This window comes from Python bivittatus, unplaced genomic scaffold (genome assembly GCF_059951505.1).
Source record: "Python bivittatus isolate LINGU-HERP-01145 unplaced genomic scaffold, Pbiv_v1 ctg000400_np1212, whole genome shotgun sequence".
NCBI classification, from domain to species: domain Eukaryota; kingdom Metazoa; phylum Chordata; class Lepidosauria; order Squamata; family Pythonidae; genus Python; species Python bivittatus.
Window position 1 is genome coordinate 8,618,976 of NW_028277073.1, and position 144,179 is coordinate 8,763,154.

The 144,179-nt window shown below is 37.5% G+C and overlaps 1 long non-coding RNA gene across 1 annotated transcript; it reads left to right on the forward strand.

Annotated features, from left to right (window-relative positions):
- The first annotated feature begins 25,549 nt into the window (after positions 1-25,549).
- On the forward strand, positions 25,550-75,819 carry LOC148215180 (uncharacterized). Its single transcript, XR_015796707.1, has 3 exons — positions 25,550-25,664; positions 41,534-41,660; positions 71,687-75,819. It is a non-coding gene; the product is annotated as an uncharacterized LOC148215180 (long non-coding RNA).
- Positions 75,820-144,179: the final 68,360 nt, after the last annotated feature.

Here is a 144,179-nt window from a genome sequence, read left to right on the forward strand (position 1 = left end):
TATCTGAAAAACAAAAAGGGCTTGTGGTCCAAAGGTGTGTAAGCTATTACATCTGTGCTCATGTTTGGTAGATGATGTGCTACCCACCATTCAGCAGGATGTTTGCCATTGCTTTTACTGTACATGTGCCATAAACAATTTCACCTTCAGAGATTCTGTAATCTCTCGTAAACGCTCTCATCTCTCTTGAAGTGTGTGGGGATTCTTTAGACCCAAATAGCAAAATGAACAGTGACATCATTACCCTTGAAGCATAATCTGATATTTATTTTGGTGTGATTCCCACTGATAGTAACCAAACCTTATTATGGCATTTCAGCAGGATGGAAGTCTCTCCATTGTAATGAGAAAAATGAAAAACTCCTTTTGAACATTGTGGTTTCATCTCCATAAAGAAGTAGTGCCATCAGCAAAAAAGCATTCCCTTCTTTAATATATGGGCATTCTTCTGGATATTATGAATAAATGTAACATCCTCTACTAGAGACTACCGTAGAAATTATAACTAATATAAAATGGAGGTCAGGTTACCAGGTGAAGATGGTCATGGAGAGCAGGTGACACCAATATCAAACCATCTGCTTTGGCTCCTAATTTGAGCCATTGTATTGACATGCAATGTAGGTATCGTTACATCCTTAAATGTATCTGGTGTACCCTGCCAACCCCCACCTCCCACTAACCCACCCCATCTTTCTCCAAATTTGTTCAGAAATTCAGTGGAGAAATACAGCCTTTCCTGTAATAATTCTAATATCTTGAAATTCTTTCCTTGGTATCACTAAGATCAAATTAAAACTACTGCAGTCCAAAAGGCATATGAAGCTACTTTGAGATTTGAACTTTTGTGGTGTGGCCTGGGGTTTTCTCATTCTATATTGCTTTTATTTGGTTTTCTTCATTCTTTTGATGTATATTTTACTGAGTGTGTGTTTTTACTCTCTGTTTATAGACATTGTGAAGCACTTTCATTATGAGAAAGAAAGAAAGAAAGAAAGAAAGAAAGAAAGAAAGAAAGAAAGAAAGAAAGGAAGGAAGGAAGGAAGGAAGGAAGGAAGGAAGGAAGGAAGGAAGGAAGGAAGGAAGGAAGGAAGGAAGGAAGGAAGGAGAGATCTGTAGATTATATTCATGGAAATAAAATCTATTACAGAATTCTATAAGATCCACCAAAATAAGCTCCTTTCCATCAAGGGAAACCATTCTGAATGAGTTCACCAAAATCTTCTTGTACGGAAAAAACTACAGACCAAAATAAAAATGTTTATGAGAATTGCATCTGAAAAAGGATAAATGTTTTTAAAAATAAACTTCATCGAGGATTTTTTTTAAAAAAGAGTTTATATTTGGAAAATTATGTTTAAAAAGGCTAAATTGGAGGGTTTTACATAATGAAGAATCACCTCAGGAAAATTTTGAAAGGAATTTTCCTTACAAATAATATATGTTGAGAGAAGCTGAGTACGGAAGCTCATTATGTTGGTTTCTGAACCTAAATGAGAATTTAAAAAAAAATACAAATAACAGACCAAAACTGTGCTGTACTACATTGCTTATGAATATAGAAAGAGCTCATGTGATTGTCTTTTACTTGAATGGATTGATAAATATCTTCAATAATGTTTATTTGCTTAGTTAGTTTCTAAATTTATATCCTGTGGTAGCTTCCAATGAATACAACAAAATGATTATTTAAACATTATGGAAAACACCAACATAAATACCAATAAAAAAAAATGAAATAATAAAAATGGCACAAGAACTTAAATCGACAAAATCATGAAAATACTCTCCAGAATAATTTGGCATTACTAGCTTTCTAAAGACCAGAAGGGAGGAGAGAATTCTGATCTCCAGTGGAAGATCATTCCAAAGGAACAGCAACCCCACAGAAGCAGAGAAGCAGAATCTTCTCTGAATCTAATCTCAGAAATGTGGAAGATTCTCTGAATCTTCTCTGAATCTAATCTCAGAACTGTGAAACCACTAACAGGTGTTCTCTGTAGGGTCAAATTGATAAGGCCAATGTAGTTGGGAGAAAGTAGTCCTGTAGATAGGTCCTCTCCAGGATGGGGGAGGGATTTATAGGTCAGCACTTAAATTGTACTCGGAAACTTGTCAGTAACCAGTACAGGCCCCACAAAATTGGTATTATAAGTACATGGGCCAGTCCCAAATCTTCAATAGTTTCTGAATCTTCATTAAGGACAGCCTTATATAAAGATTATTGCAGTAAAATATACTGCATTGGTGGTGATGAGGGCAACAGTCACTGCAGTTAGGTCCTCCTGTACCAGATAGAGTCACAATCGGTGTCCCAGCCGAAGCTGGGAAGGCCCTCCCCTCTTCCCCAGGCTCCCACGCTTACTGTTCTAGCAGGAGCTGTAAGGCAGGAAAACTCTCAAATCATGAACCTACTGTTTCATGGGTAATGCCTCCCACCCAGACATAACACTGGAATTGATAGAGAATAACTCTGGCTTACTGGGGGCCAGTTTTACTCTGTTCATTCTCACCAAGAGCCTCAGAGGCTCCAGGCATCAGGAGACGATTTCAACAGCATCTACCCTAGACCCAGAGTTATGATGTTAACTTGGTGTCATCAGTCAACCATCATCCTATGGATTCATATTGATGTTAAAAAATAAGGGAGAGAATATTTAGAGCTCTACATGTCAGAGGCCATCTGACTGATTCCACCACCATTGCCTGAAACTGTCCACTAAGAAAGGAGCAGAACCACTATAGATCAGTGTCCCCAGTGCACTACTGTGACCCATGTCATGAAAGTACACTAATAAGATTCCGAGTAGAGAACAACAGTTTTGGTTTCTTCTCGCTTGACCTACCTGCAGATACTAACATTCAAGTCCACGTACAACAATCAAAGCTGGGAAGCTTGTTTTGGCAGAAGCAGCATAAACCAATTGAGAAGGAATATGAAAAGCGAAAGTGAAAAATGGAAAATGAATCACACTGAACCGTAAAAGGTGCAATGTAAGAATATTTTTGATGCATTTGTTGTACAGTACAGAAATTTAGATCAGCCAAATGTGGAAAAGTGTTAGTTTGGAATTAGTTTGTATATTATGCTTCATGTCTACAGCCACCTGTAATGACAACTGTGATAATCCCACTCCAAATTACTGCTAGCCCCAAGGGTGGCTTTAGATGACATTGCATGGTGATGCAAAAACATTGGTAATAATAGGATCCTCTTATTATTGCACAAATATTCTTTACTATTGCCCAGTGCCAGCACTTCAAACCCAGTGAAGTTCATTGTACAACCTTTTCCAGTTCCACCTTCCTGCTTATTGTAAGGTACATTTTGGAGAAAGGAAAGAGATAACCCATATAGGCCAGGTATAGCTGAAATGTATGAGATTTTGCTCGGATTATTACAAGATCAGTATTTCCAGTGCAAGGTGCATATGTATGTATATATGTGCAAAGGTGCCCATACAGCAGGTCTAGAGCGGCAAATGTGTATTACAACATTGTGTCACAAACTCCACCCATTATGTATTTATGTGCATCACTGTGACACAAGTATGAAAGAGCAGAACTTTCATTGTGGCATCTCCAGGCATTGCATAATTTTGGCATCATTGTAACTAGCTGCAAATGCCTAGGTATGTCCTTTTTATTATTCTGGATGCTACGCTCTGAGTAACTGATGGGTGTTAATTTATTTCATGTTAACTTCTGTATCCCACTGGATTTCCTGTTCAGGAGCTTGGCCTATGCATATTCATCTGTAGGTGCTTGATTCCCTTCCCCATAACTAGGTCCTGAACTATGGTGGCTGGAGATAATAGAAGTTGTAAATCAATGCACTGGGAGGGCATCAGGTTGGAGAAGATTGTTGTAGGCAGTACATTATTGCAGACAAATGATTCTCTTGATTACAAGTTACAGTCGCCTATACATCTTTCTGTTTGTCTAAACCTCCTTCTCGTATCATACATTTATTTTTGGTTCTATTTCACATAAAATGTTCCTAGTCTTCGTGGCTCTGTCAAGAAGAATTAGATGGGGACTTTGTTTCCTATTCATATACTTTTTGAGACAAGATAAAGCAACAAGAATCTTTATAATAGATAGGGAAAATATGTCCTCCAGCATAGATGTTCAGCATGCAGAGATCAGGAATGTATATTGAAAAAATGAGACACTAAAGAATAGTTAATTGAGCTGGAACCCAGGAGGTCACCTGATTGTATCTTTACAAGTAGTGATTATGCTTTCTTCATACAGTGCAAGCTTAGATCTTGCAAGGAAAAGAAACTAATTGCTCCTTTCTTTTCAGAACTGGTGCAACTTCATTTCTTAAAATGAAATAACGATGTTACATTTTGTGGAAGAATATACCGGTACAGTCCAGGATCCATGAATCTTCCTCATGAGCAGACTCATTTCTTTGCTTGTTGAATAGACTTAACATAATATAAAAAGCTAAACCTCCAAGTACCTGTCCCAATCCAAGAATATTCTAAAAAATAAAAATACTCAACTCCTGCCTCATAAAACAGAAGCCCACTAAAGATTATGTGCCATCAAGTTGTTTTCAACTCCTAGTGACCACATATTGTCGTATGAAAAAGAAAGTACACCCTCTTTGAGTTCTATGGTTTTACGTATCAGGACATAATAAAAATCATCTCAAAAGTAGGTAAATACATCCTCAGATGAACAACACATGACATATTATCATATGTACCATGTCATCATTTATTTTACAAAAAGAAATCCAAAATGGAGAAGCCATGTGTGAAAAACTAAGTACACCTTATAATTCAATAGCTTGTAGAACCACCTTTAGCAGCAATAACTTGAAGGAATCATTTTCTGTATGACTTTATCAGTCTCCCACATCATTGTGGAGGAATTTTGGCCCACTCTTCTTTACAACATTGCTTCAGTTCATTGAAGTTTGCAGGCATTTGTTTATGCACAGCTCTCTTGAGGTCCCGCCACAGCATTTCAATCGGGTTGAGGTCTGGACTTTGACTGGGCCATTCCAACACCTTGATTCTTTTCTTTTTCAGACATTCTCTTGTAGATTTGCTGGTGTGCTTGGGATCATTGTCCTGTTGCATGACCCAATGTTGACCAAGCTTTAGCTGTCGGACAGATGCCCTCACATTTGACTCTAGAGTACTTTGGTATAAGGAGGAGTTCATGGTTAACTCCATGACTGCAAGGTGCCCAAGTCCTGTGGCTGCAAAAAAAGCCCAAATCATCAACCCTTCATCACCATGCTTGATGGTTGGTATGAGATGTTTGTGCTGATATGCTGTGTTTGGTTTTCGCCAAACGTGGCACTGTGCATTATGGCCCAACATCTCCACTTTGGTCTCGTCTGTCCAAAGGACAGCATTCCAGAAGTCTTGTGATTTGTTCAGATGCAACTTTGCAAACCTAAGCCGTGCTGCCATGTTCTTTTTAGAGAGAAGAGCTATCTCCTGGCAACCCTTCCAAACAAACCATACTTCTTCAGTCTTTTTCTAATTGTACTGTCATGAACTTTAACATTTAACATGCTAACTGAGACCTGTAGAGTCTGAGATGGAGTAAAAACATTTTTAAAAGCTACAATGAACAACAAAAATGAAGAATAAAAAATGGCAAAGATGACAAAAACCAGACAGGAACAGAAAAAGAGACTTAATAATCCAAGTGGGCTTCAATCCTCCTTGCTAAAGGCCTTGGTGAAGAGGCAGATCTTCAAGCCCCTTTGAAACACCAGTAGGGTGGGAGCCAAATGGATCTTGGGGGGAACCTCATTCCAGAAAGCAGGCACTGATACAGAGAAGGCTTGCTTCCAGGGTCCCAACTGATGGCATTGTTTAATCAAAGGAACACAGAGTATGCTAACCTACCCTTAGGTTGCCTCCATATCTTCCTCTGACCATCACTGTCCACTCCCACCCTCTGTGTTTCCCTCCCTGGCCCAAGCACACACTTCCCAACATCTCCCCCACCCCAATATATAAAAGAATGTAATCTCCCCAACAACCCACTCCACCTCACAGGTACCTCCCCAACTGTACCTGCCAATGCACTTAGTGGTCTCAGGGAGGTTCAAGCCCAGTGGGGAGAGACCACCCAGGTCCCACCCACAAGGCCTCCACTAGGTGCCTATGGTTGGCCTCATATATTTTTCTGCCTCCTGCCTGAATGTTGCTTTCACTGAGAGTATTTTGGACTATATATGAATAAAATATAAATATTTGGCAGAGATATTTAGAGCAAAAAGTAAATGCCAGTAATTGGCCATAGGAGTAATAACTAAAAGAGAGAGAGAGGGAAAAAAAAGAGCAATGTTTGGAGAGTATAAGTGAAGAAAATCATTTGTTCAGCACACTAGCAAGCAAATCAGAATCATAATTTATCAGATTTTGAAAATAACATTTTTTAAAAGTAGGCCTGATACAGATAAGAAAATTAAAAGCACATTTCTTTTAGTAAATCACTTTATTAAGCTGCTTACAAAATGGCAAATCTTTTACTCAGGTTGATTAGTCTATGTTGAGAAGGAAATTATAAATTGCTTATTCCCATTTCAAGCCAATATACGGATATTTTCATTACATCTGTGTGCCCTTCAGGGTAGAGGCAGGGTTGAAGCCAGTGACAAGTGACAGGCCCTTCTCATTGCTTGCACATGTAACACAGGAACCCTCTTTGGTTGGCTTTTATCATTGGAGGGAGACATTTAATTTTGCAGGGTTTTTTCTGCCAGATAGTTGTTTCTATCTGTTGCCTCATCTATCAATTCAACACATTTTTATTCTCTGAAATTTGTTCTTTGGAATGGTTTATCCTCTGGAATGGTTAGAACTGTCATTAAGCAACATCTGGAGGACCACAGACTCCCAATGTATTAGAAGATGTGCAGGAATATGTAAACAATTAGGCAGATAACAGAGATAGTTGGTCAATAGATGATAAGGAGGGAGGGAAGTAGATAACTTTGATTCCATATCCTGTTATACTTTAATAATTCTCAACTAGCAACTGCCTGCTAAGAGAATGAATGCAAATTGATTTTAGCCTTTGTATTTCTTTCCACAATGCATTTGTAATAGGCATCATTCATACTTAAGATTCGGTGAGCCAGTATTAAAGTTTCTTAGTACTGATGCTAATATAGTTTTCTATGGTAACTTTGTGAACAGTGCACTGGAGCTATGCATATCCTATAGTGTATTTTGGAAAATTTGACTCAGTGCATACATTATTGTTATAATAAGAATAAAAGGTACTCCCGTAACATCTGCTGCCTTGGTTGGCAATTGTTTTAAAAATTAAAAGGTCACAGGAAAGCAAGAAAGAGGATTATGACAATCTATAAATTATTTCTAGCCCTCCTGAAAAGAGAAGTTTCCTAAGAGTTACATGAGGTTATTATGACTGTCCTCAGGTATTCTGTCTCTATGCTTAAGAATTCTTGAGTAAATGAATAATTCTAAAATATGCTTTGACATATAGTAAATGGTCTTTGATGCAAATTTCATGATACAAAGAAGCTAAAAGTTGTTTTCAAATGAAAATATTATCACTTGAGGCCAGAATTTGCAGAACCTGATGGAATTTAGAAAGGTGACAATGAGTTGGGGTTGGTAAAACCATAAAGCCAAAAGAGACTGGAGAAATGTTTGAATTTCTCAGTGCTTTTCATGGTTTGTTCTCCTGTTTGAAAAAAGTTCTTGAGTTGGTCTAAATTATTCTACCAATGGAGCTGTAAAAGAGGCTATTTAGGCATCTACAGGAAACTGAGGCTGCATCAAAATGATGACATACACACCATGACACACACTCCACCCATATGTACTTGTGCCCTGATATTTGAAGTATGTAAAGTCACAGTATTTTGCATCAGCAGATGTTTCATTATACATCCCTATCCCCAAATACCTATGTATATTCTCACCATGAAAATCCATCTCTATCTTAATAGCATGATTTTTTTCCCCTTGAATGCATGTTGAATTGTTTGACTATGTCCTACACACCTAATCCCACCATGCATGGATATTTAATTCAGCAGAGGAGCAACTATCCTTTTTCCTTGAGCAATTATTGGGTCTCAAGCTCCTTTTTTTCTTTTATACATTTGAAAGTTCATCTCTCCCTATACATTATGGGATGAAGGGGCTGCTGAATCTGAGAAAATGATCTTTACCTCCCTCTTCATGCGATACAGGGACTTTATTTTTTGTCCAATCACTCCTGGAAAAGAAGTCTGTTCATCCAGTTTGAGAACAGACTCAAAGCAAAACTTCCTTCTAATTTTTGGGTAGCTGTTGCACATCAACATTTTTGGGTTCAACTTTTTTGAACCAGAGTTTAAATGCATGTGCCATGAAGCATGTCCACCAAGTGAGTATAATGCATATAACGTAGAAAAACATATTTCCTAATTTGCAATAAAAATAATGGCACTAGTTTTAATAAATGCACATAAAGCTGCAATGAGATATTGTGGATGCACCCAGTCTACTAATCTGTTAAATGGCTTATTTAGTGAGCTTGGCCCTAACACCTTTAAAGTTTTTCTCTGTGAAATTGGCCTTTGTCCATACAGAGATAAATTCTGTCCAGTTCTGTTAATCTTCCATCAAGTTGATAATTCTTAAGACGCACCAGCATATCCAAATGACTTAGTTGTACAAGATTTCATAATTGGGTTTTTAAAGTGTTCATTAAGCTAAAGCCATGCTTTCAAGTCTGTGTGGGATGTTAGGAATATTCCTCCAGTGCCCCTCAACTTTGCCAAATCCTGAAACTGATATGCATATTCTGGTATATCTTGATAACATGAGACCAACCTGCTCTTGATTTTTTCACTTACTATAAACTTGGACTCATTGTACTGGTCAACTCTAATAATACCTTCAGCAAGAAAGATGTCCTATTTTGAACATATGAAACTGACCTGCTCATTTCCAATATTGAGGTCACGTTGTGCTATTCTTGCAGAGTCAAAAACAGCTGCTGGACATCCTTCTCTGGAAATCTGTCTGACAAATGGGCACAGAGGATCTTTATGAAAGTAATTAAGAAATTAGTATACACTTGATTATTTTCTCACAAGCTCATATCTAGAAGAGTTTTAATTTTATCCATGAAGCTGGATCACTGATATATTGCCCTCTGATCTTGTTCAATTCACCATGTGTAAGATGAAAAACTTCAAGATGCGTCAGACTCCTAATTTGAAAGAGGATTGATAACGAGGCCAACTTGGACAAAACATCATTCAAAACTTGTAATGTTATTTGATTTTCCAGGCTTTTCATCTTTTTGTGAAATTGGATCCTTATCTTTATCTTGTTCAAAGTATTCCAAAAGAGGACTCCAGCTATGTATAATTGCTTGAAGTGCAAAGTGTCTAAACAAACAGTGTACTTCATTGAGGGATCTGAAAAGTATTGATTCATATTCAGAAGGACTTGGTATTTCTTGAAATTTGCATTTCTATGGAAGATTGACAGAACAGACAGTTTCCATTAAAGCTTCATGGTCTTTTAACATCTTGACTTCTTTCTGTGCATTAGAAATTCCCAAGGCTTCACAGTGTGCGACAGTGTTTCTGGAATAAATGTGCAGTATGTTTCAGTTGTGCTGCTCTACCATTTAATCTGCCCAGTATGAGATTAGCCCCAACCCTTATGGCCTTTTGGAAAGCCCTCAAAGCATGTTTTTTTTCATCAGACCTGGGGATCCCCTGACAGCAGACAGCCCATATGTTGGTTGCATCATGTATGACATCTTAATTAACCCTCTCGCAATCTTGTCTTTACTTATGTTATTTGTTTTAACTGGTTTTTATATTCAATTTTAATTGTTGGTTTTGTTGTATGCTGCTCGGAGTCACCTTGTGTTAAATGGGCAGCCATATAAATTTGATAAATATCAAGAGGCAACATCAGCCACAAATATAACCACTTTTTAATTAGGTTAAGCTTTTTTTTTTTTTTTTTTTAAACATTTTGATGGCAGAGACAACTACAACAATAACACAGCCTTGCAAATGTAATATTCCTCTTAATGAAGTTCTATAGTCTGTAAAATGTATCATTCTAAATTTAATGTAGAGCATCAAACATGTTGACAGAGAAGTCTATAGTTTAACAATTGATGTCTGAAATGTTACCAAAGCTATTTCACCCATGACATCATTCTGTACAATATACTTTTGACAAATTCAAAAATATATTTTATATCTCTGGCTTTCTGATGTGTGCCCATACTTTTCCTTCTGCTCTTTAATATTCTGAGCTGAAAACACTGAACTATTAATTTTAATAGGCAACAAAATAAGTAAGAACTCAAATTTCATTCTGGGTTTGAATACTTACTTCAAGATCAATTTAGTTTCTATCCTTTGGACTTTCAAGCAACCTGCCAAGCAATCCTCCTGGTAAAAAAGTGGTTTTATTTCTAAATATTTATACTTCATTATATATGATACTTACTTGACAGATGTTTGAAAAAATCAAGTTTCTATATAACCTCCCACATTGTTTCCATGAGGACTTCTCCGGGAGATGAGGTATCTCAAATACATGGAAAGAGTCCCATGGTCCCCTTTGTTCCCGAATATTTCATGAAGTTCAATATTTATCATGCTGTTGGATTTCAGCAAAGCTGTTCATATAGATTCATTCAGGCCTTCCTCTTGTACTTCAGACAGTGACATTTGGGGAACAGCTTTTTTACCTACTTAAAGGAATAGATCTACTGAACTAAAATAATGGTATGGCTTGCCCTTGAGAAAAGGTGGCTATCCAGTTCCAGTATGAGCATGGCTACCTTGCCTGCTTTCAGTTTCACAACCAGCACCAGAAGCCAGCCTTCTGGTGATATTCCCAGTTACACCAACCAGTCCCAGAGTCTGTTGGTAGGAAGGAACCAGCCAATGGGAAGGCAGACATTGCATAGCAGCACTGGAAGGCAGCTATAGACATAGGAAGGGAGGGAGCATAATTGAGCCAGGGTATGCTATGCTATGAAGTGAGCCTTCCACATTCAGAATTTGGTAGATGTCAGTTGATCATTTTTTAAATGATGCTGTATTTTCTTAGTTGATTTTGAAGAAAAGTCAAATCATTAAATTTTCTTAGCAACATTTTTGTACACACTAACTTTTGCTGTATATACCAGCATTACATCCAGGGTGTGCATGCATGTGCACACAGGTTAGGACTGTAGGCTCTAAACTCCTTCTGCACCTCCATTCTATAGAACAAAATGCAATGAAACAATACAATGCTTTCTTAAAATACTTTAACTAGATAGACCTGCATGAACCATTCCCTGTGATTGGAAGGTCCATCCTTTCAGTCCCATCACTGCAGCAGTTTATTTTGCAATCTGATTCTACCTTCCATAGCTTTCTGGAGTGCTGTATTGTCCATAACTTTTCACAAAGTCCCCTTTGGTTATAGTTTTCAGAGAGAATACAGTTTTAGTTTGTTAGAGCTATGATCTTGATCTGAAGCATTACAAGTTGGCACGGGTATGGGCAAAATCTGATATATCTCCTAATTTCCTAACTGTGTAACAATAGAATTGATATACATGTGTAAAGGATCCTTCCAAATCTGAACCCCCCCCACATTCCCCAGACAGCACACCCCAACTACCTTCCTCATTGTAACCTCTTAGATTCATGCTTTAAGTAGTGAATATTTTCCTCCCATGTACTCGCTTCTCCTGACCTCCACCGGGTTGCCCTAGAAGAAAATCAGAATAAGAATTATAAGCCTCCTGCAGTGATCTGAAATACTCTTAAGAGACAGGCCACACTTTCTGAGTCTGTACCTTTCCTTGGTGAGAACCTTCTTAAGATTTGAGATCTGCAACTTAAAGACCGGGAAGAAAGGATTACAAAGACTTTAATGGTCTTAAAAAAAATTGAGTAAACAACATATGCAATTACTCTGTAGGGAAATGCTGTTTAATTAAAATTGAAAGTAATTCTATTAGCATACACACCTGCTGCTCATATGGTTCATTTCTTCCAGAAATAACTGAATTACCAAATAGAGAGTATTCACCTACTTAGAAAGGCTGTTTCAGCATTTTGTCCCTGTCCTACCGTCATTGATTCATTGTTCACTTTAAAAATAGTTATACCACATGCAGATAGAGATCTGTTGGGAGTTGGCCATCAGCTGAAAGGGCACTGTTTCTCATTACTCTTTAAGAGTGAACCAAAAGCCCACAACTCATACATTTTATCTGTAGAAAAGCAACACATATAAACTACACTTTGTATTCAACTAAGTTACAGCTCATGGATACTTCTGTTATTCAGAGAGTGTGGCGGTTCATGAGGGTAGGGGAAATAAAGTTTCCTCTGGGTAGTTCTTACATAAAGCAAGGCTAATTAAAGCCTTTAAGAGTCTGAGCCAAATTAATTACTGGAGGCTCTGAAGGATTCTAGGTTGTTGCTATAAATACACCCTACCCACTAAATGAATGGAAATGTTCCTCTGCGATAGCCATCCCCAACTTAATGCTTTCCAGATGTGTTGGACTACAACTCCCAGAATATGTTGCAGCTACAGTCTAACTTATCTGGCATGTTGGGAAAGGTCGCCCTCTGATTTTTCCATTACAGTTACATCAGGTTTCCTCAGATAACTGGTTTACATGTTTCTATATCCTTATGAAAAGGAGACTGTTCATGCCTAATTGTTTGCCATGTGGACTCACCAAATCACATGAGGAGTTTCCACATCAGTGACATCCTGAAAGTATCTAACATTAGCATTTGAACTTTCCACCTGATTGAGAGGATTTCCGCTGACAGATGATAGAAGATCATGGTTAGGCACAATGAGAGACTCCAGATTACAGATATGCAGAACATAGACCAGTTCTAAATAATATCCAGGGGACTAGAGGTCCCCATGTGAGGGTTCTTTGTTTTCCAAGGACTGGACACACCATAACATAGCAAACTGGTACAAAATGCCTTACTGCAGTACACACCTTCCCCGACCACAAACTATTGCTTTCCACCTATCTAGGACCTATAAGGTGATGTTGCCATGAAAATACATCTTTAATATTCAGTCCTTTAATACTTACTTCAAGCAGAAGTGTATAAGTCTGTAAAGTAACATACAACCTTTACCTTCTTCCAAATGTTCTTACTCTAGTTGAGACGAGGCACTGCTTCAGTGTGGTTGTTCCTCTTCTAGTTGCTACTGAGCTCTCAGCAAAGCTCCAGGCAGGATTCTCACCAGGATATGCTGCTTACCATAACTTGTGGTCCTGGCAGTTGAACAATAGTCCTGTTGCCTACTTGTAATCACTGCCAATCTTCAGACATCACTTCCTGTCTGTAGGCCATTTGCTTATCACCTTTCCTTTGTAAGCTAAGAGCCTAGGTGGGGTGGGGCTCAATTATCACAGGTAGCTGGAACACCAGCTTGGATGCTTGTGAGTAAGGTTTGATTTAATGAATGACTGAATGAGGTGAGAAGCATTTCTTCCTGGCTGCAGGTACTTTTCCCAAGCACAGACACCAACCCCAACTTCCCTCCCTCACACCCAAAAGCATTACAAGTACTCTATTTGATTTCATCAGTGTGGATGCATTAGTACCGCAGGCTCTGTGGGAACTTTCAAAAACAGGGGGGGAAAAAACCCTTTTCAACCCAATAGTAAGTCAAAAAGAAATTATGTAAATGAGCTCTGGTGTCTGTTTGTCTATCAGCAGAGTAGCTCTCTAAAAACAACAGAATGGGACCAGATTTGGGTGGTTGGAGAAGCCAATAAAAGAAAGATGAAGTTAAAAAATGGGCTGGATCTGGCTAGGGGCTACAGAGGAAAAAGAAACCAGAAAAACTCCCTCACAGCATCCCCATGGAAGACACAATGGGGTAGCAGTTCAGAGTGCTCCTGACTTCTCATTTCTTCAACCAATCCTCCTCCTTATTGGTCACGTAAGCTAGGGTAGAGCTGCCGTTAGAGGTTAAATGAGTTTTTCAAGGAAGCCTCCTAGAACATATATCTCAGTTGTCTTCTCATTAGGAAGCTGCTGGGTAGCAGTTTACTATTTTTCCACAGGTATGCACCTGTTTGACTTTGTGTAGTATAGGAAGCTAAGCAGGGTCAGGCCTGGTTAAATCATGGAAGGGAGATCTCCAGGAAATCACAGAATTATAACCATGACTGGGAAGTTAAAAGTATCCTGAAAAAGGTAATGGAAAATAAGTTCCATACTGCAACCAAAGTAACTACATGGACAATTCCATGAAGTCACCAGAAGTGAAAGAAGATCTTTCTTTGTTAAAATAACAAAACTTCATTGATATGAAACAGGACCTTTTAGAGATGTCTATCTTTCTCTCAGTGAACTTCCACAGAACATAGCAAAATGGATGCCCTGTGAAACATGTCTGGATATAAGAGAAGGAAATGTCAATATAGAGTGCACCACCAAGTTATCACTGATAACTTACCAAGATGGCCTTAGGCCCCCAAATTTTTCCTATTACTTTTCTGCAGGAATACAGTATGTGATTTGTGTAATATTCTGGAGAAGGGACAATTGGCACTGAATAAAAATACTGTTGAGTCTTCCTTCCTGCTTCCAATGGAGAGTAATTTTGACCACATCTGGTGCCCTACTTAGTGGCACAGTGCCCAAAGCATCCAGGATAGATCTACATTGTGGTTGTGCATTACTGACGAATTTCACAGCAAGTGCAGAGGCCTCCTGTTGTTCAGGGGAAGAGAAGAACAGATGTCCTTAAGTGTCTTTTCCCTTACCTAACATTCCATTGTCAAACTGTCACATGTAGAGAATGCCAGCATTAAGCGTACTGGCATGCTGCCTATTGCTGTCAACAAATCTTAACATGTTTGGGTAGCAGTCATTGTGGCATCTGTATAATTGCTAAGCAACCCAGTTTTCCACTGAACCATTGGAAAAAATACTGGTGTTTTTTTTTTTTTTTTCCTAAAGGAAAATATTGAATATAAATAAATCTCCTTTGTGTGTTGACAAGGTAATTAGGTGATTCTTTTTACAGGCAGTTTATACATGTTTACATTTGTAATTCTATAAATTTAGCCCTTTACAATCTCCACAAAATGAGATTCTGTCATTAATATGTTACTTAAGTGCATGATTTTTCAAGAGAGTTCTGAGGGTGGAAAAGAAAACGTAATGGTATTTTTCCTGTAGGATAATAAATGGTATTATTACAGGTATGTTTTCCCTCACCCAAACTGGGTAACTGGATTGACATGGTCATTCATGATAACTGGAGGCAAATGGTTAAATGATCTCAGTATGCAACATGATGTCATTGTGTAAATTATGTAGATTATCTAATTTGCATCAGTCATGCACAGGATGCCATCATGGCTTGTATCAAAAGCCTATGTGGCCCATATTTTAAACAGTCATGCATTAAATCCAGGCATTTGACTTTCAGTTTTACTATGTTTTTTCAACATAGTGACACTTGTAGGTTTGTATAACCCTTTACCTGAGGACTGACTTCTACTGTGCTTTATTGACATTCCAGAATCTGGAGGTGGTTCCATAATACGTTTGATATCTTAGAACCATATTTGCAAAGTAGCTCTATTATTATTTTTTTCAAACTAGCAGGTTTTTTAGCCACACTGCAGTTTGAAACCAACCAAAAAGTCATCCTAACTCTGTCTTCCACTCCACATACTTATTTGCTAGAAAACTGTTATCTTGGTGGAGGAAGAAAGAAATGGGAGAAGAATCTCCAAATATCCAGTTCTGAAATGAGATTTCCCCAGTTGTATACCTTTTAAACATGTTGGTAGACAAGTCCTACCATCCCAAACCACCATGGCTGTCACTGTGGATAATGGGAATTTGTAGAGAATATCCCATCAAGGGGATACCAGATTAAGGAAAATCAATCTTCTTCAATCAGTCTGAATAAGTTTTTGCCAGAGTATGTATCCTCAGAGGCACCTGTAACAAATGTTTTTAAACTACCTCGATTGTTATTTTTTCCTTGATTCATCTTAACATTTTGCCAAAAATCTCCCCTATTCTTAGATTTTGAATCAGTATAATAGTGCTCAGTGGTGAGTAGCTGTGGTGCAGTTCCAGAGCTAATTTATTCAAATAAATTTATTTTTTGTGGAATCTCTAATCAAATGTGATTCAGAATATGGCACCAAAACACAAGAAACAGAAAAGTGTACCATACGATGACTAGTATTATCTAGATCAGTGATTCCCAACCTTGGCCATTTTAAGATGTGTGGATTTCAACTCCCAGAATCCTCCAGCCAGCATGCTTGGTAGTTGAAGCCAATTATTTCTAACTCACTTCCAGGCTGAGTTTACAAAAAAATCTTATTTTGCAGGCAGAGAAAGAGTTAACCTAAGTATGCTTGACTAAATAGGCAATAAATCAGGTTCTTGCTTCTTACTGCATTTTTATAGCTGAAGCTATAAAAGGGGAGAAGCTGTTTGTTTCTTTATACTGTCTGAAAGCTGCATTATTGCAGCCTTGCATAGCTGAAAATGAAACGTAGTTTTTCTGTTCTCTGTTGATGTTACAGTGGCTTGGAGGCTTGAGCCTCGCTTGGATCCTGCTTCTCCCTCTCTCTTCTGAGGGGCTTCCATCCAGGTGAAGGCTTCCTTTTCACAACATTTCTTAACATTCTGATTGTCTGATTAGAGAGACAATTAGAAAGTTGAGTGAGTTGTTTCAGTTGAACAGCCCTAAATTGGTTAAACCTATTTTAGGGGTTTTTCCGCCTCTCAGAAAACAGATTGAGAATGCCAAGAAAACAGAAGAAAAGGAAGCCTTCACCTGGATGGATGAAGTAAGCCCATCTTCTGTAGAAGAACTAGCATAGGCATCTCTCAGTGAGGGTGGTGTTTCTGTTGTTGTTGTGGTTCAGTCGTCATGTCCAACTCTTCATGACTCCATGAACCATATTGCGCCAGGCCTTCCTGTCCTTCACTGCCTCCCTGAGTTTGCGCAGTTTGCTCAGGTGTTTCTGTAGCTGAAGCTTTTGATAACCAGCTGGAAAAGTCTATTCTTGCTTCTGATGCTACTGAAATGGGTGTTCCTAAGAAAGGGTTTGCCCTCCAGGTGATGAAGAAACTGTAATCTATGTGTAATGTTAGGGAGTCCAATCATGGCAAAATATGTGCTGAAATGGTTAATATTCATAAGGAAACAGTTGACATACACAAAGACCTTTGTTAACTGGATAAGTTTATAACTAGTTTGGACATCTGTGGATGATGTAGATGCCAAATGCTAAATTTGAACAGGAAACAGAGGATCTGAAGAAACCAAGATCAGAAACAGCTGAACTTAAAATTCAAATGCACATGAAGGATGTTCCCCAGTATAAAAGAAATTTTATAAAAATACAAGGAGATCTAACTATTAGGCAGTTGAAAATAATTGACTTACCTGTTGATATTGAAAGTGTAGATCCACTGCTTTTTTTGTTTTTTTGTTTTTAGAACAATATTTATGGGATTCTCTTCTGTTTCTTTCTGTTCTTGACTTGAAGATTCAAGATGTTTATTGTTTAGGAACTAGAGTTAATATTCCTAGACATGAAGCTCCCATAATTATTAAGTTTGGAAGAGTGGCGGTCCAGGACTTGCTGTTAAGAAAAGCATGGGAGATTTCAACTGTTAATTTTAAGAAGCATACTCTTCATTTTTTTTTTTTTTTAAAGATATATCACCTTCTGTGATTTCTTTAGGAAAATAGATCCAGCATGAATCTTGGCTTAAAAAAAAAAAAAATCATGAAGTTTTTCTGTTTATTCTGTTTATTCTGTGATTTTTTGTCTTTCCATTTCCACTCAGATCAAGTGACTTAGAACTCCTGATGAAGGTTTGGAATTTCCTGTTGCACGATAAATGGTCCTTGAAGTTTTTAAAATTTCTTTCTTGTTTTGTCTTTCCAGAGAGGTTGTTTTTCTACCCTGTTCCTGTTTCCTTTACATCTATGATGTAATTTACCTTCTTTTTCAATTGCTGGACAGAAGGTGGCTGTTACACCTAACACTGTATTCTCAATTCTTTTTCCTGACCCTGTTTCCCTTTCTTAACAATTGCAATAAAATTTTCTTTTTTTTCTTTTTCTGATGAGTGGACAGATGTTAGGTTCTATGCCTAATATCTTCTTCTGACATATATTTTTCTTTCTCCTTTTTTTAAAGCTGTTCTATTTTAACTTAAGTATTTTCCTTGTTAGCATTTAGCTTTTTATTATTTTGTCTTCTTTTTTTGGTGGATTTTAGATTTATTGGATGATGGTGATTATCATTTTTTTCTTCTTCAGAAGGTGCTGAGCTATGCTTGGTGGCTACAGCTAAGTTCCTTACAAAGTATTATTTTATGATGTTGCTAAGATTACTTTTTAGTATTTTTTTTAAAAAATACTGCCATTTTATCATTTATATAGAATTGTTTTATTTTCATTCTTTTTAGTTTTGCTCCAATTTTGGTAATAATTTTGATACTTGCTTGCCTTATGAAATTAGGGAAAGAGAATGGGCTGGATGGTGAATAAGTCTCTTCTGGAAGTAATTTATTTTTGCCTAATACACAACAGTGTCAATACAGTCAACTCAAGCACATTTTGATAGTTCAGCATGAATCAAATGCCTTAACTGCCTCAAATAAGCTTGAGATGCTGTCATGTTTGTGGAGTCTGCTTTTGAAATCATACATATAATTTTTTTAAAAAAATTAAAGTTGATATTACTGACAATTATGATTTATAGAATAAAGAGTTGGAATATCCAATGATGGAACGTGCAAGTCTTAAAAAATGTCAAATTTGTTTCTTTGGACTTCTTTGGTTGAAATTAATTCATCAAAAGATTTTATTCAAAGTTTACTGGACCCCCAAAGAATGCATCAGAAAGGATGACTGTAGATTTTACTTGTTGGCAATGTAATACAGCTGAGCGTACATTAAACCATATGATTTGCTCTTCTCCATTATTGGTTCCTTTTTGAAATAATATTGTAACATATTTAAATAGATTTTCATGTTAAAGGTGTGAATGCTATTTTGAATTGTGGGATTTGGAATTTGACCATTTTTTCCAGCCTGGGGAATAACTAAGAAAATTATACTGAGACTAGAAAGTACAATTAGTCCAGATATCAGGAACTGAATTTAAAAATGCATAATCAATTTTTGGAAAGACTTTTTTTTTATCCTTATCAAAAAAATAAGATAATATATTTCCCTTTGGCATAGATTTCACAATATTTTACAAAAAACAGACAATCTTTTAATGTATAAGTTGGTATTTTGTTATTAAAAACATACATACCCACATGTCTCTCTGTGATTTATACTAATTTAACATGTGAATTCTTAGGTTTTGGCTGGTGTTTTTTAAGTAATATAATTTAACAATTAATTAGATTATCTGTGGGATGGGTATATATTACCATTTTTAATTTGTTTTTGTTTACTGCTTGTATTGTTTGTGTGTATGTGTTTATAAGTTGTTTTCTGTGCATTTAGTTTTTAAAAATTCAATAAAGTATTAATTTTTAAAAAATCTCAGCTGATGCTACTAATAAATTAAAAGAGCATTCACACAAAGTTCTGTATGTGCTGTGGTTGTCTGATCATTTCCTGGACTGTTTTTAAAGGATGTGTAAGAAAGGGTGAATGCGTATGCCTCTGGGCTCCACTACCGCTTTCCCTTTTATGCACTAGCCAACAAGCCAGTCATCCTCTTTTTCAATTATTCTGCTACAACCACAAGAGTGTCTTCTCTCTCTCCTCCACCCATTCATCCAGCAGTCAGCAAAAGAGCCCCCATGAAGTTGGCTGGAAACAGAACGTTAAACTGATTAATCATACGTCAATAATATTATTACTGCTACTACTATGACTAACCCCAACAATAACCATTTCATTCTGCAAGCCATGTTCAAAGGGAGCCCAAATATCAACTGATGGCTAATGAACACACTCACCCAAAACACTTGTGCAAAACCAGAGTAAGTTTTCTTTTTTTCAAAATTCAACCACTTGTAATGGTATGTGGGAATGACCTTGGGAGACAGGTGGAAGAGCTACAGACTAGTCAGACAGGAGGCAGCTCAGCTGAGCCCACATAAGGAAGGGGACATGGCAAATATCTCAGAAAGGAACCCCCCCCCCCCCCAGTTTCTTGGACTGTAAAGGTGAGGTAGGGGGAGAGCTGTATTTTCAGACTTGTAAGATTCTGCTAATGGAACCTTACAATAAAGTTAGAACCAGTAATTCTGGGTGTGCTTCTTGTCTGGCCTACCTCTCAAGGCTGACACCTCTCCCCTGACTTACCCCAGAAAGATTGGTGTATGTTTTTTTCCTTCTGGCAGGTGACTCTCTGTGGGAGGGGAAATGTAGCCAAGGGAATCCCCTCATCACTGTCCCATATTTAATCTTTAAGGGGAGCACTGATTTTCTACCTCATTTCTGAAGCAGTGGAGAACTTGGCTACTAAAGCAATGCACTTTATACCAGCCTGATTTTTTGCCCATTGTAGGGCTTTCAGATCTGAGCTGCAAGGAATCCAGGTGACCATTCTATGGTGGGAAAGGGATACAAAACTCTCTTTGCTGCCATCTGGCAGTTACCCATAGTTTACCTCCAACATCAAGGAGCTGTAGGTATTGTCTGAATGTTACAAAAGGAAGTAACATTGGAATGTTGGAGGAAATAATATAGTACAGGGATCCTCAACCTCAGCAACTTTAAGATGGCTGGGGAATTCTGGGAGTTGAAGTCCACCCAACTTAAAGTTGCTGAGGTTGAGGAACCCTGATATAGTAGAATATATTGCCTCTCTAACATCTTGAGGCAAGAGCTATACACAGTGGTGCAGTTAGTTTCGATTCTGGAATAAAAATGGGCTCCCTCTCTGAATTTAATGTTTTTATGTGCCGAATTATGCTGTTTGGAGTGTCATCTGCACTATTTTATTTGCAGCATTAGGCTTTAGTTTCTTCATACCCTTGCTGCTACAAAACTAAACATGTTTATTCTGGTGGCAGATCTATTTGAAAAATGTTGCCCACCTTCACTGAAATAACTCAAATGTGCCTGGGGTATCACCCACAGGATCTTTGCCCTGAGCATAGATTAAAAGCATCTGTCTGAAGATATTTTTCCCCATATGCTCCTGTGTGTACTCTTGGCAATAAAAATGATACACTGAGCTGAAAGCATTGAGCTAGATCCTGGACTAGCTTCAGTCTGAATCCTTCTGGAAAACAAGGTACCATTCCAGTGAGTCTTTACCTCCAAATATTCATGCAGAATTTTAGCACCGTTTCTCCCCCCGCCCCAACATGAAGCAGGTGATGCATTATAATCCTTTCTGGATAGTACTTAATTCTTTATATGCAAGAGATGGAGTTTTCCTGCTGAATTTTTAGCACATGGTGGTGCCAAACAGATTGTGGTTTGGTGTCTGTGTTTTAAAGAGAGGAAGGAAGGAAGGAAGGAAGGAAGGAAGGAAGGAAGGAAGGAAGGAAGGAAGGAAGGAAGGAAGGAAGGAAGGAAGGAAGGAAGGAGAAATTCTACTTTAGACAGTTCTGTCAGCAGGGGGACATGCTCCCAATCTTTTCCCTTGCTGCTTTCAGTTTAAAAGAAATAAATGGTGGAGTTTTGCTCTGAAGAAAGATCCTTTCTTATTCAGTATCATGATAGAACAGCCCTGGAGAAGTCGTGTTGCTTGCTGAGATGATATTGCTTCATTGTCCTGGAGTAAAAAATAAATGTTTCTTTTTTTCAATCAACACAGATTTTGACCCTGTTCAGGTATTTGCTTAAAGGTGTGAGGGGTTTAAACTGGATAGAAGATACTGATCTCCATATATATCCTCTGGGTCCCACTTCTGACTTTCCCCCAACCTCTTTTTGAGATTAAAGGAATTAAGGATTAGGCAGCCACCCCAGTGAAGTTGTCACATCACACAGTTCAGAAAGCATATTTTGGAAGGGAGCAGCACACACTTATTCTGCCAGCCATAGGAAGTGATGTAATAGAATAGTCACATATGAACTGAAGTGAGTTTCCAACTTTCAAACTCTTCTTTAAATAATGGTAAACTGTGTTGTGATGGTTATAACAAAGATTGTATATTATCCTGCCAAACAACTCATGTGCCCTCTTCATTTATTTAAAATTAAAATAATAAACAGTGTTTCTTTTTTTTTAAACTTGCAGGACTAACAAATTACATGTGGTTTCTGAAAATCTACATGAAACTATGCAAGATTTCAACATAATTACACAAGATGTAGACAGGTTTTGAGTCATACCAATTTGGCAGAGAAAAATTGAAGCACTTGATTTTAAATCATCAAATGCTAGAATTAATAGAAATATTTTAAGTGCACTTCAAAATATAGGAGGATGGGGGACACCTTATTGAAAGTATAATATCAAGCAATATAACTAAGGCATATCATGGGACTTATTCTGGAAGATTTGATAAAACAATGGATATAAATACAAAATATTCAATCTTTGGATAAACTTCCAAGCTCTGTCTTCTTCTTCCAAAAATAACTCCCAAAATGAGAAATGAAGAAATCAAATAATGTATTGATTCAAATGATGTTTATTTATTTATGATTGTTTTGCAAAAAACAGATAACCCTACACTAGGCTTGACACAGGTTGGGGCATCAGATTAAGGTAAACTATTGAATGATGTAATATGGCAATCCTTGCAGAGATTTGGAAAAAAATTATCCGCTTCAGTGCAGGAATTCACATACTTAAATAGTAAAGTATGAAATAATTATTTAATCTGGACTGGCAAGATTTTATTTTATAAAGGAGTTTTATAATAACAAGGGAAATTATCATTATTACCATAGCATCTATATCCACTGGAAACAACTTAAACATGCCTGAATGGAGGACAAGTTGGAAAATTTGCAGGAAGCAGAAGAACAATAGGCAAGAGAAAAATCTTGAAGTTGAAAATAAAGAAATTGTGTGAGGAAATGGTTCAGCTAGAAAGCTGAAAAAGCAGGATGGGTAGGAAGAGTCTAGGGAGCTTAGAAGGAGATAACACAAAAATAGGTATCTAGGAGAATGTCTTGTTGTCTATATATAATAAAATAGAGTTGAATGAGGGAGAGGGAAAGAGAAAATTATGCAGCTAGTTGTAACTAATGGATCAACATTTGGTTGACCTGAAAAAAAAGTGGACCCTGCACATGTGGGGAAAATGCTAGGAATAAAAAATATATGTTGTTAAAAAAAAGCCACACACACACACACAAGTACTCAACATAAGAATTTTTTTCTGTCAGCAGAAAAAGTCTTTTGGGGTGAAGGCTCTGTTTCCTAAAGAATGTTGCATTGTGTAAATGTTCAGCAAAAGTTAAAAGTGTTACTAGGATACCACTCATGCCCTGGTCACCTCTGGGTTGGACTACTGTAATGCGCTTTGCATGGGGCTACCCTTGAAGAGTATCCGGACGCTACAGCTGGTGCAGAATGTGGCGGCGCAGACAGTTCTTAATGCCCCTAGGAGGGCACATATAACACCACTGTTGCGTGAGCTGCATTGGTTACCAGTTTGTTTCTGGGTCCAATTCAAGGTGTTGGTTATCACCTTTAAAGCCCTTCATGGCACGGGACCAGGTTATCTGAGGAACCGCCTCGCCCTGGTCACTTCAGCCCGTTCCACTCGGTCCAGCAGAAGGGGCAGGTTGCAGACCCCACCGGTCAGGGAATTTCGATTGGTGGGGTCTAGGCAGAGAGCCTTTTCTGCTGCAGCGCCTGCCCTATGGAACATCCTGCCTCCTGAGATCTGGTGTGCCCCCTCCCTCATGGCCTTCAGGAAAGGGATTAAATCCTGGCTTTGCCAGAAGGCCTGGGGGCCAGAGGGGGGCTCGCACCTGTGGAGATGGCTGGTGGGATGATGGGTTGCCCCCCCCCCCCAGCATCTTACAGATTTTTATAGGGCCAAAATTAGAGGTGGTTTTTTACGGTATTTTAATATGTTTCTAAATTATTTATAGTTTTTAGCCATCTTGGAGAGAATTGTATTTCTTCGTTTTTATTGTGAGCCACCCAGAGTCACCCGTGGGTGACCGAATAGATAAATAAATAAATAAATAAATTCACATATTGCTGCTCCACTGTGACAAATCTTTTTATTTCCTTACAGAAAAGGATCCATTGTTGTTGTCTAGAAAATTATGTGGATGTGTCCATGAAGTTACTGGGAAACAAGTTCAACATGAACTTTCTACAGAGGTTGAACTGATTACTCGTGTATTATTTAACTGTCCATTGTATCGCCCATGGCATTTGGTGCTCGTAAACCCAAGTCTCAGAAGTCTTAGCTGTCTCTCTGACCGAGAGGTTACAGACTTCCTTCTACAACATGAAACACAGGCAAATAAAAAAGGTTGCCAAGTTCTTAACGGCTTGCAGAAATTGGGTGATATCTCCTTTTCTTTCCTAATCGTTTCAGGTCTGAATTACGATGCACTTTTAAATTTTGCATTTGTTGTGATGTATTGATCTGAGACCACTGCCCAGAGTCAGGATGGAATAGGGTGGCCTATACAAGCAATAAAGAAATAAGTTAAATAAAGAAATAAATAAAATATTAAAAACAAGCTCAACTTGTTTTAAAAGACTTTGCTTTTAAAAAAGCATTGGCTGTTTTATAAAACTTGTCTTTTGTCTATGCATCCTTTCTGAAGACTTTCCATTCCTTTTTTTATTATTGTGATGATGATTAATGTTGCACCACATCTTGCCCAAAATGTGAGAACATTTTTGCTCCCTACAATAAAGCATTGTATTTTTAAAGGGGCTTGAAGTGTTTTTTTAGAAGTTCTCAGGAAAGAGGCAGGCAATCTTTCCTTATCTTGTTGAATGAAAGAGGAGAGGAGGAAGGAAATCTTAGGGAAAAAAACTTTTAAAAATGTCCCATATCTGCTTACTCAAAGCAGCCTGGGGCTCTTTTCCTTAAATAATCCATAATCTGAAGATCATGCTAAACACAAGAGGTTTATTTACTACACTATGGCTATTGTTTATCAAATATTTGGTGAAAAAGAAACTGTGTGTTTAAGGAAGCCAAATGTCCTGAAGTTATCATTCAAATGATGCCATGTGCTATATAGCCAATTTTCACTTTGACCACACATTCAGCATAGCAGAAATAGCACAGTGGCTTAGAATTTTACTTAAATTCTAGATAGATTCTAGATCATTGAGTGGAATGATGGCTCTAAACCACACACAAACACGTCTCTGTTTTGAGTCAGCAAACTTTCCCAGCTCCCTGATAGCCCATCGTTTGGAAAAACCATTTTTAAAAAAATTCTGCTGAGTTTCAAGCCGACAACCTTGCCTATGTTAAACAAAGATCTAAACCATTGTGCCATTTCAGCAGCTCCATAAAGGGACTTACAGAAACTATTACAGAGCAGGATAAGCATTGGCTCAGTTGACGGGGCAGTCCTTTGGCGAAGTAGTCAATGAACTAGTAGTCTGCAACACACTGAAGCACTCTATGCCAAATGAACAGGAGCAGTCAAGGAGACATAAAAGAGAAAGATACACTGTGGAAGTAGAGCAGAGAAATGTGTCCTGAGGTCATGTTGAAGGTGAGTGGGAGATTAATAGAAGGTGACGACATCTATTTCTGCCCTCTAAAAATAGTTGCCTGCACATTCTGGCAATAGGGCAATGCGGATAAGCCCAGACTTTGATCCTAGGAATAGCAGCCTAAGTACCTTTGACAGTGTAGATATCATTTATAATAACAGAATCTATTGTATTAGAGCATTATGTGTTATATTATAAGCTTGCCTTAGCTAGATCATATTGCTTATATACTGTGATGTGTTATTTTTTAGAAAATTCTGTTCGTTAAGAGATTACCTTGGAAACTTTCATATATTTTGCAAAGTTGAGTCTGTGATAACAAAGGGCTTAATATACAGCAATAGTATAAATATAGCTGCTATAACCAAACATTAGAGATTTATTTCTCTGTAGCACATGATTAAACCATTATCCTTTGTGCTTTCTAATAGACCGGTATATTTGTCAGTGTAAACCTTGGAAGCAGCTGTTATCCTACAAGCTGCCATTTTCTCACAGTACACCAAGTAAAATCTGACAGAATGTAAATATTATTGTTTTATGAAACTCTGATGAAGTAATATTTCTAAGGAAAGATGCTTGCACGCAGACCCAAGATAGCAATACATAGTAATGCAATGTCCATAGCTTTCTTCCCAATGAAATATACTATAGGACCCACAGTGGATCCTTTCAGAGATGCAAATTAAACGCAGGATGGTGTAAATTATTGAAATTTAAATCACGTTTTAAATATTAGATGTAACAAAGCTCATGATATTTCCTCTGGAGACCTAACACCTTTTTGGAGCTTGGCAGAGACAAATAGTACCAAACAATTGCTAATCCAAAATGCTTAGATTTAAGCTGATTTTAAGGCTCTTGCCTTTAGGATCAACTAAGGCTCTGTAAATAATCCAAAGAGTGATACAGTATGAAGTGTCTCTTCATGGCACTGTAACATAGCACTGAGAAACCAGTGCTTGTTCAGATATATTTCAACTCTCAGCTCCAGATAACATAGACAATAATTGGGAACAATGAAAGTTGTTGTCCAGCAACAACTGGAGACCACAACTGTAGCCTTTTGGAAGTAACCTTATGTGTTCTGCTTCAGAAGAAGAAAAAATATTGCCCATATATTAAGGCAGGGGTTGCCAAACAGTGAGTTGTGGCTCTTAGGGGGCATGGAAGAGGGCTACAGAGTTATTGCTAGTGGTCCACAATATGCCCCAAACATGGGAACAATAAGTCCACCCATAAAGGTCCTCTGCTGGCGCAGATGCTCACTGAAAGATAAGATGGAGGGAATAACACGAGTGAATTTGTGCTGGTCCTTCCTTTTTTCTTTGTAGCCAGCACTGATTCTTCTTTCTCCCTTCTAGCAAACATAATTCTGCTTGATTTTTCCTGCTGCTGCCACCACACTCCTTGCATTGTGCTGAGCTTCAGTCCCTGTAAGCTGCCCATAAATATTCTTACCCCATCAAATGGATGCTCAATATGTATGCCTACTGTCTCCTCTCTACCTCCTGCCAGAGCTTCCCGTGTATCCCACCTGACAAGTCCTCTTATCTTTTCTTTTTTCCTATACATTTTGATAACCTTCAGCTTGGTTAACCACTTGTTCCAGTTTTGCTGGGATGGTTGGGGACATTTCCCCTCTGTCATCTGTGCTTCCATCCCTTGCTCAATACTACTCAGAAGTGGCTGCTGGGAACACAGGATGGGTGGGAGTCCTCTACTCTCTTTCAGTCCTCCTGTACTTCCCTTTACACGTACTTGATCATTTTAACCCACCCTGGATGGAATTGCCCTGGCAGCTGAGCAGAGTCCTCTTATACTCCCCTTGAAAGCCACTCTTGCCAGCCAGATTAGATCACCCAAGGAGGAAGGGGGGCTTCAGGTTCAAACGTGGAATTTTTGGATATTTTTGGAAATTTGCCATAGCAGCTACTTTGTACAAAACTGCAGCTAGAGCCTCCCCAGCACAGCAGCTGGATTGCTTTGGTGAAGAAGGGTGGCAGTGGGTGTACTTGAACAACTTGCTGCAATCACATGGAGCTTACTTTAAAACTGGAACAAGTGTTGGTATCTTGAAAACACCATTGCCACTCAATCCTTTTCCTCCTTCTCTTTCTCCAGAAGGAGGATATAAGAAGACAACAGGTGAGCCAGGAGAGGGGAGGTTGCTTCACCAACCTTCCCTCAAAACAACAGCAATCGGGGGTGGGGGTGGGGGTGGGGGTGGGGGGAGGTGGAGCTTCAGAGTGCCTCAGGCATGAAGCCAAGCAGTTGGTGTGAAGGGAGCTTCACACCATGAGGAGAAGGGAGCTCTCAGGAAGCCACCAGTAGTTGAGGTACTCCTGCGCTTAGCATCTTTCAGAGCTGACTTCTGAGAGAACCAACAGAAGCTTCTGACCACTTTTGCTGAGAGGTCAACCTGGATGATGCTGCAATAGGTGGTAATGCTTAGCCCCTTTGGGCTGATCCTAAAAAAGCTACTTAGTATTTTGATGGAAGACCACCAGGAAGGCCCAAGTTGCTGTTTACTCTGTTTTTGCCTAACATTATTCTTGCCCTAGTGTCTTGGAGACCACTTAACCGCTGTGTTTGTAATAACTTGCTATGCTAGTGAAATAAAGGGAAAAGGAAAAAGGATTACACATGACTGAAAGCAAGCAAGAGTAAAACACAACCAAGAGTATACAAACATTACTCAGTTCATGGTAACTTTGTGCTATTATGTTTTATTTCAGTAAGAGTACAACTACTATCACGTGGAGGTTTGCCATTTTTGTTAACACTATACTCAAAAAGCATTGAGGGAAGAAAAGGCAATGTTTTAACATTTCAGGGAGCTGGGCTGCGGTATTGATTCTCCATAGTTTTAAAATGTGAATTTTATCTTCATCTCACAATCGCATGCAAAAGTTTGACCGGGTTTTGGACAAAGTATATGTTTCAATGAATCTAAGATGTGTTGATATTTGGTTGAATCTGTTTTTCTTTTCACTCGCACTTTCCTGTGCCCTTGGCTGGCATACAACAAAAGCATATTAAAGACACCTCCCTGCTTAATGATTGGTGTTTGATGGTGTTTGTTTCTTCAAATACGTTCCCCTTTTTTCTCCAAATGTACCTAATGTGATTGTGTCCAGTTTCTTTTTCATCAACCCAAGCTACTTAATTCTAAAACGTTTCAGGCTCACCCAGTTTTCTTTTACATACTTTAGACAATGACTTCTGTGAAATATTTTTCACAAGATTTCCTTGTGACCATCTCCCATGGAGATAATTGCTTTATCGGCAACTACAACTGACCTGTGTGCACATCTACTCTCATGTCAGCTAACCCTTTCAGCAGGTCATCTGTAGGGATCTGTGGGCTCTGTTTTGTAGATCTGTCCAATTTGGGGGCAGTTCTATCAGAGATTTTTCTTCGTCTTTTAGATGTTGCCTTGACTTCAACATTTTCATGTAACTAATTTCTTAACAATGTTTCTCACATTTGAAATTGCTAGCTAGATGTGTTTAGAGAATTTTCGTAGCCTTCCCTGCTTTGTAAGAGTGAATTATCTTCATTTTCAAATGCTCAGAGAGTTGCTTAGAGGAGCCCATGGTTGTTAAAAGGAGACAAAACAACAATCATGACCTAAGAGGTTAGAAGGGTAAGAGTATTTGTTCACCTGTGGAATTGTCTTTACTTAGCTAATTATAGGCATAATGAGTCAGTTATATTTTGAGTCCTTATTTAACAATTTTGTAGCAAGACAGGAAGGGAGGGAGGAAATTTTCTAAATTCCTGCCCCTGCCATTTTCACTGTTTTCTTATTTTGAACCTGTAAGCAATAATTTATAAATAGCAAGTATGCATTCAAATTTGCCAGAAAACATTTTATTTAACTTGTGCTGGGCAAACATTATGTCAGCTGCTGTTCAATTAGGGATTCATTCTCATTCTCTCTCTCTCTCTCTCTCACACACACACACACACACACATATATATATTACATTTTCATTTAGAACAGAGCTTGCAAAGAGAGCTCCTGTAAGACTTGTAATTGTCTAGCAGTTCCAAGGAAAGCCTCTGGTCAATTTCAGTTTTTTTTTTTTTTTTTTTTTTTTTTTAATGGAAGCAAATCTAGTTGAAGTCCTAAAATTTGTGAGTGATGCCTTGCATATACAGTAAACCATCATAGATCAAGTGCCAAAGAAAATAGTTGCAGGCAATGCTTTGTAAGACAGTTGACTTCATACATTCTGATGTAGCTATATGATTAATTATAATAATAATAATTGATGGCCAAATTGGCCTTAGTTGGAGGTCAGGAGGCGATAGGAAATTTTCATTTATTTATTTATTTATTTATTTGCTTATGTATTTATTTATTTATTTAATCACATTTATAGAGTTGCCCATCTCACAAGAAGCAATTCTGAGTGGCATACAACAATCAATAAAAACAACTAATACATAAAAGCAATCATTATAAGATATAAAAAATAATATTAAAAATGGAAAAAAAACACTATAAAATTTAAAATATAGAAATCACATGGAGAAGGTACAAGATCAGCCACAATGGACCCATCTAAGAATGTCTCCAGTTCCCTGGAGGCCTGGTGACATTACCAGGTCTTCAGGAACTTCTGAAATGATAACAGGGATGGAGCTAACCTTACTTTGAGGGGGAGAATATTCCATAGGGCAGGCACCATGGCAGAGAAGGCTCACATCCTGGGACCCACCAAGTGTATGTCCCTGGTTGATGGTACCCACAACATTCCTTCTCTGCCAGATCTAATGGGACTTAGATTTGCTCATAGGAGAGAAACAGTTTGTTGTTGATTATATAGTAAAAGAGCTAACATGTTTCCTTTTTTTAGCTTAAGCCTTGGATACTAATTTTTCAAGGTGTTTTGATTTGAAATGGGTCCACTTTACCTCCCACCTAAGATCCTTCTTTGAAGTCAGTTCTCCCCTCCTATGTCATGACCCAGAGTTAGTAGTCAATATTATCATGCATCTACAAGACTGTGAGGGAAGGAGAGGATGGCTAACTTACTACTACACCAAGAGCATGTATGTATCAGTGACATTTTTATACTGCTTCATTCATAACCAAATCGAAGCGGTTGTAGGATGGAATGCATTTCCCTGCAAGACTCTTGTTTGATGCTCCCAAAACTTGACTTCTTCTATCTAGTGGCATTCTGGAATTTATTTATTTATTTGTTTGTTTGTTGTTTGTTTATAGCAGCCCAGACCTGACAGCTGTATTGCTGCAGCACCCTTGTGAATTTATACTGTCTGGCAATACTCTGCTTCTATTAATGAATCCACTTTATCTCCCATCCAATTTTCTTCTTTGAAGTCAATTCTCTCATCTTATATCTTTTATCTTAATTTATTGAATTTATTGAATTTATATAGCTACCCATCTCACTTAGGTGAGTCTTATAATTTAAGGCCCCAAACTGAAGATTTTTGATTGATTGCTGAAGGTGATTAATTTTAAATATTCTAATATTCCTTGCCTTCTAGACACAGAAACTTTTTAGGGGGGAGGATCTCTTAAAAAGTTGGGTCAGTAAGTTTGACCTGGCAGCAGTGGTTAAAAAACATTATCTTCTCTTTGCTCTAGTGATTTCCTGCAGCACTGAACAGCTTGATCAACCATAACAGCATCTATTCAAAATTATGAAATCTACCCTTTTATACTAAGATAATGCATCTCTCATTGCCCTAATCCAGGAAAGGTTTTAATCCCTATTAAAAACAGGTGGGTTTCCTGCTGGCAAGAGCATCTAAAAGCAAAATTATGAGTTTGGGCAAAAGGACAAAGTCACAAATTGACCCTATATGGTCTTCATGTGGATTTGATCCACATTTTAAAATATTTAATTGGGGATCCATTTAAATAAATAGTGGTCTGGGAAAAGGTACAAATTCAGGGGGAAAAATGCTCTTTTTCAGTCAGTATAAGCTACTGATTTTCTTAAAGGACAGAGGAGGAACATCACTAAACTCTGCTGATATAAACCATGTTGACAAGAGTCTTGCTCAGTGGTAATATGGTATAAAACTATGGGGTCTGATTATAACATGATCAGAAATTATATCAGACCCATTCTTCTAAGGCTTCCTAATGGTGTGCTAGCCGGATTGTTATTTTTGCTCTTATAAAGCAGTTACTGTTCCCATTTCTAACAAGGCAAGACAGGGTTGTACTGGTCCTTCCCTTCTTTAGGTCACAAGAGGAAGTAGCGAACCAGTAACCTAAGAAGTTCCCAAGAAAATGTCAGAGCCAGAGACATAGCAAAGGGTTAGTTTGAGGATGAAAGATGGAAAGTAAGCTCCATAAATGAGATGATATGAATATATACCCAATTGTTCCACTGTTGGTCAAGGTAGACTGTGGATAGCAAGGAAAGTCAATCTTTGGATTCCCAGGGAACATGCTCAACATTTTTGAATGTTGAGGACCAGAGCAGGAAAAAGAATGATGCAAGATGGACAAGACTATGTCATGGATATGGGTAGTGCCAGGATTTTATTATTTTTTTTAGAGTGCCTCATTTTGTGTTTGCCTTTTTTTCTTTGTAAAAAATATAACAAGCCTAATTTAGGGCTTATGCTACCTTTTTAGCCTGCCTTACTTCAAAGTGGAAATTCAAAATTCAAAATTCCTTCCATGATTAGCAATTGGGATTGAAGGCACTCCAGGGGTCTAAAAAAAAAGGGGGGGGGTTGAGGATCACACATGGCCTTAGGGTCTCAAATTGCTCCCCTCTGAAATATAGCAAAGTGTAAAGCAGAAATTTACACTTTGCCCATTAAAGAAAACTTCATGTACTAAACAAAATGACTTTGAGCAAGTAGCCTCTGAAAAGAAATGGACAATAGTGCAAAGTTTAATGGACTCACATAGAGTTTGAAGTGGAATGCATATAGCCTTTTATCAAAAATATTTTCCCCTAAAACTATATTAACAATTCAGATGATTACTGTCCTCTGATTAATGACCGATAGGTTCCTATGATGTTCTCTGGCTCCATTTGTTAGGATTCAGTGCATTTCAGTTCCCCAGAAAAGGTATGAAAAATATACTCAGAGGGTATCAGGTGCACTAGCAGTGAGGCAGTTTAGATTCAGACAAGTTAGTGTTTCCAGCAATCATATATCAAGGAAAGATACACTGCCATATAATTTCTTTGAAAAATGGCGAATTGATCAGCATTCACCATATATTCTTCATGGGTTATTTTCAGCACCAAGCACTATAATTAGGAAAGAAACAGAGTGTCTTAAAACTACCCTAGCACGATGCTATTAAATATTTGTCTTTAGTTCAGACTGTTCTATATGTGGAAATGAAGAAATAACCCCAAATCATACTCTCACAATATTGTAACTTCTTGCTCAAATAACCTAAGTTCACCCTATTTAACTGATGGGCTATATCCAACATGAATCTAATGTAATATATGCTGTAAGAACCTCTCTATCTTTCTGTATTGGTGGTGCCTCCATACCCCCGAGTGCTGAAAGAAAACACTAGCTGGTGGGTTCCCATTCTTTTCTTACACAGATAATACAGGTCCTATCCCCCAGGACTGGGAACAGCCAATATTGTCCCAATATTTAAAAGGGGGATAAAGGGATCCAACCAGCTATCACCCCATAAACGTGCTAACTATTGTTAGCAAAATGTATACCAGCTCCTTGAATTGAATATTACAACAGTGGATAGAAAGTGAGTCAGTCCTCAGTAATGAACAAGCTGGTTTTCTTCAAATCATTCCACAATGGACCAAATTTTGGACTCGCATTATCTTATTGAAAAATATATCTGTGGGAACAGATCTGCACTATATGTAACTTTTATCGACTTCAAAACAGCTTTTGACCAAATACAGAGATCAATTCTTTGGGAGAAGCTGAACAATTCTAGCATGAACAAGCATCTCCTGTGTTTCTCAACCTTGGCCACTTGAAGATGTGTGGGCTTCAACTCCCACTGCAGATCAGAACTGCAAGATCAAAGCCCTGCTGTATTTTTACATGTGTCGTGTGTTTTGGTCAAAAGTCTTTAAACAAATAGAAGTGATAACAAAGCAAACCCCACACCTATTATTTGAAAATATTATTAGCATAAACATTTAAGAAGCAAAACATGCATTATTATTTATTATTCTTAAAAGCAGCATCACACATTGTGAAAAGAAGAATATGAAAAGGGTTTTCGTGAAGCTTTGGTATGATAAAAGTTTGAGCTTGGTCCTTTAGGGAAAAGATAACTTATAAATTAAAACCATTAGAGAAACACAATGGACAGTTTTGTTACATTTTGTTTTGTTTTGAATGGATTGATATCCCCCTTGAAGAGTCCAAATATAACAAGCCAGTTGCCTTAAAAAATGCAGAAGTCTTTAGAAAAACTGAAATGTAATGGGGAAGATTGATACTTTCCCAAGTATAGCATGGAAAAATATGAGTGTATATGGTCATATGTAGAAGTGGGTTTCAAAATTAAAATGAAAGCATTAAAACAATGTAATTTGCTAAAATATCTCTAATCCCCTCAATGCTACAGATTCCCGATTAGGGTAAAATAAGTAGCAGCATTGCTGCTGAAAAAGAAGTGAAACCAATCTAACATGACCATATAAAATTAACACTAAAGCATGTGAAATGCAACCGAGTAAGCTACTCAGAATGTCTGCCAAAATAAACTCAGTTTTGGCTCCAACTTAACCTCTAGGATTTGGGGGAAAAAACATTTCATTTGTTGGTGTTACTGACTCTCATTTCCAAATTGTGCATATGTATATGTGTGACGTGGAAGTGGAAGTGGAGATGGGTTGCTAAATTAGCATTACGGCATATCTTCAGGATTTCCTTGAATGAAGATGTAAACCAAGGTCCTGAAATATAGATAAATGTACTCAAAGTGTGCTTTCAACACTATCCCTCGAGGTTACTAGCTAGCTCTTTGAGAATGTTCATGATTCAAGTTTGCAAGCTGTTCATGTGAATGATTTGTTTATTTTATACTACTGCACGGTTGTGATTTACCTCCAGAGGCGAAAAATTGAACAAGCACAGAAATAAAGAATAATGGAGCAAAAATATATTCAATCTGTGAACTTCCCCATTGTTTTTTGATCTAAACTTTGGTTCATAGCCATAATCATCAGTATGTTCCTCAATACAAAAAGAACCAGAAACCTTTTTTTACCTTAACCAAAAGGCCAGCTTCTACATTTAATCAGTTAAAAGGAGAATGAGAAACAGAAATGAATCTGTATTATCTTGGAGATCTTTAACAAATTCATAATGGCTAGACAGAAAAAGGTCAATATAAGTGAAATTCTGTTTTGAAGATTGAACAGCTAGATGACTAGAGAGGTTTTTTCAGTCTTCCAACTGAATATTTAACCTACCTAAAAAGTCTGTGGTGTCAGACACTTTTATTGTTTCACCTCTGCCTTGCACAATGTACATTCAGCATCTGATATTTAGGAACACATTGCCCTGAACATGAAGGTTACATTAACTATCATGAATAGTGATTGATGTACCTTGCATTGTTCTGATTGCAAATTTATTAGAAAGATAAGATAGATACCAATAGATGATTGGATGGATGGATGGATGGATGGATGGATGGATGGATGGATGGATGGACAGACAGACAGACAGACAGAGATACTAGAGGACATGGCTCCTAGGGATCCCAGAGAATGTCACTGTGCCTGTATTTTTAAGCAAAATAAGCAGATTCACACCCCCTAGTGCTTTTGATGCTGTTCTCCTGGTGTGATTGCCTACAAAAATGTGTGCATTAGGGAAAGCTGCATTCAATAAAGTAGAATAGTGAAAGTTGTGTATAAATCTGACCATATTAGGGAAAGATGCATACAGAATTAATGAAAATTAATGTAACTTCTCTTGCTTGTAAGGAGGTCATTGCAAAACAATGCCTACATTTGAAGGATCTTATAATTCAATATGTGCAAAAGCGAAATGGATTGAATATGCATGGATTGCTACATTATGAATTGCTACATCATGCAGTTGTGAATTTCATAGTTGTTTCCCCCCCTACCCCTTGAGACAGATTTGATTATGTTGGTAGCACATGGTTTAAGTCATATATTTATGTCATCTGGCACTATTTGGATTTCATCTGTGCATCCTCCCACAATTTTCTGTTATTTCATGCAAAAACAAGTAGGTCAGTAAAAGAGAAGCTGATAAATGAAATAATGTCCTCTTTTGATTTCCATTTTGTGCAGAAGAACCTTTTGGTTCTTTCCAGATTAAACAACAACAACAACAAACTGGCAGGATCTTAGTACTGGAATAGCCCTCTACCTATCCAGGGTTTATTTTACACCTTATATGGGCATTTCCATATAAAGTAGTCAAAAACAATTCTCATAGCCATGAACTTGTATCGTTTGAATGTTAGGAAACAGTATCAGTCACATTCATACATTATCTATTTTAATAAAATATAGGTGCACACCTGTAAATAATGTGGGAATCTGCCCAAGTCATTCATATACTACTTCACAGAACCTCAGAAGCATGCTAATAGTGATAATGCATTATAGAAAGGAATGGCTAGAGGCATCTTAACAGTGCTCCTTGGCAAATACATAGTATGTTCACTTTGCTAACTTTAAAACTGTTACTCTAGAAGACCTCTAAAGAAGCATCTCAATTTTAGGCTTTCTATGCCCTCTAATCTGATCTTGATGGGCTTTACCTCAAAAGCGTCTGGATTCAAATCAAAATTACAGAACACAAACATCTGATCCATAAAGGTCTCTCTGAAAAGGTTTAATATGCATTCACCATTTGCAAATTGAAACTCTTGAAGTCAATCTCTTCATCATCAAATGCAGGGAATGAAGCAGTCTGTGAAACAATGCCATCTGAAAATGTGCAGCCCTTTGAAGGTTTAAAACTGATAATATTTACATAAATAGCTATGCAAATACAACCCTGCAGAGACTGCAGCTCTTACATTATTCAGATTATCAGCTCTCAGAAGGCATTATCTTGGTAAATCTCTGCATTCAAGAAGAATATAAATTATGTCTTAAGCATAGTGCATGAGAGTGACATCTATGGTCTAGGGAGCATGAAAGAAAATGGAGACATTTACAAAGTCTCTTTTCCCATAAATATGAAGATGTCTCTAAATAGCTTGTCAGATTTGTATGTATGGGAAGTGCTATTAAAAAGAATGGTCCCAGGTTTCATTCCTCTGACCTCTTCCATAACATGCAGTATTGAACTGTGTGGCACTTGGCTGACCCATGTATTTCCCTATCTGAACTCCCTCTGGGGAACCAATAATGTGGAATTAGAATGAATAAACACACAATATGATAGTTAATGTGTTGCTTAGAACGCATGTTTGGAGAATATGTCCTTCTGCGGCAGAAACAAATGAGTAGAAGGATTTAATATCCTAAGAGGACTGTTCCCAGCTGCAACCCTAACTATTTTGCAAGATGACATGGGGTTCTTCGTACTCTCTTTCTTGTACAGTCGCTCCAAAAGGAGAAAATATATCACATCATGAATAACTTCAGAGTTTGTCTGCTTGCCTTTGTCAAGTCCTGTGTTTGTCTGGGAAGAACCTCCAGAAGCAACATAAACAGAGAAATATAACAAAAGGGAAAAGTATGAGTCAGTTATGGAAATCTGGTCTAGTAAGAAGAGATGGGAGGAGAAATGAAGCTGCTAAGGTTATGCATTGACAGAATTAATTTCTGGATAGAAAAGAGCAATATTACAAAGTGAAAATCAATGAGAGAGAGAAAGAGGGAGAGAGATTCCTTCATGATGGAAAAAACAGAACATGAGCCTAAGGATCCTTAGTATTATAGTAAATCCAAATAGAAGTAGAAAAATACTTCCCTTAGTTGCAGAAAAGCTTTACCATATGGAGTCAACTGAAGGTTTGAATGCAGCAAAAAGAAACTCTAAATCAAAAGTGCCAATTAACCATACTATATCTATTAGAGCTATACTCCACCTTGGCATGAAACTCGAATGAAGAGTTAAGGATTATGGTAATGTGATATCACTTTTAAAGCACTTGTTGTGGAATAAGCATTTCTAATTTGCTGCCTCCCTGACTTAAAATATGTCTCTTAGCTCTACTTCTGATATGTAATTCAGAGTCTCTGCTGCATACCTAAGGGGATGTTCTTTAATGCTTTGGTAAAAAGAATTAAGAATATTGGATTTAGTGATTGACATGTCTGCCCTCAAAATCTGTCTTGGAGAGTATCTTGGAGAGGAGAATGGGAAAGAGCATCAAACCGTTTGCTTTCCTACTAGAATAGTCTAAATCTGGAGGCTACAGGAAAGGGGAAATTATGTTAAACGAATATGCTAACAGTAATAATGATGATGGTTTTAGTGGTCGGGATGAGCAGAAAAGTGAAATTTAGATCATTGCAGCTTTATACTAAATTGATCATTCTATCATAAGTAAAGTATTACAATCTAATTGATTAAGGGTGCAACATCTTTTGTGGTGAGCAATGAATTGGTACTACCCCACAACTCTACTCATCTCAAGAGGGATCAATATATTGAGCTTTGGGTCTACAGCAATTTAATCTACTGGAAATGCATGTTCAGTCTCTGGCGGCCGTCTGTTCCCTTGGCATTTTAAACCTTCTGCCTACTTTATTTGTAATCCCTAAGACTGTTTGCAAAGGAGAGTTTTTTGATAGTTCAGCCTTAAATTCTTCAGTTAGCAAAACTCACATAGGAGCGAAGAAGGCAGTAGTTGAATTTTAAATTGTGTGCAGCAGCTCTTCAACTGCCTTCAGTTTATTGGTCGCGCAGATTGGTAAAAACAGTCTAAATCTCTTGTGTACTGCAGATATTTGAACTTGAATGCTGTTTAAGGGAGAAAATGTTCAACAAGCTCAGGAATAATTCAAGGGGCAAAATCTTTGGGGGTGCTTTGTAAAACAAACAAACAAGGAATAGATCTTTTCAGACAAGGATATATACTCAAGGCTACACAAGTCATTAAACAATATTTTCGAGGGCCTCACCCCCAAAAGTGATCTGGAAAAGAACCCAAAGTGAGCAATGATATTTTATTTTTTATTTATGTGTGTGTACACACACACCCCTTTGTACATGAACATTGTACCATTGGTATATCTATATAGAAATACCTTTACATATAAACATAGACATATGTTTCCTCCATGTGCACACCTAGATTTCCCTCTATATACCCCTATATCAAAATGACAACCAGTCCAAAGCTGTATTTTATTTGCTCAACAATTAAAAAAGAAATCTGTTTGTTTTTCATCTAGTTTTCATTCTGCTCCAAAAAAGGAAGAAAAGTGGAGTGTTGGGTGGGTTTTTTTTTTTTTTAGCTTTTTATAAATTTATTCAACAAGATTACTATCGGTGTCCCAGTTCCTTTTATCAATGAAAAGAAATTTCAATATCTTCTGTTATTCCTTTTCCAAACAAAGGAAGTGCTGAAACAGCAAGGAATGTTACAGGAAAGCTGTCCATCTGAGAAGGCTCAGGGTGAAATTGGAAGAAGGCAGAATAGGGAGGTTGGAAAATGGTAGAGAGAGAAATGTGGGGTCAGAAGGGCAGAGAGAGGAAGATCTGTGGAAGGACGCGCTGTAGTATGGGCATGTAGGGGACAAACGATGGCTGCAAGGAGTGATGGCTATATTTAATCTCTGCCAGGCTGCAATGGTTTGGGGGCCACTTTTTTTACAGTCTGGGGTAGAGGAGGAGGAGGAAGAAGAAATGTAGCAATCTAATGCACAGCTGAGAAACTCGTAGGCAAAGTTTCTAACAGTAGATTGCTGTTGTTGTTACAGGTGGGATCCTCTCAAGTTTGGAAGATTTTGCTAAAACCATGCCAGTCTCTTCGTGATTGTAGCATATTAGTTTAAGAAGAGAATGAAAAAGAAATTGGTATGGATTATGAGAAATCCATTTCTCTTTTTGACTTGTAGGTAATCTTAACCTCAGTTACTGTAGTCTTTCAAAATGGCATGCCAATATCCTTAAATATACTAGATTGCTTTACAAAGTTTTTTCATTGATTCACACAGACCTTCATCAAAAGATCTAGAAGAGTCAATAATCAATATAATTTAGAATAGTTCAGATCAATACATGTAGAGTCTACAATATAAAGATCTACCATAATTCCTTATTATTTTATTGTTAAGACACTTTGATTAGTTTAGAAAAGTCTCTGGTTGGTGAAGGGGAGGCATATGGGACTTATAATGCAATAGTATTCATAGTTTTTCAAGAATAAACCCTTCTGTATTCAGTGGTGCTTACTCTGAAGCAAAACCTTAACATGGCAGTCTAAAGCTTCAGGAAGATAGATCAGAACCAGATAGATGCTGAATTGTCTCTCTTCTTTTGGGAATTGGAAATCTGTTCTACTGTTTAAAGTTTAAAGTTTAAAGCAAGAATAAGCAAGCCATGGTATTCTAAATATTTTAACTACAACTATCATAATGGTTTGCCATTGGCTGTTTCTGGTGGGGTTGATGGGAGTTGCTCCCCTATTCAAAACTGAAGTATATTTTTCTATTACATTACATATGACCAAAAACAAAAAAAAACAAAACAAAAAAACCCTAGAGACAAGAATAAAATTTAATTAAAACTTGCTGGTTGGATTGCTCACTGAATATTATTTCTCACAAAAGGCTTTATATTCTAAAATATAATACAATGAATTAGTATCTTTCACTGTGTTTCATTAAGGAACTGAATTGCATTGAACCATAACTATTACACAAATCCACATTCTTAAACTTGATTTGGTTTTTGATGATTTTCCCTTATAAGCTATCTTTATAGTAGCCATAAATTTAGAAAACTGGCACTTTCTGCATTACTACAAGGAAATATGTGTTTCTGGAGAAATCTTTTAAAGAGGAGACTAATCAATGGGGAAAGGAATGGTAACAAGGGAAAGAAATGATTAGATTTCTAATGTTGGCATAGAAATAAACTAAGCACCTTGTTTTCAGTTTATAAAAATATGCATGTTATCTATTTAGCTAGATAGGGCATAAATAAGTTACTAACTTGCTCACAACTTGCTCAGATGAAATTCTGTCAAAGTATATAAATATAATTTTAAGGCAATAGTTTTAACACAATAAATATAGCGTTAGGGCAATTTGTGTGTGTGTGCGTGTGTCCTTCATACGGAATTGGGAACAAATGTTGAATAGCTCTAAAGTATCTGTGTGATAGGTGTCTTATAAAGACCACTGCTGAATGGGAAAATGGGTTCATATAGACAAACATGCACGATGGATTATGGTTTAAAACCTTTTTATTATTTCTAAAACTATAAATCTGGTTTCCAAGCTAAAGGCTGTAATCCCATACCCACACACCTGGAAAGGCTTACTTCTGTGAACATAAGTATAGGATTGCACAATAAGATTACTTATCTATATTTGTCAGTGGTTTTACTGGGTTTGCTTATGTTAGGAATTAACATATTGAATCTCATCGTCTCAGACCATTTTCATTAATGCAAGTCTCTATAGCTATTAACACTTTTCATTCAGTTTAGCCATATCTGGCTGAAAAGATCAGACAGGGATTTATTATGGGAGACATCAGTCATGATTATTTGGCTTTTGCAAGCTACGAGGCACGTCACAATGTTAAGCTCACATTCAGTCCAGTATAAATAACAAGAATCAATCAAGCTCCTCTATACTAGTTTGAAGAAGTTCCATGTTGTTTATTTACCTGGTATTTAGCTGACTTTTCACATTCTGGATTTGCTGCATATCTGTTTGGGTTTTTTGTTTGTTTCAGATGCTGGATCAAAATAAGAATCCTACATATAAAGTCTGAGTTACTCACTTATTAAACTTTATCAACACAAGTCCTGCAGCATCTTGAAATGGTTGCTCCTGTAATGACTATGGATACATAGATTGTGGTAAGCTTGCTCCATTTTGCTTTTCATTTTTTAGATGTTGATTTCCAATCCATCCAGTTTGGGGGGCAAGTTTGAAATCCCATCAACAAACCAACAAATCTGTGTGGAGAAGGCTCGAATATCATGAACATCATCACTTCTCTCTTTCCACCACTCATCAGCAACTCCCACATTGTCCTTCGCTCCATCTACAGTCTCAGCTAAGGCATGTGCATACACAATGTCAAAAAAAGCCACTGCCAGAAGTACCTTGCAGCTTGATCATATTAGTATGACATCAAGCTCAAGATAGACTTGCAGGTTGACCCCCGAAAATGTCTTATCAAATGGTCAGGTTATGGTCAGTTTAACAATTACAAACCCTTTCCTCCTCAGGGTTCTGGTCTCCATAAAGATCAATAAGAAAACATCCACATACTTTATTTGCCAGGTGAGGGGAGGTGAAATTTCACTGCATAAATTAGTAAGGATATTTTCCCAGCAGGGCAGCTGTGCTGATCTAAGGTATTGACTGCTAGATGAAGTCCAGGATCCCGGTGATTCCCTGCTGTAGCACTAGCCATGTGGTCTGTGGATAGAAAAAAAGAATAGATTGCAGAGGAGAGAGATGCCAGCTCTGTTTAATCTATTCCATTTGCTGCCATCTGGTTGGTCATCTCACTATCTAGCATGTTCACTTCAGGAGGATGATAACTGGAATAGACTTCCTATCTGATTAGGGTCATTATACCCATGGAGTATAATTAGTTTCACCTGACTATGCTGTTCAGTGCACTCTTACTAAAAATACATGGGATACCATAAAAGCATGGAGAAATAATTCTTGAGATGAGCAAAAAGAAGGCTGAAATTTCTATGGCAGATTCATTTCAAATGAGCTGCAGACTTCCCTGTCATAGAACTTAAACCTGGATTGGAGAGGCCCTAGAAAAGAAAAATTGAAGGTTTAATCCTTAGTAGTATGTGGGATAGAATGTGACTATTAGTTTCATTCACATAACCACCTTATCTTATTGCTAAATTAACCATTTTCTGACTTAGCACAATAAATTAAACCATAAACTAATCAAACCAGCTGGGTTTGCACAAGATGCTATGCCAAAAATGTCACCAAATTTAATACTAACCATCTGAACTTGCTGGGGGGATGCGGCAACTAGGTCTTTATTTTACCTGGTTAAATATATTGTCCAAATACAGTCATGGAGTATGACATTTGCTAGGCCATTCCTGCATTCAGATTCTTATTTCTAAAATTCTGCAAGCTTCCAAATTTTACAGTTTGTGCTACAGTGACATTTCCCCTTCTTGTTGTATTTCTTTTACCTATTGCACTTGTGAGACAAATACATTTGAGAAAGCTGCATTAAGATGATGAAGTAGACTTCAGTAAGGATAGAGCTAATGTAGATATTATTCCTCCTACAAAGATTTAATTATAACATCATTTTTTAAAGACCTGGGATATGCATATCCATAATAGTTGAGCAGAGTAAGATGGCTTCTCATAATTTAGGAACTAAAATGGAGAATAGAATACCATTAAAAAGATACTTCACTTCCACATTGTCTGATGAGGAGTTCTATGTTCTCTTTATTGGCTCATATCAAAAGTTGGCAGAAGAACCATGGGATGGGGGATCACTTGGCCATTTTTACATACATAAGCTTTTAGGACATTTGGCAATGTGGTAGCTGCAGTATAATTACACTCTTAAACAGAACAGGACATTTGGGGGTGGAGGGGGAGGAACACAGTTAAGTGTAAGATCTGTGCCTCTATAATTTTCTACAGATCAAGGAAGGAAGCCTGTAGGGCCCTAGATGTTCCAGGAGGACAACTTTCAGCATCCTTCAGAACTGGGTCTACTAGGACTGGTTCTGCAAGATCTGAAGGAGCATTGGCTCCCACATAATACTGTAAAACAGAATGTTTTCACAGTCTTGGTTCACATTTGGCAATTCTTGCTAAACCAGTCCTCCCCAGTCTCTTATGCTCTAGATAGCTTGGGATGATAATTAGCAACGCTGCCAGTCAGTGGAGCAAGAGAGAGTTGTATGGCTGCATCTGCACATTCATATTCTCTCTTTCTCTCTCCTTCTATTGACAAGGAAAAACATTGATGTTCACGACTTATTAGGACATTTAAGAACCATCATATCAATACATTTACCTTGGGCTATTTGTTTTGCTTTCTTGTCATTCCCTTGACAGAAATGTGTGAATGTCCTTGACTGTGAGAATATGAAAAATATTGGGAACCTGCCTTAGTCATCTTCTCTACCTACAGCAAAATTCATAGTTGTACATGTAGTTAATGTTGAATCTGTGACACATGTTTAGTATAAGTAAATAGCCATGATGAATCTGTTAAGCTCAGTTTGGCCTCAGATGTTTATGAAGAAGTAATGCCCTCCAGGCTCTCTAGTTCATTTAACATCATTTATCAAAGTTGTTACATGAGTAATATTTAGCATTTTTATTCATAAAGGATCATGACATGTTCTAAGATTTTTTTCTTAACAAGAATAACTTTGCTGCCCACTATGTAAGATCACCTTAATTTTAGTCTTGTAAATGTGCAATGTCAGAAGCCATTTCATTTTGCTAGGATGTTGCTACCTCCATTTCTACCTCAGGACTGCATAAATCTTTGTACTTCTTTTATCTGTGTCATCCTAAGTATAATCTGATCCAAGGCCAGTTCTCCAAATCTGGTGTCATATTAAAAATTAAGGTCATAGCATTCTATCTGAAAGCAAATTATGATTGATTGTACTGTTTGCTCAGTTTTAAGTCACCAGATGACTTTTCTTCCTTTTGCCTTAACTTCAGAGTCTGTGGCCTTTTGTCCATGCCACCTTACTTGTTAGAAAAGAGATGTGTTGTTAGGAAGGTATTTTTGTTCTTCAATTCATTAAGAACATGATTTAAGTGATAGCTATACATCCCAGATTTTATTCTATTTTCTTCTTACAATTTCATATAGCAGAACTATTGCTAATGTGTAATAGTCTTATGATTATTCACTTTATTATCATACACTATTGAGGTTCTCCATTTGCAATATATGCAATTCTAAAGAAGGCTGACTTCATGGAAACTACATGTCTGTCATCATAGCCCCTGGGGCTTGATCTAAAGAGAGACATCATTGTGAAAGTGTGATCAATTCTGGAAGGCTTTGAAGAGTTGGCTCTTCCCACAAGCTTTGGGGTAGAAAAAGACTGAAGGTGGTATGGTGATGCATGGCAGAGGGTTGCCCTGGACACCATGAATTTTTATTGTGGGTGTTTGTTTCTATTTTTTATTTTTATTGTTTTGTGAGCTGGCCAGGATTGTGGTTCATAATATGTGTAGCTATATAAGTCTTTTAGATAGATAGATAGATAGATAGATAGATAGATAGATAGATAGATAGATAGATAGAATATAGAGGAATCTGCACAATGTTGATCAACAGGGGTATTATGCCGAGCTACATTTCTATTTGTGCTTGCATCAACCAAGGATAAGCAGCTGCCTGTATCAAAGCAACCTTAAAATTATCGTGTTTTTAATTGAAACATGATCTATCCCATTGAGCAAGCAAATAATGAGGCCAAAATGAATAGGGATAATTATTCAGCTCAGATCTAATTAATACTTTATTTAGAGGCATGTTTTTAAAAATCAATTTTTAAAAGAACACATACAGGTGTGCCTTTCAAAGGAAAGACAAACTCAATGAATGCTGCCTAGATTGATCGCTAAGTTGGCTGTCTCAATGAAATGCAGTGTTTTCTACTGCTATTGACTTCATACTTTTCTGTAGTCCTCCCAATCATCATTACCATATTTCACTATATTATGCTTGTGCACCAGTATGTAATATTTGTAAGGCCCTGGGAGTCAATCTAGGGTACTGAGAATATAACAAAGGCATTTCACTTTCTGCATGAGTGTGCTTTTTCATGTGTGGGATATGTTAGCTTAGTCAGGACTACAACTGAAGACAGCCTAAAACCTGACTGCATATTTCAGATTAGAGGAGCCCACCCTCAAGAAATCAGTCATGTTCTACCTAGCTCTATAGAATTTCTGTTTGGGCCTGATATGGCCATGAGCTGAGTATAGATTGCTAATTCCTCTTTAGCCGTCAGTCAGCTTGTGTTCATGCCTACTTCCCAGCTTTTCTGCCTACTTGACAGGAATTTGCTTACCTCTAGGTTTCTGATATATATTCTTTCTAAAGAAAGCTAAAGCTGGGGCTCCATTGGTCACCAGGAAAACAAATACATGGAAAAGGTATCAGCAGTTCAGAAAACAGGCCTTTTCATCTTGTTTTTATATTTATTAACCCACAACATCTGTCATCATAGTGAATATTCTATACGGGCCCAGTCCTGCAAAACTATACAATACAATCGACATCACATTAATTAATTTCTCCTGACTTAATGGTAACAATAAGATTATTATCAGAAAAGAGATTTTCAGCACAGCTTGGGTTCAGGGTGCAATAGAGTCACAATAGTTTCACCTGTTTCTCTCATTCTGATGACTTCAGCCTGACTTCACCATTATTAATCTTTAGACTGTCCATCCCTGCCATTCTACATCCTTCCCAATTTGAAAACTTCTAACTCTGGCAGTTTGTAATATAATATAGTTTTTATAAGTATGGGTTCATCTCCATATTAAAGTATCCCAGACTTTGGAGAAAGAAAAAACAAAAACTTAGTAAGAATAATCTTGGACTTTTGAAGTCAAATATTGGCCTATTCACTGGAGAACATTTATGTTCCAGTGGATATCTTCCCCTTTCCCTCAAATACCCAAACAGAAATAGAAATATCTCATAGAAGTGCTACATTAATTAATATATTTTCCTAGTAGAATTAATTAGTATTTAACTACATTTAAAACGTGAGTAACTCTTTGTTCATAAAAGCATCACTTATAACAGTGCCTGTGTTCCATCTTACCAAGTGTCTCATTATACATTTTGTCTTTCCCAGAGGGCATAAAGCATTCTTGAAAGTCTGTTGTTTACATGGGGATATAAAATTTCAGAACACATCTTTAATCACATACAATGTCAGCAACAAAGAAAATATCACACCAAGACTGTTTAAAAAAATCTATAGTATCCTTATCTATTTTAATAGGACTTTTGTTGCAGTTCTTTGAATTTATGGCTACTTCAGGACCTGTTTCAGATGCCATTTTCTCCAACGGCAAATGCAGCATACTTTGGGATGAGAAATTATAAGATGTAGTATAGATCAGATATAGTATAGATGTACTATAACTAGTTTCCTAGTTATTCACTCCAAAATGCATCTGAGAGATTACAGACTTGACTGTTTCCCTCTGTAACCTTCTCATAACGTGAAGAAAACCAACATGTCAAGAAAATTATACTCAAACCTTGTCCCACATTGTATTGGTCTTCTTACAGGGAATTTTCTAAATGGAGAACATCTGACTCTTGTGGTACAGTTCCAGGAAAATGAAAACCATGAGGTCTTGGCCATTCCATTTGTACACTGCAGCAAATCATCCTGAATTCAGGTGGCAGGGAACATACCTGAAATATGATCGCCAAAAGAAGCAATTCTTTTCAAGATCACTGCATCTTCATTGCTAATTACAGAAAAGCAGCAATCTGCAGCATGTTCTTTTCATCCCTCTGATGCTACAGATTGTTGCTTTTCTGTAATGATGCTGGTTCCTGCTTGTTGGTACCACATGCAGCCATGGGGAGGAGTTGGGGGGCAAGAGGATGCAAATTATGACACATATAGCATGACGTCATGAGGTAGCAAATGATGTAATTTATGTACTTGTATCAGACATCTTGACAGAAATACATAGTGACCATTTTCACAATGACATCATGATGCACAGCTCATAATTTTGATATCACTGTAGCTTGCTAATGTGACCAGGGCTGTTCCCCATTGCCATTAACAGTAGTGAACCCGTAATCTGCAGCAGGATTGTCAGGAGAAGGCAATTACTAGGTCTTTCAATAACTCTTTGATAAATGGGAGGGAAATGGTCTGAGAGATATCTTTATTTTTGCCATCTCATGATTGCATGTCTCTCATCCTAATTGTTGTGTGAAGTTTTGCAAACTGCAGTACCCAACGGAAATGTTGTTGTTCTATGGAAAAACAAATCTCTTATACCTCTATTTTGTCCTGGACAAACAGCTTTTCTGCATAATTATCCCTTATAAGCCTCTTTCCTTTGCATAAATCCTCTGCAACTTACCTGTTTCAAATTTGGTACATTTTGCACCATAGTGGCTACTATTAATAGCTTTTTGTACACTGTAGTTTCTTAATAGCCACAGTTTGTATGCATAGTTCTAAAGCTAAACAAGATATAGTTCTGGGATGATGCCAGTTTGAACAGGGCAGGGAATATCTTCTTCTCAAGTATTTTTCCCACTCCAAATTCTATTTGCCTTTTCAAATATACCATGCCCTTCCATGAAATTAAAGGCTTTGCTGAATATGACAGAAGTAACCTTTCACTCCTGCAGTGGAACCTCACTGTACTGTAGTGGTTTCCAGATCCACTCTCTCATATGAACCCAAACATACTAAATCCAGAACAGATGTAGGCACATCCAGGGTGGGGATTAAAAAATGACTGTTGTCGTGAAATGGCACATATCAATAGAATACCATGACTGTATTCAGCCCATTGCCTTTTTTCAATGTTTCATTATAGTTAGAACATAATGGAACCTATATGTGCATAATAATGCACAAAGTTTGCAATAGTTCCCTCTCTTATTTGGACCACTCTAGTAATAGTATTACATCTAATAATGCTTAGTTCTGAGGACTAAATACCAAACATCCAAACCACTTTTTAAGTGACCTTCCTAAATTTGCATCACATAATTTTTATTAAGGAAAGGTCATTGGATTCACCACTTCCATTTATCTATTCAGCCATTCTGTATATTTATTTACAACAGAGAGAATAAAAATGGAAATGCATTGTGAAACTTTCAGAGGAGAAGACATTTGTATTCAGTGTGCTTAATGTGATTTTGTGTAATGACCTTCACAAAGAAAAGGAAGCTAACGGAAGCCAGTAGACATAGAAATTCAGTGTTACAGAAACACTTTGATCAGTAGGATAAATTGTTTCCAATATTTTTCTCTTACACTAACCAGAATAATAATAGGAGTATATTATGAACAGTCCTGAGTCCTGCCTCTCTGGTGGATCTCATTGATGGATCTAAAAAAATACCCTGGTAATTGTTCTTTGTATAGCAGAAAAGAAGTTTCAGAATAGGATTGGATCTCCAGATTTCTGTAGCTACTCTGTAGATAAGTAGCCTCTGAGTGGATAAGGTTTGCAACTAAATCTTTTATCTTCTAGAGGACTAAGGAGACCACTCAGCCATATAACAATATCACTGGAAGAAGGGTGCCCAAAATGTATCACCCCATTTTGAGGAGATATATGTTTAGGAATGGGAGCAAGAGGCATCTAGAAGACAAACTACTCCCATTTTTACACTCAAACTCCCCCTAATCCCAAGGAGGCCAGATTTCAGCCTAATTTTTGGCTTTGGAGAGATTTTTAGGTCAAAAGGCTTGTGGGAGACAGATTGCTCCTATTCCCATCCTTATAAACTGTCAAATCTGAAGAATGACCCACTTTTCCAGCCTATATAACCCCTTTAAACACAAACACACACTCCTCTGCAAACAGATCATTTTGCTATTGAAATTTAGCATTGCAATTTTGGAAGCTGGAAGCCACAAAGAGGGTTCTGAGGGCCAGATGTGCTTGAAAGTTTGCTCACCTCCACATTAAACAAAAGGCAGAAATTGGCACACAGATGTGAGATGAACAATAGTTCTGTCCATGTGGCTCAACCCATTGTGCATCTCCTAAAATAGCTTCCTATCTTCAGGAGTAGCAGAGGGCGCTATGGATATCATCAGTGTTGAAATTAGATTCATCTATCAATAGGTTGACTTAAGAGTAAACAGAAGAGGAACTCCATTTATTCTTTATCTGAAGCAGCAATAAATCTGAGAATGGCCCTCGCCCATAGCATAGACACCTACATTGCTGAACCCCAGCCATTGACTCCTGTCATGTTGGCAAAGGAAGAAACATTTTTCTTTCTGACAATGGCCCTGATACAATATCACTCCAAGATATTGTGGAAAATTAAAATGTCTACCTGCCATTTGCTATGCATGGTGATCCAACATGGGACCACAGTATGAGCATAAGAAGTTTGGGTGTTAGGCCTGATAGAATGTTATCTATAAGTGGTAGTTATCTGTAAATGTCTGTAGATACCATCATTTTACAATGCCTCTTGCATAGGAGCTAGTATAGTAGGTACAAAGCCTTGGTTCAGTTCTAGTGTCCATGTGACATGATTAGGTGGCACATTTGGTGCTTTCTTATAAGTCGACTATACAGAAGACTGAGATGAAGCTTATGGAATGAGTCCAGCCTCTTACAAGATTACAGAAACACAAAACATTCTTCTTAATGTCAGCAGAGACAGCAATTCAGTAAATATATATTTCAAAAAGCTCAAAGAGCAACAGCTTCTTTTGCAATTGATGGCAAACTGTTTCTGAAGCTATTTCTCTTCAGATCCTTACAAGTCCTTTGGGAATTCTTCACCATTTGTCTCCAATAAAACATGCCAATATATGTGCCATTGTGCTAACTTGTAAGCTGTCATCCCATCAGGAAAAAGGATTCACAATCCATAACTTTTGTTACTGGTTACAAAAGAAATATTATCATCTTTAAGTGTAGCCAAGTCATGATGTTTGAGTTTGGTATAGTGAATTATCACATTTGACCTTTTAAGTTCACATTCAACTTTCTCTCTTTGGTAGCCAGTAAAAATTAAAAACAAAAATTTCTTCAAAGTAAAAACTAATGGGGGTGTTTTTGTATAATTTTATTAAAGATTGTTTAAAAAGAAGAAAAACTAATACAAGCTAATATAAACTGAGAAAAAGAAAAGAATACGAAAGAAATCAAAGAGAAAGCTAAAAGTACAAGAAAGGGGGGGAAAGTAAAAGAAAAATAGAAAAGAAAGAAAGAAGATACAAAAGAGCAGCTTCCTATCTTCTTTATTGCAGTTATAAGTACAATTATAAATTTACTCTTACTCTATGATTACAGCATGGGTCTCTTTTTTCTATAACTTGTAGCTTTTTTCTCTTATTGTTAACATAGATAATTGTTGTAAAAGCTCAATTTGTTGAGAAATACTTATCTTCTCTGGAAATTTCTTTTTCTTGTCTCTTTATTTCATCCAAAATAACTTGTGTTTTCTCTTGACTCTTCTTTTTAAGTTCACTATTATGTTGTATAAAATAACCCCTAATAAACGTTTTACTTAGATCCAAAACCATTCTTACATCAGTGTATTACCTACATTAGGTTCAAAAAATTAATTTATGTTTACAGTTCTCCACTATTGCTTCTTTCCGTGGCAACATTTCATCCAGTCTCCATGTAGAATAATTAGATTTTCTTTTATAAACCAAACTCACAGGATTATGATCTGAAAAATTCTTTGGTAATATCTCTACTTTAGAAACCTTAGTAGCCAAGTTCTTTGAAATCCAAATCATCGCTATTCTTGAAAAGGATCTACGTCTTTCAGAAAAGTAGGTACTGTATATTATCTTGAATTACCATTTTTCTGTCTCCATATATCAACCAGCCCAAAATTGTCCAGCAAATCAAAAAAAAAAAAAAAAGTTTGGTAATTTATCTTGAGAGATTTTAATGTTTTTCTCAGAAGTTCTGTCCAGTTGTGGGGAGATCACTCCATTCCAAATTCCTGATCAAACACCAATTTTTATAAGAAAAACCTACTAATCTCTCCAAAAGTCATTTATAAAACAATACTTTATCCTTAGGCATAAATTCCCAATATCAAAGTCTTAGTCCCATGCAAATTAACTTCCACCCAAACAAATCTGCCATCTCATCAGTCAATACAAGTTGACTGATACAGTCAAACCAGAATACAAGTTCTGGTTTTAATTGGGGATTTGTATACAATTCCATTTATTTCTTTCTTTCTTTCTTTCTTTCTTTCTTTCTTTCTTTCTTTCTTTCTTTCTTTCTTTCTTTCTTTTCCTTCTTTCCTTCCTTCCTTCCTTCCTTCCTCTCTTCCTCTCTTTCTCTTTTCTTTTCTTTTTTCTTTTCTTTTCTTCTGCTGAAATAAATTCTTCACCCAAATTTTTATAAATCAAATATTTTATGTCCTTTTTCCTAATATGTGTCTCTTACAGGCAAATTATATCTTGTTTACATTTTTTCAAATAATGAATTTTTTTTTCTCTTGAGGAGCATTTGCTCCATTTATATTCCACATTAAACCATTACAATCCATAATCAAGCGAAAAATTTAGAAAAATTGATACCTGTAATGCCTAGCTTAGTATCATCCCTTTACGTTTCTTGTACCTGTTGCAGTTTTTGTGACACCTGTGACATCTCCATTTGAATCTCCTCCAATTCTTCTTTCAATTTTTCTAGAAATTCCCTTGCCTTCTGGACAAAATTCAGTCAAAACGTCTGCTGTTTAAAAGTAAAAATCACACCCTCCAATTTGTTCCAAGTAAAAAATAATGTTCCAGTCACTTAAACGCCCATCATTTCTTCTCTACTTGCTTTCAAAAGAAATATATTATTTGTCCATACTGCCATGCATAGAAAATATTGGAGGATGAATGTTCAGAAAGCAAATACTGCATTTAAGTACTCATGGTAGTGAACTGCTTCCACTGGGGGAAAAAAGAAAGAAGAATATAGCTAGCTGTTGCTACTACAGTACATGACCCTCTAATTAATTATATTTCCCATATAAGAAGGAATAGTTTTCCAGAATTCAGGTGAGTATAAATGATTCATATAAGAAAAGAGATTATTGTTATGGCACCATGATTGGAAAGGTACTTTGGATATACAGAAACCAAGGGCTAGCTGAATTATAGAGAATTCATGTTTGAATGGAATGTAACCTCTTTGCCAGGATGTCCAGCAATAACTTTTTCTAGGGTCATGATGAATATTAAACTTAATGAACAGTACAATGAATGCTTGGTCTACATACATACAGTTCATCTGAATGTACAGGTGCATGGAAATACAACAGCATGCTTGAGTGGACTAAAACAATGATGGGCCAAAAAAAAAAAAAAAAAACACAGGAGAAGATCAAAGTATGGCTGTTGGATACAAGTACCAAGAGCCAACCAGGACATAAACTTCCATGACTAAGGACTATCTATGTACAGTTAGGCCCCCTTCCTACATTTTCTAGACTGTAAAAATATTCCATGACAAAATGGATTAATCAGCTGGTCAGAGTGTAACACTTAGATGAAAAGGAATCTATGCATCTCTCTTTCTGTACATGTATATAGAGTTTAAAAGCTTCCCTTCTCTATAGTTTTCTGTTTTATTTGCTGCTTTTTGCCTGCTACTTCTCTTACTTTCTACATTGGAGAATATTTCTGGAATCACAGAGCTGCAAAACAATTTTGGATAACTATCTGATTACTAATTTAAATAATCTCCCTACTTACATTAGTTGGAAAAATGTTGATCAGCACCATGTACCTATAATTACTTGTGCTGGAATTGAGAAATGCACTAAAGGGATAATTATACTCAACCTGGGATTCAATAAACCTTTTTCCATCATACTGTAATACAGTTGCCTTCTGTGGTGCTAGTGTCCACCAAGGGCAAAGATTCTGGAATGAGAAGGAAAGTTTCTCTTCCGAGAACCACCTATCACATTCCTTCCCTAAACTCAGTGTTCATACTATTTCTACATTTCTTAACACAAGCAATTTTTAATTTGCATCTCATTACACAAGGAAGGAGAAGAGTGATGAGAATCAAGAAGGAACAAGATAGAGGATGCAGAACTCGCAATTTGTCTCTCTGCATATCCATAGCTGAAATCAGTGATCTGCAATACAACCATATACTGGAAACTCAACATTAATTTTATGAATTTATAGAGATCCATACATGGATAGAATACACACACACACACACACACTAGAAATAAGGCAGGTAAAATGATGACAAAATCAATAAAACAAAGCAGGCCCCCTTTCAAGGTGAGCACAGGCTTAGGGCATAGACATGGGACCCAGAGACATTCTAGAAAACAAAGATAATGCTGAGAATTGTGTTTTGCTTAGCAGCATGTCAGCCTTCCATTTTTTAAAGAATAAAAACATATATAAAACCAAAGAATACGTAAGGATGTTAACAGACAGATGGGAAGAAAGCTTGAAAGGAGCCAAAGAAGATATCTACAGATATATTGGTACACCCTAGGACCATGTTGGAGACCCAAGTTCTGGAGGGTTCATTCATTGAGTTGGTCTCAATAAAAGTTAGATCCATGCAAAGTCCCTCTGCAAACAATAAGCATTTTGATCTGACAGACAGACAGACAGACACCTGGGCAAAGTGATTCATTTTTAGCAATTATCCACCTGAATTCTTCAAAATAGCTTGAGAGATGGTAACAGGTGGTATCAGGAAGAATTGTGGAAAAAATATATTTTTATTCTGCTCCTGGAAACTTCTACAAGATCAAAGTGCTTTTCTTTCATGAAGGGACACCAACTGGCCAAACACAAAGATTCACAGAATTTCTATACATATGTAAGCCCAATATATATCTATTCTTTCTTCCCTACTGGAAATAAGGAAATAAATAAAAGCAATACATTCTCTGTTTCTGATTTTTCAAAAAATAAATCCACATTTGTTCCTCATAAACCTGTTCTGCATTGTATTGTGTTTCAAGGAACCAATATAGCTGGAAGAAAAGTTGCCATTACTTGGAAAGCTAGAAAAATTGGATTGGTTCTACACTGCTATCCGGTTTGCTCAGTAGGACTCATATCTATGTAAAGTTATATTAGATTTCATTGGTTATGACACACAATCAGATCTCTTGATCCCAGGTTTCTTATAGCTCAGAAATGACATTGTGAAATATCATTTTCCAATACACAAACACCAATCTACATATCTGTATCTAGATATAATTCTTCTCAAGAACCTACTTCTAATAGTTCCTGGATATGGACTTATCGATGACTTTGGAAACTTTCCAAGCCTTCATTGTGGGCAGATGACTTAAAATCTGCCTTTTTCCCACCATCATCCCAAATCCAAACCCAAATTACACTGCCTCTTTGTCACTACTGTAGTCTCTTTTCTTTTCTTTTTCTTTAGGGTTTCTGTCAAGCCATATGTGCTTTAAAATGATAATGTTTGGGCTTTTTTTTTCCCTTGGCAGATGTGCATTCCATTTAATTATCTTTCAACAAATGGCCAGGTAGTGCTCCATTACTCTTCTGAAAAATGGATTAAAGAATGCTTAGTATTGCAATCTCTGTGGGCTTGCCTATCACAGTTTTTTATAGTCTTCAAAATAAACCATATGCAGGGACGTGCAGAGAAAATGGCCAGAAATCCACATCTCTTAATATCAGACTCAAGTCTAAGACAAAGAGACAGCAGAAAAAAATATATTTTCTGTGACAAAGTTACAGCTTCAAGTGGATGCTTGTGGAGAACTAGACTTGGAATGACTCAGAGGAAGAAACTATGTTTTGCTTGCAGTAGATCTCAATTTTAATTCATGGCATTTCTACCTAAGTTAAGTGGCCTGTCTGGCACCCTGGAGACTAGCATCTGTCAATGAATGGACTATAAAGGGGCAACCTGCACTCCCAAGCCATATGGGGTTCCCGAACCTCCTTTTCTATGTTTCCTGTAGTTCCTTGATGAAAATCAGTATAGTTTTCTCCACCATGTTAAGATAGAAAAGAAACTGAAGTGTAAGTTCTAAATTAAGCTCAACACAATTTTTAAAAATCTTCACAAAATCCAGGAGGAAATCATACATATGTATGAATATTACCCACCCAACCTCATCATTATCAACTTGCCCACTGGTTCCCTGACTTCTCCTCCCAAGAAAAACCCCTTTGATTTGCATTCCAAAGTCAGTTGCAGAACATGAGCATAAAGATTTCTCTGTCCTTCTTGAGGCCCTTTTTGTTTAGCTATGTGGAAGAAAACTGTGTGGATAAAGTCAGAAAAATGGAGGCTCATATATGTTAGTGAAATAGTGATTGGAAAAATAGGCAAATAAGTGAGGTGCGTAGAAGAACACATATCCAAACAAAATTCCTAGTTGTAGCCATGAGAAAGGAGACCAGAATTTATGAGGCCACTAAATGAAATAAGGAATTACTTATCAGTCCTCCATATAAGTATATGAAGGTCACAACTGCCATTCTAAAACAGCATCAACACCAGATGTGATGGACAAGGACTTCAGAATCACCATTTAGCATGAAAGTTGATCATAGTGTGTGAAACCTTTGATATTGCACTTGAGCACCCATATGGAGTGGCAAGTAACATCAGACTGATGCCAATTACATAATTTGAATTGTTTGTGCTATGACATCATGATGGGCATGATGTCACTGTGATTTATACCAGGTGACCTCTACAAACCAGAATGATGTCAACATACATTATGAAATAATTATGCAAATGATGTGATTATGCAACTTGTGTCACAATTGGACAACAATGTAAATCATGTCATTTGCACAATGTAGCCATGACCCAAGTGTCATCATTTGCCCCTTCTGAAGAAACTGATGTATCTGCCAGATTGGCTCTTCTCAAGTCAAAGAGAAAGAGAAAGAGAAAGAGAAAGAGAAAGAGAAAGAGAGAGAGAAAGAGAGAGAGAGAGAGAGATCATTTTTATTTTATTTATTTATTTTTATTTATCAGATTTGTCACTGCCCATCTCATTAAACAAATCAAGTTTTAGAACAAACTTTGTCCTCCTTTTTCAAAATTGCTTTTTCTTTTAACAATAAAGTAGATTTACTGACTTAAAATCAATCAGAAGAGGTGAACAATAGATTTTTAAATGAGCTATATAAAGAAATAATTTTCCAAGACAGTAGAAGAAATATGATTAGAAGGAAAAACCATGTAGTGTTGTAATTCTAATTATCTTTTTTTACTTTCCTTGGCTTGATGTTAGGTTGATACAACACAAAATGATATTTCTGAATCCAATGACTGGTTTGGGTGTACAGAGTAGTTCAAATATAGTGGAGAGTTTTGATTTGATGGCTGGGAGTCTTAAACAGGCATCATAAGGAGCTATTAAATATCTACTTTGAAGGAAGTCTTAGAATGAAATATTTATCACAACATTAATCTGAAATTTTGTCACTTTTGTATAACATATGCAAGTTTTCAGTTCGCCATAAATCAGTCATTCTGCTTCATCCAATGCAAATCCTGTTGGAAGGAAAATATGCAGTAAGTCTTGAAAAAAGTTCCCCACACTTGAGACACATCCGTGGGCTTTGTCAACATATCACAGAAATATACCCAGTGGTCTGGTTAAAATCTGAGCACTGGAAATAAATAGGCATGTAAAAAGACGTCTAGGTTTGCATTTATCATTTCTGTGGATTTGATTCATCACCATTTCAGATGTCCCCCTGCATTTGGATTTCTTTTTAATGATAAATACATGTAGCTATTGGGCAGCAACTTGTCCATGACTGGTTTAAATAACGCAGAAATTATGTTCATAGAACTAGAACATTAAGTTGGCAGAAGGCAGTTCAATTATTGATAGCCCTTCAAAAATGGAGGAACAGCTTTGCATCTTAGGGTTCTTTCTCTCACTACATACTATTTATAGTCTGTGTGTGAACTGGAGCAAGAGATAGCATGCGTATTACTGGGGATCTATTAAATTAACCACAACACCAAAGTAATGGTGTCAACAGTCAGGTCATATGAGGGGCATAATTTCTAAAAGATGGTGTCTGGGAATGAAGAGACTTCCCACAAGAATATTACAAGTATGAATGGATGCATTGGTCTACACACACAGTGAGTCAAAAGAGAGAAGTATTCTCTTATAACTGCATTAACATTAACTTGCCCAGGAGCAAGGGTATACCTCTTCTAAGTATCATACAAAGTAAGTGGTACTTCCATCTGTTAAAATGTATGAAACCTCTTTAAGACATAGCCCATTTATCATTACTTAGAAGTTAAGGGTCACTTTCCATACATCCTTGCTCAGTTATAGCTTAAAGGGAAAGAGATCATCCTTAATTATTACACTGACTATAAGGAGACACGACTTGATGAGTTTCATCCTTTTTGGGTTTCCTCAGACTTGGGTAGCCCAATGTTATTTTACATCAGTGTTTCTCAAAGTGGCTGGGGAATTCTGGAAGTGGAAGTCTACACATCTTAAAGTCACCAAGCTTGACAAACACTGTTCTATATGGTTCAAACCCTCTACCAGGAATTGCACTTTAGATCACTATAGACAATGCATTAGCTATAAGAGTTTTCAGGAAGGGATATATAGAATGTAGCAGAATCGTACATATAGTCTACTTTCCCTTAAACTCCCAGAGCAGAGAGGTACAGATGTTACATTATATCACGCTCCCATGTTTGAGGAGTACCAATAAAGATGAAACTGGTCATGTGGTGCTTCTTCATGGTCAGTGTAACTCAAAACACCACACAGGATACACTGGGTAAAACAGAGGGAGCTGGACATACATGGGGGGCACTTCCTCTTATCAGTTTTACTCCAAATTATTTCAGTATGTTTATTTTTAATTTCATTCACTCTAACATCTTATTTTTACATAAGATTTCCCCTTTGCATTTCTAATTAATTAAAAAAGAGAAGAAAATGTTTTGTTTTACTTATGTTAGATATATACAGTATCTTAACTATTAATGCTGGACCAAATTCTCCGTGACACCTTGCTTGAAAATTCTCTGCTTTCTAAAAAAGAGGCACAGTCTTTTCTGTTCATACCACACAGGCAAAAGACTCTACCTTCACTCCATATAATGATTTTAAGTAAATAAAGAATGTCTAAAGGAGGGCTAAGGAGAAGTTAGAGAATGTAAAGGTGATGATGAACAAGAATTTTGTAACTTTGTGCCATTTACACTATACATGAGTAGCTATGGGAACTACCAATGCGCCTTTAGTTGTCCAGTGGATAGAAACATTCTTATCCAATGTTGCTGAATGTTCAATGTCTATTGAATCTGCAGCAAGACCTCTTTGATTAGGAACAGGGACAAGTGAGAAATAATTGATTTGCTAAACTCCCAAATCCCTCAGCTGATCTATCAGTCACAAATTATAAGATGAAGTGTTTGGTAGGGAACAAGACTCCATTCTGAAATAACTAATGCTCCTTAACTATTATAGCAAACAGATGCAAGGAGACATTTATTTCCAGAGTTAAGAAAAGAGAGAATCATTTTTATGTTCTACAGTATTACTTGTGTTTTGCCTCCTATAATGAGAGAGAGAGAGAGAGAGAGAGAGAGAGAGAGAGAGATTTCTTCTGATATTCTTTCTTAACATTTTTATAATTCTTGAAATTTCATTGAAACAAGCCACATCAGATTTAGTCTCATCTCTTTTACTACTCCCTTTGTCAGTGTTAATTGGCCAGTGAGAATTATTTTAGTTTCAATATTGAGGAAAGCAGAATTTCAGATCTTTGGATAATAATCCTTTCCGCATCCCACAGTTTTAAAAGAAAAGAAGATGACACTGTTTACTGTCAACATTTGCTTTTCTCTCAGTTCATAATGCGTTCTACCAACCTGATTCTTGGCATAAGGCCCTTGAAGCTGTTATTTTAAGAATCTCTCTGTGGGCTTGATATTAAATAATTGAGACATGAGGCTTTCTTCAATTGTCTCAATGCTCAAACAGCATAAAATCCAACTTTGCAAAAATGATCTTTTTTAACCCAAGCAGAGGCTGAAAAATGTACTGGTCTGATTGAGCACTTTTGCATATGCTTCATATTGCACCATAGTGGAGAGAAAAGAAATATAATGATCAACTCCCTGAGAGAGAGAAAGAGAGAGAGAATGAGAGAGAGAAATGCAGCTTCTGAAAATTCCTTAAATATAATGCGTATTAGCAAGAGAAATGTCAGCATTTCAATTCTGGCACTACCTTGACTTCCAAGTCTGCAACTACAATCCATTTAAAGCAGAAAGGGATCATCTAAGGCCAAGTTGCATATTATATTATTCAATGTCTCTTTAAAAGCAGGGATAAGATGAGCAGTTTTAGTCTGAAAGAAAACTAGCTGTGCAGGACTCTAATGTAAAATGTTATCTGGTTATCTGAAACTCCCTCCCTCCCTTCCCAGGCTATTATCTGTTCCACCTTAAAGAACAATCTAATCTAGGGCTGTTTTTTCTGAACTTGACACTTGCAGGTGAAGTTGGCTGCTTTTAAATACAAGCTTTTTAAAAATCCTTCATTTACCATTAAGATGTTTCAAAAGTCTTTAGAAAAACCCAGAGAGTGGGAGGGAGAAGGGATGAAAAAAAATGGAAGTAAAAAAAAATCCTTAATATTGTATTACATATTAAATATATTAAATTATTATGTTGCTTTTGCATTCCAGGCTCCCCATTATACTGAAAAAATATTCAGGGACAATATTACCAGGTAGAATGATCTGAGTTTCCTGTGCATTATACAGCAATGAAAGCTTATCAGATTACACAGATTGAAAACTGCTGCTTTCACTTTTGAACAAATTGCAGGTCTTTAGTAGATCAGAACTTGGGAAATTATATTTTTCTCTGCCTTAAGTAACTGACTAAAACCAAGAGGAAAAACTTCCCAATGTTTGCTTATTATTCCCCTTTCCATGTTATGAAATGTAACCACTCAGCTTACAAAGAAAATGAAGAGTAATTAATAAAATCACAATAAATAATCTATATATTGAACAAAAACTCATAATGGCTCTTGCAAGGGGAGGGCAGCCTTAGTCCTGGTCTGCATCCAGGAAGGGCATAATAGATCATTTTTCTCCCTCCTAAAAATGCAGTAAAATATTTAAAAAACAAACAGCTTAGTTGTGAACAACATACAGCAGTTTTACTAGTTTCAGGTAGAAGCACAACTATACAGATGTACAGATAGCTAGTTCTTATACCTACTATACATATATAAGAACTTCAAACAAGACTATGCTATTAAAGTCAATGGGATGAATTCCCACTTTGTCCTTCACAGGGATCCACTCTGGCAAGTCTACAGTTGACTACTATTCCCTGAGAATCAAACAGCCTACCCTATCTCTGTCCTACCCACATGCTCCAGATTGAACAGTCTCAGAGGCTGAATAAGTATATACTAAAACACTGCACATTTTAAATGAATTTAACTTCTTGATACCTTTGTAGAGTGCTCTCCATCCTCCAAAATACCTGGCACTTGCAAAGTTTCATAAAGCAGTTCTCATTATTCCCTGTCTCTTTCTGGGTGGGATCTTTCTTGTATCCTGGCCCACTGGATTCTATCCATTTCTCAGTGCTCCTCCAGCCAATTCACTGGGCATTTTCTCCATGGTGAATCTTCCAGCATCTCTTGCCACATCTTTCCTCCATTGGTCCAGATGTTGCCAATTCTGATGTCTTATGAGTGAGTTGCTTACAGCTGTAGGCTATGTATTAATGATTACAATAAAGTAGGGTCATCCTTTACTGAAATGTTTGTGAACTCTTTGCTGACATCTAGTGATTGTCCAGATTTATATACACAGACATGTTATGCTAAGTTAAAAGGCAAAGGGACAAGATGGAGTGTTGCAAGCCCACACTATTCAGTTCCCAAGAAGCTGAGTAGAAATGCTACAGTGATATCTTTTTTTAAAACTGATTCTGCAGGAAAGATGGAATCATCGTATGATCCTTCTTCCTACTCCAAATATGCAGAGTTGATTCAGCAAGGTTAAAACTTGCAATTCATCTGAAAAAAAAAATTAGAATTGGCAAGTCTACAATTGACTGTTGCCTGGTATTTTAACATCTGATGAAAAAATGCAGTGCTAAACCTCATAGGGCCCTATGTGCCTCCTTTATTGATCTTAAATCTGCCTTTGATTCTATCCTGCATGATGGATTTTGGAAAAAGCTAAAGGCCTCAGTGAGAAATTGGAGACTTTATTTTCTGTTACAAAAACTGCATGAGAATAATTTTCTTAAGGTCCATTGTAATGCCCAAGGACAGTTGATGCAAAGCATCCCTTGAAATAGAGTTGTATTATCACCATTTATCCAAGATCTTACAAAAAAGAGGGATATTCTTATCAGGCAATAGTTGTTAAAATTGTCAAAGCCCCCCCTCTCTCCAGATCATGATGTACGAAAGGCCAGAGATTGCATTGTGACATCACAACACATTTTTCTTCATTTTGGCTTCATTAAGGTTAGGAAATAGACACTGATGTGTAATCCTTCAATTCTTCTGTTTCAGAAAGCAGCCAATTGCTAGTGTTAGAGAAGAAGCTTCTCCTCTCTCTTTTACCTGTTAGCAAGATCCTTATGACTGCCTCCTGCACTAGTATACAGGAAAGCATTGATTTTGTTCTTCCAAATAGGTTTTTGATGTTCCTTCTCCTTGATTATCAAAAAGGAATTTGTGTTGCTCATTTGTTCCTTAAACACCAGGGCCATCTCCATTTGTACTCCAAAGAAGAAAAATGCAAATGGCACAATGTCAGTAAAGGTTCTGTGTATGCCTATGTAGAATGTAACCGGTCATTTATTTGAACTCAGATTAGATTATTCTTCTGAGTGTTTTCAGTGAAGACAAAATGTAAAGCAACTTTACTAGTAAAAACTGAGAGTGCTATTTTTAAACAGTCAGATTAGTATTATTTTGTTGTTTGGAATAACCAAAAGTAGTTTTAATTTTGTTCACACTAAATTCTATTCAGTAGGCTTTTTTTTTTTTTTAAAGCACTACTTCAACATTGATTTATGGTAAGAAAAGTGTGGCATTGTTTCCCAAAAGGTAGTCAGCCAATAGACCAATCAGATCTCTTTACAGGTATACAGGCAAAATGAAAACAGACTAACTGGGTCAAAAATCCAACTTTCTCCAGGGAATGCCTAATATCCCATGAACCCTTGCAGCAGGAAACTACTAGCAAGACTATGTGTCATCACTATCCCCCAAGCAGAAGTCATGGGAGGTATATTCTGTACTACCAGGCCTTGATGGTAAGTTCTGTAATGGAGAGATTGTTTCCTTAAGTGTTTTTTTCTACCATCTCTTTTTCTTGGAGGACTAGATACATGTAACAGATCAACTGACCAATATTCCCACAACCCAAATGGCAGAACTAGTTTAATTTTGTGCCTGATTGCTCTGGGTTTCAATAAACTGGGTTACTTGTACTCTTTATGATTTCCTACAATACATTAACATGCTCATTGACTCTTAGTCAAACATGTTGTGGGGATATTGGTCCTGCTGAGGAGTCAGACTTGGGAAAAATTGAAAGAATAAATTCATCATGCTGCCCAGAGTTCTTGCTTACAACTCATAAATATGACCATGGGAACAAACCTGAATGCTCGTAATAATCGTAATGAAGGTGGTGGTGAAAAAAAGACACTTCCAACATCTCAGCTTTCTTTCAACTTCTGAAAAGCAGTGAGTTTTCAGAAAAAACACAGTGACATTTATGGGATTCATCATCATATTTATTTCAGTCATTGACCAATAAAAATACATACAACAAAACAGACAACAATATTACCCCTTTCATCAATAACTATTAGCAACCATTTGCGGGCGAAGCTTACACATTATGTAGCAAAATTTTGCAACTTTTAAAGAAATGGATTTATCTTGATTATTTAACAAATAATACAAATAAAAATTATCGGAATGCCCAGGGAATTTAAATAAAAGAGGGGTAATCAGCTGAAAGTGAATGTCCCTATAAAACTGACAATACAAGAGAACATGAACTGTGGTTTTAATGGCACCTCTACCACAGGGGCAGTATCGAATATCATAAGGGATTTTCCTGCATCTTCCTTCTAGAACAGCTGTAGGGAGAGCGTTAAATCGGGCTAAGGATAAAGCTCTCCTGAATTTTGGAACTGTAATGTGGTACAAGTATGAGACTGGTTTATTCACTAGAATTTGGTTATTTGCAATTATATTATGGGTAAAGACAGCAGTTTCTGCTTGGCCTTCTATATCTAAGATCCTTTGCCTTAATAGTGACCTGGCTTGATCAAACTCTAAAGCCAAAATGGCATCGTTGGAAAAACCATAGAGACTCAGTTTCTTTTGGATAGCTGTTTTCCAGGTCATCTCAAAGTTATCTGCCAGTATTAGATGGGTCAGTCTACTGGGGTTATGGTGTAATTTTAGCCAGTAGGTAAAGATGTTAATCCAAAGATTGGTTTCACGTGTGCTGACTCCTGCTTCCTGTCAGAGTACTGCATTTGGAACGCAGCTGGTACCTGGAAGATATTTCTAAGAAATTTTGTTTGAACTCTTTCCAAAGTAATCATGTTGTTGTATGGTCCTAATTGGGCCCCATATAACAGTTGTGCTCAAGCTTTAGCTGCAAACAACTTAACTGCAGCGGGAATAAACTGTGCTTCTTTGGAAAAGTAATAGATTTGGATGGCTAAGGCAGACCTCTGTGCATCACAGGTTACATAGTCCAGATGGGCATTTCTATTTCCTGAAGCTTGAAAAACTATCCCTAGATATTTAAAGATTTTAACCTGCTCAATGGACTGTCCACCTAAATTCCAACTTCTTTGTTTAGGGCGCTTAGAAAAAGTAAGGATCTTAGTCTTAGTATAATTCATTATTAATTCCTACTCAATACAGTAATCTATAAGTGAATTCAAAGCTCTCTTAAGGCCAATAGAGGTTAATGATAGGATTACTGCATCATCAGCATACAATAATAAGTTAATATGTCTTTGGGCTAATTTAGGGGGGTGAAATGTAGAATTACTTAAATAAGACACTAATGAGTTTATATAATAATTATGGGATTAGTAAACATAGCATCAAGGGGGACACAGTGGCGCAGTGGCTTAATGATGCTGAAAGTTGCCAGCCAGAAATGGCTGACACTTCAGTGGTTCGAGTCCAGCCTTCGTGTTAAACAGGGTGAGCTCCTGTTTCCTCCCCAGTTCCTGTCAACCCAACAGGTCGAAAACTCACGTGAGTAGATAAATGGGGACTCTCACTCCGGTGGGAGGAAAAATGCTGGTGGCGCCTTGCAAAAAGAGTCGGGAGCAGTTGCCGGTAAGCGTGAAACCGCGCTCGCCCAAAAAGGGCGCGAAGCAACGGAAACCCCACCTCCTGCGCTCGCCAGCTGGGCTCTGCTCTAGGAAGGAGGCTCTGGAAAACCACTTCCGAAACACTTGCCTTGAAAACTGCAAGGACTCGTCCAAGCAGTCACTGCAGAGTCAGTAATGATTGAGCGCAGATAAAAAAAAAAAAAAACATAGCATCAAACAATAGTGGTCATTCCCATTTATATAACTTAAGAAATGAAATCACATAAACTCCCTGAACTTTTTAAAGGAAGATAAAAATGATAGACAAGAAGTGTCATGGCCATGCTTGCACAATATGCTTATCCCAATCAGTGACAACTAATTCAGTACTGCTATCAAACCTGGGCTGCTAAAACATAAATAACCACAGGATGGCAGCAAAGAGGCAGAGAAAATTCTAAGTCTCTGTTGCCATCTAGGGGAGGTATGGATTTTAAGCCTAGATCTGGTAGCCCTATAGCTCAATTTATTCTCACTGGTGATTCTGCTGACCCATAGAGTCATGCTAACTGAATCAAAATAAATCATTTAAGGAATGTAGGGTCCTGTTTGCCATCCACTCTTTCCAGGTATCCCATGAGCCTATGCATCAGAAGTGTACTGGCAAGGTATATTGTGTCACTACTTCTCACCACAACTGATTTGGTAGGATTTGTTTAAACTTATGCAAGATTGACTCTTTGAACCTAAATCTTCCTTCCTAGGAATTGGTTAACTAGGGTCAACTGATTCCTTTTTGGGTTTTCAGCAACAGATCAACCTACCTCCATACTCCCACTTGGGGCTTTGCACTGGGCTGGGTTTCTATTGCCAGGAACTCCTGACAATTCCCAATTTCTTGGAACTCCTCATTTCCGACTGCTGACAAGTCAACTTGGTACTCTCTCATTGGTCTTTGCCAGCCAGCCAACACTTTTTTTTTTTTTTTGCCTTGCTGCCAGGACACATGCTACTTAGCTAGGATGGAGAGGATAAGGATGGGGGCACCAGCAGCTAGCTGATTTTGGTGCAGTTTCACTGGCTTTCACTTTCACTGAGGGAGTGCTGATCAGTTCTTGTCAGTGTTCCCAGTATCTGTGCTAAAGACCACAATAGGCTGTTGCAAGATTAGGTCTAAAGATTCAGGAAGGGCCGGGAAGTGATAATGATTGTAATGTAGGAGAGGAAGGAAGGAAGGAAGGAAGGAAGGAAGGAAGGAAGGAAGGAAGGAAGGAAGGAAGGAAGGAAGGAAGGAAGGAAGGAAGGAAGGAAGGAAGGAAGGAAGGAAAGTCCTTTGGTTCCATGTGAATGTGGTTATGAACGTATTTAGCTGCTATGAAAATACTCTTTTGAGGTTTTGAGGTGCTCCAACAAAAGAAGTTTCTTTATCAGTTCCTCTTCTTCCCTGATAATGACAAGTCTATTCTTGAAGCACCCTATCTTAGCAAAATCTTCCATTCAGGCTTTTCATGGGTAGATACGTGATGGCAGATATCTCTAGAGCTTTTGTGAAATTGTAAGAAGCTATCATATCTTCACCCTACATGAGAGATCCCACTGAGTATGATTCAGATGAGGTCCAGTGGGGAGACAAAGATGTGACTTTAGGGCCATGGAAGCTGCATAAGTACATTTTGCTATCAGCCTATCACATCATTTGTAAAGTTTTCTGCTGGGACTAATCAAAATACTGGTAGGGAGTCTCACTTGGTTTGAAAGGGGATATGCTGATACTGACTCTATTTGTAGCAATGTGAAAGTAGCACAGAGGGAAGAATGACAAGTCATTTTTTCATGGGTGATTACTCTCAGAAGAGAAAACTACTGATAAGAATTGCTGAGCAGTAGAAGCGTTTGCCTGTACTCATGATATGTGCCCAGCTGAACTTTATAGACATTACTTGCAAGAAAATATGCAGAGGGATTATGTCCAGCAAATGCTAGAACACATATCATCCATCCAGTGAATGGGCATATGTTATCCATCAACTTGTGTGCATTAGACAAAGTTCCTCATTATATTTTCCTGAGATGTGAGCAAATATCTTCTCAACATTCATCATCTAAATTATGGGTAGAAACAGTAATATAACTGCATTGCTGTTTAAGCATGTTTTAGGCAAGCATAATTTGGAGATAAATAGAGATGAGAGAGAGGTAAATATTCTGATTGCTTGGAACAATACTACACCTGTACATTAACCAGCCATGTAGAGTAGTGTGTTATGGTAAAAGGTACCCCCTCATGCACATGAGCTACATTCATTACCAAACCTATGAGATATCCCACACACACACACACACACACACACAGATGTGAACTGCTTAAAGTGCCCTCGTAAGAACGCAATCACAGCAAGCTGAATAGACCCTGGGTGGCGATAAGGGGAGGAATCAGTTAGGAACCTGTGGCCCAGTAAACCAAATTATTTATATTCACTAAGCATATCTCAGAGATAGTACAGCTGCCATGCTGACCTAGTAGGAAGGGATAAATAATAATAAGGTCTCCAAGATGGGTTGATCAAAAACATTCCAATGCCATGCTGTAATGAACACTGTGTCTGCCTTTCTCTTTGCCCTGCCTTTGCAATGTAGTAGGCCAAGCTACGTAAGCTGTGGTTCTGCCTTTGCTCAGGGTCCAGTGTACACTGCTTTTTTGTTTGCATGCTAATAAATTTATATTGTATCTTCAAAGTGATTTGGTTGCTTTAGGTGAGACAGATTTTGACCACAACAGGTGATAGTTAAATATCTTTAGGTTATTGCTATTAGGCATGTAGGTACAATAATCAACATAAGCTGTAAGGATGCTGGACTTTCCCCAACTGCACTTAACTGTAGCACAAAGATGCCCTGGCAACATCTTTTTCTGCCGTATCCTCACAGCATTGCCTTCATCTTATCTCCAGCCCATAAAGAGACAGGCTTATTTATTCTTAGTAGCAACAGTATAAAAATTTGTTTCCCCTTTTTTCCTACACACTGCAAAAGTAGTATCAAAGTGCATCAAATCTGTTAGGCTTTGACAACCACTCTTTGGAAGGAAGTCAAGGGACTCCAGTGGTTAAGAACAGAGGCACTGAGATGAGTAGGAATTGGCAATGAGAAAGCAAATTTCATGCCAGTGTGGTTTTCTGTTGATTCAAGGATGGGTGGAGAATGTTATAATGCAATCGCTCTTGATCAGTTACTTGCATTTATACAGTTGGAGAATATGGACATACCAGAGTGGTGTTATATTTACAGGAAATCCTAGCATTTCATGAATAAGATAACACATCTTCTGGTTCAACCATCAGCTGAATGATGATTTCTGCCCAAATGTCATTGTGTAGATTGCAGAATTGGCTTGCACATTTATTTATTTATTTTAATTTTGTCAATAGCCATGGAATCTGTTGAGGAAGAATTTGAATCTACTTTTTTTCAGGGTTTACTTTGCAATTCAGTTCTAACTGCAAAATAAACCCTGACAAAAGTAGATTCAAATTCTGAATAGTCACAATTCTTCACTTCCTCCTCCTAATATGTCTAGCTCTCTTTAAAATATCACTGACTGTATTTAAATGTACAATGATATTCTGAATGGGTGTATCAAGTTACATGGGTGAGGCAAAATGAGGAAGTGTTATCTCAAACTCCAAACAGAAATTGCCAGACAAATATTCTGGAATATTGTTTGGAACAAATAATCAGGATAAGGAAGGAATATAGACGATCATTCTGAGATTTTTTTTAAGGTCTTATGTGATTCCTGAGACCTGCCACTCAACCTTGCAGGACTTGTTGTATCTGTACATTGACTCAAGATACTTTGCTTCCTGTAGCAAGGATTTAGGCTGACTAGATGGGAGGTTGAATCTTATTTCAATAATGGAAATGAGACAGTGGTTTCCATCACATCTGAAGGCACCAAGCTATCTCAGGCAGTGCAGGACAAATTGACAATACATACAGTATTGTCATTCCATGACTTTGCCATTTTTCTTCTTTCCCCTCACCTCTGCCATCTGAAGATGCTTCCCCACTCTGCTTAATGGTAAGGCTGATACTGATCTGGCAATAGAATTTACTCATATTCATAAAGTATCTAAAGGAATAGGAATCATAATATTGCTAATTCAGGCTAGCCAGGTCAACCTAATATTAAGTTAACTATATGTGAATTGCCTCCTAATAAGGAGAGGCCTTGCAAATGTTAAAGCTAATGTAGTCTGCAGCCAATGATATCTGTTATTCTGAGTGCGGGTGCAAAGACAGATGGAACCCATTTTTTGTTCAGATGCCAGTAATCAAATTTGCATTGGAAGGGAAATATGATTATTTTGTTGGGAGAAGTTTTTTTTTTTTTTTATCAGTTTAATTTACTTCAAAAGCCTAAATTGGACATGGCCCTTAGATTGATTTAAAGTATTTATTGTGTAGAAGGTTTTAAAAATTATTTTAGCATAGGCATGCCTTAAATAATACTCTTACAAATGTTAGTAAAAGCAACTTTTCTCAGCAGAGATGTTCAGACTGTTGATAGGCCCAGCCAGCCTTCCGAGGTTTTCAGAACATCCATAGCTCTCTAACAAAAAAGAAAGTGTGTGGGGCGGGGTGAGGTGGAGAAGTCTAAAAAGCTATTTTTTCTGGAACAGGTAGACATTTATATTGGCAAGGTGACAAGTTAGTTTATCACATTTCAAGTTATCAGAATATGAGTGCTTAAACAAAATGCCAGTTTTTTTCTTTCATTCTTGTATTCTCAGTGTGTATGAAGTCTGCACATTTACCATTGGGCAAGATTTGGATAATCATCAGCAAGAGAATTCCAACTTCTTAAATCAAACCTAAAATGTGAAACACAAAGAATAATAATTTTGGGCAAGAAGGGAAAGGATTAGATACCTCAGTTTCATATCTTGATCAAAAACTATGATCTCAAAAAAAGTCACATCTACGGTACAAAATCTCATTTTATTCCCATCTACATGGTAGCTACACACAGAGAGAAATAAACCTTGATTGTACCTGCTGTTTTTTAAGTAATACTCCCTTACACACACACATACATTGATTGTTCAGAAGCAGAGCTGCACAATTTCTCAGTAAAGCTTTATATTTAAGCTTTATTAACTAATAAAATGCTGGCATGCATAGAACCCAAACTTACAGGATTCATTTCACCTACCAAAATGTAAAGGATGAGGAAGCCAATGCAATACGTATTTCAGAAATGGTAACTGGGCCGACATTAGATTTAATGCACAATTAGTTCAAACCATATGCATGAATTACTGTATTGCATGTCCTCTCATCCTCTTTACTCTGTCCTCTGCTGACCGAGAGTGATCACTTAGCAATCTGGAGGATGCTAAATTTGAGGAAGGCTGGTCTAAAGCACATAGAAAGTAAAGCATCCTTTAAAAGAAAAAAAAAACTTTAGAGGGTTAGGTATTATGTTTTGTATATCTGCTCAATGGCAGTGTTTAAAACGACACTATGATTCTTTTCATCATAGTTTTTGCATCTTTGCAGAAGTCTGATACAATTTACTTTGTGTGAAATGAGTGCACCAATGGGAACATTTGACATTTCTTTTTGGTGTTTGTAACCAGTACACTTTTTCATGAAATGATGGATTGAAACATCCGAACTTATAGATGTTATACAATTAACATTACTGATAAAATTCCATATTAACTATCTTCTGTTTTAGAATTCCTTTTCCATTTCTCTGTCTTTAAAAAACAGTATTGCAAAAAGATGTGGCAAAAATTCAGGCAATGACAGAGTTAAGTCCTAACAACGGAATCCTTTGACCATCTGACAAAAAGGAAGTATGTTTATTTTGAATAAACTGTTTGTGGGTTGCAGCTGAACAATTTAGTTCTGTTCACAGAACACAAGATAGTGAGGAAAGAAGAAAACAATCAATGCCCAAGTCACACCATCCTTAGGCAATCCAAAAGTTGTATGGCAGAAAAGATTCCAAATGTTACGAGTATGCATAAAATGAGAGATTTTGTTCCAAGCTTAGAAGAAAACAGCCATACTGTGGACTCAGAATGTTCTGGAAAAGCTATGCTCCTTGGAACAAAATTTGAAACATCTTCAGTGCCTTGTTCTGACCTTAGAACATAGCTCTCAAAAGAGGTGGTTTTGTTTCCAGCTTGAGATACTCAGAATATCTGAGTACTCAAGGTCCAAATAGTCTGCTTTGAAGGTGAAATTGCTTTTTATGGTCAGAACACTCTGGGCGCTCTATTGAAATGACCAAGTTTTATTTGAGTTCTGAACTGGAAATGAAACTATTGAAGCACACCTTCCTTCCTTACTTTCTTTCTATCCTTGTTTTTCACTTCAAGCATAGAGTGCTTGAAAGAGCTGTTTCATTGTTAAAATGTTTCAAAGTCAAAATGTTTTGCACATTCTTCTCAAATCCTGTGTCTTCAGGACTTGCTTTGCTGTTCTTTCTTTAAGATTATGTGGAAAATGGGGTGGGTCTTGGCACAGTGACTTCAGGCTGCATATTTGATTCTTGGATGAGTTTTTTTTACACTTTGATTTAGCTGGCTGCTGCAGAAGATTACTGCAAAGAGGGAGAGATGTGAAGAAACGTGTTTTTATCTCTGAATTTATGTTTGGCGATGTTTTGTATTATTTATGATGAGTAACTCTCGGTGAAGTTATAACGGCACCAAATAGACCAGAAACTTGACTTTGTTTCAGTGTCTGGGACCTAAGTCAGTTGTGGCTGTCTGTCTTCTAGTTGCTATGAGAAGAACTATTCAAGTTGACAAGTTAAGAGGACTGGAATTGGTAGCTGAAGAATGCAGAACTCAGAGAGGAGCAGACCTCCTAGTCTGAAAGACCTTTGCTGGGAAGAGACCTAAAGGCCAAACAAGTGACTGAGAACAAGCAGAAGGTTTGAAGAAAGGTCATAGCATGGCTACCTACTATGTTTGGGCTGCAGAAATCTGGGTGGTCACTACATAGTAGCAAACAGATACAACAAACTGTAAGTGTGATTTTTCCAGACCAGGTATGGTAATTTTGTGTCATGTCACAGCTTTAGGCAGGGTACTCAGGCCAATAACAAAACAGTTTAGAGGTCTGAGCTGATGGAATTTCAGCAAATCATTTTTGAAACATCAACATTATCCTAGAACCTAAAAGTGGAATCCTACAAATCAAGGCAGCCAGATACAGAAGAAGGCTGTTCGCAGCATTCGTATCTTATTGTAAATGATGGGGTAAAGTTTAAGTCATCTTGTCTAAATGAGTTTGGGAAAATGCAGTTAGTTGGGGGAGACTAGCTTTGATAACAGGAACTGTAACTTTCTATATTTATATTTAACCTAAGAACAGTACGTTATCTCATTTCTCCAACTGAAAATTCACTTTATTTGCTTATGCCATAAGTATTCAGTAAATTTATGGCAGTGGCATATGAGCCAGTGTGTGCATACACACTCATTGCATTTGCTCCCAACAAGAAATTTATATTAAAAAAATGTTTTGTATGTCTACTCCTAAAACAGATATTTAAAAAGTAGGGAAAGAGAACAATAGAAAATGATGGCCACAAATCTATCAATGGAGGGAAAGTGAAAGGCATCTTAAGAATTTTATATCTTTGAAAGTGGGAAAAATACTACTGAAAAACTTTTTGACACTGGCTTTAACATTTTTGAAAGAAAGATTCAGGAAGAGAGTCAGGCAAGCTTCCTACCATCAAACTATTCTTTTGTCTTAAAAACATGACTACCTACCAGAGCTGAGAATGTTTCTGGAGAAGCAAAGAAGCCACCCCCCCCCCACTAATATAAATTCATAGCAACTGTATTACGTGCAATATACACTATGGCTAATTTATATTTGTAATCAAGGGTAGTTTTAGCTTTATTGCAATCAATGAAATACTGTAATGGCAATTAATGGCAATTAAATTAATAGAAACAAAGCAATGGACCAAGATTATTAAGGTCCAAGCTAATTGTCAGGTATATAGCACGCACGCACACATATATAATCAATACAAAAGTAAACAATAAAAAAGCTAAAACACCAAGAACAAAGCTATATTCCAAGTTGAAAAGCTGTACACGTACACATAAACACACGCAAAGTAGGACAATAAAAGGATTTGCCCAGTTAGCCAGTTTTACCTACTAGCATAGCTGCTACCAAAAACTTAGTGATTGACTTTAATGCACTTTGATCCAGTTTTCAAGTAAAAAAGTTAAATGCCAATCAAATGTTCTTCTAGGCAACCTAACTAATATTAAGTAATAAATATATCTCACATATGCCTGAAAGAATCACAAACAGAAGACACATATCTATATGCATCTTCCTCATCTAGGCAAAATAAGTTATTGTAGGGGATGCCTTTAAAGTAGTTATCCATTAGGGCTAACTGAAGGGAACTGAAAGGAGGTAAAACACAGGGTGAGAAGAGTCAGGTAAATATAAATACCCAGTCCTGATAAAAGACAAATCAAGAGAAAGTAGAAAATATATTGTATGTGCCCAAGGACAGTGAGTGCCAGATATCAATTTCCTCAACAGAAAGATTCATGAAGATTTTCATTTGACTATGATCTAGTCTAAAAAAAAAAAAAAATCACAGGAGGGCCTATAATTAACATATTGTCCAGAATCAACAAAACAATTCTATTAAATATAGGACAGCATAGGTAACGAGAAGTCAAATCGTGGCAAGCTAGTTTCACCCAATAATTTTAAAAAAATGTCATACTCTATATTCTACAGAGGAAAGACCTCTCTCAGTACAAAAGAGCTGGTGGGGCACATTTGGGTGCAACAAAAATGGTGGAACAAAGAAATAACCTTTTCAATCAGAGATCAAAACTCTGCATCTAAACAGACATAAACAACACTTGAGTTTTGAACAATTGGAAAATTACAGATGTAAAACATCCCTGGACTTATCCTTGTAGTCACGAGGAGCCAAGACTGACATGAAGAGCATGCACACACACATGGACACACACACATCATAAAAGAAGGAGGAGGTCATTATGGCTGTTGCACTAGTACCACAAACATTTTTGATGTACCCAAGAAAGGAGTGGAATATGATGCTAAAGTATTAAAAATGCTGAACTTGCACAGAAAAGTATCTTCCAATCAATCATAGATCCATAGGAAGCCATTGGAAAACTGCATAAACTTACAGTTTTCAGTGAGGGTTAAGAGATTCATTGAACAATAAGGCATAAATGAGTTTACAAGATATACTTCAACTCAGTCGTGGATAATGATAGAAAAACTGTACCATCAGCATAAAATAGTGGAATTCTATTATGAGTCGATTTAGGTGACCGAAAGGCAGGAGACAGCCTACACTCACATAATTGAGAAGAAGTTAAAACAGAACTAAAGCAAAGAGATACCCCTTTTGGAGACAGATATGGGATTGGTCAAGTTACTCCTAGTACCATAGTTTACTCATATTACATTATGCTGCGTTATTCTGCACAAGCAAAAGGTTAAATACAGCAATCTCTTGCCCGTATACTGTAAGAGTTGTTCAATTTTCCCTGTAATATTTCTCTGGGAACAGAATCAAAGGTAGACTTCAAATCCATAAAGGTAATAAATGCAAACCCTTACCAAATATTGTTACGTATTTTTCAGCTAACTTTAAAATATTACAGCATCTAACATTGAAGTAGCCTTCCTAAAGCTGACATCATTTTATCCTCTATCCTGTATTATCTGTCCTCTGTTCAAAGTATCTTGTTTCCAACAAAACGAGGAGTCTACAGTTTTATCAATTACGGGAAGCAATCTAATAGGTCTGTAAATGGCAGGGCCATCTTTCTCACTCTTCATATGGATAGGGATAACAATAGCTTGCAACCAAGATGCATTCAAAAATATGATTGTATTAATTTAGGTAAATAAGACTTGACATCAGCATCTGCCATAAAACAGTAGTTTTCAGTATCTCTATATCATATAATTGCTCATGATTACTCAGAGACCCTACAGCTATGTCTCAGAGCAATTTGATGTTGTAGGTCAAAAAGAAGGAAATCAAAGAGCTCCATTGTTTTCTGAAGTGGATTCCTCTTTTCTTAAATGTTTTTTAATTTGTTCATCTTGGGGATGATATTTCATCTGGGATATTACATCTATCTGAGTGGGATAGAACAATTACTGTGTCTATATTGATTATAAATTAGTCTAAGCTGATGTTTTCCCTTTCAACATTGTAGAAAACAAGGTAGAAAAGATTTTCCATTCAGAAATCAAACATCTAATTTGCAAAAGTGCGTAAAGCAGGTACAATCACCTCTGTTCCTTTAAGAACTAGAACCTAGGGAGAAAGAATAAAGGTAGCATGTTTGGGCCACATATTTTCAAGTCAGTAGACTAGAAGAATACAGAAGGTTTGGAAATTAGCAAAGATCAGAAGGAATGGTTAAGTTGGTGTGAGAGTAAAACAGTCACTTTTAATTCAGAAGTTGACAGAAATCACTAGCAAAGATCAGAATGTAATCAATTCTGCTAAAGCAATAATCTAAAATAAATTTGACTTCACCAGGTAATAAAAATAAGGACTTGCATTAAGAATCAAGGCAAGCTACCATCTGAATTAAGCCGACACTAGGAAAGTAAAATTCAGGTTATTTGGAGAATCTAACTTGATTCTAATGAGCCTAGAATTCATGGGTGCATCATAGGTCAGAAGAAAACTGAGTATCAACAACTACTTAAAACCACCCTTTGACAACTAAGTGGGCTGAATAAAACTGGGATTCTAAGTTGACAGCATATTATTTTAGAGTGCCCCAAGCTTGTCTATTCAAATCTTTGTTGGATCTGCAGGATACTTGATCCTTATTTAGGGTACTGTATGTACCCTACTGGCACTGGTAGGGTGGGAGGTGGGGGAGGTAAAACAAAAACAAAAAACAAGGTGGTGGTCATGGCAGTGTGGTTGAAGCCCCAACCTTTTTGTATGTGCATAGATATCATACACAAACAAATGGGTGTGGTTTCAATCACACTGCCACAACTGTCATCTTGCCTTACTTTACTCCAGGGACACCAGCATACCGAATATTGTCATAATCAAAGTATATCACACTTCATCAAGTAAAACAATGAGTAATTATTATATATTGATAATTCATAATATTAATTAATACGTAGATCACAATTCCTCCTTCTCTCATCTCAGAAGTCTATCCAGCAACTTTCCATGAAAGAAATTTCAACCAGATAATTTTTTGTGAGAGAACTGTAAAAACCAAATATTTTTATATAATAAACTAAATGTGTAGAAAAGTTGGGTTCAGGTCACAGCCTGTCCATCTATCTGACTCAGCTCCCCATTTAGATTATAAAATACTGCTTCAGCTTCTCTTGGCTTCACCTCATAGCACCAAAGCCAAGTTGTTCTATCATCAGCTTGGCACTGCTGGAAGCAATAAGGCATTCTGAAGTGTTAATACTCAGATATACTACAACATATTGTGAGCTGGGCAAAGAACATCTAAAGCAGGGTTCCTCAACCTCAGCAACTTTAAGATGGGTGGACTTCAACTCCAAGAATTCCCCAGCCAGCCATGCTGGCTGGGGAATTCTGGGAGTTGAAGTCCACCCATCTTAAAGTTGTTGAGGTTGAGGAACCCCGATCTAAAGAACATCTGCTTGGCCAGGGCTTGCCTTCATTGGCCCAACTATAAAGAAATGAAAAAGAAGGCAAAGGGCCATGACAGCTGGACAGCAGCTCTGTTGATTTGATAGAAATGAAGGCACTTTGAGAGATATATCTAAGTTCATTTGGCAAGGCAAAAAACTGAGAATTAAATATAAATTGTTACAAGATGCCAAGGAACGAGGAGGTTTGGGTTTGCCTAATTTAAAACTGTATTTTGATGCTTGTTGTTTGCTTTGGATGAAGGAGTGGATAACCTTGGAGAATAAAGAATTACTACTCCTTGAAGGTCATGAATTAAGATTCCGGTGGCATGCCTATTTGTGGTATGATAAAGTTAAAGTTAATAAAGATTTTAAGAACCATTATATTAGGAATGCCTTACTGCAGATCTGGAATAAATATAAAGTAAGCCTGTTTCCTAATATATCTTTGTGGTTGTCACCTCAGGAAGCATTTACTAGAAGAGAAAATGTGGGAGAAATGAAGTGGTTAAAATATAAAGATTTATTAAATTTTGAGGAGGGTGAACCAAGTTTTAAAACAAGAGAACAGTTAGAATTAGAAGGTTTTACATGTCACTGGTTTACTCATATGCAATTGTTTGAACGTTTTAAGTTGGATAAAAAGAACTACAGATTTGTTAATGAAATATCTTGTTTTGAGACTCAACTCTGTATAAATGATGAGCATGTTATTGCTAAAATGTATAAGATGTTGTTACAGATGAACTTAGAAGATGAACAAGTCAAGGACTGTATGATTAAATGGGCTAAAAATCTTGGATATAATATCATGTTGGAACAATGGGAAAATATGTGGAACAAAGGTTTGTAATTTACATTGAATTATAACTTAAAAGAGAATTTTTATAAAATGATGTACCGCTGGTATTTAACTCCTGATAAGTTATCAAAAATATATACTGGTATAACAAATGTTTGTTGGAAATGTTCACAGGGTGAAGGAACCTTTTATCATCTTTGATGGACTTGTGAAAAGGCTAAAAAATTTTGGGACCAGATACGCATTGTTATTCAAAAAATTCTTAAAGTGAATATTAAAAAAAACCCAGAATTGTTCCTACTGGGTTTGATGGAGAAAGGACTGGAGAAACAATACGGACCTTTGCTTCTATATATGATCATAGCTGCAAGTCTGTTATATGCACAAAGATGGAAAGACTCACGAATACCTACAGTGGAAGAGTGGACTATTAAATTAATGGATTTGACTCAAATGGCAAAGCTAACAGCCTTAATAAGAGATAATACTGTTTCTAAATTTGTCTCCTCATGGCAACCCTTCCTAGATTACATGCTTGGGTTGGGAAAAAATGAAGCTTTGATTGTGGGATTTAATGATTAGATGGTTTGTGTTGATAGAAATAATGTGAATTAGGATTAAATAGGGGTAAGAGATTAACTTTTTTAAAAATTTGTACTTATATCTGTATTGGAGATAGTCGGAAGTCACTTTTTGTTTCATCTTTCTATTTGATCTCACTGTTTTAGTTTTTGTCTTTTTCTTTTAGTTCTATCTTCTCTCTTTTCTATATCTTCTGATTTGTATTTTAATTGTACTTTTTATACTTCTTAATAAAAGATTTGACCAAGAAAAAACAAGAAAAGAAATGAAGGCACTTTATATTCTGGTAGTAGCTTGTTACTCTTTTTCAAAATTTCTACAAGATCAGAAGATTAACAATATTCAGTAGATATGTTCTCAAGGTACACTTTATGAGATTCATCAATGTAAAATCAATATCATCTACCTATACATCTGAATTTATTGCTATGAATCACTTTCAGAACCAACATAGTTGAAAAAGAAGTCTAAAATGTTGTAAACAAATGCATAAATTTTAAAATGCATCTTAAAACCAGATTGCAAACACAGGATAGAATCTTCAGATGTGGAAAATTTGTTTCTTGTAACTGAAAACATTTCAGATCGGGCCTTCAATGGCAGGGGCCAAGATATGTAGGAGTCACATCTGATTCCTAAGATGCCAAATTGTTAACCAACTAATTTACCACACTGATAAATGGTGCCCAGTAATAGTATTCTCTGGACAGTTTACAACAGACAATTTTGTAAATATTGTTCAATATTTACACACAAATATTATGCACAATATTTACACATGAATATTTACACACAATATTATGCACAAAATATTTATTAGCAGAGGAAAACTTTAAAATCATGGATTTTTAAGGGAATGGGAGTCTTCTTTTTTTTAATTCAAAATCCCTTTGTGTTGTGCTGACAAGACAATAAGGAGCCTTTCTTTGTGGGAACATTGTGCAAGCGAAGCTGGCTGTCTTCTTGATAGTTACAGGCGTCCTGCCCCTACACCCTTATTCTTTGAAGACCATTCCTTTTCAGCAAGTTTTTGCCTTGTAATTCTGCCAATTAGCTTTTTAATGTAATTTTTTTTCCTTACGTGTGCATCACCCTTACTTATATGTCTCCATGTTTGGGGCAGCCTATAATAAATCAATAAACAGGCTTGCCAGGGTAATCCTGTATATAAGGAGTAAGATGAAATTTTAATTGCCCGCTTCCTACTGTCTCATGTTGTTCTTGCTGAATTGTACAGCCACTTCTGATTTTTTGTACTCCAATGCACATCATTTCCCAGGACTGCCTGCAACTATGACTTCTTTCGAGCTCGTGTTTGGTTGTTTATTCAGGGATGGTGTAGAAAGTAAGAAAGCCCTGATTGAAATATGCAAGAACCATTATCTTGGCAAAAGGGGCTGAAACATTTTTTAAGTCCAGAGAAATAAGATACTGTAACATTCAGAAGCAGTTCAGGCAGACACCACCCAGATTCACTGTAATATAAGAAGGGGGAGGAAGTACAGCACAATCAGACTTGCAATTCTATTCTATTCGTATAGCCTATCTCAAGTAAAAGTAGTTTTAGCCTTCCTGTGAAGCTGATTTCCTGATCCAGTCTGTCTAGTGGGGCTGTTAAATGGTATTGAATCACCTTGTCTTCTATTGCCTCCTTTTTTAGTTGCTTTTGATTTTTCCAGGCATGAAGATCATCTCCAGATACTCCTGCCTTCACATTATGTGTTCAAAATATTTAAACTTTAGCTTTATTATTGGTGTTTCCAGTGAGCTGTCTGGTTTTACTTTATGTACTACTGAATGATGTGTTCTTATTACACCCCAATGTGCCAATTCAAGTGGCAGGAACTTTGGCAGTTACTTCAGATCCAAAGTGATTCTTTTCAAGTAGGATTCAAACAGAGTACTCTTTAGCAAGACTTATTGAGATTAAAAGGATAGGGTTCCAAGAAATTCAGTAAGTGAACTATTTTCGATTTAGAACAAAGTTATTCCCTAATACATTGTGTTGGAGACATTCTGAATTTATTTTTAGCAGCTTCCTATGTTCCCATGAGATGCGGGGGGTCTTTTCAATGATAATGAAAAAAACTTGCATCTGACTGTTTGCATAATAGTCTCCTGAATATTAATTAGGCTGGGAACCAGCTGTTATACAAAGGCATAATTTTTTCTTTGTTTTGCCTTTCACAATCTTATGTTACAACTGGGAAAACCATAGTCTTGACAATCTTTGTTGTCAGTATGATATCTCTGCTCTTTAAGATTTTGTCTAGATTCATCAATCTTTCTTCCAAGAAGGAGACATCTCTTTATTTCATGGCTAAAGTCACTATCCCTGTGAATTTCTAAGGCTAGGAAGAGAAAGTCTATTACTGCTTCAATGTTCCTTTATCTATTTGCATTGGATTGGCTTTGCCTACTGACATAATGGTTTTTGTTTGTTTGGATATTGATCAGAAGATTGGCTTTTACATTTTCTTCTCTCATCTTAAACAGGACATTCGTTAAGTCTTTCTTGCTTCAAGCCATCAGAGTGGTATCATCAGCATATCAGTAATTGTTGATGCCCAGCAATTAAAATTCCAATTTCTGTTTCTTTTTGTCAACATTTCTCATGATATACAGATAGTCCTTAAGTTACAACAGCAATTGGGACCAGGATTGCTGTCACTAAGCAATGCAGTTGTAAAGCGCAATGTCATGTGACTGTGTTGCTTAGCGATGGCAATCCAGGTAGCCCCAGTTGCCATCATAACCCCAAGATATGCAGGTCAAAGCAGGAAGCAGCAGGAGTCTTAGGTAAGGAGTGTGGAGGTACCAGAGGGGAGTGGGGGAGGCCTTGTGAGGCCTGGAGTAGGCCAAACACAAGTTGGGGGAGTGGGGTACTGTAGAGTAGTGCAAACGCAGGAAGGGCAGGGGAAGGAGAGCATGATGCATGCAAGAGAGTGAAGGAGGGAAGAAGGGCATGGTGCATGTGAGTGAAGAAAGGCCAGGGGGTGTGGGGGAGACTTATCTGAGGGACTTACCTGGCAACCTTCCATGCCAGTTTCCCTATTGACTTTGCTTGTGGAAAGCTGTCAGGGAAGGTTGCAAATGGTAATCACATGACTGCAGGATGCTGAAACCAGTTGCAAGTGCGAGCTGGTTGCTAAGCACCCAAATTTTGTTTGAATGGCCATGGGGTGCAGCAATGGCCAGAACATTGAGGACCGGTCGTAAGTCGCTTTGTTCAGTGCCATTGTAACTTTGAATCGTCACTGACCAAGTGGACATTAAATGAGGACTACCTGTACTCTGCATATGCTATATGCATGCTTCTTTCTGAATTTTAAACCCTTTAGTTGCTCCATATCCTATTTGTTTTCTGGTCATCATATAAATTTCCTGGCAAATAGAAGGGGTAGAAATGGAAGCAGTAACAGACTTCATTTATTTGGGCTCCAAGATCACCACAGACGGAGACGGCACCCATGAAATTAAAAGATGCTTGCTCCTTGGGAGGAAAGCTATGGCAAACCTAGATAGCATATTAAAAAGCAGAGATGTAACCTTGCCGACAAAGATCTGCATAGTCAAAGCTACGGTTTTCCCAGTAGTAATGTATGGCTGTGAGAGCTGGACCATAAAGAAGGCTGAGCACTGAAGAATTGATGCCTTTGAACTGTGGTGCTGGAGAAGACTCTTAAGAGTCCCCTGGACTGCTAGGAGGTCAAACCAGTCAATCTTAAAGGAAATCAACCCTGACTGCTCATTGGAAGGATTGATAATGAAGCTCAAGCTCAGATACTTTGGACACCTAATGCGAAGAGAGGACTCTTTGGAGAAGACCCTGATCCTGGGAAAGACTGAAGGCAAAAGGAGAAGAGGACAGCAGAGGATGAGATGGTTAGATAGCATCACTGAAGCAATGAGCATGAAACTGAGCAAACTCAGGGAGGCAGTGAAGGACAGGAAAGCCTGGCACGATATGGTTCATGGGGTCACGAAGAGTCGGACACGACTTAATGACTGAACAACAACAACATCATATAAATTCTTCAATAGACATGGCTCAGCACACCCATGTTTTTAAGGGCTATCCAGTTTGTTACAAGTCTACACAACCAAAAGACCTTGTATAATTAATAAAGCAAAAATAGATATATTTCAGGAACTCTCTTGTCTTTTACATTATCCATCAGGTGTTAACAGTGTGTTTTCAGATGGCTTTACTCCTTCTGAATCCAGCTTTTACATTTGGCAATTCTCATCTTATGTATTGTTGACGTCTAGACTGCAAAATCTTGAGCACTACTAGCATGTGAGATAAGTAAAATTGTTTGGCAGTAAGAATTTTCTTTAAGACTGCCCATTTTCATATTGGAATATAAATTAATCTTTTCCAGTCCTTTGGCTACAGCTGTGTTTTTCATATGTGTTTAAAAACTGCAAGTAGCAATTTAGCTGTATCATCTTGTAAGATTTTAAACAGTTTTGCTGGTATTTCATCATTTCCTCTAGCTTTCTTGTTAGTAACATATTCTAGGCTCCACTTAATTTCACTTTTGGAATGTCTTCATACATTTATTGTTGCTGCTGTCTCTTCTGTACAGTTCTAATATATTCACATCATATCTTCCTTAGATCTTTGGCTTATTTGTCATTTATTCTGGCCATCTTTGCATGAAAAGTTTCCTTGTTTTCTGTAATTTTCTTAAATGGATCTCTTGGCTTCCTATTTGAATGTTATCCTCAATCCTTTGCAAAGCATATTTAAATATTACTTCTTGTTTTTTCCTGATCTTCTCTGGAATTCAGCATTTTGACTGGCAAATTGACTCTGGCTTTCTGCTACTCCTCAGCTTTCTTCAGCAGACTGCCACTTTATCTTATTTTAATTTTTCCATTTTGGAATATTTTTTGTTTGTCTCATCTTTAAATATGCCACCGATTGAAGTTCAGAGTTGTTCAGGCATTCTATCACATTATCCATTAAATTTGCTTTTTATGTTCTGCACATGATCTTATGGAATACTGCTGAGCTTGTATCTTATTCGTCTGATTATTTTATTTTATATGTTTTCTTTAGTTTAAGTTATAATTTGCAAGGAGTTCATGATCTGAGCTGAAGTCAGTACCAGGTCATTTCCCCATTTTTCCTTGCAGAATGCATAGTCAGTTTGAATTTTTCAGGCAGAACTGTGTTTTTCGGCATTCTGCTTCATTTCATACACCATAGCCAAATTTTCCTATCATTTCAAGTGCCACTGTCCTTTAATTAGTATCCCATCATTTTTATGGGAGGGGGTGATAATATTGGATGTTTCCATGGAACTGATCAGTTTTCACTTCCTCTGAATCTGTGGTTGGAGCTAGACTTAGATGGAGATCACTGAATATCTGATTTACTTAGATTGGATTTGAATTGAGATCATTCTCTATTTGGGAGGGTTGAATCGGAGCACTGATTTTATCACCCTTTTATTAATAGAGATGGTTACTCCATGTATTTGATTGTTTTCTTCTCCTCATAGAATACCTGAACCTCCTTTGATGTAAAGTGACCCATTCCAATTCATTTCAGTTTACTATTTTCCAGAATATCAATGTTCAGTCTTGGCACTTCTGCTCTGACAAATGCTTTGCTTCATGATTTTAACATTCCACATATCAATGGTTTACTAATCTTTGTAGCACTCAATTTTCCTTTTGCCCCTGAGCATATCACCAGCTGGATGTCCTTTTGCTGCAATTCAATGCATCATAACTAGCAGCACTACTTATACTTACAATCTGTTCTTAACTCATAGGTTTTGGGGCATCTTCTGATCTGAGCTTCTGGGTTCATCTTTTGGCATCATGTTGGTATTTTCACGGTTGTGGAAATCTATTCGTTTTTTGTGGCAGAATCCGGGAGTAGGTTGCCATTTTTTATTCCAGTGATTTATTTTTAATTGGATCTCTCCTCTGCACCCTTTATTGGTATATCTTGGCAATGTTGGCAATTCCAGCAGTATAGCTCATAGCATCATTGGTATGTGCAATCCCTTAACCACTACAAATTAACAATCTATAAAGGAATTGTCACCAATTGTAGCAAGCATAAACTTACAAAACAAGGTGTTCTAGCCTTGATTATGGTAGATTCCCCAATAGGATTTCAGGTTAGATCTTTCATCTACTCTGCATTCCTCTTTGCTGATAATTCAGACAGGTTTCAGATCAGATGCCACTGGTTGGTTTGCTGACTACCTCTTGTGGACTCAGGACAGGGCTAATATAATCATCCTGGTTCTTCCCTATCTCTCAGTGGCTTTTGATATCATTGATCATAGTATCTTTCTGGACCACCTACAGGGATTAGGAAAGGGAGGCACAATGTTGCAGTGGTTCTCCCACTTTCTCTGTTGGGTCCAGTTGGTCTTGGGGTGGGGGTGGATCAAGCCAGAAGACCCCTGACATGCTGGATGTCACTGCTCTCAGTGCTTTGTTTAACATCTAGGGGAGGCAACTGCGTGAGGTCATCCATCACATATTATCAGTATGCTGATGATACCCAGTGATACATCTTGACCCTGGGCTGATCAGATAATGCTATTAAACTCTTGTCCCAGTATCTGGAGGTTGTCTGAGTCTGGATGGATAGAAACATACTTGAGCTCAACCCTGACAAGGCCAAGTGGCTGTGGTTATTTGGACCTCCTGAGTTTGGAGATGTTCCCTATTTAGCCTTGAATAGGGTTGCTCTTTCCCCTTCAGGACTGGTGCATAATTTGAGGGTCTTCTTGGACTCCCACCTCCATCCATGCTTGAGGAGCATGTAGTAAGTAGCTCTGGCCAGGAAATCCCTCACACAAATTCATCTAATATGCCAATTACATCCATACCTGGACCAGGAGGCCCTTAGGACAATCACCCATAATTTGGTCACCTCACATTTGGATTATTGCAGTGCAATCTACATGGGGCTGCCCTTGAAGATCACTCAGAAGCCTCAGCTTTTCCAGAATGCAGCAGCACAGGCAGTTATGGGCATGCCATAATATGCTCATGTATCACCTAAGCAGACTTTCTCTGTTGTAGCACTTACCCTTTAGAATGATAGATTCATACAACCTTCACTCTGACCTTATACTCTTATATATACTTACTTGGAAAATACCTAACTGAAAATTATGGGACTTATGTGTCTAGACTTGCTCTGTAAAGTATGAATATTGAGAAAGGAACACTAGGAGTAACCATTGTTCCAGAGCACTTTTCAATTCAGAGACAGTTGAACTGTCACCATGTTTGAAAAAGGGAGCCAGAGAGAAACAGTACCACGGTTTGCTTAGTTTTACACAGGTAGTTTACTACTTTATATTAGCCTCATCCAATGGTTTATACTTTCCTTACAAGCTTCTGAAATATAAATTCTCCTTTAAGTCAAGCTTGATTCCTAGTAACTCTATGGGCAGTTAGTTTGCCTTCTTACGTAAGAGTTACCTGATCTTTCATATTTTGCTTACAAGTCTTTAAAATATAAATTCTCCTGCCAGTTGACTCTTCATAACATCACAGACACAACCATGTGGTTTTCTTGGCAACATTATGAAAATGATATACGAATGCCTTCTTCCAGAAGGTTTTCTTGACCTCGCAGTCTAGCCATCAACCCTGGGATTTCATGATAGATCCCCATGCAAGTACTAGCCAAGTCTAACCCTGTTTAGTTTTTAAGAGCAGCCCAGATCAGCTAGTTGTCACTACCCAGCTGGGCATGTAAGTAACTCTATGTTGCTCATTTTCACTGTAATTTTTATAAACGTTCTGTATCAGAGCTGCCCACAGAGGGGGACAAGGAAAGGCAAATGACAAAAACAGTGTCTTGTTGTCTTAATGTAAGCTGTTCCCCTTTTTTATATGTTTTGTGACATTGCATATACATTCTGTACAAAAGGGGTAAAGCTTGCACTACAATGCTAAGATGCTGCTGCTTCCTGTAGATGCCTTTGCTAAATACAGTATGTATATTCTTCACTGTGTACTTACAGAAGCAAAATACGGAAATCTCACATAAACATCTCTTTGACACACATTGGTATTCATAGAGGATACCAGTTTTCTCTTGATTAACTTCCGAATGCATACCTTCACTTGGAAGTGGATATGAGCTTTATCTCTTGGAAGATGTGGATGGAGGAACTTAGTTACTAGTAGCTGAAAGGGTCTAGCCTAGGAAGTTTGTTCTAGGAGGAGGTTAACCTTGGAAACATCAGACGTGCCTCTGAATGCCTTCCAGTGAGCCCTAAGTAATCATGTACATCCAAATTGGGGCATTCAAAACTTAGGCTGAGGCTGGGATAGCTAATTTCACCCTCATTGCTTTCAATGTGAGGGGATTTAAAAGAGAGAAAGATTAACCAGGATGAAAAGCCTGTAGAGATGCCCTCACATGACCCCCTTCCTTTTGAGTTTAGCCAGGAAAGCATTGAAAACCATGTATAATTGATAGCTTCACTCAAGGAATAAAGAATTTTGGAGTGAATTTTACACTATAGAACTCTACTTGATAGAAGAGTTAATGAAATACATTGGAGTACCTCACCCAATACAATAGCTGCTTTGGAGTCTATGTAGCTCTTTAAATCACTTTTCCCCCACTTTACTCTACCTTAATTGCCCTCTTAGTCCTTGAGCACAGTCAAGTGTGTGAATGTTTTAAAATGGAAGTGGAAAGAGAAGAGGGAAATTATTTTCATACTCTAGAGTATGATTATAGAGTATGAATTATTTTCATACTCAAGAGTAAAAGCTTGAATATCAAACTGTTGACTAGATGGAATGTACTTCTTTCTATTCTTCCCCATGATTTTAAAGGAACTTATAGCAATTCATTAAGTATTGATTAAGGAACAATAGTATAAAGCATTTAAAAATATCAATTTTTAATGTGTGTATGTGCATGCATATGTACTGTGAACTTTTTTATTCCATATTAGCAGATTTCTAATCCAATATTCAATATCTGTATTCAATAGCTGTGTATGTATAAATTTTCTCAACCTTAAAAATGTTCATTTAATTCAAATCTCCTGTGCTTTATTTAAGGCCCAGATCACTGGTATATACCATTATTAAATCATAACCATTGATTGGATTTACACTTTCACTTCTGTCAAGAAATTAAGTACAACTTTTCAATCATTCCGACTGATTCCTGCTAACTACATGGATATGCAGTTTTAATTAGCAACATTTTGGAAGTGGTTTGCCACGGCCTTCTTCCTAGAGAGACTGGACCAAGGGGCAGGACTAGAATTCCCCTAGGGGTAAGGGTGGATTAGCCGAAAAACATTATTTCTGAAGGGAAAGGGTGAAAAAAAAAATTAAGGCTACCATATCTGGGCTGCAAAGATGGCAACTGTATCTCATTGCTGCCATCTAACAGCCATCTGGATTTTTGCTGCTGAAATATCATATTCCCATTTTATGTTGAGGTAGTAAAGGACAACATTCCTTTCTCTCTCTCTCCCTGGCACGCACGCGCACACACACACACTAGTTTGTAGACAGAGCTGCAATAATCAGTCTGTCCATTCTTTCATTCCATAAAATCTTCCTGTGGAATATCAGTATAGCTATTTCTTACCTGGGCACCTGTTAAAAGTTAACTCCCCAAATATCTCAACTTGGGTACTGCTGAGAATTCTGGGGGTTGAAGTCCACATTTCTAGAAAGTACCAGGTTCTCTATACAGCATTCTTTGCCCAATGAATAAATGGTCCTACATCAACCTTCTTCAATCTGATGCTCTCAAGATATTTTGGAACTACAACTTCCACAATTCCTGAAACATCTGGAAGGTGAGAGTTGGAAAGGCTATTGTAGGACTATCATTTGCTTCCTGATAAAGGCTCTAAATTATGCACAGTCTGTAGATTCAGGATTTCTAGAAAAACTATGCTTGTTTCATTTTTGCTAGTCATCTGTATCTTTAGGAGCTTATGATCTTTGTCAGGAAAAATCAGAAAAAAAAAAAAAAGCTCTAGCCCGTATCTCCTCAGTGGATTTAGTAGAAAACCATGGTAGCTAAAATTAATATTGAGCCAAAGCAAAGGAAGTTTTTCACAGCATAGGTTTATGAGTCTCCAGGCAGTATAGATTTATTAAAACACAGATTTTGTGAGCTTTGCTGAGCTTGCTAATTTATTCTTTCTGTGCACCCCTCTTTTCCAACTATAAGGCTGTCCAGGTGTCCAAAAGAAGAATACAATCACAAAATCAAAAGATAAAAGAGTTAAAAGAACTCATCGCCATCATCATCATCATCATCTCACTTAAAGGGCCAAATGGAAAAGGAAGGCTAAAATGCAAAATAGAAGGGGACTAAGCATGGTTCCCAGGGCTAAGTGTACAGTAATTCCTTTTCATATCTTGGGAATATTTTTCTTTAATTTCTTTTTTTAGGGTTCTTGCTCCTCTGGGAAACATTACCTTTCTAAAGTCCTGAAGATCTAGAGAGCTATTTTTAAAGGGTTGAGAGAATCTACTACTGATAAAGGATTTTTCAAGCACATGCTTCTTTCTATATCCTACTTTGGGTAGAAGCAGTTGAACTATTTACTTTTCCGGTGTTTCATCTTCCTTTGCAGGTGAAGCCTTAACCAGCAACCGGTAATGTTTAATGTTGCCTCTATTGTCTTCTTGTGACTGCATATGGTCTTATAAAAAAAAATCAAATTGAGTAAATGAATCTTATTTGGATAACCAGTCCACTTTTGGATGACCACAAATATTTGTTAACACAGATAAACAGTGAGCCACACCAGCTGAATCCAAATCAGGGTTTGCTTGTTTTTTAAAATGCTGATGATGATTTCTCAAACCACTTCCATAAATCTATTCAAATCTTTTTTTTGTGCTTGAATGAGGCCCGCTGCCATTGCTTAAACTTTTACAAATAAATATGTTCCGAACTCTTCAACATGACAGGAAAAACTATCTTCCTATGGCAAATACTGTAGATCTATATGCATTATTTAGGAGAGGAACGGGATAGTAAATCAAGCTAGCTACCTTCCTAGATCTGCTAGAGTAGCAGAGTCTAGTATTTATCTAGTGAATTTTAATAAAGTGTTTACAGGATAGGAAAGAGGAAGAGAAAAAGCATATTGCTGCATTATTCACATCAAATAATGTGAACTTTCTCAAACATTATTGCATTGCAGCTGAATCTCAAGGCTCTAGCTAGATAAAGGTTGATTCCTGGTCTGGATCATTATTCCCTCTAATAGTATAACTGGTCTTAACTGCTTGACAGCTATGTTATTAATTTTTATTTATTTACAACGCTTGTATTGGCTGCCTTATAACACAGTGTTTTGGATAACTTACAAGGATGGGCAACCTGCTGGCTGCAGTCCACTTGGGACTCCTAGCATGGCATTTGCATCCCCACAGCCACCCACCCCACACACCCAGACATTGCGCAGCCAACATTTCAGGGATAACTGGCCCATTTTCAGCAATTCATTTTTTTTCCCAATTCAAATAAGCATGGAAATGGGAGCAAAAGATCTGAGAGTCAACTGCTCCCATTTCTACCTATAATAAAACCCCTATCCCACCCTAAGAATTTGACATTCTACTGCCAAGGGTTCTGACTTCCTAAAAACCTTTAAATACCTCCTCCCCAAAAAACTGCTGAGAAAAAAAATCTGCCCCCATCCTTCCTGCAATAAGGTCATATTTCCAGTGACATTACATGCAGCTCTCTGGTCACCCACCATGGCCTATAGAAATAAAATTGTAAAGAAAAATATGATTGGGCGGGGAGGGGGGGGGGGAACCAAGACAGAGGTATCAGCATTCTTAGGAAAGACAAACTATTAAAAAAAACAAAATTAAAGGGAAATTCACCCATCTCACTTCCCATTCCCATTCATTCCAGTGAGCGTTAAAATGTTCTCCGGTCATGGAATGCTGATGTATATTGTCAGGTGCAGCCCAAGAACAACAACGAGACAGTCCAGAATCAGTTCAGCTCCTTTATTAGCTTACACCTAATAGACAGAATCTCGCCAGACTCATTCTAATCCCCAACAACAGCAACTATAACCATCATGCCCTTGGGGGGGGCAGTCTCCTCCTCTTGACTTTCACACAGTCCATCTGGGGGCTGAGGAGGTGCTTCCCCTGGAATTTCTCTTGCTCTCCCAGCAACCTTGAAGCTCCATTCCAGAATCCTCCCCACTCATGCCTTCCATCACAGTATTGAGAAAATAAAACAGAGAGGAAGTATGGATACTTTGCTGGCATGTCCCATTTCTCCAGCTGACTTGAGCAAAACAATGGAAGCCCTGAGCACAATTTAATCATGAGTCATAATTTGACTCTTTCCATTCGAGTTCAGACATAAAGGATTGGATTTCAGAGATGTGTGATTTGGCACTTTTTGAGCAAATTATATATTTGGTTGATCAGAAAATGTCACATTACCTCTCCCTTTGGGAATTAGTTTTGAACAGGCTTGGTCAATATTAAAAGCTTAGTTTTTCTCTTTAACAATTTACAAAATCAGGTGAACTTGGGATATAGTTGTAATTACAGGTTTGTTGTTCTTTTAATCTATTTTTTATTGCTTAAAGTCTTTCTTTCCTTTGTTTTTGTGTATGGTAAATTGTTTATTTTTATTTAATATTATTTTATGTATGTCTGTTGGCAAACGGGATTTGGGTTTGGGGGAAAAAATAAATAACAATAAACATAGCACCAGGGTTACGGATGCCTCCTTCCTGAAGAAAGTTGTGTGCGTATCAAGCCATTTTCTCGTTACACAACTGAATGATGTGATACCTTTGTGCAGACCAAATTGCAGCCCCAAACCTTGTTACTGTGGTAGTCTTTGGCAGGAGATATAATTTGGCCACCTGCCAGTCATTTTTTCAGCAATGAATTTCCTTCCCATCATGCAATCTCTCGGTAGACTTAATAGACTTGCATTCAAGACAAAATCTCAGCTACCAAAACTATCAGCTGGAAGAGGCTTTTAGCTTCCCCACCAAAGATTTCAGAAGGAATGAGTTCCTTGGAAGTGGGGAGCTTGTACAAATTTGGGCAAAAGTTCGCTCCCGAGGTCAAGTCAATTAAGCTATTTTCCTCTGTCACTTAAAGAAGAAGACCAAAATCCATGTTCCCTCCTCTCTCTCTCTCTCTCTCTTTGTTTATCCCTCGTCATGTCAGTTTCTCTATCATCACATTTCTGTTCTTTTGTCTGTTCCTGTAATGGTCTGTGAGAATGTCCTTGAGAGGTGGCAGGAGGAGAAGGAGTCACAGACCAGGCACCAGTCAGATCAGGGTTCCTCAACCTCAACAACTTTAAGATGGGTGGAGTTCAACTCCCAGAATTCTCCAGCCAGCAAGATTGATGTCGGTCCTTTGAAGTAGTCCAGACAAGAAGCACCAACCATGAGTAGTAATGCTACCTTTATTGTAAGGTTACAGTAACAGAATCTTGCAAGTCTGAAAGCACACCTCTCTCCCCCCTCACTTTAATGGACAAAAAACTAGGGATGCTCCTTTCGGAGACATTTGCCATACCCCCATTGCTTCAATTCCCCTCTTATGTCTGTGTATATATATGTTTGTGTGCTTCCCTGTGTCTTACTTGGTCCTTCTGTCAGTATCAGTTTATTTTTATGCTACCTATTTATTCTGCTCTCTGAATTTGTGTCTTCTCATATCCAGCAGGCTTTTCCTTGCATCCTCATCTCTGTCTTTTTCTATGACTGATAATGCAGACTACATTCCCAACTTTTTATGACTGACCATGCCCCCAGAAAATTTATGACATGTCACAACTTCAGAAAACAATTATATCAATGACACTGTTTAAGAAAAGTTCAGAGCTCCTAAAGACACCCTGCTCTGCTTTAGATGTACCAAAGGAAAGCCTTTTGCTACCAGTAACTCTTGCTTCTTGTGTAAATGAACTGAAATTGCAGTTCCTTTATTTCCAGAGAGAGAGCCAATCATTCTACAAGTTCACAGGATAAGAAGCACAATGGCAAAGATGTTAAAAGGGCTTTGGGTGAATGCAAATGAATGAATGAATGCTCTATATGAATGCTATGGAACAATGGTTTTCTATAAATTATACAATATTGTGAGAATGTTTGGAGAGAAGGAGAAGTAAATGGAACTGAAACAAAGTGTCTCTTGGAATCTTGTCTTGGCTAATAATGCATTAAACTTGTAAAACCTTTTACCTCTTTTCCAGTTCCAGGCTGTTCTCCACAGCTAGAAATCTCTATACATGTGTTTTGGGTGATTAAAGGTAAAGTCTTCTGTGAGCTGAGTTTTACTCCTGATGTTATATGGACATATCCATATTTTTTTCTTGCCAACAAACTTTTGATTTACCTGGCTAGTCTATAGCCCTGGTGAATCCCCTTCCAAGAACTACCCCAGGTCCAATCTTGTTTAGTTTTTCAACAACAGCCATGGTTGAGTAGATGCTACTACCTGCTATATACAACCTTCAGTTGTAGATATCTGATTGACTTCTAATATTGAAAGTATTTGCCATCTGTATGATGCAAACTGCTTGGTAATTATATTTTATTTATATCAGACCATAGTTAATTCTGACGGTTTGAACATTTTAGATCTTAGAGAATAAGATGTACAGTATTTCCAATAGAACAGAATATATATAGCTCAGGGTTGAACTGTGTCGTCCTTGGTGCTCTCTGAGCTTGGTTGTTGGCTTGAAGAAGTTTCATTTCCCAACTAGGTATCATCATCATCATCATCATCATCATCATCATCATCATCATCATGTTGCTACCTAGTCAGGTAATGAAACGTCTGCAAGCAAACAACCAAGCTCAGAGAGCACCAAGTACTCCACAATAAGAGGTAATGTGAAGAAAACAGTGTTCGGATGTGTGACATCTAAATCAAAAATAGATATTTTATTTATATTTCCCTTTATCAGAGTTCACGTTAAGCTAATTAAATTCATTAACTCATTTGATTTTTTTCCATGCAATACCGCAGTGAATCCAATGTCCATTTAATATAAAGCAAGAACAGCTAATGGTGCCATCAAATACTGGAGATCACCGGGAGCAGAGGAAAACATTAAAAAGACAAATCTGTATTATCCACTTAGAATCATGGAGTTTAACCTCTCCATTTCAGCCCCTGAGTCCAACATCAAGCTCAATACAACATAAACCAACCCCCTTCAAGCAAAAACAAATGTCTTTGCTTGAAGACATTCAATGAAAGCAAACAGATCATCTCTCGTGGTAATACATTAGTAATGGCTTTCCTTTTTCCTCTGCTCAGTTGCCCATCACTCATGCATACCTAGGTTCTTCATTGTAACTCACAAATGGTCTTATCAGCATATACAGTATTGCTGACAAGGCATTAAAAGTCCATCACTAGATATACTGTGCATCATAAAATATATCTTTCTCCCTGAGGTACCTAGTAATATGTGATGGCTTGTCAATGTCCCTCAAGGCTTTCTTGGTAAATTCATACATTTTTCCTTTGGATGTATGAAGGCACAAGCGTAAGGACCAAAATCCTTTACATCCATTGTATCTTCAGTAAGACAGTTCATCTGATACTTGTACATCACCAACCATCTGGTATTGGACCATGTATCTATTTTCTTTAATTGCATTGAAATCATTTATACCAACTAATGCCACATTATAGCTGTGTAATTTAATTTGGAGCTGTTCATTATACTTACATTACCCTTCAGAATTGGATCTCAGCCAGAGAATAACCCAGGAGTAGCCAGCTACACACTTCCTGGAGTGCTAAATAAGCACCTTTGTAGCGTGGAATGCCAGGTCTTTTGCAGAAGACAACTGTGGCATGGCATTTCCTGGCCACTACTAACTCTGTTAGCTTCAAAATAATATTTTTTTCTTCCTAGGCTTTTCAACCCCAGATTCTACCTAACTACAGCTTTAATCTTTATTAATAATTTGGCATGAATTATGTATATACATCCAACTGTTCAAATGTTGTTGTGGAGTCCTATCCAAATTTATACAGTACAAATAATGTGTGAAAAAAGGAATCCAAGGGAATTCAGTAAAAAAACAAAAAAACAAAAAACTAACCCTTGACAACAGTAAGATTTTAAAAATTTATATTTACAAGCCAAAGTGCTTTTCTGTATCTGAGAGTTTCCTTTTTAAAGCATGCAATAATCACACAGATGTTTCTGTGAGTCTATTTACTGCAAGCTTTCACCATTGATTGAGGATAGGCATTGTAAAATAAATAAAGTATTTATAGCTGATATTGTAAATGTCAAGTATTCTGTTATGCTAACTTTGTCTAGGCTTCTTTCCCTAGAATGTTAGAATGATTGGGGTAAAGGATGTTTATTAACAACTCAGCAGGATGCTCTCACCTTTTACAGTTATTTATGGAAACCATGATGTCTTACATGATGCCAAAATTAAGAAAAAGGAATGGCCATGATTCAGCCAACATTTTGCACATCTCAGTCTTTTGAGAGAATATTAAACATGTTCCTCTTTCACTGACATCAGTATACTGGACTTAAAAATCCTCAATACGGGCTGGTTGCTGCACTTCCTGTACAATATGCAACAGCAGTTCTCAACTATTCCATGTCCACTACACGTGTTTAACTTCAGCATACAGTAGAGAAAACATTTAGCTTTGCTAATTTTTAAACCAGCCACTATAGTTGTGCCATTACTGGAGAATGGTATACTCAAATTATAAGGTACTGTAACAGTATCAATTTCTAGGTGGTAGAAGCATCGTTTGCTCATTTATGTAAACGAACCTTCTATTCACAAGGACAAACAGGCCTTTTGGAGTCAGCTGGCAATCCTTTGGGCTAAAGTCTATCCGGTTTTAAGTGGAATCCTGGGAAATACTCTCATCAAAGTAGAATCTGGAAAAAAGTAGGTAGGGCAGAACAAAAATCTAATTTATTTGGTTTTAATAATAGTAGTTAATATGATTGCTCCCAAGTGCTTTGAAATACATGTTTGATACATACATACACCCTCTCTTTGGCTCCAAAGCAAAGTTACTGCTCAATTTGAGCTCTAAGTTTGATTTGGAGTCAAAGATTGTTCAACTTTGTTCTAAAGTGAACAACAGTGGGCAAATAATCTGGCTAATAAAGGCTAGCAATTGTGTGAATGACAGTATCTGACAGTTAAAGTACAGTATTGTCAAGCGTAAGGAAAAATCTCTGTTCCTGTTCTTCCCAGTTATATTCAACTGTTGAAGAAAATGAGTTCTGCCCCCTTTTAATCTAATTACTGGCTTGCTCAGTTCATGGTTTGATGCTATGTGAGTAGACAAGGGAAGAAGGGAGGAAGCTCAAGTGCCAGGAAAAGAAAGTCTCTCCCATTCACTGGCACTTGGGATTCCTCATTTACTTCAGTGCTTGCCCTGTTCTTTAATCACTATATAAAGAGGCCTTGATGTGGGACCCAAAATGTATGAAAGATATTGAAAGATGCTTCAACAGTAATAGCAGGTACCATCATGTGGCATTTCTATTACCGTGGAAAAGAGGCAACGTTGTCAGGACTTTTACTGTAGACTCTTTTTCCTATTCTCCACCCGTTTCAATTAGCTTTCTGCCTTGTGGAATGACAGCATTAACAGGCAGGCTTGGAGAATGACAAATACCTGTTAGTTCAGGAAAAGCTGTGCCTAGATTTGGCAAAAATCCATGCTTTGCTTACATTCATCTTGACAACTGCAATGCACTTTAAGGACCTTTCCTTATGACTGTGTTTGCTTATTTATGTGTGCATTTCTTCGATTTATATCCTGCCTTCCCTTCAGGAACTCACAGTCATCTACACAGCACTCCTTTCCCCTATTTTCCTCTATTTCAACAGATCTAGGGGATAGGATGGGCTGAGAGAGTGACTGGCTCAAAGTCATCCAGTGAGCTTCCATAGTTATGAGTGGACTAGATCCTGGGTCTTCCCATGCCTGCTCCAACACTTTCACCACCACAAGTCTTGTCCACCTGTGCTTGACTTGGCAGAATAATATCAGCATGAAATTTGCAGTTCTCATTGCTAATCTCTATCTTGCCTCTATTGCTTAGGTCCTAAGTTACTGCTAGTTACAGGAAAACAGAGGGGAAAAACATGTTTGAGAATCTTAATTAATCCTTTATTTGTGCACAAAATAAGCCTTTGATAAATGTGCTAATTTAAAGTGTCACCAAGAAGATGAAGAAGACTTGCTCTATTTCCTTTTGGAATTTGTCGTCTTTGATGAAAGCCTGAGAGAGAAGATTAGCAAGCTTGAGGAAGAAGGCCTACAGTGTGAAAATTATTTTTTAAAAATGAAAAATTTAAATTTAAAACATTTGAGTTTCAGGGGAACTATGCAATGGCTGAGAAAATGTTTCCTGTATTTTTTTAAAGGGAAATCCTAACAAGGTATCAATAGTTACTTAAGAAAGAAAAACACCTAAAGAATCCTTTTTGTGTACACATGTGAATTCTAATCATGGTATGCTATCGAGATCCTCATTTAAGATAGTAAAATTGTTTCTAGAACCCTTAAATCCTGGATGATGTAGGCTGTACTGTGTTCAGTTTGGGTTAGCAGACAAAACTACTTTTGAATCTTAAAGTAACATCACACATCAAAATGTCATACATTTTAAAGGATATTTATACTGTGTAGGTATAGATATCAATGGGTGTTCCTGGGCGCCAAGGGTGCACCACAGTGGTGTTGCACTGCAGTATTTGACACAAACTCTGCCCCTTCTGTGCTTGTATCACATCACATGCAAAGTACATCAAGGGCAGAGTTTCGATCCTGACACTGGGTCAATTTGACAAAATCAGGTGGTTGCAGGTGCTTCCAATAGGCTGCACCTCCTTTTGTGCTTATATTCAGCAGTACGTTTGCTTTGGCCTAATATATAAAGTCCCTGTAAGTATAAAATAGAAAGGGGTATGAGTGCGATGACACAGTTTTTTTTAGAACAAATGGATGTGTTGAATTGAAAAACAAAACTCCAGTTGGAAAGGAAAGAGCGATGTTGTGCTGACTAGCAACCAGGAGAAGGCAAGATGAAAGCTGTCATGCTGCACGAGCAACAATGAAGTAGAGTCAATTTTAAGAAAGCAGCCTAGGTTTGTGTCCTGCCTGGTGTTCCTCTTGTGGGAAGCTGCCATGTGCAGCCGGTGCTGTTGAAGGAAAGAGGAATACTGAGAATAAGCTCTCGGTGCACTTTATGGCGGCTAACTGTTGGAAGAAAAAGTTATCTTACCAAGTCCGTTTCTGAGCCGGGAGTAAAGACACTGACAAATTGCATGAAGTTAGGAGATTTATTCTTCACCCAAGTGCAGAAGCAATGACAGCAGGCAGTTAGGTGGGCGGCCGCGCTGGGCCCCCTCCCCACAGTACCTTATATACCTTCTGTTACATTCAAACCCACGTTAAGATGTCATGACTTTCTGATCCAATCAAAGCCAGTTACCTTGATCCATACTCCTCCCCTTACCCAGGACCCCTTTCTCTGATGCCAAATAAGGTTCTTCCTTTCTGTATGTAAACTAATTTCTATCGCCTTGAGTGTTAACAGCCATATGTAAACATACATCCCTGAAAAACAAGGTCAGGACCGCTTATCTTTCTTTGTGAGGGGTCTTCTGAACAAGAAGAGACTATCAGGTCAAGACAGTTTATCTGCTTACATGAGTTGCTGCCTTTCCAGTCAGGAAGAGGCAAACCATGTCAGCAATTAACACATCCTTGAGATTTTGAAAAGTGTTAAAGGTCTCATCCTCAAGAATGCAACCTTTTGATAATCTAAAATACAGTTAACCATACATACAGGAAAGGGAATATTGGCATTTTGCTAGGCCTGCTTTTATTATAAAGATAAATGTTTAAACATCTAAATGTCTTAATATATAAAAATGTCTACATGCACCAACCTTCTAACATAACGAAAGCTGTTGCTCTCTCATTTCATGATTCAGCAGTGCTTACACAGGCCGTGGCTGTAGCAGCCCAAAGCATTCTCCCCTCAGCCCTCTGCATGCTCTAATGATTTAGGTCACTGAAATCTGAATGCCATTTATTGTTGCTTTTTCACAGTAATTTGCAATAGCCAACCACTCAAGCATGCAATCGTCTCTTTTGCTGCGAAAAAAGAAAACAAAGAAGGAAAAAGAATTAGCGAACTCCTCCCAAGCACCTATTGCTATCTAAATTGTTCCAGAGTGCTTGGAAAGAATTTCATAGATGTGGTTACCAAAAGGAGGGGGCAACAGAAGTACTTTCAAGGAAAGGCACAGGATGGTCAGGGATGAATGTTCTCATCTTCTTCTAGCAGAATTCTGTATCCAGCCATCGAAGACATTCTCTATTTTCCCCAGCTTCTCTTTGGGACACAAAACACCCCAGAGGGCTATAGAATTATGTGTGGCTATATCGAGAAATAGGTTCTGTTCAGTAGCATTGCTTCTGAGTAAACATCTATTGGGTTGTGTGAAATAATAATAGTTTTGATCTTATATTGGCCAACCCCCCCCCCCCAACTCTATTTTGTTTTCGGAAAGTGCAATATTGGAGGCCCCAATAAGCATTTATATTTATTTTAATATAGGTATACCCTCTGCCAGAGCAAAAAAGTCATATCTTTGAAAAAAGGTTCATTTAAATCATGGATGGGGAGATTTGGAGTTCTAGATGGTCCAGTGTTGGTGTCAGGATGGCTGCCAGTTCCTTATCCTTGAAATAATGATATGAAACTTGGGTACATATTGGTAGGAAAAAAAATACCTCTAAGTTTCATGGAGGGCGATGGTAGGAAATACAGCTACATACAGGCCCTTCTTGAATCTCGGTTCATGGTTTTTCAATGCTATTTTCCCCCTCAAAGGGAATGGTCTCACTTTTTATAAGTAAACTTCCCAAATTATATGAATGACAAAGGGAAGATGCTGAAATATTTTGCCACTTGGAAAACATCCCAAACAACTAAGACATGATACTTAAAGCACCATCAACATATGATTTAATTTGATTTCAATGGAAGGTCTAGCTGCTGAGTCCTTATGACAATGGGCACAGTAGCTTTGTTCCCCTATTAGATGCATTTAGCATATTTAGCTCTGTAGGTGGCATTTAAGCAACTCAAGAATTTTATGATTGAAAAAAGTGATGAACACTTTAACTTCCTGAAAAGGAACTTCAAAAGCTTCACTAATTACATGCTTCCTACTTTCACTGCTTTCATTTCTCAAGCCAAGATTTCTGTAAATTAAATATACTGAAACTTACAGGATGGCCCAACCAAAGTGATCTGAAAAGCTGTTGGTAGCATATCAGTGACCAATACAATTGTTTTCTACAGGTGCAGCAAATAGTGACCATGCCCAGAGAGTTGGGGAAAGAAAAAAGAGTGAAAATCACTCAGTAGTCAGAGGTTAATGTCACTTGCTGTAGCATAGCAATGGACTTTCCTTGAGGATCCTTTGGCCTAACTGAGTAAGCTGGTTTCTATGTCCTAATGATCCTCTGAAATTTCTCATGAAATATTGGACTGAGACAGCCCTGCCATGCAACAGGAAGAACATGTCTCTTTCAGGCAGCACCCTGAGGTGGAGAAGAAGGAAATAAAATCATTAACTGGTGCTTTTCAAAGGAAGGCAGCATCATGCTTTGAGATGGCAATGGAATTGCAATTCGTCGTATCATTTGTTATAATTGAATCATTCAATTAATTGGTTTTATTTTTAAAAAAAAGAATGCAGGGGAAACATGCAAAAGTTCCTTTCATTTTTTTTTTTAAACTGTAAGTTTGTTTTCCTTAATGCAGTTAACAGAACTTGCAGTTGTATTAGTTCAGGAAAAGATTTCTTGTTTATGTTCAGCATCTTTTGCCTGGCCAAATCCAAGACAGGAATTTCCTAGCAACCTGACCACTTCAATTATCCACATCTCTCTCTTCATGGTGGGCAGTCACTGCAAGTTCTGTTAACTGCATTAAGGAAAACAAACTTACAGTTTTTTAAAAAATGAAAGGAACTTTGCATATTTCCCCTGCATTCTTTTTTTAAAAATAAAACCAATTAATTGAATGATTCGGTTATAACAAATGATATAGACTGAAATTTATTAGATCTAGTCAAGGTTATAAAAATTAACTGCAAGAAGATTGATTAGTCATGTATTCAGGATTATTAAATAAAATTAATTTAATAAGAGTATGGATATAAGTAACACATTATATTTAATCATTCAAAATGTTTGAATAATGTGAACATTATCCAGTCGGAAGCTTTCTTAATGAGACTTTGCAATCAGCACTGGTCAAAAATGCAAATCCACACTGGAAGAGAAAGAAGTAGATCCATCAGATTTTGAATCAAGGTTCATAGTGGCTCTCCTGAGTTTAGTTCTGTGGTGAGTAGATGATCTTAGGTTCAGTAGGTAGAATACCTAGTTAAGATGTTCAGGTAGCAAAACCAAAACCTTTTTAGCCAAAGACTTTTAACAGCTTCTGGCAGGCTGAGGCATATGAGGAGGTATAAATATGATGAACAAAAGGGTTCATTCAGGGACAAACCATGTTATTTTTGAAGGGTTGTTATCAGCAATATTAATGGATTTTTGTCCTCTTTTTGCTCAGGAAAAAAAGAAAACTGATCCAGATTAGGACTCAAGAGGCTCAAACACTTTGCTCCACCATGTCTAAATACAAGTCATGCTTCCACAGGTCATTAGCATAAAGCAAAAATCTGTCACTCACTTCCATGGGACTTACTGTATTTCCCTATACAAAGTGTGGCTGCAGGGTCACTCAGACCACATTGCAACCAAGCCAGGTGATAACCCAGTGAAGTATCTTACAGTCTTCAGATCATGATATGGATCACATTCCTCACCTTTACTTTTGAATAGGGTCAGACTAAGACATTTCATTGTCTAAAGTAGATTAAAAACAGAAATTATCTCTTCTTTGAAGTGCCCAAAATCAAATTATTTTGGCAATTAAGTAGCAAATTATAGTACCAGCAGCAGTTCTCCTTCCCAGGTAGAAGAATTCAATAATAAAGCCAATTCCTAATAAATGCACTGCTTTTTCATGATATCTACAATTAGCTGTTGAAATTCAGCACTTGAAACTTGTCCGTAGGAGTGGTGAAATGATTATTTTGGTAGGTTCAGTGTTTTCCCCTTCAAATGGTAAGGAGAGAGGGAATTTTTTAGCTAGTGCTCTACAGATCAGTGTAAATTTTGTCTTGTAAGTATGTGTCACAAATATTCACATATCATTGCATTGTGCCCAATTTGTCAGTGAATCATTGTTTAAAAGAAGGCCTGGAAAATCTCACGGTGCATAGATTCTGGATGTATCTTTTCACAATTTTTGTATGCGGTCCCAAATATATACTTTTTCTACTCAACTCTCAAAGGCACACATTGTTTTATGCATCTTTTCCATACGCAGGCCATTTCTTATGCAAATTCCTCGAATGTATATTGATTTTGTATTGTTCTCATTGATATACACTTCCTTTGCCAAGAACAAGGGAAACTGTTGTCTGTGATATGGAAGAAAAAATCTACTATGGTGGATCCTGATATTCTAGATTATAAGAAATAAGTCATGTATTTCATATGCATCATAATGTCTAATATGAGCATGTGATGATCACAAGGCTGATGAGCTGGCCAAAAAATAAGAGAATAATCAACAGCAGACAGGTAGTAATGAGGGAGCAGAGAAGCAGTGATTAGAGCAGATGCCAGTTTGTTCCTGATCAGAATGTAAATGAAAAAGCTGCAGAGCTGAATGGCCTTGAAATACATACAAATAAATAAATAAATAAATGCCTTCCCAATGACATTATGCTAATGAAAATCCCAATACATAATTTTAATCTACTTATTTTTTTCCTCTCAATTATATTTAAAAGATCATGCCATCAGCATTCTGTATCTGTTGATGTTTGCTATCTCCAAAGTCTTAATAATTGGTTCAAGAGATGGGATGCTCCAACCTTAATCCAGAACTATTTTGCACAAGTAATAGATACACAAAACTTTATTCATCTTGGATGCTGCTTACACTAACCCTTAAAGTAGCAGTCTTGATCCTTTTATATGTTATTGTGATTTCTTTTTTTTTTTAAGCTACAATGATTTAATTCCATTAGAATATTAAATGAAAATAATCTGTGAGATCATCCTGGCATTTTGAACACATGAACTGTTCATTTTATTAGTTTTCAAAATCACTTTTGTTCATGTATATGTTACTTAAATCCAAACATCAATTATACTGAGCCTTTATGTCCTAGGATACAGATCTTGATAATGATGGCATTCAGGGGTATATGTAACAAACCTTGAGACAATCCCACTCTAACATTCCTATGTCCAGTAGTCTTCTCATGCGTGTGTTCTGGAGCGTTGTCTCAGGGAGCAAGGTATCTTGGCTAAATGCATTCAGCACTGCTGCTGTGCATTGTGTTGCACATTGTTAAAAAATAGGGCTGTGCAAAGCTTTCAAATGCAACACTTCACAAAGTGTGCTGCACAAATGGAGCACCTCCTTGAAGCATGGAAGCAGCCACATCCTCTGAAACAGTCCACAAGGCTGATTCAAAGGCCTTCCCCAGTTACCTGCGGGTGGGTTGGTATACAGAGCTACTCTGTTTTGTTGCTGGTGATCTAAAATCATACAGCTTGTGGATCATTGCTTCAGACAAAGACCAGGGTCAATAAGTTGAGATAAGAAAGGAAAATTTCAAACAGGGATGTTTTTTCTGTCTTCGCCCAACATTACTGTCACAAAGCGTGAAAGGGCACAGATCTTTTATTTCCTCTTTTTTCAAAAGAAAAGAAGATGACATTGTGCTGTTGATGTTTTGTATTTTATTTATTGATTCCAAAGTCTAATGCATAAAGTTAGTCACCGCTGGGCACATGTTGTCTTATACTTGCATTAAAAACATTAGATGCATTGCCCAAAGCTGTCACAACCTCTGTTGAGAGCACCTACTCTGTTATTTGAAGAAGACAGACATTTCCATTTCACTAAAATTAAGCTATGTGTATTCCTACTTAACTTATTTCATCTATAGTACTAGTTTTCCAAGCCATATTTTCTTTATAGTTGGCTAATAGCGGTAATACTACTATTAATATGAGAAAACGTCTGTAATTTTTATGAAACCAATGAGTGGTTTACACTGCATTCCATTATGATAGTTCTACATGGGGATACAAAAAAAAATAGTAAGTGTTATTTTTATGTTGTCCTTCTCTTCCCCAGTAAGTGCCCAAACATATGTGGAATGCAGTGAGTAAACCAAGGCAATGCACATACCTTCAGGGAACCACATGGGTGGAAGTGGCCTTTAAATGGATATACATAGGAAATCCTTGATTTGCATTATAGCTGCAGTTTGATACATGCTTATCTGGGAATCCCAGATGCACTCAGGCATTTGTATGATTGTGCTTTAAATGGTGTATTACTAACTAGAAGGGGCCATGAGACTGCTTAAGAAAGCAATCCTTTGAGATCACTCCTACGTGAACTCTAAATCAGCACAATTACCTTATTGTGTGTGTACACATAACAGCTATATTGGAAACTGTGGGACAACGAAGACAAGTCTAGTGCTGCCTGTGCATATATTGTGTCCCTTCCCCCCTTCCCATACTTTGTAGTATTGAGCACTAAGACGTTAAAGGCAGTTTGTTCATTATGCAGCAAGTGATTCCAGGACCTTAGACCCTCTGGTGGCTAACTCACTTCCATTGCCACTCCCTCTGTGTAATGCAATCAATTGGGACAATTATTCCAGGTAATAAAGATGCACATGAACTGAGGTCTGGAATCTAGCTTGTAGCTGGTCTTGAAACAGAGACCTCTGGAAGCGGGTAAAGATTCCTCCATTGTGCTATAACACAGTTTTAACAAAGAGGGGGATTAGTAGAAGACAAGTTGCAGTGGTTGTTGTATGTCCTGTCACTGGTAGGCCAGAATAGATCTGGTCATGTGGTTTGACTGCTGTGAAAGTTTCCATGTGCTGCACGTGCTGTGCGCTAGTTTGAAAACATGTTTAATTGATCACAGACTGCCTTTGTCAATGCTGAGTCTGACAACAGAGGGTAACATGCTGCCAATGGACCTGCAATCAGCATGAATGCCCTTGAACTTTCTTTTCTTCATTAACCCTCATGGTCCATCAATATAAGCCAGGACACCAACCACTGTCCTGATGTCTACAAGTTCAAGAAAGACATTGTTGACACTATCAAATAGAAAATCCCCCCTAATCTCTTTTCCTTTCTCTCACGCACCATCTCTTTATGTCTTTACTGCTGACTTGTCTTGCCCCTTTGCTTGAGTAGTAGGCAATCAACAGTTGAAACACAGCAGGGGTTCTGCTCCGCTGAATGAATCATTCAGTGATCAGAAGCATTGAGCAGCACTAGCCTGTTTTCACTTTTTCCTTTCTTCAACGTTTGGTGGGGAAACACGATAGGCACTGCAGATAAGAATGCCCTGAAGCTATAGTCTCTTCAGAGAAGGAAGAGCAAAAGAGCATGAGAGCAATGGGACAAGGAACAAAGCCTCTAAATGGATATATGTAGCTTTGCTTAATCATGGATTGTTGAATTGATTGCACTTACAAATCACACTAAGTCATGAACCATGGTTTGCCAATCACTGTAATTTGGGGTCACACAAGTTAAGCCAAAATTAAACAAATATTCTGGTGTAGTGCAATGAGTTAGTGTGACTGAGTGAAGTGGGGGTTGCTGTCTGAGCTTGAGAAAAGTAGCTGCAGCCAGGCAGAAATGCTTCTCACTCCATTTCCCTCATACGTTCATTCATTAACTCACAACCTTACTGACAAGCATCCAAGCTGGCATTCTAGCTGCCTGTAATGATTGAGCCACACCCTAGTGTTTTCAAGGACATAGAAGGATGGAGAGCAATAGTTGGTTGTTTGGGAAGGTGTGTGCTGCAATACAGCATTTTGTACAGATTTGCTACACTGTGGTGTGTCCAGTCTTTGGAAAGCAAAGAATCCTCACTATTAGTTACTTTCTAAGAGCAGCTTTGCCACTGAAAGTGCTGATTCTGTACTGGGTGAACCAACCTCCTTTTTGTAAGGACTAGAGATCAGAAAACACTTTCGATAGGGCTACCATGCCTGGGCTGCAACAATCGACATAGGCATTACGTCATACCTTTTTGCTGCTATCTAATAGCCATCCAGATGTTTGCAGCCTAAGTAGTGTAGCTCTGTCCTTCATCATAGTCCGTAAATTATTGGATCAGCCAGCCTGTCAGGCCAAATTAGATTCATAAGCTAAAGTTCGTCATTCCTGCTTTAGGCTACAACCCTAACCCATACTTAAATTGAGAGAAAGGTGATCTCCAGGTGCTCTTTTCATCCATTGTGACAATGACCCTGAGTTGGTCAGTGACTGACTCTCTTTGCTTTTGCTATCTATTTCAATAGCCGTTGCACTTCTCAGAAGATCATCTCCATTGGGAAGGGTGTAGCACAAGAGAAAGACATCCACTTGTCATGCCAGTTTTTCCGACTGGAATGTGGGAGCTTGCTTGTGAATGAGTCAGTCTTGGAAGTTGATTTCCAGATGCTCATTCATATCTGAGTACTTGCTCTCTGGCACAGTGCGCTAAGAAGCAGAGACAGAGAAACAAATAGAAAGTACCATTTTCTTACCGGTCTGTGGCATCCTCCTCCTTTCAGATGTAGCAAACCTTCATGGGTTTCTTGTGAAAATTTTGGCAGGCTGCTAATTTGCAATTGAGGCTGACAGATTAGCATATGTATTTTTATCCAAATGCTGATATGACATCTTGTCATAAACCATTTGTAATGTACTCAAGAGATGTTATTCCAAGGAGACATTATGTTCATATGCATGTTCTAGAAAGCTTTACTGATATTTGAATAAATATCAGCACATGGTCTAAACGAGGCACTAGGTCTGTAAATCAAGTCTAAAGTAAATTAGTTTAGTTTATATCTCACTTCATTCTTGATGTCATAACAGACTATTATGATCAACTTTGGGGATTGCATTTGCTTAGGAGAAGAAGTGTGTTTGCTTTTATTTTGCAAATAATTAAGAGTATTTGGAAGGATGATTGTATCTGTAAATAAAAATGTGAATATTGCCTTAATTACCATTTTTATTATATTTCCTTTGCCAATTAGACTTAAGGAAAGGAACTTAATTTGAGGGGAAAGTTAGATATTCATTCAGAGCTGAATTTAATGTTTCATATCATTAGGATTTTTTCTGTTCAGTTTTATATATTATTTAGACTATTAACACATTAGAACATTGGTTGGAAAATATTGCCGTATTTTGCCAGTTATAAGTAATTTTTTCTTTTATATTTTGGCATGCTACTTGTAAGACTATCATCAGCTTTGCAGCAGGGTCTACTCTAATGTCTCCTTTGACCTCAACTTTTTCCTCTATTGCAGTGTTTCTCAACCTTCTCAACTTTAAGTTGTATGGACTTCAACTCCCAGAATTGCCCCAGCCAGCATTCTGGCTGGGGGAATTCTGGGAGTTGAAGTCCACATAGCTTAAAGTTGTAGAGGTTGAGAAACACTGCTCTAACATATCATTCCAAACAGCAGTAGCTAATGAGACTTGCTTGCATTTATATTTCCCTTGTTATACTATTCCTCTTAGTGGTGGCTGGTGTGCCTTCAGTGCTCTTTTCAGCTTCTCCCAGAGAAACCTGATCAGTACTGCTGACAGAAGAGGTCAACCAGGGCTCACACACACACACACAGACAACTCCTTAAGCATAGAACCAACCTTGGCCATTTATATTTTCTTCCTACAAACCAAGTCTTTACATGGAGTCTTCCCCAAACTTGGTCCTCCTAGATATGTTAGACTCAACTCTCAGAATTACCAGTTAGCATTCTGGGAGTCCAAATAGGTGGATGAATATTCATATATTTCAAACACAGCACTGGCAATACATGGGATTAAATGTAATACTTATATAGTTATATCAGTGTCTGCAAACTCCATATCAATAAAAGGTATTAGGGAAGGTGGCTAAGCCCTTTCTTGAGGAGCCATTCTGCACAACCGAGATGATGAGATACACTTCATCTAGACTTTGAGGATTTGAAACTGGGTTTGGAATATGTCAAATATCTATTCAGACAACTTCTACATATTTTATGTAGGCCACTCCAAAATGTAGCTGTAAAAGGAATCTGTCAAGGATTTCTTTTCAGATTAACTTGTTGATATAACTGTCCAATGGAATCTGTCATATTTTAAAAACAAAAAGCTAAAGTATACTTCAAGTTGAGCTCAGTTTATGATGACTACATGGATGTGGATATGTACTTTCCCAAGCAACAGCATGGAAATACTTTGAGATAGATAGATAGATAGATAGATAGATAGATAGATAGATAGATAGATAGATAGAGATAGAGATAGAGATAGAGATAGAGATAGAGATAGAGATAGAGATAGAGATAGAGATAGAGATAGAGATAGAGATAGAGATAGAGATAGAGATAGAGATAGAGATAGAGATAGAGATACACACACACACACATATATATACACACACATACATACACACATTAGGGAATGTAATGCAATATATCCATTGTGTGTATGATTTTAACATAATTTAAGGAAGAAGCAACAAAGTGGGCTGGTCCTGGATTTAGGCAAATCCATCCCCTTAAAATCCACATACCCAAATCACCTTCTAGACTGCTTTCTTACAAGAATGATAACATCTAGGAACTCCATAACTCAGTGGGTTAGTCTCTTCAGCATTACATTTTCATAAAAAGGATTAATCCCTGACATATATATCTAAGGCTTTCTGTCAAGGTTTTCCAGAAGCTTTATGAATATTCTACAAGTAAGTTATGTTAAGGGTATAAGGAAAAATACATAATAATAGCAGAAGTGCAGACTGACGATAGAAAGAGCATGAATTCACTACTGAATGTTAATCTGCCCAAGATAAGTGCTTCATCTCTTTCCATCATTTTTCTCATATTTTCTCTCAAATATTTTAAACCATTTAATTAGGCTTTTTTCCCTTCTACTGGGTTGCATTAATGTCAAGAAGCTCTTATAACATCATTCTGTGCTTGGTATTGTACTACTATCTTTCTTTCAACTTTGAAAGGTTAATGTTGTTCCATCTTTAATCTCTCATACTTTAATTAACACTAAACCCAAACTCAAGTGAAGCATAACAATATTCTTCAAATCCCAAAGCTGGGAAATGCTTGAATCAGCAAGCATATTAACCAAGTTTGAGTTGGTTACCTGGCAGGACCAATTTTAATCTCTTGGTCTGAGTTAAGGACATAATGTTATGTAGGCATTTGTTTTAAAGCCATTCCAAGTCTTATCTTACTGGTATTCTTTGGGGTAGAGGTTCGTAATGCAATTTCTGAAGTGGTCTTTGTTATAGTATTATGGCTTACAACCAATGGAAGGAATATATCTAAATGAAAAGTAAACAAAACTAGCCATGTTATTTTGTTATGCTATCCAAAGTAGAAAATCCCATGCTTCTCTTCCCTGGCAGTAAAAATTAGGTAACTACCAATTTTCTGCTGTCTTCTTAGCACCCCAGGTCAGCTGTGTCAGTCAATCACTGTCTTCTCTCTCAGGGTAGAATGAGCTTGTTGTTGTTGTACAAAATTATTCCTTCTGAAGGAATTGTGTAAGAGGAAATTGGACCAAAAAAAAAAACAACCTGGTGAAGCCATCTTCAGAAAGTATAAATTCTACTGAATATGTGGTACAAAACAACTTCATGAACCCATAAGCTCCTTTCCTTTCTCATCTTTTTTTTCAGTTGCCTGAGAATGAGGGAAGTTTTTTTGCTTTTCCTCACTATTTTGATTCAGCCCTTCATTTTATAGTTTTATAATATATTCCTGTGACAGTCCCAGAGGTATATTTTATTGAATAGAATTTTCACAATGTTTTAACCTTAAATTCAGAACTTGCATTTGCAAAACAGCATTGGACTGGTAATCCTATTCTGTACAAAATGCAGACAAAATAAATTCAGAAGTGAAAGGCAAAGCAGAGAAAGAAATACATACTGCAGGAGGCATAACTTAAGAACAAAAATCTAGTTTAGACATTTTTGCATGTATAACAAGATGCAGTGCCCAAATTGGAAGGCTAGCTGTTCAACTATTATTAAACCATTACAGAGAGAGAAGAGAGAACGTTGGATCCCACTGAGTTTAGAAGTCTGTCTCTTCAGAGTCCTGATATAAAATATGGGGAAAAAAATGTTCCCAAGGCAAATAGAACATTTCGCAATTGTATCAACGCAAGAAAGGTCTTCAATAATCAATCATTCCTCAAGCAGCCCATTTCACCATCATCTTCCCCAGTTTTTCATTTTTTTGCCACCCAAAATTCTGCTGTTATTGAGCTGCTTTAGGCCTCACAAGATATTTTTAGGGAATATCTTAGTTTCTTCTTTAAAAAAAAAAATCTGATCCATGACACTTTTTTCATCATTTTCAGGGCTCTTATTTTTATTCCAGTTCTATTGATACCGAAGACCTGAGTTCACTATTAGGAATGATGCAACAGAAAAAGGAAAATGCTGAAATTAACAACCAAATACTTCAGAGTTGCCTCAGTGAAGTAGTCTTCTCTACAGAAGTATGGTTGTCATGAAAATGAGCAAGTTCTTTTTGTGGGAGACATTATCGCCTCTTTGGATTCACAGCTTGAGGTTTGAAGGCTTCAAGCAATGTGGGTACTTAATTCAGTTAAGTATCTTCTGAATGTACCAAATTATCATCACTTAAGGCTTTTCATTAGCAGAACATGCTGTCTAAATGGCCCTTGAAGTGGCTACTAACTATTAGATATATGCACTCCATGTGCTCTACAAACATTTTAGGAGTTCTGTACATGGCTGCAAAAGAGAAAAGTTGCTGTTGGCTAATCATAAAGAGCTTTGGAGTGGGGGATTGAAAACCATTATTGTTCGCCTGAGCACTTCATGTAAATATATCTATTAGTAAGCAGCTATAGATATTTGATATTATTTTCACCACAAGGAAGATAACTCTATGAATGCCTTTACTGTGGAGTATATCTATAGATTTATTTAAATTTATCGACTGCTATAATCAGGATCAACTCCCAGCAGTTTATGGTATAATTAAAAACAGAACACCAAAATAAAACCAATCTTCAATAAAATGTAACACTATTGAACCCTGGTGCTTACCCCAACTCCAAACAGCAGCAGTTAAGCTTCAAAGGCCCTATGGAAGAACTCCATCTTTAAAGCCTTTCTAAAGATTCAAGAATGTTTTCATTTAAGAATATTAAGATGCATACAGTGCTTCTCAAGTGTCCAAAAGGAACTCACATTCACCTTTCAAAAATCTTTATAATGACCTTTCAAAATAAAGCCATAATTATCATTACTACAACCCTTCAAATTTAGTTTTCAATCAAAGCCTATGCCAAGATTTTGTAAAGTTCTATATGGCTGTATACCATAAAGTATAGGGGTTGTCCCCTATAGTTGAAACTCTGCAAGTAGCCTTGCTAAGGACTTCAAACTTTCCCTCTTGGCCATAATGCTTCAGTGACTCCATTTTTATAGTATCTTGCAGAATTGTTTTAAGATGATAAGAAGAGGATAGGAGGTAGATTTCCCTTGTGTAAGGTATGTGTCCTGTGTTTTGAGCAAGTATAACACCAAGGCAACCACGTGCAGTAATAAATTGTAGAAATATGAGCCCAGAAATTCAGCTCAGATATTCAGAAAATGTAAGGTATTGACTTCTGTTTCCATTTCATGACAGTTCTTATGATATGCTTGGTAGTTCTTTAATTCCCACAAAAGATGACAAGCCCACAGGCTTGTTAGCACATTATATTTTAGGGTGACAACAAGTCCCATTTCCTTTAGAGTCAGAGCTTGCCCCAGGCTCTGGCAGACAGTGGCTCCAACTTGTATTGCCACAATGGGATGTTGAGGCTGTTATTTTCCATTGCTTGGGGGGGAGGTGTCAGAAATCATTTTACCACTGGACAAATGAAGTGAAAACAAAACATTCCAAATGAGATAAGTGCTGAAGCTGAGAGTTAACAACCCAGTAATGCCTTCTTTACAACCTGTCCCATTATTTACTGCACCTTTACAATGCTCTCAACATAATAAGCAAAGAGTGTAGAATCAGTTTAGTTTCAATTCAAGTTCATGCCACAGGATCATAGAATTGATGAAGCAGGAATATATGCATTATTTAAAAAATCCTGTTTTGCTCCTGCTTCTATTTATTATTGTGTGAATGATTTCCATTGTTGCATAACTACTTTAAAAAAAGGTTTTGCTAATATGGCACTGTATGGCTATATTTAGATACTAAATGATTAATTACAGGACTAGTTGATATCATATGCAGGGTAATATACTCTCCATTTTAGTCCATATTGTTAATTGAGTCATGATTTTCTGTTCCAGTAAGGTCATTCTGGGATTCCACTTATTGGTCGATAAGAACGTTTGGGTTCAGCAGTTACTTCACTTAAAAAAGCAGGATAAAGCTATCTGGCCACCCACCAACCTAAGATTGCTGCAACCAAGTTAGGTAAAACAGTTCAGAGAGGGAGAAAACAATAAAGGTAAGCATAGTAAGGTCAGAGGGACTCAGCAGAATAGAAGATTCTATTTTATGAGAAGGGTTAGAGAAATGCTTGGATGAATGCAAAACGTCAGCTATTCAAGAAAGGTTCCACAAATATTTAGATTAAGGGGAGGGGGAAATAAGCTATGCTATATACTATACTTTGCATCAGGCAAAGAATAACCAAGATGATCTGCTTGTTTCAGAAGAATACACCAAAATTCTCCCTCTGTAGCTCCAATACAGTAAAAGTCTATAGTAGCAAGGATGAGTAGAAACACTGGTTTCCCCCCTCTCCCTTGTTATTATGGAGTCTGGGACCCTGAATGGTCCTCTACTTTCAGAAATAAGTTTGCCTGATCAGTCCTGGTCTCTGTTGTCTGGCACCAGGAAGTAGGCTACTCATATTTGATATATTTATCCTTATTTCCATTATCCCCTTCATGGATCACTGCCTTGTCGTGGCGAAGGGGCTTGCGTAACTCAGTGAAGCCATGAGCTATACCATGCAGGGCCACCCAAGACGGACAGGTCATGACAGAGAGTTCTGACAAAATGTGGTCCACTGGAGAAGGAAATGGCAACCCACTCCAGTATCCTTGCCAAGAAAACCCCATGGACAATGTTAAAAGGCTAAAAGATATGATGCCGGAAGATGAGCCCCTCAGGTCGGAAGGTGTCCAATATGCTACTGGGGAAGAGCGGAGGGCAATTCCAGGTAGCTCCAGAAAGAGTGAAGCGGCTGGGCCAAAGCCGAAAGGACGTTCAGCTGTGGATGTATCTGGAAGCGAAAAGAAGGTCCGATGCTGTAAAGAACAATATTGTATAGGTACCTGGAATGTAAGATCTATGAACCAAGGCAAGCTGGATGTGGTCAAACATGAGATGACAAGATTGAACGTCGACATCTTGGGAATCAGCGAACTGAAATGGACGGGAATGGGTGAATTTAATTCGGGTGACCATTATATCTACTACTGTGGGCAAGAAACCCTTAGAAGAAATGGAGTTGCACTCATAGTGAATAAGAGAGTGGGAAAGGCAGTAATGGGGTACAACCTCAAAAACGACAGAATGATCTCAGTGCGTATCCAAGGCAAACCATTCAATATCACAGTCATCCAAGTCTATGCCCCAACCACTGATGCTGAAGAAGCTGAAGTTGACCACTTCTATGAAGACCTACAACACCTTCTAGAACTAGCACCAAAAAAAGATGTCCTTTTCATCATAGGGGATTGGAATGCTAAAGTAGGAAGTCAAGGAGTAATCGGAATAACAGGCAAATTTGGCCTTGGAGTACAAAATGAAGCAGGGCAAAGGCTAATAGAGTTCTGTCAAGAGAACAAGCTAGTCATAGCAAACACTCTTTTCCAACAACACAAGAGACGACTCTACACATGGACATCACCAGATGGTCAATACCGAAACCAGATTGATTATATACTTTGCAGCCAAAGATGGAGAAGCTCTATACAGACAGCAAAAACAAGACCAGGAGCTGACTGTGGCTCAGATCATGAGCTTCTTACTGCAAAATTTAGGCTTAAATTGAAGAATGTAGGGAAAACCACTAGACCACTCAGGTATGACTTAGATCATATTCCTTGTGAGTACACAGTGAAGGTGATGAATAGATTTAGAGGATTAGATTTGGTAGACAGAGTGCCTGAAGAACTATGGACGGAGGTCCGTAACATTGTACAGGAGGCAGCAACTAAAACCATCCCAAAGAAAAAGAAATGCAAGAAAGCAAAATGGCTGTCTGATGAGGCTTTACAAATAGCTGTGGAAAGAAGGAATGCGAAAAGCAAGGGTGAAAGGGAAAGATATAAGCAACTGAATGCAGATTTCCAGAGAATAGCCAGGAGAGATAAGAAGGCCTTCTTAAATGAACAATGCAAAGAAATTGAGGAATGGGGAAGACTAGAGATCTCTACAAGAAAATTGGAGATATGAAAGGAACGTTTAGTGCAAAGATGGGCATGATAAAGGACAAAAAAGGCAGGGACCTAACAGAAGCAGAAGAGATTAAGAAGAGGTGGCAAGAATACACAGAAGAACTCTACAAGAAAGATCTTAATGTCCCTGATGTCCACGCTGGTGTGATCACTGACCTTGAGCCAGACATCCTAGAGAGTGAAGTCAAGTGGGCCTTAGGAAGCATTGCTAACAACAAAGCTAGTGGAGATGACAGTATTCCAGCTGAGTTATTTAAAATACTAAAAGATGATGGTGTTAAAGTGCTGCACTCAATATGCCAGCAAGTTTGGAAAACGCAACAGTGGCCACGGGATTGGAAAAGGTCAGTTTACGTTCCAGTTCCAAAGAAGGGCAACGCCAAAGAATGCTCAAACTATCGCACAATTGCACTCATTTCACATGCTAGCAAGGTTATGCTCAAAATCCTACAAGCTAGGCTTCAGCAATACATGAACCGAGAACTACCGGATGTACAAGCTGGGTTTCGAAGAGGCAGAGGAACTAGAGATCAAATCGCCAACATTCGCTGGATCATGGAGAAAGCACGAGAGTTCCAGAAAAATATCTACTTCTGCTTCATTGACTATGCAAAAGCCTTTGATTGTGTGGATCACAACAAACTGTGGCAAATTCTTAAAAAGATGGGAATACCAGACCACCTTACCTGTCTCCTGAGAAATCTGTATGCGGGCCAAGAAGCAACAGTTAGAACCGGTCATGGAACAACCGACTGGTTCAAAATAGGGAAAGGTGTACGACAAGGCTGTATACTGTCACCCTGCTTATTTAACCTATATGCAGAGTACATCATGAGAAATGCCAGGCTGGAAGAATCACAAGCCGGAATTAAGATTGCAGGGAGAATCATCAACAACCTCAGATATGCGGACGATACCACCCTAATGGCAGAAAGTGAAGAAGAACTAAAGAGCCTCTTGATGAGGGTGAAAGAGGAGAGTGCAAAAGCTGGCTTGAAACTCAACATTAAAAAAACTAAGATCATGGCATCTGGACCCATCAATTCCTGGCAAATAGAAGGGGTAGAAATGGAAGCAGTAACAGACTTCATTTATTTGGGCTCCAAGATCACCGCAGACGGAGACTGCAGCCATGAAATTAAAAGACGCTTGCTCCTTGGGAGGAAAGCTATGGCAAGCCTAGATAGCATATTAAAAAGCAGAGACGTCACCTTGCCGACAAAGATCCGCATAGTCAAAGCTATGGTTTTTCCAGTAGTAATGTATGGCTGTGAGAGCTGGACCATAAAAAAGGCCGAGCGCCGAAGAATTGATGCCTTTGAACTGTGGTGCTGGAGAAGACTCTTGAGTGTCCCCTGGACTGCTAGGAGGTCAAACCAGTCAATCTTAAAGGAAATCAACCCTGATTGCTCATTGGAAGGATCGATAATGAAGCTCAAGCTCAGATATTTTGGCCACCTAATGCGAAGAGAGATCTCTTTGGAGAAGACCCTGATGCTGGGAAAGATTGAGGGCAAAAGGAGAAGAGGACGGCAGAGGATGAGATGGTTAGATAGCATCACTGAAGCAATGAGCATGAAACTGAGCAAACTCAGGGAGGCAGTGAAGGACAGGAAGGCCTGGCGCAATATGGTTCATGGGGTCACGAAGAGTCGGACACGACTTAACGACTAAACAACAACAATTTCCATTATGGGCATTTTCTTTTATGATGCCCTTAATGGAGAATAATCTATCAAGGATAGACTGGCTCTCACTATGTGGTATTTGCACCATCAAATTAAAAAACAAAAATCCGTTTGTTCAGGCCTGGGCATGGAAACAGTACATAAGGAGAAATACGAGAAATAGATGTTAAAGCTGATACATGGAGGCTAGTAGAGTAGTGGATCCTGAACAAAGATCTTTACCATAGCTTTAATCTGGGTAGCTAATAAGTCAGATTAATAAAAGGAACTAATGTTGGTACTTATTTCATCTTGCATTGATACCATACATAGAAAAAGATGAGTTTGATAAGCTTCTCCAAGACAACCAAGCATCTTCCTTGTATATCAAAAAGGAGAAATGATGATGTTGTGTAACCACTGTTGTGTTAGAAGGCTAGCTAGATGTGTGCCACCTTCAAACAGAGAAATTAACTACCTGTTATAGACTTACAGCTGAACCGCAGGGATCACAGCAGTAATCTGCTAGGTTCTCCTAGTCAGATGAACTGGAAACATTCAAGTATACAAAACTTCTGACTAGTTGACTGTCAAAAGTTACAGCCAATATGCAATAATTCAAGCTATTGCTATATATCAGATGGGCACCCTATTCATAGCAAAATCAATTTAAATTCTCTTTATCCTGCCTGTGTGATGTAGTAAACTACAAACCACTCTCTTTGTCTGTGAGCAATGGTTCTACCTATCCCTTGTTTTGATACCGGCAGGTTCATCATCTGGTTGATATGGTTAATCTGTGTGGCCACTTGGGTTTGATGGTGATCAATTAGTACCTTATTCCAGAGCAAGATATTGGCGACTTCTTCAGAAGACAACAGCATGGCTAGAGGGTCAAATTCTCAAAGAAATTTGAACTGGTTTCATGAAATGACCATGTAGAATTAGGTAATGGGTTGCACTCGGTTAATTAAAAGGAAGCATAAAGATTTTGCACTTTAAGTTAGTAACTATAGTTACATTTTTAAAAGACCTAGAATAAACATTTTGCAGCTCAGCAAATACTAGCTTACCTGTTATTCCAAGATCTTAAGGAAATCTATTGCAGTCATGCTTAATGTAGGGCCAAACGTTCATTCCATTTCTGAAGGAAGAGGAGCAAAGTCAAAACAGGTCAAATATTAAGCAAAGAATGCAGAATTCTGCTTATAATTTGGACTGGTGGGAAAGAGAGTTAACTTGTCCTCTGAAGGTCTTTTTTTCTCCTTTGTTCTTCTTCTTAGAAAGCAATACTAACATCCCCACATGTGTTTGCTGTGATCATCCAATCTTCCATTATCAAAGCTCTAACTTCTCTTCCAAGCAGCAGCAGCCCCAGGAGATGGGAGTCAAAATCTGCAAGATGACAGGCACAGCATTGCGATCCAAGCCCTGATCTTTTTGTACATGCATCAGCCCTGAACATACGTACTGTATAAGAGCAGCTTGGACAATGGTCCAACACTCAGCTTGCATGGATGCAACTTGCATGGTCAAGTGATTGTTTCATAAGTAGGAAGAGCATATGGGGGTGGAAGAGGCAACATCTTGCAAATGTTTGCAGGGGCAGTATGTCCTTTTCTGTTCTCTTATGGTCTCCATTTCAGATTCCCTGCAGAATTCTTTTGCTTCCTGCAAAAAAGGCATTAAAATGTGCGTCTTTCTTAGCAGATAAAGATTCCTGCCAATGACAGAGCCCTAATTCAGCCAAGCATTAGTCATGCTGGCTAATAGAAATGATGTGAAAAATGAGCCAATCCTATTGGAACTGATAAAGATCAAGATGTAGAAACTTTATATGTGCAAGTAAACCCCAAAAGCATCCTGCAATCTAGAAATGTGTGCCTCTAGGAACAATCCATATCATTACATGGACAAATTTCATTAGGCAGTCAAAAGCAACTTTCATAAGGCTACTGAAAATTCCTTTTTCCCCTTTTACATCTTGCTTTATTTTTTATTACTCATCACATGTTCACAACATTTGGAATATTTCATTACCACAACATTGTTATACCTTATTATTTATTTATTTATTTATTTATATTTCAAATTTAGATACCGCCCATCTCACAAAAAGTGACTCTGGGTGGTTCACAATAAAACAGCAATAAATATTAGAATACAATAAAACAATATAAAATACAGTAAAAATAGAATAAAAACCAAACACATACACAAATAATATCTTCCAAGATGTTGATAGTGAGTAAGATGTTAACATATGGGAGCATCTTCAGGGTGCTAGCCACCCCCAGGATTGGTTGCCCTGTTTTGCGCCCCATGCCAGTTGGCAGAGCCAGGTTTTGACTGCTTTCCAGAAGGACAAGAGAGTTGGGGCCCTCTGGGGGGAGAGTATTCCATAGGGCGGGGGCCACGGCAGAGAAGGCTCTCTTTCTGGACCCCGCCAGTCAACATTCTTTCATTGAAGGGATCCCTAGCATACCCTCCTTGCCTAACCGGGTGGGACGGGTAGATATAATGGGGGTGAGACGGTCCCTCAGGTAACCCAGCCCCATGCCATGTAGGGCTTTAAAGGTGATAACCAACACCTTGAATTGGACCCGGAAGCAAACTCCGACCCAATGCAGCTCATGTAGCAACAGTGTAACATGTGCCATCTTTGGGGCACCTAAAATTTCCTGTGTGGCTGCATTTTGAACCAGCTGAAGCTTCCGGATATTTTTCAAGGGTAGCCCCATGTAGAGCGCATTGCAATAGTCTATACAGGAGATGAGTAGGGCCTGAGTGACTGGACTGAAAGCACTCCCAATCCAGAAAAGGGCGTAACTGGTGCATAACGTAATTGAGCTCTTTGAGCAGGAGTCATGAGTCCAGGAGGATCCCCAGGTTACGCACTGGGTCTGTCTGGGGTAGTGTGACCCCATCCAGAATCAAAGATGGTAAAACATCCAGATACAGAGGAGCCCCCAACCCACAGCCACTCCATCTTACCAGGGTTCAGCTGAAGCCTTTTGTTCCCCATCCAGATCCCCACAGCCTCCAGGCACCCTGAAAGGGTAGCCATAGCATCACTCAAATCACCTGGGATGGAGCTATATAACTGGATATCATCTGCATATTGATGATACCTCATCCCATGGTGGCGGATGTTCTCACCCAGCGGTTTTATGTAGATGTTAAAAATGAGTGGGGAAAGTACCAAACTCTGTGGCAGCCCGCAAAGGAGGGACCGTGGGCTGGACCTCTCGCTCTCTATCAACACTGATTGGGACCAGCCTTGGAGGAAGGAGGTGAACCAGCACAAAACTGTGCCATCCGCTCCCAACTTCCGAAGCCGGCCCAAAAGGATACCACGATGGTATCAAAAACCGCTGAGAGGTCAAGAAGAGCAAGGATGGATGCACTATCCCCATCCCGCTCCCACCAGAGATCATCCAAAAGTGCGACCAATGCTGTTTCAGTCCCAAATCTGGGCCTGAAACCTGACTGGAAAGGGTCCAGATAATCCGTTTCATCCAGGATCCTTTAAAGCTGCAATGCCACCACCTTCTCAACCACCTTCCCTAAAAAGGGAAGGTGGGAGACTGGATGAAAATTGTCCAGTACGGTGGGATCCAGTGATGGTTTCTTGAGGAGGGGGTGCACCAGCGCCTCTTTAAAGGCCACTGGAAACACTTCCTCTCTCAAGGATGAATTCACCATCATCTGGACCCACCCACATGTGACCTCCTGAGCTCCCTTAACCAGCCAGGAGGGGCATGGATCTAATTGCCAGGTGGTGGCATTTACAGCCCGGAGGACCCTGTCCACTTCCCCAGGTCCAATAGGGTCAAACTGTTCCCAGATAACAGGGTAAGTACATACCTCCGGCATCCCCACAGGCCTTGCCCCATGCTTGGCATCCAACTGGGAACGTATCTGAGTGATTTTATCCACCAGATGTGGCCCTGTAGGTGGGTCACTGGGCCCACCTTTCCCAAAAGAGATTAAGTAATCTTAAACAGGCCCATTGGGTGGCATTCTGCGGATGCGATAAGAGTGGAGAAATGTTGACGTTTCGCTGCTCTTACCGCCACAAGGTAGACCTTAATAGCGGCTCTAGCCTATGTTTAGTCGGATTCGGTCCTTGTTTTCCTCCAGCATCACTTTAGACATCTCTTATTCCTTTTCAGAACCCTCAACTCCTCCGTAAACCACAGGGAGCATCAGGCTGGATGGGTCAAGAGAGGTTGCACGGGCACGAACTTGTCCAAGGCCTCGGCCACCTTCCTATTCCAGGTAGTGGCCAGGGCCTCCGCTGGACCATGTAGCAGATCCTTGGGTATAACCACAGCTCCCTCTGGAACCCCATTGGGTCCATCAGCCGCCAGGGGTGGACCAATCAAATGGGTCCTGCCTCCCTGCAGAGTGGGGTGGCATAGGAGAAGCTCAAGGCCACCAGGGCATGATCAGACCATTATATAGTATATAAGCATTCCTGATTCAAAAAAATTGTGATTTGGCCCTCTGTGCATTTCAAATTTGAAAGTTATTTGTGGTTTTTCTCAACTATAGGTATAGACCATACCTTTGAAGACAATTTTTCAATTGGTAAATTGTCTAAAAGTTTCCCATTATTAACTTATTATAGATTTGGCAGCTAAGACTAAGAATTCAATCAGTTCTTTATTAATCATCTTAGCATTCTTTCTCTTAGGTATTTGTAATAATCCCAACTGAGGAACACATTGTACTTTTCTATTTAATTATAGATCTTGGTTCCCAGAAATTTTCCTGCCAGAATGATACAACTTTTCACAGGTCTGTTTTTTCACAGGTCTGACATGTGAAGAAATGTACATGCCCTCCAACATATTGAGTAATGACTAAATATATGCATTGTTTGTATTATCTTCAGCTGCATTTATTACATGGAAGCTGATAGGTATCCTGCTGATTTCCACAGATTCTGGCAGAATTTGTAAATTCTTAAGGGAGATGCATGCATCTGTCTTTTTCTTAGAACACCATCCAAACATTTGTGTTTTCAGAAAATGTAATAAACGCTTCCTGGTTTATCATTGCAAATAGTTAAATCTGATTAGATATCAGAAATGTTAGTATTTTGTATTTAAAATTATATTTGCAATATTGTATGTTTTCATGGCTATATGATTTGTGAAGATTGTTTTAAGTACTGTACCGTATCAATTTAATCACTGCAAAATCACCTGTCACATTCATAGAAATTTATAGGAACCAGAAGATATCATAATTTATTTCTTACTGTCCCTCATTGCCCCATGATTTCTGCCTTGCTTCTTATCACAAAAGATTGATCAAGAAAGGTCAGCATTACTTTGGACTTCAAACCTAGCAATTACCTGTCTGGAACCACCTAGTGAGGTTAAGGAAGATATATTTCCCCTCCTCTTCCTCCTCCTCCTCCTCCTCTTCTCTGAGCAGTTGCAACTCTTAAAAAAGAAAATTAACCCACATCAATTCTCCAAACATTTATCTGATAATGTCTTTAAATAATCAGTTAGCAAAGCAATTTCATTTCATAACCCTATAAACACCTGTTGCGCTTACGCACTAACAATTTCTCTCTCTCCATCTCATTTTGAACAGCCTTTATAATAGTCAGCATTTTTATCGACAGACTATTTGTGTGTGTGCAAGTGAATGAAAGAGAGTGTGCGTGAATAGGATCAAACATTAAAAATGACTATCCATAAATAAGAAGAGCTGAGTGTTTCTGCACATTGAACAGGACTTCCACTCACAGTTCAGGACGAAAAAAAAATCTGAATTAGTAATAAGATGTCATTATCTGTTCTTCCTAGGGTATTAAAAAATCAAGTCAGTAAGTGTTCTCCTAGAAACCCAGTCCTTGCACCCCATGTTGTTGCCACAGCCTCTGTTATGCAGCAGTATTGAAAAGGCATATGGGGTGTCCGCATTTACCAGCTTAGGGAATGGCTACTACACTCTTGCTAGGACATGCTGGGTATGTAGCACTTCAAGATAGGATGAAGAGAAGTAGGGTAGGCCAGAAGATTCTTAATTTATAGGCTGTTTTTAATCATGTTCAGACATGCAATGTGATAAAATAATTAAGCAGGATCACTAGAAGTCAAGCTCAACTTACAGGAGACTTTAATTTTCGAGTATATTGAAATGGGGGGGGGGTTGAGGGTTGGAAATTATTAGATATTGCTTTGATTAGAATTGTTAAGAACTTCAATAGACGAACTCAGCTACTCTTTTGAAAAAGGCTTAGAAAAACATATTCGCTTTAATTAAACACACTAGAAGCCACGCTGACCTTAAGGAAACTCAGAATAAGAATTGAAACAAAAAAAACCCACACAACAACTTTATTAGGTCGACAGGAAAATACTGCAAGCTAAGGAGTTTATTAAAACTGTTAACTACATAGGTTCAATAGTTAAAAACAGGAGAAAAGGGGTAGGTTTTGGCTGGGAATAAGACTTTGTTTCAGCTACATGGGAATGAATCTGTAGCAATATCTGGCATCATAAAGGCATAAAAATCATCCCTATTTTTGTATTTTGAAATTCTAGGAGCAGAAACCCACATTGCTTCCATCTTATGCTGGGTAAAAAGATACCTCATCAATGTATGGTAGAACAGAATTCAACCAAGCAGTCTTTATATTCACAACACTGGGATCTTGCAAATCCTCAGTTAATCAGAACTGAACTAGGTAATCATGTGAATTGATGTCAGCATCTCAGCAAAGATGGTATAAAGTCTTTTTCCTGTACACAGCATAAGCGCTGAATAACTTGGAATGATATTTTCCATGTTACACAGAACATTTCCATAGGCATGCATAGGCATTCCATAGGCATTCAGAAATGCAAAAAATAAACATTTTATTGGACCAACCAATTTGTTTTGTGTAGTCACAAGCCTCCAGGTTTATAACAACTCTTCATCAGACTCTTGTTAAAATCAGAAAAAGGAGGGGAAAATTATGATTAGCTTTATCGGGACTTTGACATCATTTGACATGATTATGTAATTCAGAGTTGCCTAACTTAGAATTTGCCTAACAGAAGTAAACTCTACTCACAAAATCTTTTGTCAGTTTTCTCCAAACAGGTATCTCACAAAAGACTGTGTATCCTATTATCCCTAACAAAAGTGGTCTAGATTACATTATCAGATTTTAACATTTAACAAAACATTATCTTTCAATTTTACTATACTTGGCTCTTCATGAGAATACTGGCCTACTTAAAAATTTATTTACCTTTTCCAAAAACAGCTCTGTGGTGTCCATACACTATGAGATGTTTTCTTCCATGACTGTACACCCTCTGCCAAGTTAAAACACTATATGTCTGCTAAAAATTCAGCAATTAATTCTATTTTACATTATTGTTCTTTTTAGAATCAGTATAACTTAGATGGTTGCCCAGTCTTTGTTTGGAGATGTTCAGAAAGAGAGAACCCACTATCCATCTAGATTCTTTTGTCAAAAATCTTTGGAGCACTGAAGGAACTGCATCTTCTAGAAGGCTAAGTGTTTCTACTTTGAGCACCTTCTCAGGTTGCCTTAGCATGTGTGTTTGCATGAACAGTTCTTCTGTGACTGTCTGTGCATGACATGAATGTGGAGACTACCTGGGAAGGACCTCAAAACACCAATACTGAGCCTTCAGAAGGACATAGCTACCTCAGTATTTCAAGAAAGGGTGTTTCATGATGTGCCCCTTCAAATGCTTTGCAGTCTTAAATTGGAATGACATTTGCAACCTACAGCAGATGAAGCAAGTTCTTCACTATTGGGAGGCAACTCTTCTGTGACTGGTCCTATGCTACAGAAGATTTGCAGCCTAAAAAAAAGAATGTTCTTTGTGATCTCTCTCTCTCTCTCTCTCTCTCTCTCCCTCTCCCTCTCCCTCTCCCTCTCCCTCTCCCTCTCCCTCTCCCTCTCCCTCTCCCTCTCCCTCTCCCTCTCATATCTCTTCTCCAGGCTATTCATGGCCAGCTATTTTAATTTTTTAATACTGCTCACTAATAGTGCTCCTTACATCAGCCTTTCCAAACCAGGATGCCCTCCAGTCATGTGGACTTCAATTCCTAGAATTCTTGGCAATAGTATGCAAGCTTGGGAGGACACGTGGGTTGAAGGAGACTGCCCTACAATCTATCAACCTACTGTAATTGTCTAGGAGTGACCTAACTAAAGCTCAAATACTCATTCATTAAAAAAAATTGTTGTATAAAACTCTGATCCTGATCCAGCTGTGTATGGCAGCGAAAGGTCTGTTAGAAATTCATCAGTGAAGTCAATCAGTGTTGAGTTTGAGCAATGAAGGAAGGGAAACTAAATCTATTCTCCATTCCATCAAGCCAACTGGTGCCAATTCCTATTTTTTAACAGATTTTCTCCTGTATGGTGGTGGCAGCTGGAACCAAAAAGGTGTTTGAATGCAGCATCTGTTTAAACGTATGACCCTGTTAGCAGACAAAGCTGGGTGGAATAAATATACTGCAGTCCCAACAGATCAAGTCTTTATTGAAATAAACTGGCTTTTAGCAAATGGGTCTGCTAGTGCAAAACAACAAACAGCACTACATACAGAACAGTGCAGAGCAACTTCTAGCCTCATCGAGAGGCAGTCCAGCCACCCCAAAATAAACCAGATGCCAGAAACTCTACAGGTTCTCTCTTGGTTGTTCTCTCGTGTAAGAATGCTGAAATCTCATGAGATCATGGCAAAGCATCCTTTCTTATCATTTTACAGTTCACTGTAAAATTTATGACTTTAATGCTATCCAGGACTGGAAAAGGTTGCTGACCTAGAGTACAGGGGGACATATATAAAATCTATTTCTGCTATTTCATCCCTTAAAAAATCAGGATTAGGCTGATTGTTCATATTTCACAAACTACAGTTTGTCTGATGTGGGCCATTTTTCTTTGTCAAGCTTGAATGGCAAATAACAGCCTTGATTGTTCCAATCACTAGTCCATAAAAAAGGAACACTTTTGAGCATGGATTCCAGAATTTTTTAAAGCTTCATTATTTCCACAAGGTCTCACAACAACAAGGAATGTGGACAGGTGTTTTTTTAAGGGATTTCTCTGGTACCATTTTGATAAATCACATTATAACTAGCTTGTAACTATATTGTATCCTCGTGGTGTGTCAGTACACTGCACGTAGTTTCCAGTTGATGAGATGTGGGCAACACTATGTTGGTTTGCCAAGAAGTATATAGATTAGAGACCCTAGACTGGTGGTATGAACATGCTTGGGAAAAACCTGGGCTTTGGTTGCATGTGTGGTAAAAAATGTGCCCAAACTGTCCAGTGCTAACGTTACTTTTCATATGAACTGTTGCATGTGCACCAATACAACTATGGCTAGTTACCAAGCTTAGATGTTCATTACTTCACTGAAAAGCATTATGTAAAAACCTCAATTGATTAAACTTGTGATGGGTCCTGGAGGTCAATATCTACAGGTCCATTTGGAGACATCTATAGTGTCTGGAAGATTGTGACTTTGAATGTAAGAGGAGATAATGATAAAGATTATGAATTAATAAATGAACAACAAAAAAAGATATATTATGTGCCTCTGAAATGATGAAGTGATGTAATAGATCTGAATGAAGGTGGGTTTATCCTGTGGAATTAAGTTGATGAATACATGTAGGGAAGTAAAGGGGAACGTTTCATTATAAACGAAAGGTTTAAAACATATGTCACAAGTATGAATTGGTGTCATCTAGGTCATTATGGCATATGGTAGTATGAATCCATTGGTTGGTTTTAGTTACATAAAGAATGCTTGTGGTAGAATTAGAGGTGTGATGCTCAGGGATTTGAATGTTCATGCACTTTTGTATGCAGATGACATTGTCTTGTTGGCTGAGAGTCTTCATGATTCACAGTGAACGTTAGATAGATTGTACAATGCAACTTGAAGTACGGATTTGAAAATTAATGTATCAAAGACCAAGATAATTGTGTCAGGGAAAATGGAATGAATTATTACAAGTTATATATAAATGATGACAAGCTAGAACAAGTAGTTGAAGCTGCATACCTAAATCTGCTAAAGGCAGAGAAATTGATGCAAAATTTTAAGATCTGCAAATGCAAGAAAAGGGTGTTTTGTTCTATTATGAGACAAAAGAAGCAGAAATGGTTATCTGTAAATTTATGTTTCTGCTTACCTCGTTATATGGAAATGAGAGTTGGGTATGTTAGGAGAAACTTAAAATTAATTTGAATACAATGGAACTGAGGCCCTTAAGGAGTAGGTGTGGCAAAACAAGAAAAAAATAGATTGAATAATGAATGAATGGCTGAATGAATGTGGACTGAGTACAAAAGTAAGTTTCCAATACAAAAGAAATAGATTGAGGTGACCTGCTCATGTAAAGTGAATGAATGTTGAGCTGCACATACACACACACACACACACACACACACATACATACATACATACATACATACATACTATATGTGTATTAGAAGGGTGAATGGGTTGAGAGGAAAGAGAGGATCAAGAAACTTGTGGTTTGATGGAATTGATGAGTTTTTCAAGCACATAGAAGTAAGAAGTTTAAAGAATCAAAGGCAATTTATGAAGTGGTGTATAGATATGGTGGAAGCAAATACAATTTGTAATGATAGAAAGGTATGGGGAGGTTCAGTGAATGGTTTTGTATAAATTAGATGTTTTCCTTTTCTTTTTCTTATCTGATGCCTTTGACTGAGGCAGCACATTCATTGACAGAGTTGGAAGCTGGCTGGACAGAGACTGGAGAGGTGACTGAGGCAATGCCTTGTGACATCACCTCAGAAGAGTTTGACTCTGTTACTCCTGATGAAGTAGAAACAGTGAGAGGAACTGGACTCCTATATCACTTGGTTTATATAAGTGGCCAGGAAAAGGGTGAGCTGGATCTTGGTGGTGAATATCTCAGTGTGAAAGGGGGGCATGCCAGAGACTCTGAAGACCCTTGTCAAAGCGCTGATATTGGATCAAGCAGGACTGGACAACTCTAACCTCTACTTTTGAGGAAAGATTATTGAAAAGGTGGTGGGGTGGCAATTATGAAGGATTCTAGGAAAAGTGGATTACCTTGACACTTGCCATTCAGGATACAGATACAAGTATGGGACAGAAACCATATTACTTGTTTTGTTGCTGACCTATGAATCCTACTGGATTCTCAAGGCTTTCAATATAATTGACAATGGTATCCTTGTGGACCATCTGTGAGCCTTGGTGGTTTTACAATGGCTTCACTCCTCCTGAGTGGACAATTCCAGTCAGTGTTTATCGGGTAGAAGAGCTTGAGCCCTTGGGTATGAGTCCAGGGCCCAACAAGATTGCATTGTTTGATAGACTCACTAATAGACTTACTATTAGATATGGTGGGTTGAGCAAAAAAAAAAAAAAGGAGAAAGACAGTCCTGCATGGAGGGCTTTATAGGTGATGACCAGCACCTTCATTGCACCTGGAAGCCTACTGGGAGCCAATGCATCTCACAAAGCAGTTATGTTACATGGGTCTAATGAGAAACAGCAAAACTGCCCATGCTGCTGCATTCTGGAACAGCTGTGGCTTCTGAGTACTGTTCAAGGAAAGCCCCATGTAGAACACATTACAGTAAACCAAATGGGGGGATGACTAAAACATGAATCACCATTCATGGTCCAAGAATGGGTGCAATTGGTGCACAAGATGAACATGTGCAAAAATCCCCATGGCCATGGCTGCCACCTGTTCTTGGAGCAGAGAGGGCTTCCAAATTGTGCACCAACTTTGATTGGGGAAGTGCCCTCCCATGTAGACTTAAAGATGGGAAATCCCTGGAGTCATAGGCCTTAAAAAACCACAGCTACTCAGTCTTGCTAGGGTTGAGCCAAAGCCTACTCTCACCCATCCTAACCCTCACAGCCTCAAGGCACTGGGAAAGGACCTTAACGGCATCGGTTGGCTCAGGGAACAGATGTACAACTGGGTATCATCAGAATGCTGATGATACACACCCCATGCCAGTGGATGGCATTTGGGAAATAAGGAAATAAGGAAATGATAAGTAGGCATTCAGATGTCTTTGGTTCTATTTATTGTGGTATTACAACAATTATTGTTTGTGAATGGGTTATGGCTTGATTGACATTATATCTACATTTGCCATGTATGATAGGTTTATTTTATTTGTATGCAGCTTGAATTCACTTAACTGAAGCAGCATAAAAGTACTTATAATACTAAATAAACAAAGTAATAAATACTGTAGAGCAAACTAATAAAAGTATTTTTGAAGTTTTACTTCTGTGCATTTTACATAATGTTGCATACCCCAAAGGGAACAGACTGATGGGTGTTTCATATACATACATACATACATACATACACACACATATACATACATACATACATACATACAAACATATATATATATATATATATATATATATATATATAGTATTCATCATGGGACAATATTTGTGTTTGTGAAGGTGCTGTGAGGTCTTCTAATATATTTGTAAAAGAGAATGTTCAGAAGATGTACGCAGTCAAGAACACCCATACTAATGAATTCCCACATATATTGGAATTCTTTTTTTTTATCCCTGCTTTATTTGTAACTAGCATAAAGCTTATATATATGTTTGTGCGTGTAAACCATATAGAGGAATACAAATGCAGAATTAACATTTCTAATCAATTCAGAGTTTCATTTACATCTTGTATACATCTTATATGTATGTTAACTACGCTCTTAATGAGAAATGGAAATAACCAAATACTCCAGGGAAAATGAGACTGCTTTAGCAATTGGAAATCAAACTGGGGGAAAGCTGTAAGTATGGCATTTTTTGTTTCTTTATCCATTTTGCATATATAATATATCAGAACTTTTGTTCCACATGTGGACACCGCTAGGAAGGTAACATCATTAGGATGAGGGATGAGGGAGAGTTGGAGCAATTTTGGAAGACTACAGGAGGCAATCGAGGGTGGAGAAGATGAGGAAATTCTTCTCTAACAATGTACATAATCCTGCGTTTGCATACAGATGTAGTAAAATGTGATGCAAATTAGTAAATGGAAGGAAGAACTAAGAAAGAAGCAGGAATTAGCTGGGTGTGGACTTGCTACTCAGAAAGCAAGCTGATGTTTGTAAGCAGCAGCAGCATCTGCAGGGAACAAGGCAGAGGAAGTGGCAAGAGTCACCATGAGTGTTGTTGTTATTCCAAGCAATTCAAATGGAAGGTTAAAATCACTGATAGAAGTATACATTAATACATAGAATACGCAAGGTAAAATAAATAACGGAGAATATAGAAAAAGATTAACAGAGTGAAAACAGCAGTAAAAAATTAAAAATATCACAGTAGAATTAATAACTCATTTAAAGGTCTGGAGAAATGAAGGGCCATTACCTGGCAGAGAAAAGAGAATAAAAATAGTACCAGGTGTACTTCCATTTGGATGGTATCCCTAAGTCAGGGGATACCACTGAAAAGGCCTATTCTTGGGGAGTCACTTGCTGGAGGGAACCCAGTTTGGTCCTCAGAAGAGGATCTTAGTGAACAGATAGGTTGATACCGGAAGGGGCATTCCCTCAGATATTTTAGATACCTTTTACCTTGTCTGGACCAGGCAGGTGTGGACACCTGCACCTTGGCTCTTCTCAGATACAGATCTGCTTTTCTTGGTTTATAAAAAAACAAAACAAAACACACATATACATATTAGGATTAAAAAGAATGACAAGAAAAACCAACCACAAAACAAAGCATTAATATTTCCTTAACATTCCTCCCACACATTAATACATTGGGCTGGCATAAAACAGTCACGATTCCCCAGATTAGTTTAAGTCATAAAATAAGACCATATATTAGAGAAGGCTTTAACTTTAGCTTGATTGGTATGAAGGTGAAGAATGTAAGTCAGCTTCTGTGCTATGGCAATGTGCCAGACATTATGAAACCAGATCTCCAGCGTCATAGTTTTCTCTTTCCAATGTTTAGCTATAGACATTCTGGAAGCTATCAGCAAAAATACCACTAATGCTTTATTGAATTAGTGGATTTCTAGGGTCCAATGAATTCTGCATTGGACCCTAGAAATATATTCAGTAACCAAGCTGTGGACACATATTAATTCCTTGATTTAACCCAGACTTTACCAATCTCTTAGAACACATCAGACCAAAAGGAAAGATCTGACTGTAACTAGTATATCCAGGCACATTTTAGATGAGTTAGCTCACCAGTTACAATCTCCAAATTAATAGATTTGCTAAAATAATAGTGGACCTTCAAGCCCCTGGCTTAGAAAGATAGTTGTCTTTTGTTGATGCAACTCAAGCTCTGCCCTTTTTTTAAAGGTATCATGATATTGCATGAATGTGCAAAAGTGGTAGGGATTGCATTGTGATTGTGCTTTCATTATTTTGACAAAAGTGCTGGATCCTATGTGCACCTTTAGTAAGAGGGCTATAAATTTTTGTTCTTCTAATTAAACTAAGTTATAATTTTAAGTCACACAGTTAATTTCTGCAGCTGTGGTGGACTAGAACCTGGATGTCCTCCTCTCAGCCCAACACCTTAAACATCTTAACCACTGTACTACACTGTACTATACTGGAAAATATTTACCTTTTATCTGTATTATAGCTTAGATTCAACATAGGCTTCTATTCCTAACCAACCCTGCCAGCTTTTCCTTAGGCTCTGAAGACCTGGTTCTCTCCTTGGGCCATGCCCCAGGATGCAGGGTAAGCCCAACATTGGTAACACGATTGTGTGGTTTATGAGTTGCCCAAGTGTGATGTGATATTTAATACTTCTTGATTATTTATGGTGGTTTTTAATGGATTATCAGCTTCTCAGAGTCACACAGTGAGTGGGCAATCATATAAAGTGAATTAATCAATGAATTAACCATGATGACACTAAAATGTTGAACAATGTTTCCTGCAGAATAGAAGAGTTAAACACCGTCAGTCATCCCATCATATAATCTAGATGGACGAGCTGTATGTGGAAGTTGATAAACTTGTTGGGGAAACTTATTGACCCACCTCTGTGCTATTAAGAAACACCAGTCCACCAAGCAAGTGCAGAACAGGCAAAACATGCAATGCACTCAGCATATGGAAAACCTTCCAACTTGGCTCTGAAATAGCCAACCTGCCCTGCTTTGGACAGTTATTTGTCAGAATAACAAAAGCAGCATTGTGCTGTCATGTCATAAACTTCATGCCTTCCACATGTTAATGCAACATTGTGATGCACAATGTGGGGATGACATTGCAATATCACAATACTGCTTTTGTCATTCTCCGTTGCCTGCCTGGGCTGATATTAATATCTATGATCAGAAGCCCACAGTTTGGCTTCAGTCTGATATTGCTTCACATATACCCGTCCTAACTGTCCAATTCTCCTGTGGATGCCAATGTATCTATCTTCCTTTTGGTCAGTCAGTCTAAGAAGGACATGGCCATGTTTCAATGGCTTCTCTTTACCAGACCAGTCTGCCCTCCCTGCCCACCTCCTGAATTATAGATGAGAAATAGCAGTGGTGGTCCTCTTATCCAGTAGTAATAAGGTACTTACCTCAGGCAGCAGATTTAGTAATTGAAGTGGAGGAAATATACCTATACACACACACACACACAAACACAAATTTTACTCCTAAAGTTGGGAAAAGCTGCTTGTGGGATTTTCTGCTCACATGCCAAAATATTTTGTCTGGTTTGGAATATTTTACATTTTGAGTTGGGCAACACAATGGCTTGAGCTAACATTGGGCCAAATCATATTACCTATGCAATCTGAGCAGAGAGAGAGAAGGAAGGATGGGTGCTTGGGAGACTAAGCGTATACTTTATCAGGCCTAATGAAATGTAATTAAGTAATAACAAAGATGAAATTAATAAGCACTTACCTGTATAATCTGAACCATAATTCAAGAGGAAACATGTTTTTTTATATAATTGAGTAATGATTAAGGTTTGGATTTTGACTAGGGAGAACCATCTCCAGGTCCCCACTTGCCCCTGGCAGATAAAAGTTAAGGGATACTTTTGAAGTAGCATGTAAATGCAATAAGTAAATCATAATGGCATTCATGAACATTAAAATAGCACCCCACCCCATCCAGAAAAAGATGAGGAGGAGACTGCAATCTTAGATCTGAGCCCCATTTCACTGCTGCAGGATTTAAGGCAGAGGAATCTGTTGACAATATGAAAAACAGTTGTGGGCAAATGTTAAGGCTAATCCTGGTGTAACACAGTACAGAAAAGTGACGTAAGTTAGAATGCATCATTAGTTTGCAGATACCAATTTCATTAAAGCAAATGGCTAGGACTGAACATTTTGATTTTCAAGCAAGGAATGCTTTTGCCACTTACCCAAGTCTAGAGACCCTTATGGCAATACAAATCTATCATTTAAAAGTGAGCCAGATTAAGTCTGCTTTGCTAAGAAGGTTGTTGGACTTCTCTCCAGCAATGTTGGGATGATGCCAAAGAAATAGGTACCCAAGAATCCAGGAACTGATAATTTACTGTAGAAAAGCCCATCTGAAAGAATTCTAGCAACTGCTGCATATCAAAAACAAGTGCTATTCACACTGAAACAATTCTTTTATTATTATTTCTTTCTCCCATCTGAGCCATGCAACAGATTAGACCGCCTTATCTGGAAAGTCAGGTATTCATCTGCCTCTTGTTTTTGCAAAGGCTAGATCTGAGATCAGGTTATTTTCTTCTGCCTGTGTAGGAACTAATTCTCACAAATATTTTCTTTTAATAAAATAAAGTTTCAATCCATGACATGTTTAACTCTGTGTGGTGCTTTTTGCACACAGTAGCTGGGTTAATGGTCATGCATCAGTCATCTTGTTTCATTTCTGTTGTGTAATCTGTAATTTTATTTGTTTTCGAGGATGATCGTTCTGGCTGAGTTTCACTGGCGTATAAATGTGAGAGATGGTATAAAAGAAGTCTACTTTTCCTCTGGCTACTATGCTGTTCATTTCTACCAGCCACTCTTTTCTCTTGGTACTTTCCAGAAATAACTTAAATGTGGAAGATTTATCTTCACTACAGCTGTCATCAAGAAAGCTCCATTTGGGATTTTCTAGTCAAATATGATATGTTATTATTGGCAGTATTCTAACACTTAATGGCCTAATCAAGACTGAAGTTCAGTAGAGTTGAATCTAGCTTGAAAGGTTTTCTGAACAATGAGATTCATATAACTTGAATAAGATGGAGGTATTTAATATTTCTGAAATACACAAGTGAAAAAAAAATCATCATCATCGTCATCATCATCAAAAACAGCAAATTATACTTTCCTGGAATTTATGCTGTCATTTGTGAAGTTTAAAAGCAGAGTTCAGAAGGAAACTGGAAAGGGCCCCATTTCTTACACCACTGAAGCAGAACCTCTAGAGTATGCTCTGAAAATTAGAAGCCATTGTTATTTTCTCTTTATTGATTTTGCCTGAATAAATTCTTTTATTTGCCACTTTCAATTCCCTTTTCCTCAGCATTTTTCACTGAGATGAATTTAAACATTTTTGTCCTTGTATGTTTTTCCTTCCTTGAAAAAGAGTACTGCCAGCTATTTCAACGCTATCTCTAGCAGCTGTATTCTGATGTGCATTTCTTCAAATGTGGGTGTCTAGGGGCGTGACAAGTAACTTTGTGTCTTTACATATTGGCATCATTTGCCCAGTGATGTCACAACACACATATTCTGAGGTTACTGTGGCTTCTAAGGACACCTTTGCAAATAAACAAATAAATAAATACCATTTTCCTTAATGTTTTAGGGTATGCACTAGCAGGATGGGGGAAGGGACGAAGAGCTGTACCAGACTATATTAGAATGTCTTTATCTACAAGTGTTGCACTCTCATCAATAAAGATAGGCCAACTTGAATTTTAAAACAAAAACTGAGACTAAACTAGACTTTTTTTTTTCATTTTGGCACTCGTCCCACTTGTTTTGCACTGCAGTTGTCTTGTTCACACAATGAAGTCACTAGTGCATGTTGAAGGGGATTGTTCTTCAGCTGGCTTGTTCCAGAGCCTGATGTTATTTTGGGGCTGAGAGAGAATGACTGGCCCAAGGTCACCCAACTAGCTTCCATGCCTAAGGGAAGACTAGAACCTGGGTCTCCATTCTCCTAATCCAGCAGTTTAACTACTATGCCATACTGACTCTCTGAAAGTAAAAGAGTAAAAGTAAAATAAACAAATCCACAATCATATTGGTGGATCCTTCCCATTATAAGTTATTTCAAGTCTTTGGTGTTTGATCTGAGCATGGTGAGGCTAAGTGCTGTATATTCTGTCCTGCTGCTCATCCTTCATTTTAAAATATATTTATTCACTCTTCATGTGCCACACGTATATCTTTTGTTAACTATGAATGTAGTTGTGATGTAATAATAGTTGTTGAACCCCACAGCCAACGTTCTTCCAACAGTTTGTCTCAGGAATTTCAAAACAAACAGAACACTTGGGTGAAAGCTACAGGGTTGTACCTATTTCTCTATATCTGTACCTATTTTTCTGATATGATTATTTGTTTCAGAGCTTAATACTTATATAAAGAGAAGTGTTTTCCCTCAAGTTGTGAAATGGTTCTTTGGTTATGATTTTTAAAAGCAGTAAGGCAGTAGTGGAAATAAGATGGTCTTATATATGACTATAATGGAAAGAATATCCATGAATAATAAGTGGCTGAAACCATCATTCAGTTTGGCATTGGACTCAGCTGAGTTATTTTCTTATCCCCAAGGAAAAAAAAAAAGTTAATTGTAAAGTTAGTAGCAAGAATGGACCTGTTACAACTGTCTCTTCTGTGCCTAGTTTTAAAAAGAGCTAAAAACTTTCCTCCATAGTTGTTTCACAATATTGAATCACAAAGTGATTCTGGGCATCATACAGTGATTAAATAAAATAACAAATAGATAAAAACAATTGTTATAAAAAATAAAAAAGTGATTATTAAAATACGACATCATCAAAAAGTTTAAACATTTTAAATTTTAAAATATACAAACGTCATGGGAGAGAGAATATTAATCACGATGCCATAATGACCATCAGCCATTGTCAGGAGTGTCATGACCATCATTGTGGCCATCAGCCATTGTCAGGAAGATTTAAAGTTGTCCTTCAGCACAACAGGAACCAGACCTGTTGGTTTAAAGATCAGTTTTAGCTAGCTATTAAAAAAGTATTACAAGTAGACCTCTACAGATTTGGTCCAAAGAATCACTAGAAGACAGAATAGGGAACAGCAACAAGATTTTAGAAATTCTGAATGTGCAATTTGTGTTTTGTTTTTTTAAAAAACTCTTTTTTTAAAAAAAAACTGTTTTCTTAAAATAATTGACCGCTCCCAGCTTTGCAAAAACAAACAAACAAACAAACATTAGTAAGGCTCTTTTCATTCCTACCAAAGATACTGAAAGAATGAGTGCTTCATCCACATATAGAAAAATTAAAAATTGCTTTCCCACAAGAGTAAGTGGATGAAAAGCCAGATCATCAGCCAACTGACATAAAAGTTAAACAGCAGAGGAACCTGTCAAGTTTTAAAGGACACCAGGATGGCAATGGGATCTGAACACTAGGTGGAGCAGTGAAGTGAAAAGCTACTGTATTCACTACAGTTACATGATGTAAGAAGGAGATATTTTCTGTTCAGATTACAACCAGAACTGGCGAATAAAAAATTGGGATACCAAGTAATAGTTTAGTTCAGAATGTAGACACACCTTCCTTAAGAGTATGCCAGTCCTTGTGCCCAAACTGGTAATTTAAACATTCAGCAACATTGATACCCAACAGTGATTGAATTTTAACAAAGCTACCCTACATTCATCATCAAAATATAGGTCTTAATATCTAATTTGTATAATTAGGTAACAGCTGCAGGACTGTTTTCAACAATGTAATACAAAGGTTTAATACAAAAATCAGTTCAAGCTCTGAAAGAGTACGACATAGATCTTAAGCTAAATTAAGGAAGTTCATGCAAATTTCCTAGCTGCATTCAGCTTTCAACCACCAAAAAGTTTATCCGAAGCAGTGGAGTCTTTCTGAAAATATAGGACGGGGGACAGAGAAAAAGAATGTTCTTCATTAAGCTACCTTAGGATTTAAGTATGTGGCTTCAGTGTTCATAACAAGCAGTATTACAATGAATAATTATGAGTTATGCTTTTAGACTGTGTATCTTCCCTCCTACTATCTTTTTGGATATCAACCTTCAGGTGGACTCTGCACAAAGTCTCTAGCTATAGACAGCCAAATAATTTTCTTTAGGAACTCAAGGCAAATTGAATGAGAGTTTCCTAGCAGTTCCCATGTTCTAGTCATGGGATGTACTGTATATTTTTATCACTTTAATTAAGACATCATATTATTTTGGAACATAAGGTGATGTTCTAGATACATTGAATTAAAGTTTTTTAAAAATTCCACTGACATCATCTGTTCCCATATTTGCCAGATTTCGAGCAAAGATATGAGTTGATCATTATTTTTTGTAATATTTGGTCCAGATAACTGATTTAAGAATTATTTACAAAGTAAAATACAAAACTGGGATCAGACTATGTTTTGTTGGACTGGGGTAATTGCAAATCTCTCCGATGATAAGGAAGTACAATTCTTTTTTTCCTCCTGTAAAAAGGGGTGTGCATGAATTGGTGGCATGTATGTTGAACTAAAGATCTAGTTCAATACTTCATGGAAATTTTCATTTGTTTCAGCATGATTTATTCATGAATAAATAGATTTAGAATAAAAGCTTGGAGCCCACAAAATAAGTTTAATTCAGCATCACTGGACACATCAGCTTTTCAAATTAAAGCTTTCAGCATTACATGTACCATCAATTACTAAATGGATTATTCACAGGAGAAAGACAGAAGGATTTATATAAGGCACATGTGGATTTTACCAATAATCCATTGATAAAAGTTATGAAAATTAATTTAGGAACAGTCATTATCTCTACTTAGAAAGTGAAGGCAAAAAATTCTTAATACATCTGCCTGCAACAGACTATGTGAGAACTAGTATAAAATGAAAAGTCAGAGTTGCATTTCAAAAACAGCAGCTAGGTATCCATAAAAAAAACACAGTAACTGAAAATCCTTCATATAGTAACTCAACAGGGCTTCTTCCCAGTAGGTGTGTGTAACTGTATAGCACTGAAGCTTGATGTTCTGATCCCAATGTTGGAAGATAGTAAAATACTAAATAAGTCCCTTCTGTCTCTATGAATCATGCTTTCAAACTGTAGATTAGGCTGTCATTTATAGTCTAGTGACCAAATTGCCTAGTCGGTACCTTTAAAATGTTTTAAGCGTAGGAATGGACTATTAGAAAAGCTCCATTCTTACTTGGAGGAGCACTGACCTTTTCAATGATCCATTGGTGGTTCTGCAATGGCTGCAGTCCTCTATTGTGGCCACATGCAATTCCAGGCAAACTCCATGCCCTTTCTATGAACGTGACAGGCATTTGAAGGTTTTTTGGCTTTGTTTTTAATTTATTTAAAGGACAATCTGGCCGTCTCTTACACTTAAGAAAGCATTACAAACTCTCTGTTTCTTAACACACATACACACACACACCATTATTTATTTCAATTTTTTTTATGATTATTCTTGCTTCCTTTTTCTGTCTCATCCTCCCTTCACAGGAATGGATCAACACTACACATTTTGATACAATGTGTTTATTTGTTTATAGTCACTGATCAGTACAGGTTAGCTTTCATTTAGCCACCTCTTTTACCTCCCAGAATTAGTAGCCAGAAATATGTATAAAGTATAATTATGCTGGATTGTGTATTGTTCTTACTGATGTTGTGGGCTGCTTTGAAATCCCATGAACTTAGAATAACAAAAATTCTGATAAGAATTTAAAAATATAGCTAAATTAAGGGCTTTGTGTGTTTATGTTTGATTGCTTTTTATTGTATCAAGATTGTTTGGATTTTCTTCCTTTTTGGTTTCTGGAGCAAGATTTAAAAATTGTGTACTCACTGATAGGTCTTAATTCTTATATACAGATTTTCAGTTACCTTTTTACAGCTTTTTATCACCTTTTACTGGACATTCACCACTGCCAAACCACAATACTATTCACTAGATGGGGAAATTAGAGTTAAGGATGTTCTTATATTCAGCAGTATGGATTTTAGAAAGCTTTTCCCTTTCCAAGTGTGCATATTGTTTTTCTCAGTGAGAATGTTATAATTTTTAATGAGGCCAAAGAGTCTGACAGCTCAATCTAAGCCAAGCAGATAAGTTATTTTGGAAATATGTCTCTTTTGATTGTACTCCAATTATTTCCATATAAGCATGGGTAGGATTGCAGTCCAAGGTTCCAAATCTTAGAAGTTGATTGATATTAGATACTAGTAACGGGTGCACTCAGCTCAACATAATTCCAATTTGGACTCAGCAAACCAAGCTATTCTTCTGAATAATGGGAAAATGCTTAGGTTTTCTGACCCTTATTCTAAAATTCAGACCTCATCAAGGTTCCAATAACCCTCCTTCTTTGTGTCCACAAACCAGTTTCTTCCTACACCAGCCTTACGTTCCTGCTTACTTCACAACAACAATTTTAATCTACATGAAAAGGCCTGACTGACCTTTATCAACTTTCAGGATATGTATCCATTCTATCACAGTAGACAAGTTCTCAAAATAGCATATGGAAATGGCAGATCAAGTTCAGATATGCAAAATTCAGAAGTAATAATCACAAAGGCATCTTTACAATATCTTAAGCAGAAACATATTTCATTGGGAGATGGTTATGAAATTTGGATTATTGTTATTTAGAAAACAGATAGTGGTCTCTGGCAGGTTTTGACCTTTGAAAGGACACTCAGTTCACGTAGTTCCTTTTCTAATCACTTTTGGAAATTGCTTGTTAACTACTTTTCAGCTACTAGAAACTTTTGGATTGACAAGTTTGAAAACACTAGGTAAGTTTGCATTCAATCTTAATGAAGAAAAGTTTTAACTACAAGCTTAAGAACTTAATTAAAAAAAAATAAACAGCAAAAGATTGATTAAAATTTTGATTTTAGAAAGCTACAAATGGACTAAGGCTCCAGTTAAATTTGAAATAAGATTTTGGAATTAATTATAAAGAATGGTTCCTGTGGGAAAATGCTTTCATTTTGAATCTTTTCAAAAACATAATAAGATAAGATTTTAAACATTGGACACTAGAGGGAAATAAATATTTCAATTAAAGGAGAAGAACACATAAACTTGACTAACAGGTACAGAATGGCACAAAATATTCCAACACTGGAAATATTGAAGGACACTTTTGAAAAATGGAGTCAAAAATTAATATTAACAATGTCAGCAGTGATATCTGCCTCTATGAATAGACTATGTCTAAAAGATGTTATGGAAGAGGAATACGTTTTACCTGACAAGACAGAGACTGCATTGAAAGTGAATTTACAAATGACAGGTTACAAGAATGACATGGAAAAAGATGTTACACCTGTGATGGAATGGTGTTATGAAGGCCACGCTCGGGGAGATAAGCGTTTCCTTACCCCCCGCAGGAGCATGGGAAGTTTAAGAAGTTGAGACTGGCACCACCTAAGGAATTCATGGTGTTGTGGCTTGCTGGCTTGGGAACTTAGGTTCAGTCTGGAGAGATTTGTCTTGAGGTGGAAGCTAATAAATGCAACAGAACTGTATCTGTACTGTCTCGTGGAGTTCTTTGGGCTGAACCTGACAACACATACAAAAGAAACCAGCTGATGTTTTAATAATTAAAAGGAACATACAAACAATAAACCAAAAGAGTGACCTGGATAATTTTTCTATATTGGACTTACAAAAGAGACTATTTAAAGCTTTGAAGAATCGTGTGATTGGAGCTAGAAGAACAAGTGAAAGAATGTATGATAAAGGGGGCTAAAAGCTTTGGTTACAATATACAAATGGAACAGTGGGAGAATATGTGGTTGAAAGGACTAAAATTTACATTATGTTATAATCTTAAACAGAATTTTTATAAAATGATGTATTGTTGGTATATGTCACCAGAAAAAATGTCTAGAATGTATAAAGGCACTTTAAATTTATGATGGAAATGGGAACAACAAGAAGGGACATTTTATCGAACTTGGTGGATGTGCAAAAAACCCACAAAATTTTGGACTCAATTACATACATTAATGCAGAAGATTTTAAAGACTAATATACAATTGAAGCCAGACATTTTCCTTTTGGGACTAATGGACAAACAGCTGGAAAAAAACCCATGGAACTTTGTTTTTATATATAACTTCAGTGAGATTATTATATGCACAAAGGTAGAAATATTTGACATTACCCACAATGGAGGAATGGATAGCAAAGGTAATGGAACTTACTGAGATGGCCAAATTTGACAGCTTTGATTAGAGAAAAGACATTGTCTATGCTTTATGCTGATTGGAAACCCCTTATTGACTTTTTACATGAAACAGAAAAAAATGAACTTATGATATATGGTTTCGATGTTTAGAAAAAAAATAGATTATAGGAAAAATGTAAGTCATGATGTAACCATAGAGTAAGAGATTAATTTACATTTATACTTATAAAGTAATTTCGTTATATTTTCTTTTTTTCCTGCACTTTTAGCTTTGTCTTTGTCTTTTCTTTTCTTTTTTCTTATCTTTGCTCTAAACATTAGTTCTTGTTAGTTTTTATCTTTCTTCTTTAAATGTTTAATAAAGATTAGATAGATAGATAGATAGATAGATAGATAGATAGATAGATAGATAGATAGATAGATAGAATCTTGTGAGAACGAACAAAGAACAAATGAAAAGAAATCAAGTTCTACAACATTATTTGAATGGACTAAAGATTAAGATTGTTAGAAGTAAAAGGAAGGAATATAAAGTTAGTTTATTTGCTCAAGGTTAAAATAGATATGTTGTTATTTCTGGTAACCCTTAATGGACTTTTGCTTTATTACAGTCTTTGACCAGCCTTTGTAAAAATAAACAATACAACAATTTGTTATCAGGAAAAGAAGAAAACAGTAAAACAATAAAATGACATAACTAATTAAAAGTTTTGCACAATTGTATAACATGATGAATGGACTTTTGCTGTCACCAAGACTGAAATGATGATGCTTTATGGATTTGTTTATAGATAAGAGATGGAATATTTGAAGAGATGAAAAGTTACTAAAATTGTTTATACTTGTTGTGATGAAGGCTGGAAATCACTTCTTTATATTTTTTTTTCTTTACTATATTCTTTTCTTTCTCTTTTTCTTTGTATTCTTTAAGTCTTTTCTTTCTTTTGTTCCCCTTTGCACCTTTTACTCTTTTTTTCCTATTTTTCTATATTTCTTTTAGTTTGTATTAATTTTTACTGTTGTAATTATAATCTTTAATAAAATTACTTGGAAAAAAAGTTCTTCTCCAAATAAAATGTAGTACCTAATATTGTAAATTAAGGGTACACAAAATGTTGTGCCTGTTTTAAGCATGAAGTTTTGTAAAACATCTCATTTCAAATGCAAAACCACTAGTTTCAGGGCATGAAACATACTGTTTCAAGTTTTTCTGAAGTGTTTCAAGTTTGTAATAGAACATTTTGAGAATAGAACAGCTATTTAGGGCACAACAAACTTCCAGGATGTGCAAAATAGTACTGCTGTTTTGAATTAGATATTTTAGTTTCAGAAACTTCTGCACAAAATTCCATTATTAAAATGTTTTGAAATGAAACATTTTGCCCACCCCTACTGTAAATACAGTAATAGGGAGAAAGGAATAATTTAGTTAATTTGAGTATTAAGATAAAATTGTAAAGACAGATACATAAAATTGCAATAAGCATAAAACACATAAATTTATAAGAATATTTGAAAAACATAGAATTTAGTAACTTCCTTTGCTTGGATTCACACAACATAATTAGTTATTGTTTGCTTAACCAAGGTTAATTGATAAACCACAGTGGGTTGTAGTCACACAACATGCTAAGCTATAAAACATTGCTTCCAAACTTCAATGACTCTTATGAGCTCACACATAAACATTATTACAGTTTAGTGAAATGTGTGAATTGGGTGAGGATCCCTTCTCCCCAAAAGATGATTTAAATCAAATGAATTACAGTAATAAATAGGACTCCATGTTAGGAAAAGTTTATGAGTTCAAAATATATGGGAGTTCCTTGAAAAGGAGATATTAAAAGCACAGTTGTAAAAATATCTGGGGGGGGTGGTAATGAGGACAGGCAAAAAAGCCAATGTGGGAAAGAAAGAAAGAAAGAAAGAAAGAAAGAAAGAAAGAAAGAAAGAAAGAAAGAAAGAAAGAAAGAAAGAAAGAAAGAAAGAAAGAAAGAAAGAAAGAAAGAAAGAGGGAGGGAGGGGAGGGGAGGGGAGGCAAGGCAAGGCAAGGCAAGGCAAGGCTTAGTGATGAACTGATAGCATAGAAAGAAATATATAGGAAATGGAAAGCAGGACAGGTCACCAAGGAAGAATAAATATAGATAGATAACCCAGAACAACAGAGAAGGTGTCAGGAAAGTTCAGGCTCAGAATGATGTGAAGAACAAGAATGAGAACATTCTTCAGCTAGGTTTACAACAAAAAGGAGAGACAGAACATGTATCCACACTGCCCCCTTAAGCTGCTCCTGTCTGTGCTCGTAATGGCTTGACCCTGTCCAAACAGAGACACCTGAGCAATAGCTTGTCAGGAATTTAGCCTGGGCTGCCAGCACTCCTCACTGGACAAATCCCTGCTGCTGGGCCCTCTCACCTTTCCGCTCCAGGAAAGCAGCTGCCAATTACTTTCCTCCCTGTCAGTGGGTCTTACTGGACATTTCTGGATGAGTGTGTGTTACATGGGAGTGAATACCTGAACAGGGTTTAATTTGTACTAATGCAGAATCAGAACTGAATCCACCAAACGGTTTTTGAGGTAGTTTTTGCTGGGGGTGTAAAGTTTTCTAAACAGTGGAAGTATCAACCAGTAGCTCACTTAAAGAAAAATACATGGCAAGATCTCCCTAAGTGTTTTTAGTTGACAATGCTGTGATTAAGGTTCCATAAAAGTATTGATGCAAAATCAGCAGTATTGGCCTGCTGCTCCTTTTATGGCATGAAGCTCCTTCATGTGATTGTAGGATCACCAGATGTTCAGCAAAAGGAGGACATATCCTCCTTTTTGTCCTCATGTCCTCTGTCCAGCAGGCATTGCTTAAAATCAAATATTGTCTGTCCTTTTGAGTGTCTTGGTTTTATTATTATTATTATTACTTTATTTTATTTTGGATTGTTTTCACAACAGTAGTCATGCAAGCTTTTGTGTATTATGACTTTGTAAATTGTCTGCTTCTTTCTTCCCCTTGTCCTTCAAAAGACTCAACAGCCTAGATTACATTATTCATTTCCTGATTCCAGCAGTCAGCTTCAATCCGGCCCCTTCAAAACTACAATCACTGTAGTTGGAGATCACATGGTCATACATTTCTGGGGTGAAATCTGGAAAGTTTGTCGTCGATTCTATATTATCACTAGCATATATTTTTGAAAATAAAGATTTGTTCGAAATATGTTGCGATTGAAAAACTAGCCTTTCTGATGCTGGAAAAGGTAATTTCATATACATGTAGACCTAAGTACTTTTTTTTTTAATTTTTCACTGTAATTATGGTCACAGATGCCAAGAAAGTTAAACAGTATGTCCTCCTTTCCCCCCAGTTTTCCTCCTTTCCAATAGTCTGTGTCCTTTGCCTGTTCAGATATCTGGTAGCCCTATGTGATTGGTGCATGAGAAAGAGCCTTGCTAAAAGGTTTTTCAGCACATCTAAATGCTATCTCTGTTTTTTTACATATCCAACACAATTCCATAACAATGTTTTTTACATGTTCCTTTCTTCTAATGATCCACGAGGCTCTGAATTTATTACTTTGATGCTGACTACTTTAATACTGACTTTGATTTTGGGGAAGTAAACTGCATGAAAAACTACATAGCTAAGTTTCAGGAATATTTTGGTATGCATTTCAGAGAAATATTCATGGATATTTCTTCCTTTTCTTTGTAAATTAGTACATTGCATGGCTATATCAATGTGATATATAAATAAATAAATAAATTTTGACTACAAAACCACATCAAAATGAGAAGTTCATTTCCTTAAATGGAACATTGTCTCACAATACAACATTCTGAGATCACTCCATCTATCTGACCATTCACAGTTTCTTCCTTACCTTCCAAGGCAATTGATTTTTCTTTCAGAATTTCTAGCATTTTCTTCTGTTATGCAAAACTGCAGGTGGCCACATTCAAAAAGATTTCATTATTTTATGCAAATACAATAATGATCCATTCCCAACGATATACAAAAGGAAACTTTATGCAAAGATTTTTTTTTTAAGTATATCAGTTAAAGCCTTAACATTTGTTACATTATAGATTCTTCTAAGGGTAGCACAGGAAAGTGCCTCCTTTATATTATTAAAAGCAAAGTAGTCTATAAGGAACAAGACAGCATTTATATAAAGCTAACCAGAAATCACAAAAACATATTTCCATGTTAATTAGAATTAGAATAACAGATGTGGTCAACTTGTAATTTGCAAATTGCAATTTCCTTCCTTCCTTTTCTTATTCAAGGACCAAGTTCTGTGTCGATTTCTTAGGTAGAACAGCATAAAACCAAGCAACAACATTTTATTGCTGAAATCTTAGATACATTTTACATGACAATCTTTTCCTTTTAAA